At 37.5% G+C, this 144,179-nt stretch overlaps 1 protein-coding gene across 2 annotated transcripts; it reads left to right on the top strand.

The window, feature by feature from the left end:
- Window positions 1-30,139: 30,139 nt before the first annotated feature.
- On the top strand, window positions 30,140-135,881 carry CYP7B1 (cytochrome P450 family 7 subfamily B member 1). Of its 2 annotated transcripts, XM_060681959.2 has the most exons (7): window positions 30,560-30,873; window positions 54,592-54,713; window positions 101,520-101,656; window positions 116,147-116,743; window positions 117,209-117,415; window positions 128,630-128,808; window positions 133,995-135,881. In XM_060681959.2, the coding sequence occupies exons 3-7, from the start codon at window positions 101,650-101,652 to the stop codon at window positions 134,280-134,282; spliced, it is 1,278 nt and encodes a 425-aa protein (XP_060537942.1). In that variant the 5' UTR covers window positions 30,560-30,873; window positions 54,592-54,713; window positions 101,520-101,649; the 3' UTR covers window positions 134,283-135,881. The 2 variants fall into 2 exon arrangements, with proteins under 2 accessions (XP_034285753.1, XP_060537942.1); XM_034429862.3 differs by lacking the exon at window positions 54,592-54,713 and having other exon boundaries at window positions 30,140-30,873.
- Window positions 135,882-144,179: the final 8,298 nt, after the last annotated feature.

The raw sequence follows: 144,179 nt of genomic DNA, 5'->3' as shown, positions 1-144,179 counted from the left end.
AGCACCTTTAAAGCACCCATTTCTACAGATCAGCCTGTTATACTTCCTTTACTGATTGATTCTGTGCATCTCTAGGGAACTATGGTGACCAATCAGATGAGATCATCTGTGTGCCTCAATAACTGGCAAAACATCCCTTTCAGGTGATAAAGTATCTCATCAAAAGCGTGTCACCACTTCAGTACAAAGTTCTCTGCAAGACGGCTTGGATATAAGTCACAAAAGCTGTCTACCAGCTTCTCAGCCATCTTAGTCTTGTAATTATGACTGACATTGGTTGGAGTTTATAAAATAATATCCCACAAATATAAACAGCTGATATGTACTAAAAATCAAAATAATGTGTAAACTTTCAAATTCCTTCTAAAAAATACCATCATAACTTTATTGTGTTATGTTTTGTTGCTCCATAAACATTATTTATGGAATGCCTTGCTGCTCTCTTCTGGCCTTCAGTTGTTGGGCTAATCTTATGACCAAAATAAACAAAACCAGTTTTGTTGTGGTGGTGCCAAAATTCAGGTTGATATTATAGTTCTGTGTGCCATACATAACAGGAGGTCATTGGATGATATTCACTGATATATTTCTCTGCATGAAGATGGAAGATGGCATAGCAGAGTATTAATATATGTCACCCAGGCAGTGTTCAACAGGTATCAATTTAGAGTTCTATTTTATTATTCTCAACTAGGGGAAATAATTAAAAACAAAGAAAGGATGGAGACTTATATTTTACATGCTCCCTCCCATAAATATTAATAGGTTTCAGTAATCTTTTCTTTTTTGTAGAACGTAGAATGGAAGGGACCTAGGAAGGGACCTAATCCAACCTCCTGCTCAAGCAGGAGATCCTATACCAGTGATGGCTAACCTTTTTGCCATTGCATGCCAAAAGCGGGGGTCACACGGGGGGGGGGGTGTCGCACACTTGCGCTGCCCACATCCATAATTCAATGTGCCCCACCCCCCCGCACATGCAACACCTCCCTCCCACACTCCCCCTGCTTTTGGCATGTGATGGCACAGTGGGCCTGTTTCTCACTCTTCCCAGGCTCCAGAGTCTTTCTAGGAGCTCGGGGAGGACAAAAACGGCCTTCCCCAACCCCCCCCCGGAGGCCGGAAATGGCCTGTTTCCTGACTTCCGGTGGGCCCAGAAGGCCTGAAAACCAGCTGGCCAGTGCATGCATGCTGGAGCTCAACTAGGACAATCCTCGCATGCCCACTGATATGGCTCCGCGTGCCACAGGTGGCATGCGTGCCATAGGTTCGCCATCACAGGCCTAAAACATTTCAGACAAATGGCTGTCCAATCTCTTTTTGAAAGCCTCGAGTGATGGAGCACCCACAATTTCTGAAGGCAAGCTATTCCATTGGTTGATTGCGCTTGTCGTTAGTTCTAGGTTGCTTCTCTCCTTGGTTAGTTTCCAACCATTATTTCTTGTCTTGCCTTTCGATGCTTTGGAAAATAGTTTGACCCCCTTGTCTTTGTAGGCGCCCTTCAAATATTGGAACATCGCTATCAGGTCTTCCCTAGTCCTTCTTTATATTAAAAATTATTTATGTTTTTATTTTTAAAAAACAGAAAAAGAATCCCTCTGCATGTATTTAGGCATCTTTCTTGCTGAAAAGTAACTTGCAGTGGAAAACTCTGGGTGGGCATATACATATACATAAATATAATAGATACACACACGCCCAAACTGTGTGTTTCCAGGTGGGTTTTCCCCAGCTCTCACAGCTCTAATTTGAACCAAGTTTTTACAGCTACATCTGTGCCGACATGGAAAATGATTGCAAGATAATAGTACAGAAATGGAGGAGGTTAAACATACCTCCCCCACCTGCTAAAGCCCAGATGTGAGGACTAATATGGCGCAATATCCTCAAATACAAAAACTATTTTTCCATTTTGTGGCAAGCAATTGGAAGAAAGAAGAAGAAAGATAATTATGTGCTTTTCTTTTCCCCACAGTTTCTGCCAAAATAAAAACTGGAACTATCTAATAAACCATGCAACAGAATAGAATATTTAATGTTATCCTTTCCAAATGTGATCACAAAAATATTACCAGATATTTGTCTTTAGTCTAAAGATTTTAATGCACACAAATGCCATGCAATGAACAGGCATGAAGAATGCCTGTTTCCTGGGCTGAATATACTGTATAATTAGATAACATTTCTCAACCAGTTTCATACCATTAAACAGATTTACTTTGTCCATTAACTTCAGCAAAAATGACATAAGGACATAGAACATAGAATAATAGAGTTGAACGAGTCTTCAGAGGTCTTTTGAGTCCAACTCCCTTCTCAAACAGGAGACACTACCATTTCAGACAAGTGGCTGTCCAATCTCTTCCTAAAAACTCCAATGTTGGAGCAACCACAATTCCTGGAGCCAAGTTTTTCCACTGGTTAATTGTTCTCACTATTAGGAAGTTTTTCTTCAATTCCAGGTTGCTTCTCTCCTTGATTAGTTTCCATCTATTGTTTCTTGTCTTGCCTTTTGGTGTTTTGGAAAATAGTTTGATCCCCTCGTCAAATATTGGAACACTGCTATCATGCCTCCTCTAGTCCTTCTTTTCACTAGACTAGACATATCCAATTCCTGCAACCATTCTTTGTGTGTTTTAGCCTCCAGCCCCCTAATCATTCTGTTTTCTGCATTTTTTCCAATCTCAATATCTTTTTTATATTGTGGTGACCAGACCTGGATGCAGTATTCCCAGTGTGGTCTTACTAAGGCTTTGTAAAGTAGTACTAGAAGTTCATGTGATCTTGATTCTATCCCTCTATTAATGCAGCCAAGGATTGCATTGGCTTTTTGGCTGTTGCCACACACTCTCATATTTAAGTGATTGTCAACTAGGACTCCAAGATCCCTCTCACAGTTACTGATGTTGAGCTAAGTTTCACCTCATCTATTCCTATACAATTGGTTTTTCTTGCCTAAGTGTAAACCTTACTTTTATTTACACTGAATTTCATTTTGTTAGAAAGGCCCCCATGTTCAAGTCTGTCAAGATCTTTTTGGATCTTGAGTCTGTCTTCTGGGAAGTTGGATATTCCTGCCAGCTTAGTGTTGTCTGCAAATTTGATGAATTCCCCTTCTATTCCCTTGTCTAGCCAGTTACAAACCCATCTGGCTACAGCCAGCTACAAACCCATCCATGAGTCAGAGAAATAATACTTTGGCTGAAAGTTGAGCAACAAGTATTTAATTTTCTGTTGTACGTATAACAACATAGGAGATGTTAACACTTTTTAAACATTAATAGGAAATCTATATTTTCAGTGTTTTTAAACTATTCTGATTCTCTGAAAGCTATATAACTGTAATCTAATTGATAAGTTTTCATCCATTACTTCTTATTTTGCCCTCAGGTGCTTTGGATATTAGGTTGTCCCCATCTTCTTTGTGATAGCCTCTCAAATATTGGAAGACTAATATCATGTCATCCTTAGACCTTCTGTTCATTAGTCTAGACATACAAACTGTTCATCCTATGTTTTAGCCTCCAGTTCCTTAATCCTCTTTGTTGCTCTTCTCTGCATTCTTTCTAGAGTCGCAACATAGTTTCTGTTTCATGATGACTAGAAATGGACAGTATTCCAAGTGTGGTTTTACCAAGGTAGCATACAGCGCAGTGGTGAAATCCTTTGCAGGTTGCCACCGATTTACTGCCTGTGCATGCGTGGTGTGCACTAGATGCATGCTGAGCGTGCATGCATGCACAGTGTGTGCCAAACTTATGTTGCGCATGCATGTGCAATGTGCACCAAACATGCGCTGTGTGTACACATGTGCAGTGCGCACCAAACACGCACTTCGCACAGAAAAAGGAGCCATTTGAAGGTAAGTAGAACAGCAAGGGGCGGGGGAACAGCTGCGCCGCGCGATTTTTTTTTTAAAATTTGATTTATATGCCGCCCTTCTCTGGAGACTCAGGGCGGCTTACAATGTGCTCAGCAATAGCCTTCATCCTTTTATATATTTATACAAAGTCAGCTTATTGCCCCCACAACTGGGTCCTCAATTTACCTACCTTAGAAAGGATGGAAGGCTGAGTCAACCTTGAGCCTTGGTGAGATTCGAACCTGCAGTAATTGCAGGCAGCTGGTCTTAATAACAGCTTAATAACAGGGTGCCTTGGACCACTGTACTACCAAGGCTCTTTCTAGCAATTTAAATTTGCTAGAAAGCGGGATTTCCTACTTTCTAGTAAATATAAATCGTGCGGCACAGCTGATCGTCAGAAATACCAGTTCGGACAAACCAGTAGCTTTCTTTAACTACCGGTTCGCCTGAACCGGTAGCTTTTATTACTACCCGAACTGGTGTGAACCAGTAGCATTTCACCCTGGTACAGCGGTACTAATATGATCTTGATACTATTCATCTATTGATGCAGCCTAGGACTGTATTGGTTTTATTGGCAGCTGCAGCACACCTCTGGGTTATACTTAAATCATTCTCCATTAGGAGTCCTAGATCCCTCTCACAGATACTACTTTTGAACCAGATACCACATACAATTTTCTTTATCTGTGCATTTGGTTTTTCTTGTCTAAGTGTAAAACCTTATGTTTCTCACCAATGAATTGCATTATGTTGAATAGGGCCCAGTGTTCAAGTATGCAATAAGATTTGTTTGGCATGATCTGTTTTTGACAAATCCATGCTGGTTTCTAGTAATAGCTTTGTTAGCTTCTAGGTGTTTATAGATGTGTTGTAAATTGATGTTAGTTGATTTGTCTGTAGTTTCCTGGATCCATTTTTTTTCTTTTTGAAGCTATTTCTCAGTCCTCTGGTAGTTCTCCAGTGCTCCAGGATCTTTGAAACATATGGTTCAGTGATTCTCAAATCACATCTTCAAGCTCCTTCAGAACTCTGGGATCCATCTGGTCCTTGTGATTGAATTTATCTAGGGTCGACAGGTGTTGTCTTATCATTTTCTTGCCTATTTTGACTTGCATTCCTAGCCTTTCTTTTATCACTGTGGTCTGGTTTGACTTTTGACTTCCAAGACATACGCAGCCTCCACTATCAAGCTCTTCTGGAAACTTAAAGAAAGTAGTGTTCCAGAGACCTTTGCATCTTTATTGGTGGATGTTATTAATATCAGAATTGTATGACTGTTTTGACTGATGACTTTAATTTAGAGGCTGCACAATTCCAGAATGACTCTGGGTGGATTAAAATTTTAAAAAGATAGAAAACAGTTTAAAAAATTATCGCATATATCAATTAAAATATGATATATAATTGTAAATTTATGCGCTGTTATATGTTTATTATTTTTCATTAGTTCATTTCTGTTGTTGCTGTGCATCACCTTAAGGCTGAATAGTTTATATTTTAAAAAAACTAAATGAAAAGATAAATAATTTTAATTTAGTTTGGGGACTAAATCAAGGTTATAGGCTCCTTTCTGCGAGGTAACAAATATTCTGATGACAGGCATTTTGTAGAACTTTATCAGTATAGTATTTAAAACAGGATTTGTAGCATAGCACAAGTGTAAACCCATTCATTTGTGCTTAATAATCTACAAATTAGTGTATTATATATATATACCCAAACAGCAAGCACATAATAGACTGGTTTTTGTTTTTTTTAAAAAAAATCTTATTCATGCAACAATTCATACATACATTTCATCAGTGGTGAAATCTATTTTTTTTTACTACTGGTTCTGTGGGCGTGGCTTGGTGGGCGTGGTGTGGCTTGATGGGCATGGCTTGGTGGGCTTGGCAGAAGAAGGATACTGCAAAATCTCCATTCCCACCCCACTCCAGGGGAAGGATACTGTCAGCTCTGGCGTGCTGAGCTCGGAACCACCATTTGGGAGGTGGGGGGAGAGTAAAGCCTTGCTGTAAACAGCCAGGCATTGTCATGCCACTTACAGTCTGAAGAGAGCCTCAGGAGCACAACTTACAACTCGGGGGGGAGGGGGTTGGCTTGGTGAGCGTGGCAGGTGAAGGATACTGCAAAATCTCCATTTCCATCCCACTCCAGGGGAAGGATACTTCAAAATCTCCATTCCCTCCCCACTCCTGGTGGAAGGATATTGCAAAATCTCCATTTCCACCCTACTCTGGGATCAGCCAGAGGTGGTATTTGCCAGTACTCCGAACTACTCAAAATTTCCGCTACCGGTTCTCTAGAACCTGTCAGAACCTTCTGCATTTTATAAACAGGATCTTGCCTTTTATCTGTAATTACGTAATCATTACATTGCTATTAATTCAATGAACAACAGTTCAGGATTCTCTTTGATAAATATGTGGCAATTTAGCTCAACTGTCAAAGAGAAGACATAAATGTTTTAAATACAAGTAAGGTAAAACCCTGAAATTTACAGTTAGTCAAGCAATACTCAGTTAACCACCTTATTCATAGGTTTCAAATTCACCTAAAGCTAAATGGATTCTCTAATCTAGAATTATGCCCACAGTGGCTTCCTTATTATATTCTGTCCCCTGCTATTTTCTAACTGATGCTTGGCTGGTTAAGAACTTTTTTTTCTTTTCCCCCAAGAATTAAAAAATAAACAACATTTGCTGATGAAGTGGTTTCATTTAGCTGAAATGATCCCTGTTAGTTACATGAATGATAGAATGCTTGTTCTCTTTTGCTGGTATGCAGAGAGTCTTCTAAGTACAAAATACACATCAAGGGCCAATTACACATGAAAAACCATCGAGAGTATGAGAGCTAGTTAATATTTCTGAATTATTAAGTCTGACAGCATAATCATGCTTTTTTGTTGTTTAGGCTGTTGATACCAGATGTTGAATGCACAGCAGAATGTAACAGCATAATCAGAGATATTTTAAGGTAGCTTTATTCTGCAGAATGGAATGAATTGCTTTGGGTTATTTCAAACTTAGAAAAGCAGATGCTGTATTCCAATAAAGTGGGTAGTTCTGTGTGGTCAATCAGAACATCTTTATAGTTTACTTTTCTCTGGTTAAATCAGAACCAGTCAATATATATTTATTTATCAAATCTGGGTACCACCCATCTTGCTAAGTGACTCTGAGTGGTTTACAATTTAAAAAAAAAATCATAAACCCAATAAAATACTTACAAAGTTAAAATTAAAAAGACAGAAAGAGTGTCATCAAGCCACCAACCACCCCCAAGGCTGTGTATCACTCTTAGATGCCCCTGTCAGTTGACAGAGTCAGGTTTTAATGCTCTTCAGAAGGCCAGAAGAGTAGAGCGAGCCTCACCCAGAGGGCAAGATGTTCCATAAGGCAGGGATAACAGCACAGAAGACTCTCCTCTTAGACCAGGGGTCTGCAACCTTAAACACTCAAAGAGCCATTTGGACCCGTTTCCAACAGGAAAAAAAAACATTGGGAGCCACAAAATCTGGGTGCGCATGGCTAACTCGACGTCACTCACTCCCAGTCACATGACCCCCTAGCTATGCCTACCCAGCCGGTCATTAGGGCAGAGAACCAGGAACCACAAAATCCCTTTCTCTCTCCCCCCTCTCCCCCCTCTCTCTAACACTCTTCCCCCCCTCCCTATCTTCCCCTCTCTCTGTATCTGTCTCTCCCTCTCTATTTCCCCCTCTCTGTGTATCTCTACCTCCCTCTCTATGTATCTATGTCTCTCTTTCTCTCCCTCCCCCTCCCCTCACTCTGTATCTCTCTCTCCCACTCTCCCTCTCTATCTTCCCTCTCTCTCTCCCTCTCTCTGTATCTCTCTCTCTCCCTCTTCCCTTCTCTCTCTCCGCCTCTCTCTTTATCTATGTTTCTCTCCCTCTCCCCCTTTCTGTGTGACTCTCTCTCTCTCGATGTCTCTCTCTCTCTGTGTGTGTGTGTGTGTGTGTGTGTTTATCTCTGTATCTCTCTATCTCTCTATCTCTCTTTGTGTCTGTGTCTCTTCTCACTCTCTTGGAAAACCCAGCGAGCTCTCCTTGGGCTCTTCACTGCTGCATGTGCGCACAAGTGGGGAGATCCTCAAGTGAGCGGCCGGCCACTCTGCATATGTCTTTGCTGCGCTTTGGCTGAGCTCGCTGGCTTGCTTGAGGAGGGTCTCCCACTTGTGCACACACTCCCAGCTCTGCCACAGCTGGCCAGGGGGTCATGAGAGGAGAAGGAGGAGGAAAGTCACCCAAAGGGAAGCCTCCATTGTGATTCACACTCATTCCTCAGCCAGTCTGGATTTCCAAAAAGAAGAAAGAAAAGCAGTAGCGAAGAGCCCCAAGGAGAGCTTGCCAGCTTGGCCCAGCCTCAGGTTTCCTGACCCCCGGGGTGGGCGTGCAAGGTTTGGTGGGGCCATCCCTTTTTCCGCTGCCTGAGCTTCTTAAAGCTGTGGATGGGCACTGCGGGCCTGTCCCCCTTTCTGTCATCCCCTCCTCTGAAACATGCCCAGCACCAACAAGGCCGGAAGGAGCTCCAGCAAGTGTGAGCTGCCAGAGAATCAGCCCCAACTTCTTCTCCACCACCACCACCACCACCCCGCTGTCTCCCTTACCTTCTCAGACCAGGTGACGAGTGACTGGGAGGGAAGGCTGAGGAGCGGGGCCAGTCAGTGATGGGTCAGGGAGCCACAGCAGTGGGCCCAGGGCCGGATTTTCCTATAGGCTAACTAGGCTTCAGCCTAGGGCCTCAAGATCAAGAGGGGCCTACATTCAAATTGTTAGCAAAATTAAAATTACACTTTCACTATAGGTGAAAGGGCCTCATAAGTGGAATAGCCTAGGGCCTCTTTTCATCTAAATCCGGCCCTGAGTGGGCCCAAAGAGCCGCAAGAGGCTCCGGAGCTGCAGGTTGCCGACACCCATCTTAGACCATGCCAGTTGGAAAGCTTTAGCCAACAGGGTCTATAACATGTCATTTCTGCTTTACCAGATAAGATGGGTCAATTAAATTGGGATGAAGCAGTACCGCGGGTAACCTGGGCCATGTCATGAAGGACTTTAAAGGTCAGAACCAATAACCCATATTGGATCTGGAAGCAAAGCATACCCAATGCAGCTCATACAGCAGAAATATTACATATGCAACTCTAGAAATACCCAGAACTGCCCACACCACTACATTCTGCACTGGTTATAGTTTTCAAATACTCTTCTTCAAGGATAGCCTAACGCAGAGCATATTGCAGTAGACCATTGCAATATACCATATTGATATTTACAGAGTTCAGAATCCAGTAGGTTTCTACCTATTGAATGATGATGGTTGTAAGTAGTGAATTGTGGTAAGTAGCTATATTATGATGCACAAACAGACTTGTCAGAGATAAAACTATGTTGCTATTATAACCTCTATCATCTCTTCAAGGTAGACCACATTAGAAAATCAACTCCAGAGGAAGACTGATATTAAAGTTTATTAAGGTGGGGCATGAAACTTTTGCAAGCCTAATTATGTTTTACTTCTCCTCCTTCATATACCCTGTAAAATCAGAAAGGAGGCTGCCTGGGTCAATTCCAAATACTACCTTGCTTCCCAGAATTAAAATAATGTTTCAGACCTCTTCATTTATATAATAGTTCTTGAACATTTCCATCAAATTTCATCAATCACCCTTGCTCTCTACAGCTTTCTTATTATTCACTTATTATTCAAAACTTAGATAACATTTGTAGGCTTATGCTATTGAAATTATGTTCCAATAAAAGTCAATCATAATCAATTCTGTGTTTTTTTATCACTATGGCATACATAGAATCATGTAGATAAGGGTGGACAGTTTTTGGCTGGAACGGACTTTATCTAACTAAGTGAAGTTTGACAAAGAAATAGGAAACATTACATATGTAAATTGGGTTTGGTTTGGGATTTTCTTTTCTTTTTTAATGTTGATATGCTTTTATGGCATATAATTTCCATTGGATAAGCTGCTTTTCCAAAACATTTCCTTTGGACATATCTTGGATGTATCTTAAATACAAACGTTTGAAGACCTCATAAAGCATTACAGAGCAACCACAGACATTACAGCAAACATCCCAATACAATAATGTGGCCAGATGCATTTTGTAGGGGCTGAATAGGGCTCTGGGGACATAATTTACTTACATTTCACCTTCGGTTGATTTAGTGAAGTTCAAGATTCTATCATATTCATTAAATTAACATTAATTTGCAGAGAGAACAATAGGATAGACCAGATGCTTCAATTGCACAGCAGCATGTACTTATTTCCAAATTGTAAAATCATCTCTATAAACATTCTCACATGTGGCAAAACTCTTCTTCCTGTGACTATACATGGCCCTACAATAGGACTTTCCTTTTTATACTGTTGATAATGCAATATGATGATCTGAATAGACTTTAAAATCCATCAAGAGGTAATTAAAACAGCGACTATATTTATTAATAGAACATCATTAAGAATAAGTAAAAATTACTCAAGAATAATATATATGCTTCTTATGATTGATTCAACACCTTAGATATCATTAGATCTCACATTTCAGTTCAGGTTTCTGCTTTTAGACCCCATTCAGAATTCTAGTCAATCAGCTATCTTTGATAGCAAATTGATACTCACTTTACTCAACCTTTCCATGCTGTTGGTCATTCTTACTCAGTGTACTGTTGTAAGCTCATATAATTATTCATCAAGATTATTCATCTGTTGCCAGCTTGCTGAGGGCAAAATCTGATGTGCTTTAATTTCATGAATGCAATTAACTTTCACATAATTTTTATGCTAATAGCAGCAGCTTAGAAACCTGAGAAGCTTCAGGACCATAAGGGGTAGAGAAGGAAGTTTAACACTTACTAATTCTGCAATGATTTCAAGAACAATTGATTTTTGGAAGTCCCTGTTTGCATCTTAGTAGATACTCTATTGGTACCAGGAGATCCTAAAATGCATCTCACACATATTTCAGCAAGTTTATCTGTTCTGGACTTATCTTCAGGGTTAGTAAGAGTTACACTCCCTATTTCCACTGATTTGAACTGAAGCTCCTTTCATTTTCAAACTATCAATCCATGAATTGTGTGATGAAGTATCACCATGCCATCATACCAATGAGATGTATTAATGAAGACTAGAATTCTCAGGCAGAACCACTTTTTAGAATTCTTTTTTAATGATCATTTACATTAAGTTGTTCTGCCATCCACTATTTTTTAAAAAACTCTAAAAAGTGTAAGAGTCCATCTCAGATACATTGAGTGTAAAGTATTATAGAGTTACTGGGTCCATCCTAAGAGGCAACTAATGTAATATCCAGTGGAAAACAGAATCCAGTGTAGCCCTGCAGATTGATTAGGACGATCAGAAGGAAATAATGCAAGCCATTAAGAATTGTTGCAATTATGCTACCTAGGCAAGTCTACATACAACTTGTTTTTGTGTGCCCTGCTAAAAATGCAATGACAACGTGCATTTAAATGGAGCCAGTCCTTTGGATAATGCACCACATATGTGCTTATAAAAATACATCTGGTAAAAATTCATGAAGACTGATAAAAAAAAAGTGCTGATATGATTTAAAAGTTGTTCATTGAATAATTTTATTGGGGGAACATTGGGGGAAAATGAATATCAAGAGCTATTTTGCATGTGAAATATTACTGATGATTATGATAGCTGATTAATATTTCTAAATTATTAAATCTGACAATATAATCATGCATTTTTTCTTGTTGCTTCTGTTAGCACCAGATGTTTAATGCAGAGTAAAAATGAGACTGTAATATACTCTGTAATTAATGGCTAGAAAGTACAAAAGTATATATTTCAAATTTATATGGCTGTGAAGATACTGTACAGTTAACAAAACTAAACAGATGTTCCTTTGCAGAATTTTCACTTGATGTGCCTGGAAAATCCCTTGAGAAGTAAGGATTTTAGGAAATTTTCCATTACAAAAGAGCTGCTTTTGTAGCTAAACAGCATTCATATTTGTGGTTAGACAGCCTTACTCTTGTAACACTGGCAAAACAGGAAAATAGAAGAACAAACTGAATGTGGACCCACTATATAACTGCAGCAGCAACAGCAGAGAAAGTTCTTTAAGAACTAGCTTTACTTCTCCCCACCCTTTTAACTATGGAAAAAGGTAAAATGCAGAAGTTCCAGAAAAAATTGTCCTAATTTTAAAAAAATTAAACACAAGCGGATAAATATTTTGTTGTGTTTCCATCCCACATTTCTCCTTTGTGTAAAGATAAATCGTATCTTGATTTTCACTCATGAGCACTTGAAAATTCCTTTGACTAAAGAGTGAGGATATACTAATTGCTTCCGCTATTTGAAATGTTATGCACATGTATCCATTCTCTAATTTGATGATGCAAATTACATAGTTTGCAATAGGTGTATGATGAAATCATGGTGCACATGATATCAGTTGTGCCCCTGCACAATTGAGCCCATTCCAGTTTGCTGTTTTCATTAAGCGTTTTGAAGGTAGGAATAAAGGAGCACATGGGGCCAAAGTTATTAAAAGGAAAAATAATCATGACTTTAAAAACTTAATCAAAAGAAGGTAAAACAAAATCATAAATACACAAATAAAAGTTTGGTATATAGTCCAGCTAGGATTACCAATTTCCAATGAAACTAGTCCTTGACTGTCCTGCCCCCCACCCTACCCCCCAATTTGTGCATATGGCATATCTACATGTTCAAAAAGTGACCAGGATCAAATATTTTAATTTTAATTTTGATGAAATATACTCTCGTTTGCCAGGAGGGAGGGAGTGTATTTCAGGGGAGTAAGAGGCAACTCAGATAATTTGTGTGAAAGACACAGGGTGAAGACTACCCGCTCAATAGTTCCCAGAGTAAATGTTTCATATAGATAGTAATTTGCTTCAGTTTGGCAAGATTTTGTCAATAGGTCTGGACTCTGGAACAATAAAGAATGCTTGGAAGAATCACTACATGTCTTCCCTGTTTTCTGAAATCTGATATTACGTTAATGAATAATACTACCATTCATTTTCTGTAAAATGAGTATTCCATCAGTAGAGTTTTTGACCACTTATATTTACATAAATTACTCCATATTTCATAAACTGCTCCTTCATACACCAACATATACAAATATACCTTAACTCAAAGAGAAAGTCTAGAAATACAAATTCAGCGAGCATAACTTTTATTTATTTTGTAATACATTTTATTGATAACTGTCTCTTTAATCTCTGGTACCCTTGCATAAGCGGTTAGTATGCTGGAAATGGACTACTTTATCCATAGGCCGGGGAGAGGTGCGCCCTGGGAATAAGATCATAGGGATATTGTGCCTCATTTATTCTATGTGCAAAAAGGAAACAGATTAAAAATCATGCATCCAGAGGTACAAGAACTTATTCATGTATACTCTCGAAGAGATCCCATTTCATTAAAAAAAAAAAAAAACACACAGTGCAAGAATGGTATACTTTACCCATGGAAATTTTCCTGGCATCCTTTCCTCCACTAAAAAGATTTCTCTTTCATCAACTGAATTACAGCTGAAAGGAAAAAAATGCAGGAGGTTTAATAGAGTTAAAGAAGGTTTAGTACTGATTTTAATATTAGTTAAATAAAATGAACAAAACAGAAGCAGTAGGCATTGCTTATACTGGTCAGGCGCATATGTGATTATTTGATAAGCCAGAACAGTGACACGGGAATGCAAGGCCAATATACATACAAACTTTTACGAAGTTTTTGGGGTGGCTTGACATGATTACCCATGTTGAGTGAGGGAGGAAAAAGCCACGCTGGCTAACTCTGTTCCCACTGACTACAGATATCTGAAATCATCCTATGACATAACATTTTCAATAAAAAAAAAAAAAATGTCTTTCACCTTCTGCCTTTAATAATTCCAGCTTGCTAACTTTGTCTACATTTAAATAGCTCTTCCAACCCTTTATTGCACAAGCTGCTAATGGGGGGGGGGGTAACAGCTGTTTGGTAGACAGCTGTTTCATTTAACAAACAACTGAGAAAACTGCTCTCTTGGATGCAGTAAACAAACAGGAAAATTTTTGATTTAAAATTGTTGGGACTCATGCAATTGCACTGCTGTGAATGCCATGATGAGGCATGGGAGCAAGGGTAGGCTCGTTCGTTCCTGTTGTGTCCTAAAGCATTTTTTCTCAGCAATATCTTTCTTTTTTTTTGCCTAGCTTTGTAACTCACTGATTTTATGAATTAGGCTTCCCACTTGAAAGGCTTTGACTAAAAGTTTTTTTTATACCCCATGCAAATCTGACATGTATGAAATCAGAAAAAAGAATGGCTACCTCAAATCTACTTAAGTTGAAAGAGTGTGGGCAAATTCTCTGTCATCCCATTGCAAAACTTGGCTGTGTGGAGCAGAATATTCCTCAGATCCTCTTATTTTAAGATTAGGGTAAGCAAATGGTTTGCTCCCTAATTGCAGGCAGAGTTTCTCTCTCTCTCACTCCACATTCAAATACATACCCCTGTCTTGAGCAAAATTATTGAAAGCACAGAGCTCTTTCTTTCATAGTTATCCTTCCACAAGTCACTATTTGAAGCAAGCAGGTTGCTACAGAAGCGGGTCTAGATCCACTTCACATCCACTAGTGAGTGTGTACCCCACTAATATTTCTGTAATCAATTGGTGTAAGCCAATTGTGCAGCACTGCCATAAAATTGTTACTTTCCTTGCATATTTTAGGCAAATAGTGCTATCCTTTAGATTTTCCATGCCCTTTAGCAATTTGGTAGCCACCTTGCTTAATTTTTAAATTGGAGTAACTAGAGGTTTGGCTTTTTTAAAATTATTTTTCAATCTCATTTGTAAAAAAATCCCTCTCTCCCCCCATTATACCAATTTTCATGGATATTGGGCTCACCAGTCTTTAATAGTCGACTGAAAGGATACCTGAATTATCATTAGACTGTGCCACCATATGGTTGAGATTAAAAATGAATACAACTACAGCACATCTGTCAAAAGCAACTTATTATTTAATGAGAAACAAGAACTCTGAGATAAAAAGTCTTTGTTTCCCTTGTTGCAATACAGATTTATTTCTCTTGGCCATCTGGTCAAATAGTATATTGTTTTAATTCAAACATGTGATTGACAGAGTATCAAGGCATTAACAATGGAACACAATCCTTACATTTTGTAGGATTACATTTTGTTTAAAAATACCTACATTTTAAATCGGAGCAAGACCAGTGGTTTTTGTTCTTGCTATTATTGCAAAAATTACTGGAGGTAATTTCCAATTTATTCCAATTAATCTCAGTATCCAGATCAGAGCAAACATCAGAGCAAAAAAAAGTTGGATTTGGCCATTAGTGGTTTTCAATTTTGTTTACTACCGGTTCACTTGCGGGTGCGCTTGTGGGTGCGCTTGCGGGCAATGCTTCTGCACATGCGCAGAAGCTTCTGCGCATGCACAGAGACATCCAGGTGGGTGGGCAAAGCCTCCCACCACTGCCACTACTGGTTCCCTGATCCGGGCAGACCGGTAACAACCCACCACTGGGTTTGGCTATCAAACATGTAGCTTGATGTTTATTTATCAAACATAAGTAATAATAAAAAAGCTAATTGGGAAAAATGAGACAAAAGACAGAGAAATGCAGAGAAAGAAGGAGACATGAACAATAATCTGTCTATCTGTCTGTCTATCTATCTATGCAACATGTTTGTCTCAAAAGGCACAGAATTTCTAGAGCTGTATTGTGGATAATTAGCATGCACAGTCCAAAGGGGAGTGGCTTTTGATTATTCTGGCTTTAACCCATTTATGTACATAATAGCAGCAGAACAAAGGTAGAAAGTAGAACATCAAATGACCATTCCTGTCTTCTGTATCTGTACAATGAAAGAAACAATTTTGTGCAAAGGAATGATATGTTTAGCACTTAAGAAATGTGCAGAGTACAGTAAAAAAAGGAAAGCCCTGTACAGAATAAAAGGAATTCTTGCACATTTATAGGAAATAATTAAGTTTTATATACACATTATGTATCATTTTGTGGATATCAATGCACGTATTCCACAGTGAATCTAGACAGCATACTAAAAAGCTGAGACATCACCCTGCCAACAAAGGTTGCATGTAGTCAAAGCTATGGTTTTTCTAGTTGCAATGTATGGCTGTGAAAGTTGGACCATAAGGAAGGCTGAGCACCAAAGAATTGAGGCCTTTGAACTATGGTGCTGGAGAAGACTCCTGCGAGTCCCTTGGACTGCAAGGCAATCAAACCGGTCAGTCCTAGAGGAGATCAACCGTGACTGCTCTTTAGAAGGCCATATTCTATAGATGAAACTCAAATACTTTGGCCACCTAATGAGAAGGAAGGACTCACTGGAGAAGCCCCTAATGCTGGGAACGATTGAAGGCGAAAGACGAAGGGGATGAGAGAGAATATGGTGGCTGGATGGAGTTACTGAAGCAGTCAGCGTGAGATTAAATGGACTCCAGGGGATGGTAGAGGACAGGAAGGCCTGGAGGAACATTGTCCATGGGGTCACGATGGGTCGGACACGACTTCGTGACTAACAACAACAGTGAGCACGTATGCACATATAACTTACTATAGAGTTACATAAAAGCCACTTAAACCAATTTATATACAGTATGTAGATTTGGAGTTTTAAATATTGCTGGATTATACAAGTTATATGAAAAAAATATGCTGTTGACCTGAAAACAGATTTTAAAATGTTTTAAAATGTTAAAGAATAAGAATGATATGTAAAACAATGTCACCATGGATTTACAAATGAAACTAATTGTTTTCATAATTAAAGAGGGCAGACAAATAATAAATCAGAAAAGTGACTAGGAAAGCCCTTTTACTTCAGATTTACAAAAGCAATGCATGGAACCAAGGAAACTCACTCCGAGAAGAGACAAGCGGCTACTCAAGGAAACAAAGAGAAACTAAGAAATCAACTTGTGGGACACTAGATGGGACTAAAGATTAAGCTTCTTAAAAATGAAAAGATTATTTATAAAGTGAATCTAAAGGGTTAAGATATAAATGTTATGGTTTTTGGTAGATTTTAATGGGATTTCTTTTTGATTGTATGACAAGGCTTTAAAGATGTGTTTTTAAGTGGGGAGAGATTCTTGTGTTTTATCTCTTAGAGAAAATAAGTTTGGATTACAAAATTTATTATACACACAAACATATAAATATATCTGATAGCTTTGATAGATTTTTGTCGATCTATTGTTTTTGCAGTTTGATTAGTGATAAGGGATATGGGGAGAAGGTTATTTTGTTTTTAAAAAAGTACTAGAAAAGTTATCCAAATTGTTTATATGCTGGGGAAAGAGAGGGAGGAGTCATATTTTATACAATGTATTTTCATTTTCTTTTTTCTATCCCTTTGATTTTTTTATTTTTATTTACTTTTCTTTAATTGTATTAATTTTTACCATTCTATCTGTAGATTTTAATATAATTATTATATTGTAAAAAGAGGAAATCTACAGATGATGCCTTTAATTTAAATACCCTATTATAAACATGAAAAATGTTTATACAGATTTATATCTCTTTATTTTCTTTCATATAAATCACTTATTTATTTTAAGAGTTCAATCTATTGCGTATTTGCAAAAGGCAAGTAAAAAAATCTGAAAATATGATGTGACTTTGGCTCTTGTTCATTCTCATTTGCAGCCTATGAGAATAAGGGAATGGAGCAAATTCAAAAGTTGGTGATAAAGCAGAAAGACTGGTCCTTAAGGTTATTCATTAGCAAAGAATACATTACATTTCTAGACAGCACTTTTGCTGAACTTGCTAGGCCATCTGCTCTTGAGGTTTTTTGTTTCATTTCAGGCACAACTGGCTCCACATCATTTCTAGCAGTTGATAAAAAAACAGAGCTCCTCAGAATGAATGAGTGTCTCAAAACACAAATCACTTTTTTGCAAATTTTGTGATAAACTTTCAAAACAGCATAAAGGGAGAAACATTATGTATTCAGTCACCCTAGGAGGATGCAGATATCTATTATAACTTACTGATTCCCACCATGCAAAATTTCATCTGAATATTTCAAACCAGCATTGATTACTTTTAGGAGGCAACTTCTTTAGTTCTGAAATCTAATGTTACTAACCTAAAAACTCTTCATTTGGCAGGTTTCCATGGCTGTTGATGAGGTTTTGGCAGCACAAGTAGTTTTAGGAGAACAGCCAGAACGCAGAGTTTTTGGACGGTTGTAATTCAAAGTCACAAACAATTTACATGTTGCAATTAAAAATAGGCACAAAATTTCAGGAAGTGGTAAGGCTCAAATGAAGAAGTACAGAAAAAAAACTAAACTGCCTATGATTATGCTATGTGTTCAGATTGTTGCATTCATGCACAACATAGAATTAGACTTACTTTTAGTATTAAGAAAGGTTTACAGCTAAAGTGTTCCCAACTTTCTGGCTGGAAATTTTAGATGTTCCATTTCTAAGACTTTTGAAAAGTACCAGGTTGGTAAAATCTATTTTGTATATATTTTTTTCTTTTCCTATCCTTTTAGGCAGCTTTAGGAATAGGCAACAATTATCTTTCCACAACAGTTTGGAACAGAAGTCTTCCATAATATATGGAATTTGTAATTCGATATATTATGCCTGATTAATCCCAGTTCTTCATTGTCATGTTACCATTTTGGGATCTGTATGGCTTTGGATATCATCTCCTAAATAAATTCCAGTGAAAAGAATGGGAGCTCTACAACACAAGATGCAACCTCAAATTGCCTTCTCTGCCACAATGGTATGGTTATTTTAATCAAGTAAATTATACTATTCTGAGGTTAGACAAAGAGGAAGTAGAGGAGATTCCTTCAATGATCTGTTCATATTAAAGTGTATTATCCACCAAACAACTTCTTTACTTCCCTCTAACAGGAACGGTCAGTCTCTCATAAATAATGTCTTTTTTTAAAAAAAGTTTGAAAGTCATTTTATATCATTGACTACAAAGTTCTATATGTATCTATTCCAAAATTTAACTGAAACTCATAGATTTCGCTCCCTTATAAAGGAATTTAAGGACGCAGCAATATTCCTTTTATGGCATAAATGGTTTGTGCATTCAAAGTGTTCTTTGAACTAAATAACTGGTCACACGTAGGTGATTACTTAATATAGGTGAACAGAATATAAGTGAAATTAATAATAGCAACAGGAAATGCAAATATTGTACTCTGATACAAGCTGCCCAAAAGGTTTTTTTTAAGAAAATACCCCTAATGTTTATAGCTGATTTTTTTGTATAAAGTTATTTCTTCCAGTGCTGTTAACATTTTATGTATTTTGCATCAAGTGATAATGGGTTATGCTTTCTTTCCCTTTCTCTCATTTATTTCCCTGAGGACTGTTGGTAGCTTGTTAAAATATTCAGCAAACCACAAACATTGTAATGAGCTGCAAACTTCCAAAAACTTCCAGCAGCTTCCACATGCTGCAGTTGCAGTACTAATACATGGGTAGGCAGTGCATAGAAGAAAGATGTCAAATATGTGTATTAAATACATTTAGTAAAAGGGGGAGAAGAAACTGAACTGAAACAAAGAAGTCATTATCAAACTTGGGGATAATCTCTTCATCCAATTTATCTTTGGCAAGAGACTGGGAGGCCCAAGATTTCCAAGTGTGATGAGATGGGTTTCCCTTGTAAGATGCAGGTAGCTGCCAAAAGAGGCGTGGAATAATTTCATAATCATTATAGTGGAACTCATAAAGATAGTCTGTTAGCGGACTCTTAATTTGCAAAATGCAAAAGTAATATTCCTTTTAGTTCTGATATCTGTGAATACTATGGAAAATAAGCACAAGAGCAAACAAATTATTTGCAGAACATATGCAGCAAGAGCTGAATTACTAATACAATTTTTTTTAAAAAAACTTATTTTGTTCTTTATTGATTGACTTTGTTAAAATTTACCTCTGGGGGAGGAATAATCTTATAGGCCACTTATTTCTGGAAAAAGTAATTCTAGCAGCTAATGTTAGAATAAAGATATTTCTTCTAGATTGGTAAGTAATAGTTTAGGGAAACATTGTAATTACTGTGCATTTAGTTGATTATAATATTTTAAAAATGGCAATAGGCTATAGGTCACACAGGCAAACTTAATAACACATTATTCCTAAAGGGTTACTTAAAAAAAAGATATGAAGAAATGGTTGCAGGATTTGGGTTTGGCTAATCTAGAGAAAAGTAGGACTAGGGGGGACATGATAGTAGTATTCCAGTATTTGAGGGGCTGCCACAAAGAAGACAGGGTTGACTTATTTTCCAAAGCACCAGAAGGCAAGACAAGAAACAGTGGATGGAAACTAATCAAGGAGAGGAGCAACCTGGAATTAAGAAGAGATGGCACAGTGCTTAGAGTGCAGTACTGCAGCTATTTCAGCTGATTGCTAGTTCAGCAGATCAGCGGATCAAATCTTACCGGCTCAAGGTTGACTCAGCCTTCCATCCTTCCGAGGTGGGTAAAATGAGGACCCAGATTGTTGGGGACAATATGCTATTTAGTATACTGTCTTTGGTGTAAGCAGCCCAGAGTCCTCGGAGAGTGGGTGGCATAGAAATATGACTAATTAAATTAATTTAATTTAAGAAACTTCCTAACGGTGAGAACAATTAACCAGTGGAACAGCTTGCCTTCAGATGTTGTGGGTGCTTCATCACTGGAGGCTTTTAAGAAGAGACTGGACAGTCGCTTGCCTGAAATGGTATAGGATCTCCTGCTTGAGGAGGGGCTGGACTAGAAGACCTCCAAGGTCTCTTCCAGCTCTATTCTGATTCTAAATGCTGTTCTGGAACAGGAGGTTCTCAAGTAATCAGAGATTACTCAACTTGAACCTTTAAGCAAAAACAATATTTGACTCCATTTGTTGTCCTTTACTAAAGGTCAAGTGAAATACAGTAAAGCAAAGCAAGAACTGAAATTCGTGCACCAAATCCCCAAGTGATTTTTTTTTTCTTTCCTTAGGCTCCTCCCATTGCTACTCCCCCATCGTCCAATCAATTTCCAAGAAAAAAAAAGGGAGGGGTGTGCGTAAGTGCACCAGCGTGCCTACCATCCCTGTCCTAATGTTCTCTTTAATTGTATTCATTTTATGTATTATGTATTCATGCTTATATATATTATCTAAAATCTGCTCGACAAAATAAATAAAAATAAAATAAAATGTTTTTGAAACAGTCATTCTTAGCATAGGTCGGCTTCAGCTGCATTCTTTTCATAGCATTTGAAACACTGTCTTGGAGAGACACCTTCACTTTTATTACTTTTGCTTTCCCCCCAAGTACTTCCCCCCCTCCAGGGTTCATGGCAGACTGGTGCCAAACAATCGCAGAGTCCAGCCATGAGGTGGCAGTTCTGACACTGATATTTTCTGTTTTTTAACTATGGATGATCCCCCTCCCCAGTAATATCAGTTTGATTATTGTATGAGTTGTCTATATTATCTGCTTTTAATCCTTGCAAGTGCCAGAGTCATATGCAGAGTTGCGTATGAAAATGGGTGGAATAAATTTATCATGAAGGTGGTAATACTTTAACACCAATTTAACTATTTAGCAATACTTTTAAGGGTTATCTGGTTGGTAATAATTTATATAACATTGCTTTTAACTTAGTAGAGACTAAGACAGTTTTCCACAAATCTGATTTTTATTTTCCTTCTTCTGATCCTGCTATTAAGTAAGAACTGGATATCATTTCTAAATCCTGCTTTTTTTATTTTAGATCTTTTTATCCCACCTTTATTATCTTTTATAAATAACCTAAGGTAGTGAAAATACATAATATCCCTTCCTCCTCCTGTTTCCCACCCAACAATCCTATGAAATGAGTTGGGGCTGAAATAAAATGACTAGCCCAGCTGGCTTTCATGCCTAAGGCAGGTTTAATTTTACACAGTTAGCACTCTATTTATGATTGTTTGCTCAGCAACTGAATGAAATTGTGATGGCACTGAATGAAGGGATTCACAATCCTTGCCCAAAGTTCTGACCATTGCAGTGCCTCCTTGTTTATGTGATCAAAATTTGGAAGCCTGGCAATGCACCCATCTTTACAACCACAAGAGTGCTGAAACTCACCCTCCCCACCGTAGACTAGGAAGCCTTACCAGCTAGGCCCACTGACAGGTGGAAAGGATTGGTTCTTTAACCTTGAGAAAGGTTGCCTTTGCTAAGCTTTCTAGCTGAGCCTGCATTGATGAGAATGACTGTCACCAATTGCAGGGAAAGGGAAAGGTAAGTGCACCTGAGCATGGTAGGGAAGATAAAAGGTCAGACTTCTCAGGAATAATGGTGGGAGGGAGAAGGCCAGTGGTAGTGGGAAAGGAGTAAGCCAGGCTTTTCAGGAGTGCAGGGGAAGAAGCAGGAGGACCATGTGCTGCTGGGCTTAGTCTACTGAGGCCTTCTGGGAATGGTGGAGCAAGAGGAAGAAGGTCAGGTTTCTTGAGAGTACTAGGTGGGAGAGGAGACAGGAGGCTCACATGCTGCTGGATCTAACTCGGAGGTGAGTTTCAGCAGGTTCTGATCAGCTCTGGAAAACCAGTAGCAGAAATTTTGAGTAGTTAGGAGAACGGTAAATACCACTTCTGACTGGCTCTGCCCCCATCTATTCTCTGCCTCCCGAGTCCCAGTTGATCGGGAAGAAATGGGGATTTTGCAGTAACCTTCCCCTGGAGTGGCGTAGGAATGGAGATTTTACAGTATCCTTCCCCTGCCACGCCCACCAAGCCATGCCACGCCCACCAAGCCACACCCACAGAACCGGTAGTAAAAAATTTTTACTACCGGTAAAATTACACACCCACCATTGGTCTAGCTGACTGAGGCCTTCCAGTCTCTGACACGTTTCCACATGCTGACAGGTGCTGGGCCTCCCAATGCCTTCCCCATCTCTGGAACCGCTGCATGGTTTCAGCAGGGAGAGTTGGGATTGTGGTCATTGAGCAGGGCAGCCACATGCGTGCCTCATTTAATGACCACAACTTACAACCAAAATTCCAGGCTCAGTAGTTATCATAAATCGAGGACTACCTATACATGTATGAAACATTAATTGCGTCTACACAACCTATTTAATTAGGTTTATGAATTAAGCTATCTGAAGCTATTTGCACAACATATGGAATGATAAATTAATCAAAGAGACTTGGTTGCATAACATGCTAAACCACCTAAAGAAATGTAGGGTTAAAACTAAGCAATTTTACTATGTTGTGTGAATGCAGCCATTAGGTCTTTAATTGGCCTGGTTAAGAATGTAATGCAAATGTACAAAAATGTTTCAAATTACAAATAGTTTATATTTTTAGAAATGCAGTTTGCACCTTGCCAAATTGAAGCACATATGGTAGTTTATGGCAGCTTTCTGTCCATATACTAAAATTAAATATCAGTGCTAGACATTTAGATGTTGCTCCAGGCAAGATAGAATTGTGAGTGAAGCTTGACTTCCCCCCAATCTAAAATCCTAGAAATTAAACACTGATAACACAATGGAAAATACCTACAGTTAAGCTGAAAAGCTGCATTTGGCCATTGTCTATTATATTTCAGTTAATAACCCGAGTCCTATCCTTCTGTATAACATACCTTGATAACATTGAAGGTTTTTTTTTTTCACAGCAATAAGGATAAAAATGAAGAGCTATGAGAAACTTGTTTTTCACACTTAAATAGTAACCATTTTCTGCTTGTGTGTTCATGATAGAAAAGCAAGCTTGCTTTATCAAAAGGAGCTTCTGCTAATGTGCAGAAAAGCTTTCTTTAAAGATAAAGAGGTGCTACAAAGATCCACAAGGATCTAGTACTGTTAGCACTGCTCCACACCATGTCCATGAGGTGCTTTTTCAGACCACTTAAACTTTTTAAATCTCTCCAGTAAAGTTAATAAATTCTCTAAGTGAATTTTTGAGAACTGAATGCTAGGTTCTGCTCATGGACTGGAAGAAAGTAAGAAAACAAATACAGACACACAGGTTCAAACATCCATAAATTGGATTCCCACATCAGTCTTAGCCATGGTTTAGCTGTTGAATAAACTACAAATAACTAGGTTCTCCAATATTTTCAATCATAAATCATGGTTTTCAAAACATAGTAGCTAAGTTCCACAATATGTACAAATTAAATAAATTACATTAGAGCTTACTGCAATGAAATACCATTCAGAATGTTCTTAGACTTAGATTAAAGGAATTTCTGAACTTAATAGAATTTTCTCTGCTGCCCATCAAACCATAGCTGCTGTGCTCCAGGAGATCATATTCTGCTGTGTTTTTTGGATGTGAAACACTCTTTCTTGAGAGATGCAGTTGGCTTACTTCTTAAGATTCAGGTGAGCTATAAAAGTGTTGATGTTACTTCATCCAGATTTTAGTGAGCGTTAAATCTTTTTCTGTTTTGGTACTGAGCACTTTTGATCCTGTATTTGTTTTTTTTCTTTTCTTTATGAAATTGTCAGCAGTAATGAAAACAAATGAAATACAGGAGAAGTTATTCTATCAGCCTTTCCGTAAGAGGCTTCTGTCTTATTTCACAAAATATAATGACTTTTTTAAAACAGAAGTGCATATAATATTATAAGGGAAGAAATCAGAAAAAAAAATTGGTCTTGTATCATCCAGATTTATTTTAACATTAGCATTAAAGTCTCCCATGCAATGTAGCATATCGGCCAGCAAAGGATCTCCAACAAGTACTTCAGCATCTTCCTGTGTGATATTTAAGTCTTCCATGAATGTTCTTTACCATGTATTTAGAGAGCACCCTCTTTGGTTGTTTGGCAGCTGAGGGCGGGGGCTTCATCTCAATGCCATCTTGGGATTCAATTGTTCTCCATGTGGAGGATATGACCTGCAAGTTGGAGTCTTCTGTGTGTAACAATGTTGTGTAGTTTGCAGGAGAAACTCTTTTGGACAGCTTCTTCGTTAGTAATATGGTCAAAATAGCAAATCTTTAGGATCTGTCGAAAGCATCTTTGTTGGAAAATGTCAAGTCTCTTAATACTTGCTGACATCTTCCAAGTCTCGCTGGAATAAATGGCTGTCGGGATCACTACAGAGGCAAGCAAATGGAATTTAAGTTTCAGTGATATAAACCATGAGGACCAGTTTTTTCATCCTCTGAAAAACAGCTGTTTTTCCAGCGCGACACTTAATATCTCTGTCTGCACCTCCATTTCGGGTGATTACACCACCCAAATAAGTAAACCATCCAGGTTTTAGTGAGAATTAAATTTTCCTGTTTCAGCTTTTAGTTATACAGGATGACTATCTAAATTTTAGGGTTATGCAAACAATTAATAAATGACTCATTATGTCACTGTGACAATTGCACTTTCCCCTTCACTGAGGAGATATGTAGTGTATACACATCTTTTGTTAAGAGAGATGCATTATCCTTCTGAGTTTATGATTTCTGATGGCTTATGAAACTTGGATCTTGAGAAATGAATGCTACTGGCTATTACAACTTAACTAGTGGGAGAAAAAAGTCATGATTGTGGATTTCCTGGAAAAGTCTAATGATTAATGGCAGAATGATAAATTTGATGGACTAATACATCTAAGACAGTGTTTCTTAACATTGGCAACTTTAAGATGCATAAAGTTCAAATCCCAGAATGCTGGCTGGGGAATTTTAGCAATTGAAATCCACACATCTATCCAAAGAAACAATTATTTGGCATTAACATACCTCTTAATATATGGATTACCTCTGAGCAGTATTCATTTTAATGAAATTAATTTTATCCCACCAACTCAGTGAAATTTTAATCCATCTATCAATATCTATGGCAATGTTCTCTAAACAATATCTAATTCCCCATATGTAGAAATATTTTTAGTAATGTAAAGTCCTTGATACTGAAAATAAACTATATGAACTATAAACTCTAATATTTACTGGTACATTGTACTAATGAAACTTATCAACTAATGGAAAACAACTCAATATGATTTTCTGTGTCATAGATTATACATTTTTTAATGTTATGCAATCAATGCCCCCCCAGTAGATTTATATATTTGATTGACATTTGATTAATATATAATATATATCAATAGTTTTCCTGTTCTTCTTTTCTTTGTTTGCTTGCTTTATTTTTATAGTTTTTCATAGAGTTCTTTTTTTGCATTTTGCATTTTTTATTCTTTTTTGTAAAACTTGTTAAAAATAAGTAATAATAATTAAACTGAAGCTACTAATATCATAATATGAATTCTTAGGCAGAGGTTAGCATTTCTAGTTTATAATTTTAAAACTGGATTGTCTGTCTTACTGCAGTCTTGATTGTTGGACAATATCTTTCTTTTTATAATTTAACCTCATATTATACCATCATTAAAAAAGTGAATGAGAATGATGAAATTGGGGGAACTTAAATAGTCTAAGAGATGCCTCTCATATTATATGTTATATCCTATAGATATACAGTTGAATTATAAATGATACATAATCTATCTATAAATGGCTGTGTGTGTGTATGTTCCAGCAAAACTGAGCAATTTTAACCAAACTTGGTACACAGATGACTTACTCTCTGGAAAAAAAATACTGTGGCGGTAAGACACCCTTATCACCCCTTGGAGTGTGTGTTCTCTTAAAATATAGCCTGTTGTGCCTTAAAATGGCTTCTACTGTACTGTACAGCCCAGTAGAGTTGCCATGGTAACGGCTTCACAGTAGTCCACAAGGGGGCTCCCTCTGGTAAGGGGGAAAATCCAACATTTAAAAGAGCCTTGGTGGCGCAGCAGACTAAAGTTCAGTTAAATAGCACTAAGCTGCCAGCTGCCTGCAATTACTGTGAGTTCAAATTTCACCAGGTTCAAGGTTGACTCAGCCTTCCATCCTTCCGAGGTAGGTAAAATGAGGACCCGGATTGTGGGGGAAATAAGCTGACTTTGTATAAAAAAGAACACTGCTTAGGAGGGGCCAAAAGCCCTACTAAGCAGGTATATACAAAAGTATGAAGGCTATTGCTTAACACATTGTAAGCCGCCCTGAGTCTCCGGAGAAGGGCGGCATATAAATCGAACCAATAAATACAATAAATAAGTAAATTAGAAATTACCTTTGGTCCGGACATTTTCAACAAGGCTTTGATTATTCTTGAGGACAAATGTATGGCCATGATCAATAAAACATTACTGAAATTCAGCCTGCCTGCACCACTACGAGACCGACACGACGTAATTCACGCAGATTACATATGAGAAAAGAACTACAACATTGAACAGCTTAATGCATATATCGCGGACAAAAGCATACTAAATGATCATGGATCAGCTATGTGGTGATCTTACCTGACGCTTCTGGGGGCATTGGGAAAACATTTTTAATTTAATTCTTGCCGAAATCACGGCTCAGGGTGAAGTTGCTCTTCTTGGGTAATACAGGATTGGGATAAATAAATACCCGGGCAATGCCGAGTTATTAGCTAGTGTATAATACCATATATTAGAATAAATCATTAATATAGCGAGCCATATAGTACAACCATATCTAGCCTTTTCCTGAACCCACGGGGAAGCTCACATTGCTGGAATGCGTGTATCACTGATAACAAAAGATTCTGGATGTGTTTGTGAGTGAATTATTGCTGATGCTACCAGGGGAAACACTAGTGGGTGTATGGATTCAGACTAAACAAGCTGGATATAAAGAGAAGACTTGAATGAACCCAGATCCCTGAAGTGTGAGACAACTCTTATTGGAGCAGGGGATGCCCTGAGTCTGCTTCCCAGTCCACTCTAACACAGCCTGATCACCTATGTTGAGAGTGCATGTGAGTATTGTTTGAATGTGTAGCCTGGTTGGGCTACACAATACTTACAGCAACTTGAGTAGCCTTGTTGGGCATAGTAAGCTGAATAGCCTTGTTGGACTTAGCTTATTATAGTAAGATAACTTTGAAATTAGACCAGTATACATACAAATATAAAGGGACTAATTAAACGTAGTTCCATGCTTGCTTTGCTTTTTGTACGAATAACACAAGAATAAAAGAACTATTGGAAAACTCTACTTTGAGTGGCTCGAACTCAATTTTATGACACCTAGAGTATCACCGGCAAAAAAAACAGGAAGTGAGGATGAGCAGACACAAGCTAAGCTACTACCGGTATTAGGGCCTACTTCCTGGCAGTAAGGGTGGGAAAACGTAACTATTTCTCTGCCCTTATTGTATCTGCTGATAGCCGCCCAGTGGCCCTATTTGGGTTGACTCGGTCCCTCTTCTGACTGAGTCTCACCTTCTGAAGCTCACCTTCCTCCCAGGATTGCTGGGAGGAATATGCTACACATGTAGTGGACAAAGTCACTCATATTCGCTCTACGTTGGACACCAGTTTTAAAGCAGAATTGGTGGAGCTGGTAGGATGTCTTGCAAAATGACCTGGGAAGATTTTGAGCCTGAGGAAGTGGACAAGGCGCTCTCAGCTGCTGGTTTGGCCACTTGTATATTAGATCCGTGCCTTTCCTGGCTTATTAAAACTGTGTGGGAGGGACAAGGGAATGGGCCTGGGCAATAGTTAACTCCTCCTTGAAAGAGGGAATGATTCCATCAGCTCATAGGGAAGTGGTTGTGCACCCTCTCCTGAAAGGATCATTGCTTAATCTAACCAAACTAGACAATTTTTGCTCAGTTTCCAATTTTCCCTTTTTAGGGAAAATTGTGGAAAGAGTTGTTGTGTGGCAATTGCAGAGGGCCTTAGATGAAGCAGATTACCCAGGTCATTTTCAGTAGGGATTTAAGGCAGGGTTTGGGACTGAGATGGCATTGATTGCTCTCACGGATGACCTCTAATGGGAGCAGGATGGAGATAGTACCTCCACTCTAGCTATTCTTGACCAGTGGTGAAATGTAAAATTTGTTACTACCGGTTCTGTGGGCGTGGCTTGGTGGGGAGGGGTTTAATGTGACTGAGTGGGCGTGGCCAACTTTTTTTTTTAACTTTTAAAACCATTTTTTCTACAACCTCTTTGGCCGAAGAGGTTGTAAAAAAATGCTTTTAAAAGCCTCTGAGGATCAGGCAACTCAGCTGGGATCGTCAGAGGCTTTTAAAAACATTTTTCCTACAACCTCTTTGGCCGAAGAGCTTTTAGAAAAAATGCTTTTAAAAGCCTCTGACAATCCCAGCTGAGCCACATGATCATCAGAGGCTTTTTTTTTTTTACTTATAAAAGCATTTTTTCAGCCGAAGAGGTTGTAGAAAAAATGCTTTTAAAAATTAAAAAAAAAAAGCCTCTGATGATCGTGCGGTTAAGCTGGGCGTGGGGGGGGAAGGGATTTTTGCTACTGGTTCTCTGAACCACCTGCTGTCATCGCTACTGGATCGGGCGATCTGATCCGAACCAGGAGCATTTCACCCCTGTTCTTGACCTCTCCTCAGCATTCAATACCATCGGTTAGAGTATCCTTCTAGGCTAGCTCCAGGAATTGGGGGTGAATGGTATTGTGTTGTGCTGGTTTTCCTCCTTCCCTCAGGAAGTTGATAAGTGGGGAGAGATCCAGGCTACTTTGTGAGGTGCTTCAGAATTTGGTTTTCTCTCCTTTCCTGATTATCATCTACATGAGGCCACTGGATGAGATATCCAGTGTTTGGGGTGAGATATCATCAATATATAGTGTGGATCAGTGGTGGGATTCAAATTTTTTTATTACCGGTTCTGTGGGCATGGCTTGGTGGGCGTGGCAGGGGAAGGATACTGTAAAATCTCCATTCCCACCCTCCTCCAGAGGAAGGACCCTCCTCCAGAGGAAGGATACTGTAAAATCTCCATTCCCTCCAGATCAGCTGGGACTCGGGAGGCAGAGATGGGGGCAGGGGCCAGTCAGAGGTGGTATTTACCGTTCTCCAAATTACTCAAAATTTCTGTTACTGGTCAAAACCTGCTGACACCCAACTTTAAATCTCTATTACAGCCCCTTGAGTGATGCTGCTGATGTCTTATCCCAGTGTCTGGAGACTATTTGGGTTTGGATGGGGCAAAATCGGCCTCTGACTCAACCCTAGCTAGACAGAGTGGCTGTAGGTATTTGGACCTTCGGGAGCAAAGGTTCTCCCATTCTAGTTCTGGATGAGGTGCATTACCCTAGACAGACCAGCGTGCAATCTGTTTGAGCAGGGGGGAGGACTTTCCAGCTCTATTCTGGTTGATAATTGATTGATTAAAACAGAAGATGGGAAGCTTGGTTTCCAGAGGAGTGAATCAGCAGAACACTCTAAGCTGCCCTCATCTTTCGAAAGGTTCTGGGAAATTCCTCTGGGATACTGGAACTCTGCCAGGCCAAATGGTTGTACGCTGAAATACAGAGCCGATCCCTAGCAAAGCTAAAAACAACAAAACGTCTAAGAATTCGAGCGCGTAAAGATGGGTTAAGATTTCTCGGATCTTGGGACTTTTCCCGCGGGAAGCTTTCTGCCAACTTTGGGAGACTGATCGGTTGTACTTTCGGACCTGTCACCTTTCCTTCAAAGAACAATCGCTCTTTCATTTCGCAAGGAAAGGGGCGGGGAAGGGTGGGGGAGAAGGCCTCACCCTTTCCCTTTTCCTGTGTAAACTCTTTCGGCCGATCCCAAGAGGAGGGGCCGGGGACTCCCGAGCTCCAGCGGGAGCGAGGTTGCTCATTCGAGTTTGGCTTTCTGGCGTCGAGCTCCAAACTTCCCGGAACGCCGCTAGAGATTAAGCGACCGTGAGGGCGAAGGGAAGGAGCGGCTGCCCCGCAGAAACTTAACCGAGCGTAGGAACGATCTCTTCTTTCGGTAGCTGGAGAGGAAAGAGCCTCTCCACAAGATGGGCCTCATGGAGTGGCTGCCTTTTGGCGTGTACGGTCTGGCGCTCGCTACCGCTCTGGCTTTCGGGGCGTTGTGTGCTTTCGGCAGGAGGAAAAGGTAAGGGAAGACTCGCCTGAGGTCTCGTAGCTCTTGGCTTTAGCTAATCGGGAGAATAAGGCGTCTCTAGGAGAGGGAAAGCGACTCCCACTTTCTTCCAGAAGCTGCAAGGGAACTTTTGGTTCCGTAGTGAACATCGTACAGCAGCAGCTCGAGGGATCTATAGGAGCTTGTCCTATCTTGTAGCGGACGTTTTTTACGGAATCGCGAAGGGAAAACGGAAGAAGAAGAAGAAAGTTTTTCTAAAGTGCCGTCCGATATAAATGAAGACAGGATATATATAGATAGAACGGCTCATTATTATTGTGCTGCAATCAGTTTACCGAGAAGTTAGAAACGCGTTTACTAGTTTATGATCCCTCGATTGGTCCTAATAAAGATAATATTCATATATGGATTTATAATCGAATGAAGCCAGTTATCTTCTTTACAGGTACACACATGTGAAACAGATGATTGAAAATTTATTGAATTCAAATATCAAGCTTTTAACTTGGCACGAAATTACCGCTCAAGAGTGAGCCTTATTTGTTCCCACGGGTGTCTGGTAAACATTAGATTAATAATCCAAATTGGCCAATCAGAACGTTAGAAAGTAATGAGCAAGCTTCGTGCTCTACAAGTTGTCATCAGATTCTATACAGAAAAAATAATGGGCAAAGATGGTTCGATTTGAAACCCAAAATGCATGTAGACTAGATCTGATGGTTTAGACTTCAGTGCCCAGTAATAAAAATGAGCATGAGCATGAGCAGAAACTGAGGGAATTGTAGTCAAAAGCACTAACATATGTGCAGCTTGTACAGTGCATTTACTGTTAATTTGACTGTCTTTTTCCTCAACCCAGTTTTTAAGATTTGCAGAGTACACTGAACTATGTGGGTTGAATTTATATAACATCCTGGATTAAAACTTATTTGGCTAGTTTGTGATTCATTGTGTTGTGCAAACATATTATGTTGTTCAAACACAACAATGTGCAACAATGATCCTGCAACAAACGTTTTAATATGAAAATAAATAAAAAAAAAACATTATTGTTCTAGTACATATTGTGCAGCCAGACACTTAATGGCTATGTTTATACCAGGGCTACCAGTTCTGTAACACTAAAATCTACATTACAGTAGAGGCAGTAAAGAAATACAGAAAATTATCCTCTTTGATGCTATCTAGTGGTCATCTGGATTTTTGCAACCTGTATACAGTACTATTAACCGTTTACTCTCTCTCTCTCCCCCCTCCCTCTCCCCTCTTTCATTTTGAGTATGTATTTATTTATTGGTTTGATTTATATGCTTCCCTTCTCCGGAGACTCAGGGTGGTTTACAATGCGTTAAACAATAGCCTTCATACTTTTGTATATACCTGCTTAGTAGGGCTTTCGGCGCCCTCTAAGCAGTGTTCTTTTTTAGCTTATTGTCAGCTTATTGCCCCCACAATCCGGGTCCTCATTTTACCTACCTCGAAAGATGGAAGGCTGACTCAACCTTGAGCCTGGTGAGATTTGAACTCGCAGTAATTGCAGGCAGCTGGCAGCTGGTGCTATTTAACAGCACTTTAGTCTGCTGCGCAACAACAGTACTTGACATATTGACCCTTAAATGTAATTATATGAATTAGACTTGGTTTATATAACTAACTAGACTAAATTGTGTTTATCTACTTTGTGGTCCAGTGCAGACCCAACTAATGGTTTACCCTGCTCCTTCGCTACGATGAAAATATAAATCCAGCAGTTACCACAATTTGTCTTCTGATGTAACTTAAATATGCCTTCTCCTTGTTAAGTAGCGAACAGAAATAAGTTGGATATTCACTTCTGGTAGTCTTAACAGGACATTCTTATTATCTCATGAACCTTTGGACCAAGAGTGAATAGACAAACCTTTGTTCTATTGGAGATTGTCTGTCGATTTTGGCATGGCCAAAAAAAGGTTCCCAACCATTTTTTGGACATGCCCCACCTAAGCATCTCTAAAATCCTGATGCCACCTGCCCCCTGTGAAATATAATTCTTACTTTACTCAAAAAGTGAACTCTACTCATGCGGAAGACGGCTAAAAGGCCATTGGTTTAAACAAGGTTCCAATTGTCCCCATTAAAAATCAAATTTCCCCCCTGTGGGGTGTGGGTCCCACATTGGGAACCACTGCTCTAGACTCTAGACTTCCGTGGCTGTGACTTGGGCATTGTACAGAACTGGCATTAGAAGGTATCTTCTCTGGCAGCAGAAATCTACCAGTGAATTCTGTATTAAAGAATTCACTTTGATATGATTACCTATCTCCTCCCACTCATGACTATAACCATGTTGCTTGTATTTTTATGATTTATATTGTTCTGTTTGTTTCCTAGTATGATTTGATTGCTTATTAGTAATTTAGGATTATCACTAAGTATTGTATCTTATGATTCTTGATGAATGTATTTTTTCTTTTTTCTTTTTTTTTTCCTTTTATGTACACTGAGAGCATATGCACCAAAGACAAATTCCTCGTGTGTCCAATCACACTTGGCCAATAAAGAATTCTGTTCTGTTCTTTTCTGTTCTGTTTTATATTTTGAACTGTTTTCTCCTTCTGACTCTTTCTTGGAGAACTCACTAGGTGGCAGTTTAGGGCAATTTCACTTCACTTTTGACTTGGTTACATGAGGGTACTTTAGTTTAAATAAACACAGGGTTCTCTTTTGCCTCTCTGCTGGCTGTTTTAGTTTACATGCATCATGTTTACCAAGTCATGTTGAATTGGTTCAATGTGTTCTAGCTATTTCTTCCGGCAATCTATCTCAGGACTGGATTGAATCCAGGAAGGCCTATAATTCCTACCGTGTTGCTTGGAAATGGGAAAGTACCTGATGTCTTTCATTAGAGAGAAGAAGTTTGTGTGTGGGAAACCTGTAATTGCTACACATCCAACAAGAATCAGGTCTGGTACTAATCAAAAGTTATGTGTCATTCTGTCGATTCCATACAAAGAAAATTTATACAAGATATTTTATAGATGGCACCTTCCTCCGGCACGTTTGGCTAAAATGTTTCCAAACACATCACCAATGTGTTGGAAGTGCAAGACACAAATGGGGACATATTACCATCTCTGGTGGTCTTGCAGGAAGGCACAATGCTACTGGCAAGAGATTAAGAGAATAATTGAAGAAACAACGAGGCAAAGTGTAGAAATGAAACCAGAATTCTTTCTATTTGGAATGACTACACCACAGTGTACCAAGGAGATAACATATCTTACCATCCACATATTGACAGCGGCACGTATAGTGTACGCTCAGAATTGGAAATCCGAGATAATACCAACAGAAGAAAAAATAATAACAAAAATAAATGAATGCGCAGAGATGGATAGGCTCACAAAAGAGCTCCAAGATAAAGAGAACACTGACTTTTATTTAGTTTGGCAAAAATGGTACACATGGTTAGAAAGAAGGATAGGGCCAACAACATAGGACATTAGGAGAACATAACTCAAGAATTGTAGAAATAGATACATGAGATGAGCTGTAGGATTGTATAAATAAATGGTTAATATGATTGTAGAAAGATACTGCTGAACTTCAATGAATGTATTAAGGTATAAGGAAGTAAATTTGTAAATAGTATGATTAAGGAAAATTGGTTAAATGGACATTAATCACCGATGCGAAGGTTTTCTAGAAGTTAGTCGATTGACTCTTTGTTAATGTATAAGTGTTTACATGTATTTGTGTTTTACGTTTGTTTATGTTAATAAAATTTAATTAAAAAAAAGTTATGTGTCATGGCATAACTTTGGGATTCAGAAGATTGAAATTCCATCTTCAAACGACAATTGTATTGTTTTGAAAGCTATCGGTGGGACTGAAAAATTCTGCAGAAAATTAAGGAACAATGTTGTTGTTTTTTAATCAATAGACCATGAATTCTAATCCAGTCTTGGGCATGAAAGTGATCTGGATGACTGTGATCAGGTCACTCTCAGTTGTGGAGAACATAGGAGAAGGAAGGAGTACTAGGTATATTTGCTACCTTGAATTATTTACAAAAATAATAAAGGTGAGATACAAATAAATAAAATTAGATATACTTCAAAATACACACACAAACACACATACTTGTTCAATAATGGTTCAAATTTATCCCAAAAGACGGTGAGTTCAAGTCCCATTTTAGCCATGAAAGCCAGCTGGGTGGTCTTGGATCTATCATTCTCTCACAGCCCAAGCCACCTCACAGGGTGGTTGTTGTGGGGAAAATAGGACGTGGAAGTTATGATGGATATGTTCCCCACCTTGAGCTTTTTGTAAAAATAATGAAGGAGGTGGGTAAGTAAGTAAGTAAATAAATAGGTAAATAAATAAATATAATGAAGGGGTGGGTAGATAGATAGATAGATAGATGATAGATAGATAGATAGATAGATAGATAGATAGGTAGATAGATAGATGATAGATAGATAGATAGATAGATAGATAGATAGATAGATAGATAGCATGTTCTTTTATCAGAACCAGACAGTCTGAATTTCAGAAAATTACAATCATTGTTTTAATCACCCTTACCTACCAATTTCTCTAGGCATGTAATATTGATGGCTTTGATGTTGCAGGTCATCAAATTTATGAATTATATATGTGTATATGCATATGTATATATGTTTTCTGAGGTTTTTGCGGGTGTTTGTATGTAGGTCTTTGGTTATTCGGGTTTTCTCCCGCTTAAAATTGGAAGTGTCTTGGCGACGTTTCGACGAAGTCTCATTTGTCATCTTCAGGCTGGTGTTTTCGGCTTTGTGCTTCTAGGATCCGAAAACACCAGCCTGAAGATGATGAATGAGACTTCGTTGAAACGTCGCCAAGACACTTCCAATTTTACGCAGGAGAAAACCCGAATAACCAAAGACCTACATATGTATATATGTTTATATCTTGGGCTAACTTTAAAAAAAGCTTGGTTATCTTGCAAAAGGGAGCAATTATTTTATCTATTCCATCTTGCAGCTGAAGGAAGCTTCATGTCAGAAGGATTCAGTCAGGTGCCAACAGAAATACTCCTCAACTTATGACCACAATTGAGTCCAAAATTTCTGTTGTTAAGTGAGACATTTGTTAAGTGAGTTTTGCCCAGAGGTGGGTTTCACATACTGTATTTTTCAGAGTATAAGGCGCACCTTTTTCTCCCCTAAAAGGGGGTGAAAATTTAGATGCGTCTTATACACCGAATGTAGCCCCGCCCATCCACTGGCCCCCACCCTTTGGCCTCTGCTCCCAGCAGTTTACCTCCTTGCAGCAAGCACAAGAAGAAACAGCTTGTTTCAGCTTCAGCATAGCCTAATTAGCACAAATTCCCCATCACAGTGCCTCAAGAATATCAAAGACTTAAAAATAGAAGAGGAAATTATAATTTAATTTGATGTTACAGCAATCTTTATAGATCATACATCCATATACTTCATAAATCCAGAAGTAGCAAAAGAATCCATGGCATAGTAGTACATAACACCTCCAACATAGCCAAATACACTAAGATCAAAATACCCAGAATCATGGACCTCATCAGCTTCTGCTTCACTACATATTTTCAGTTTGATGGACAAGTATACCAACAAATCAAAGGAACATCAGTGGGATTACTAAGGAAAGACTCATAACAGAGATTATAAGGCAGCTTCTAGAAACTACAGCACTGTTTTACATATAATGAAAAGTAAGGATTTGATATATGGACAACATCATCATCATAGTAAAAAAAGGAACTGGAGAAGACCCATGAAATCATATCTTCAAAGGAATTAAATTCACCAGGGAAAAAGAAAACATTCCCTTTCCTGGATATCTTCATTAGTAGATAAAACAACAGCAAATTAGAAATGCAAGTCTGTTGAAAAAAACAACCCAACATATAACCAACATCCAGGTAAACAGGGATTAGCCCCAAGCAAACAATCAAGCAGAAAATAATACCCTGATCAAGGAACTATCAAGGAGAAGACCATATTTCCATCTGTTTGCCAGTTGTTCAAAATACCTTTGATAACATAGGAAACTTTCAATTGGTTCTTGAAGGTTGATGGTCCTTGACCAAAGTGTCTGTGGGATTGTTACCTTTTCTCTGATCTGAATATAATTCGAAATAAAGTTTGCCTGTTTTTCATGGTTCTGTAACCATCTTTTTTTTTTAAAAAAAATAGTTAAGTGAACAAGATAGGTAGATGTCACTGTAGCTTCTTAGGAGAATATCCTCTTTATTTTTTTGAATTATGATTTTTTATATGCAAAAACAAATAGAACTACTGTAATTCTATTCTATGCATGTTGTGGATATGTCCTTTTGTTAGAATAATTTTCAAAGTGATTATATTTTTAGGATTTTTAAAGGATATTTTTAGTTATGACCTCAGCTCACTAGAAATGTGAATCCTTTGTTCATGTATTTAATGACCTCTCTAATATTCATATGAACTCATCATCAATTTGTTTTTAGAGGCTTATATATCTACGAATGATTAAAGGGCAGATTTATTCATTTCTCCCTTTCTTTTTGATTGGCTTTTAAAATCCCAGCTGTATGTTTAATTTACTTCTTCTTTGGTGAGCAGCTAGACTGAAGACGACTTCTTGCTGAAATAATTGGGATCAACACAAAATTGTTTTATTCTTTTGGGCAAGATACAATAAGCCATTTCCTTGTAAAATCAACATTAATATTAAGTTCAAATGGTGATTGAATGAATGGTTGTTAAGCAAGGACTGTGTGTGTGTGCATGTGTGTTTGTGTGTGTGTGTACACCAGTGGTGGGTTGCCCCCGGTTCGGACCGGTTCTATAGAACCGGTAGTAAAACCGGCAGGAGGCTCCGCTCACTGACCCTGACGTCATCAGAAGCGATCTGTGCATGCACATATACACACACACACTAGGAGTGGGTTCTACTTACCTTTACTACCGGTTCGCAGCGGGATCACATGCACAGATCGCTTCTGATGACATCAGGGTCAGTGGGTGGAGCCTCCTGCCGGTTTTACTACCGGTTCTATAAAACCGGTCCGAACCGGGGACAACCCACCACTCACACACACACACACACAGAGAGAGAGTCTATATTTGTTATATATAGGGCTGAGGATCTGCCTAACTTCCTTCAAATTGACCAGTAAATCAGATCTCTAGAATTTCCCACCTTGTAGCCCTCAATTTTTATCTATACAAAAATCTTTGCTCTTCTGTTTTTTAGGGTCCTTTTTCTTTGTAAAGCAGACACCCAGTTAATAGGATTATTCTTCTCAGTTGCATGCTGTGTACTTCTGAATTTGCCATGACAGAGTTCCTCTTGTAGTCTTTACTTACCTGATTCTGCTGCATAACAAGGAGTTTCATGTTTGATTTTGCTAAAACTGGTTTGGGGAAAAATTGTACGCCCAAAATTTCTCAAAGGAGGGGCTTGAAGAATGGATTTCCTTGAGATGGTACCCATTTATTAATCACTATTGTAGAACAAAGCCCCAAATATCTGTTGTTAAATATTGTTGTGTTAGCAACAATATTTGCTAACAAGTATTAGCAAAGAGAGGCATTTTAGAAGATGCTTTTCTCCTTGGGTTCTTATATGATCTAAGTTTTCTTAATTCATAATAATAACAAAAGGGCTTCCTCCCTTCCATTTCTCTCTTTCTCTTTCTCTCTCTGTCTCTGTCATCCTATCCTATCCTAGCCTAGCCTAGCCTAGCCTAGCCTAGCCTAGCCTAGCCTAGCCTAGCCTAGCCTAGCCTAGCCTAGCCTATCTAGCCTAATCCCATCCCATCCCATCCCATCCCATCCCATGCCATGCCATGCCATGCCATGCCATCCCATCATCCTATTTTAGAAGATGCCTCGTTTTAACTGAAAATTCAGGTTATCATGTCATTAGAGAGCCAGAGACATTAGCACGTCTCCTATTAGTGGCTGTTATTTAATATTATTGTCTGGAAAATGAATTTTTCTAAAAGCTAGTAAAAACAGTTATATTCAAATATATTACTCATTATTACATGCTCTATGGGATCTCAGTGATTCTGAAAGTGATGTACGAACTTTAGAAAATAAATCATCTCATTACATGCATGTTTTCTATATAGAATTCCAAATTCTGACATTGCTTCTGGATGTGAGAAAAGAGAATGGAAGGGAAGACAGGGGAAAGTATTCTCTGGGTTGGACCTAGTGGGATAGGGGCTATAAAAACATACTGCAAAAATCAAAAGGAAAATTGAGATACTGTGGTATCTTAACCTCTATGGTACATTACTAATACAGTGAAGAGTTTGCATTCTCTTGCTGCGGGAGAGAAATTACTACCATTTCTTGTCTATTAGAGATTCTCCTTGCTCAGCACATAAGTCAGGGGAAAATGCAACATAAAACAAATTTTCCATGTTCTTTTATTTTGTAGAAAAAATTCTCTAAAAAATGAACACCTAAAAGTTTAAAAGTTACCAAACTTTCCTAAACTTTTTTTAGGAACATTTTTTGCATCAAACTTTTTACCAAGAAAAATCTAAAATTGTTCTATGTACAGTTTCCTGGTAGATGCATTAACAAATCCTTGAACATAAACTTCTTTTCTATTCTCTTGAAAAGTATTTTGTGTGTGTGTGGTGTGTGTAAAACCAGCTTCTGCAAACAAAAGGACATTGTGCATTAACACAATGGGCAGAACTTGAACTTTTTGAAGCATAGAGTGTTTTAGGATTTCCCAAGAGTTTTGCTGCGGTGGACATGAGGAGGATGGTGAAATACACAGGGTAGTCATCCAACAGTATGAACAAGCCATAGAATTTGTTCAGAGAAATTGACTTGCCTGAGGCTAAAGGGGAAATTCCAAATCTCTTGTTTTCCCCATGAACATGATGAAAACAGCCAAGTTACGTAACATTAACAATTCAGTCACTGGATGCCTCCTACAGAATGGGAACACAGTTTTGGTGGTAGCAGGGAAATAGCCATTTTTAATTGTCTTAATGCTTTTTCCAATTAGTGGGGCTGTAGCTTTTTGGTGAAGAGATATGATGAGTACAAAAGATCACATATTTAATCACGCATGTAATATCTCATCTCTGAAATCCTGGAGAGCTGACAGCTTGATTTATTATAAGACAGTTACTCATATTTATTATGTCTGCATCATCCCATTAAAGTGGCTACCCAAAGAAGTTGAATGTCAACTGGACAGTGGGAGTAAAAAGTGGAAATGAAGGTAGTGGTATCTAAATTCACTAGCTAATCTGGTTGGAGCCAGTGGAATGGTACAGGTGTGGGACTAGAAGCAGAGAGACTGAGGTTCAAGTCCATTCGTAGTCATGGAAGCTTGCTTGTGCCTCCAGATCAGTCACTCTCAGCCCAGTTGCTTCTCAGGTTGGGCAAAAATAAGAAGAAGGACTGCTGTTTACTGTTTTCAGGTCTTAAATGAAAAGTGGGGTATAAATCTAATAAATAGTAATAAATTAAAGGATGGCCTGGTTTATATAACAAACTATGCAACTACCCTGTTTCCCCCAATGAGACATCCCCTGATAATAAGCCCAATCAGACTTTTGAGCGCATGGCAATAAGGCCAAGTGCTTATTTCAGGGTTCAAAAAAAATAAAATAAAAAATAAGACAGGGTCTTATTTTCAGGGAAACATGGTACATTATGGCTTAGTATGACAAAGGAACTCAGCCTACGTGAAAAAGCACCACCACATTGGTTTCTTCTGTGAGGTGTGTTAGAGGGAGGTTCTCAAGTTTCCTAGCCTCTTGCATTTTTGCTTTTTTAATCCATCCTTGATATTTAGTGTCAAGTGCTGGTTTATCCTTCCAGTCATTAAATGTAGCTTGCCATCCTTCTATTGGCTATGGATTTATTTATTTATTTTGCTGTATCTAACCTGAAAAATTACAATGGCCGTTGTTTCTAAGATGAACAGCAGAGGGCATATACTAGTCCAGAATTCCTCTCCTGGTATCTTAGCCTATTTTGTCCTCAGGCTTAAGAACTCAACATTCTCTGTGGTCACATCAGCAGTTATAATTGAAAAGGACATTGTCATCCTCTTCAAAGAGCTTACTGTCACTTTTAGGCCAATTTGAGAATGTGACTGTGGGAATTAAATGTCTACGTTTAGATTGTAAAGCCTATGGTATATATATAAAAAGACTATTTGAACTGCTACTTCTGCATCAGGATTATTGGATTCTGTATGGGACAACCATTCTCTTTTTGGTGAACTACTGTTATAGTTGAGGTGTACTCCAAAGATCCATATTTTTCTTAAAAAAAATCTTAAATTTAAGAGGAGAAACAGTTTAGGGCTCCAAGATCACAATTCTCTCTACAAGAACACACTTCTATATACATATATACAGCTGAAAGTTCATTTTGACATGAAGGAAGTTGGTGTCTCTCTAATACATACCTGCCTCCTGCAATAGTTGAAACAATGTATTTCAGCTGGACAGAATTCTTAACAGGTTCTGAAATAGGCTGGAATCATTGTCACATGTGATTAACTCAGTAAGATAAAATGGTAAAGATTAAAAAAAACATTCTTTTTAATTTCCCTCACTTCCTCTTTCCCTAAATACATGCAAGATCAAAAAGAGACAGTTCTGGCTTAAAAAAATCTTGGATTATTTATATTGATGATCACATTTTTTACTTCTAAACAGAGTTTCTTTATCATTATGTAAAACAAACTTTCTTCTGGTTAATAATGGTAAATCTGGGGCCTATGAATAAATGTGAGAAATGAATGAATTCTGCAAGATTTTATAATGGCATTTTCACTGGCAATTTTCTCTAGTAACTTTTAATTACTAAACATAATCCTAAATTTTGAATGGTTCAGAGGAATGGTAATTTCTCTGAACCATTCAGAGGAGTAATTTCTTTTCAATATACAAGAAAGTATTTAAATTCAAAATGACACTGATAATGAATTTACTAATTTTTTGAGTTATGACCGTTGAGAAGATACAGGTTTGGTGGCTGAATGGGTATATTGCTCTAAACCACAATGAAGTTTGTTTGGTTTAGTTTAGAATGTTCAGTGCAATCTGGAAATTGTGGTCTTTTGAGAAAACAAAATGTGTTACTTGCGTTCTAAAGACTCATCTCTTTTCCTAGTGCTGTAGTGGTTAAGGTAGCAGGCTAGAAACCAGGATACTGAATATTTATATGTCGTATGTTATGTGTTTGTCATATTGTGTTACAATAAAATATTTTAAAAAATTATATATATATGAAAAAAAGAAACCAGGAGACTGAATTCTAGCCATGCTTTAGGCCGAAAGCCACCAAGATCATCTTGAGCAAGTCACTCACTCTCGGGTCTAGGAAAGAGACAATGGCAATCCACTTTTGAAAAACCTTGCCAATAAAATTGCAAGGAGCCTGAGTGGCGCAGCAGACTAATGCTACTGTTAAAAGGTATTTAGCTTCCAGTATTTAGCTTCCAGCTGCCTGCAATTACTGCGAGTTCAATTCTCACCAGGCTCAAGGTTGACTCAGCCTTCCATCCTTTCTAAGGTAGGTGAAATGAGGACCCGGTTTGTGGGGGCAATAAGCTGTCTTTGTATAAAATATACAAAAGTATGAAGGCTATTGCTTAACGCCTTGTAAGCCGCCCTGAGTCTCCGGAGAAGGGCGGCATATAAATAAATTTTTTAAAAAATTGCGGGGATTAGTGCAGGAAGTCCTCAGGACTAAAAAGCTAACTTGAAGGCACCAAAGAAAATTTTTGTTTTTCAAAACAAAAATTGCCTCTTCAAATGTCCTTTCTCATTAATGAAGTTTCTTGATTTAGAGGAAACACATGATAAACTGCATAGGTCTGAATTTTGGAATATTCTGCATGAAGATGAAATGGAAAAATGTCTTGAATGCAGCATGAGCAGTATGTGATAGAAATAAAGTATGTGGAAGAATGAAGGAAATGTTTGTTGAATGTTATCACATGGAATAGGGAGTAAGACATGTGCAATATTCCTTTGTGTGAGAATACATTCTCTAACTAATAAAAGGTCTAATAAATTGTGTAAATATGGTGCAAGGCAGCCATAGGGGCTTTCTATTTTTATCCCCTCCTAATCCCTCTTCCAGTGTTGGATGAATAGATGGGAGGAGATTCAGCACATTCAGACTTTTAAGAACTGTTATTATAGCCAATCTCAATAAAAGTTTTAGCCTTCCTGCTGAGCTGATTCCATGGTCTAGAACGAACAGTGACATAACTATAAAGTCATGCTTGAAAGAAGATGTACTGGTTGCAATGCTTGCGGTGTCACCTTAGCTTGTTTTGTAATAAATCTAACTAATCAGGCCTCCAGTATGATTTGTTACTACAGGGTTTTGACACCTTGGTTGTTTATCAACTTTATGGATAAATATATAAGGATTGCCTGTGAGGTTGAAGATATGTTGATGTATTCTTAATGCAGATGATACCCTGCTATGGATGAGAATACAAATGATTTGCAGAGAATGTTGAATAGATTGTACAATGAAACAAGGAATATGGAACTGAAAATTAAAGTTTAAAGATCAAGATAATTGTGCTTTACAAGCAAAATTGAATGAACAATTTTAAGTTACACATATATACATGGCAAAAAGCTGGAACAAATTAATGAAGTTGTGTACTTTGGTAAACCAATCACTACAAATGGAAAAATTGAGATATTCTAAAATATGAAAATAATGATGGTAATTGTACAGTACTGGCTGCAAGGAATGACTGTTTGTCAAAAGGAGCAAAAAAGGATATGTAAAATGTTTTTCCCCACTTTATTATATGAAAGTGAGAGTTGGGAATGTTAGGAGAAACATAAAAGTAAGTTGAAGTAAGCCATAGCTGAACCTCTAAGCACCATCTATGAAGTATCTTTTTAGAATGAGCTCCTTGCCTGATATGGTCATTAGCAACAGTCATACCTATCTTCAAAAAAGGTGACCCCGGCCTTGTTGAGAATTATAGACCAATCTCTCTTTGCTGCATCAAGTGTAAAGCCATGGAATACATCATAAACCAATCCATCACTCTCCACTTAGTGTCAAATAACCTACTCTCTAATAAACAATTTGGTTTCAGGAAAAAATTGTCATGTAATCTGCAACTCATACACTGCAAAAACATTTGGACCTCTCAACTTGACCAGGGAAAAGCAATAGACGCAATTTACATAGACTTCTGTAAAACCTTTGATTCAGTAGTACACAACAAACTTCTTCTAAAACTAAAATCTTATGGCATTTCTGGACTCCTGCATTATTGGATAGCTGCATTCCTGTCAAACAGGCAACAAGTGGTCAAATTAGGCAGCGTCCTATCAAATCCTGCACCTGTTAACAGTGGTGTTCCCCAAGGCAGCGTTCTAGGTCCAACACTCTTTCTGTTTTATATAAATGACCTTTTTTGAGGTCATTTTAATTTACCTTTTTGAGGTAAATTATAAGCAGCTGTGTCCTCTTTGCCGATGATGTTAAACTATTCAACACCACAGACAACTCTATTACAAAATGTATCTGAATGGTCAAACAATTGGCAACTCCAAATCTCTGCTAACGAATGCTCAGTCCTGCACGTAAGAACATCAAATATTTGCTGACCAGAAACGATCTAAAAGTTGACCCTGTCAAGGACCTAGGAGTACTCATTGCAAAAGATCTAAGCTCCAGAGCTCACTGTAACATCATTGCAAAAAAGGCATTAAGAGTTGTCAATCTTATTTTATGAAGTTTTCTCTCTCATAATGCTGTACTTCAAACTATGCCATCTAAAACTTTTGTCAGACCTATACTTGAATACTGCTCACCTGCCTGGAACCCTCACTGTATTTCAGACATCAATACATTAGAGAGGGTCCAGAGATATTTTACTTAGAAGAGTACTCAAATCCTCTGCTCGAAATAAAACTGCACCAGGCTTGAAATTTTAGGCCTCGATAGCCTTGAACTGTGCCATCTATGTTCTGACCTAAGCTTAGTTCATAAGATTATTTACCAAAACGTCCTGTAAATGACTACTTTAATTTCAACCGCAATAACACAAGGGCTATCAATAGATTCAAACTCAATGTAATTCTCTCTAATCTTGATTGTAGGAAATATGACTTCTGCAATAAAGTAGTAAATGTCTGGAACACTCTACCTGATCCTGTTGTTAGTCTCTCTAATCCCCATACCTTTTATCTTAAACTGTCTACCGTGGACCTTTCATGTTTTTTAAGAGGTCCCTAAGGGGGCATGCATAAGCGCACCAGTGTGCCTACCGTCCCTGTCCTACTGTCCCCATTTATATGTACTCATTTTATGTGTTTATGGCTATGTGTTTTTTTTTTCTAAATTGAATTCAAAGAGGATGAAGTAAAACATGAAACAAGGTAAAAATACATGTCTAATTAATTAATAGGGACAAAGTGAGGGACTGAAAGATATGGAAGAAATACTCAGATTGTTCTTAGAGAGGGAATCAGTGAAGACTGAATTGCAAAACAAATATATGAGGTAAATTGTGGCAGACTATGATTGTCTGCATTGAGATATGGGGAAAAGTGGGTATTACATGTATGAAGACATCATAACAAAATGTTATCCTATAGTATATGTCATTCGTGTTATGGTGCACCTAATACAAGTTACATAATTATCATTTGCACAACACCCATGTTTCTTCCAAATGGTCAGGAACAAGAGAAAGAGTAAGAAAGTTGTGTTGAATAGAATTAATAAGGTCCTGTAAAAGAGACAGCAAAGAGAATTTTATAGAACATACAAGTTAACTTTTTCTTGGGCGTAGTCTATTTTGCACTCTACATAACTTTACTCTGAAAGAGAATAGCATGATGTGTTAATACTTGCAAAAGTAACAAAGCATGTTAATACTTGTGTATTTAGTATGATTCCTATTTTACTCTTTTAAACATCTATTACTCACCCTGCTTTAAGATAATAGAGACAATAGAAAAAAGATTTAACGGATTGTGTAAACCTAGCCAGTGAGAAGACAGAGGAGCAGAGGTATGTGCTCATGTCACGCTAATCTGTATATCCAAACTCTGTAGTGTCTGGGAAGTCTGCAAATGGCATTCACACAAATGAAATTATTCACACTTAGGTATTCCACCAATGAATGAATAATCTGTTTTCAAACTTTCCAAATAGCAGAAAGAGGTCAGGAGAGAGACTTAATTCTGAAAACAATTTCTGAAGGGAGCTGCAGGTCATCATTTTATGTGGCGCTGAAATATCTATATCTCTGAAAGACCAAAGTGGGTGTGGATCTGTGGGGACTAAGATATAAGTGCCAAAAAATATAAACAAGGTAGATGAAACAGTAACAAAATATTAGATGCTATTGTGTGAACTATACATATTGTACTGTAGATATAAAAGCTGAATCAATATAATAAAACTTCGCTAGGAGACTGAAAGCTGAGATATAGGACTCCCTATGCAGTTTTCTTATTTCTTGGTTTACTTCAATAAGATAAGATGGGTATCTTTTTTCTCCCTAAATGCCACATGTAATGTTGAATTATGTATGATGGATTTCCATATGCTAGATTTGGACAGGGCTAACATCAGTGGTGGGTTGCTCCCAGTTCAGGCTGGTTCGGGCGAGCCGGTAGTGGTGGTGATGTGATGTCACCGAACCGGTTCTCTTTGACTGGGAGCTGGGCCCTCCCGCCCCCCCATCCCGCGTTATACTTACCTTTATTTCTCGTTTTTTAGCCCAGTTGATAGGTGCGGCAGAGTGGATTGCCGCACCTCAGCTGGGCAGAAACCTAATGCGCTTGCGCGAAGCACAAGTTTGGTGCCTGTGCGAGCAAAGCGAACATCCGTGCAGCAATCGCACGCAAAGCGCGTGCGCGAAGAGAACCGGTGGTAACACCGGTTGGAACCCACCACTGGCTAACATCCTTCTCCATGCCCATACAAATCCTCCCCTCATTCTGTCTTAACTGACTTACATGCTCATGTGTGCATACGCACACATGAGAAGACATGTGATAAGTAATTCTTGTTGGATGATATTCCATCTTTATATTCCTGCTAGCCTGGTTCTGTTTGGTGGACTATGAGGAAGAGCAGTATTTACTGGAATTATGTATAAAGGCAGGATTATTTCTGAATATTAGCTTGCTATTGTATTGTGATTTTAGTAGTAGGTGCCTGGACAAATAGTATGAATCACAGTGAAGACAATTCAGTGAAGACAGTGCAACTGGCTCACATTTATGACTGGTTGCAGCATCCTGCAATCATGTGATCATGATTTGTTACCTTTTTGCCAATTTCTTTCCTATTGGGGAAGTTGGATTCACTTAATGACTTCATTGCATTAGTCACTGTGTGATTGACTTAATGACTGCAATGATTTGCATAATTACCACTGTAAGAATTGTTGTAACATCCAGTCTGACTCGACTTACGATCAAAATAACTTTACAAGAACCAATCCCAATTGTGGTTGTAAGTTGAGGACTACTTGTTTTCTTGTTAAAGCATTCTGAAGCGGTACAGCTTACAAAGCCTGAAACTTGCTGTGAAATCAGAACTATTATCATAGATTTTATGTAAAATTGTAAGTTTCCAAGTGTCTTATTTTGATTGTGTTAGGATAGAAATGTGTTTAAATAAAATGAATATTTTTTAAAAAAATAATGCCTTTGATATAAACGATGAAGATAAATAGAATTTTTAAATGATTTTTGAGGGACTAACAATATTAATTAGCACTTATACCTGTCCTTTGTATTGACATCTGAGTAGTTGGCGTGGGTATGGCTTTACATGCTAGTTGTATGACAAAATTACAAACCATAGGAAGAGTGGTCTGTGACACAGAATGATTCAGGCACACAAGATAGGATGAAGTAAAGGAGGTAAAAAGAATGGCAAAACAAAATATAATAAAAGAAAGAAAAATTCAAAATGTTGAAAGGATGAGGGATGCTTATTGTTTGAGTGATCTCATTAAAACTATTGTATTCCTATTGCATTCTATCCCAAAGTGGCTTTAATCAGTATAAAATAGAAAATAAGGGTTAAAAACTTCTTTGAGTAAGTAATGTATCATAAATAACAATGGCACCAACTAACAGAAGCAGATCCTAAAATGAAACCTAATTATCTTCCAAATATTCTCTAAGTACTTTCCCCTTTCAGAAATTCAATAAATAGGAAGACGTTCTTCTATAGGAGGACACATTGGTCCTCAGGAGCGACACCAGTGGTGGGTTGTCCCCAGTTCGGACCAGTTCACAAGAACCGTAGTAAAACCAGCGGGAGGCTCTGCCCATCGCCCTGGATGTCGTCATAGGCGATCTGCGCATGCACAGAAGCTTGGTGCGTGTGCGAGCAAAGCGAGCATGCACAATCCCGTTGCAAACCGGTAATAAATGTAAGTAGAACCCATCCCTGAGCGACACTACCTTGAAGAGACCTCTCTCGGATCTTGCAGGATTGGCAGATTCACTTTGGAGCAGTTATCTTTTTCCTCTGAGAAGTCAAGGTGCACACATTTGGGAAAGCAGACTCACCAGTAGATTTTATTCCTACCAAAGGAGTTATATGAAGAGGATTGGTAAAATGACTAGGCCAAAATTACCCAGTAAGATGTATGGTGGAATGGGGACTTGAACATAGGTCTTCTGGGTTCAGTTTCAACAAATTATCCATCACTCCCGTATGTCTTACAAGGCCAGAAAAGGTCAGATCCTGAAGCTGATGTCACTAGGCATTATTTCAAAGTAATGTTTTGTGTCAGGGTTGTTAAGAGTGTAATACATCTACTTAGAGTTAAATGCAATGAAATCAATGAGTCTTACATTGATATATTTTGCACTATTCATTAGGGCTGTGCAGCACCTCACATTTGAAGGGAAAAGTAGTATCTGGAAGCACATAGCACAATTTCTTGAAACAGTTGTGTCTTTTCTGGGATTGTTCAGCTGTTCTCAGCAACTGTTCCCAATCCGAAGAAAAAGACCCATTTGATCTCAAGACTCTATCCAAATCTTGTGGAATTCAACCATGATTCTCCCAATAATGGTTCTATGTTTTTAAGGTTGTAGTTTTTAATATAAGATTTAACCCATTTTAGTCTTAAAGCCTCCTAAATGTATAAAATAGGGCTGCCTTTGTTTTCAGTACAGATAGCCCTCAACTTGTGACTGAAATTGAGCCCAGAATTATGGTCATAAGTCATGGTGGTCATTAAGCGGATCACCATGTGACTGCCCAATTTTACAATCTTCTGGTGTGGTCGTTAAGTGGACACCATGCTTGTTAAACAAATGCCACCATTGTTATTCTGTTATACCCAATGGATTCCCCCCGCCCCCCAGAAACTGGAAGTAAACGCCAGAAACTGGCAAATATATATATATATATAATTATTATTAGAGTCACATGCTTGCAGCATCAGAATGCTGAAAGCAGCCATAAATGTGAACCAGTTTCCAAGAGCAAAAAATGCAATCATATGACCATGTATGTATGTGTGTGGCCATCAGAACTTTGAAATCTTTGAGGTTTTTAAGAAGAGACTGGACAGCCATTTGTCTGAAATGGTATAGGGCAAGGGGGTCAAATTTGCGTCATCACGGCGTCGTCGCAGCGGGACTTTTTTCCCCCTTCGCTAAACAGGGCATGGGTGTGGCCAGCATGTGACGCATCCAGCCTGCAGGCTGCGAGTTTCACAGCCCTGGTATAGGATCTTCTGCCAGAGGGAGCTGGACTAGAAGGCATTTCTATTCTATTCTATCCTATCCTATCCTATCCTATCCTATCCTATCCTATCCTATCCTATCCTATCCTATCCTATCCTATCCTATCCTAACCTAACCTAACCTAACCTAACCTAACCTAACCTAACCTAACCTAACCTAACCTAACCTAATTTAGTTTTTGCCTGTCTGAGAGAAATTAGGGCAAAGAAGGGCCTACATCAGTGAAGAGGCAGTTGCTGTCATTTTAAAAGAATCCCCAAAGTGTTGGGATGGAATTTATGTTTGGGAGATATGCACCTACTGAGCCAAAGTACATTTTCCTAGGACCGTACGCTCCAGTCTGTTAAATGAAAATCTGTACAGTGAAATATCACATCAGATCTTCTGTTATTTTAAAGGTTAAAAACAGTCAGACAGGATCTTTGAGACATCCTTAGGCCTCATGCTACTGTTTGGTAGTTGAGTTTGGTAGTTGTGTGCTTTAGGCACGCACCACAATTTTCACAATGCCACCGTATCATCAACTTGGTAAAACAAAAACACCCCCACCCACCCCCAGCATTTTAGTGCTCAAAATATATTAATTGTATTCCTTGACATCTAAAAAGAGTCTACGTATATCTTCTGATTTCTCTGATATCAGAGAGCAATTTTTAAAGGTATTGTTAGCTTGTAGCTTTAGGAAATAGTTCTTTTTATGAGCGTGATGATAAGATATCTTGAATAGCTGACTCTGGGGTTTTCACTAAACTGCCCGTGAATGCTGTAACCATCTGTTTTTCTGGACGTTTGTCAGGGGGAGTGTGGCAGAGGCAGCTGTCTGAAAAAGGGATGCTTTGGATGATGAAGCGGGCCATTGTTTTGGAGCAATTCTCTTGCATTCAGAGATTCTACCCAAGCGTGCTCTAGAGCAATCAAAATCAAACTATTGTTTGTACCAATCATATTGATCTGAAAAGAAGATGGTGGGATGACCCCATTGTCAATACAAAGACTGGTTCAGAGCAGCTGTACTCTGGCCAAGGTACAGCCTTAGCAGGAAACATTCAGGGAAGCTAGAGGGCTTATGCTCCCTACTGGGGAAAAAGAAAAGATCATGCCAGACGAAGGTCTTGTTTAAAGCAAAAAATAAAATAAAAATAAAGACACAGATCTGCTTGGCATTGCTAGCAATTTGCTTTTGCAAAAATGGTTGACATTACTACTGTGTTGCCACTTATTAATCAATTAAAGCTGATTGGTTTCACTAAATGAAGCCTAGAATTGTTCCTAAGAAGGATAATTGCTAGATATATTTGTATGGATTTTAAATGTCAGCAAAGAGGGTTTATTTTATTTTATTTATTTTGGTGGTACCATAGAAAGATGACATTTGTATTGCTTATTAAAAAGCATTCATTCTAGTTTCATGCACAATTTAAAGATTTCACCATTTATTTATGATAGACACTGAATGAGTGAAACAAAACATATTGTGATGTTAATTGCTCTATTAAATATGACTTTTTATATACATAATCTCCTTAAAAGACCACCTTTTATCTTGAAATAAATGTTATAGATTTTAGTTTAGCACTCAGTTGCACTTCATCCATTAGCATTTTAAGCTTTTTCAGTTGGCTTTGTCATTTCATTGCACACATATGAATATTGTTTAATATAAAATTGAATATGTTGAACTAAATTAAGACTGCAGTATCTGGAAGACATCTTTCATTAAGCAATTAACAAATCTCTCTAAAAATCTACAAAAGCATATGTGTTTATATTTAACACATTTTTATACAATCAGCCAAATTTTCAGTTCAAATTCACATGGCAATAATTAAAAGATTAAACTATGTTGATCAACAATTTTAACTGGAAGCAACATAATTTTCAAATTAACTTTAAAAAGGATAAAACGTAATTAATGTATAGTCCTAACCCCAAATGAGAGCATATTCTTCAATCATTATACTCAATTCCTAGCAAGGGTGGGTTCTAAATTTTTTTATTACCGGTTCTGTGGATGTGGCTTATTTTGTGGGCGTGGCTTGATGGTCATGTGACAATTCTTTAGGATTTAGCAGTATCGGTCTACCCATTTATTTTTGCAGGCGCTGGTCTACTCATGTATTTTTGCAGGCACTGGTCTAACCATTTATTTTAGCAGGCACTGGTCTACTCATGTATTTTTGCAGGCATTGGTCTACCCATTTATTTTTGCAGGCACCGGTCTACTCATTTGTTTTTGGAGGCACTGGTCTACCACCAAACTGCCTTTTACCACTGATCAGCTGTAGGGCGGCCCTTTGAAGCCCCGCGGCAAGAGTTTAAACAGTTTTTCCTTATAGTCTATCAGCTGGGACTCAGGAGGCAGCAATAGATTGGGGGTGGGGCCAAATAAAAGGTAAGAATAACGCGGGGGGTGGGGGGGCAGAACCGGTTCGGTGACATCATATCGTCACCGTTACCGGCTCGGCAGAACTGGGCCGAACCGGGAGGAATCCACCACTGATTCCCAGATAGTAAGCTGTCTTGTATCCACTGGACTTTCTTCTAATAGGTATATATTGTTACTTCTTTTCTATCAGACCTTTTATCTTGTTGAATGAAAATCCAATTCAAAAGACAAATAAATGTTAGATATTATTTATATGATACAAGACTCCATGAAGACCTCCCTCAAAGCATTATATCAGTGTTTCTCAAATTTGGCAGCTTTAAGACTTCCAGGAGTTAACAGTAACAGAGTTGGAAAGGAATTTGGAGGTCATCTAGTCCAACCCCCTGCTCACGCATACCTGTACTAGGGATTCAAACCACCGAACTGCTGACCTTTCTGATTGACAAGTTCAGTGTCATAGCCACTGAGCCACCTAGTCAGGCACAGTTGTGGACTTTAACTCCCAGAATTTCCAAATATTGAACTTTGAATATTGAAACAAATATTGAAGTTGCCAAATTTGAAAAACTCTGTCTTAAATGCAACCATAACTTCATGAAGTCCCCCAAAACTTTAAATTCAACCTTCAAAATAGACACCAACTTGTAGTTTGTAGTTTTAAACATACTACAGGAAAAATCAATACCTGAGAAATATTCAAATAACATGCTGATTAAATTTGTGTTAAAGCACATTTAGTTTTTGTTTTGACTTCATCCATTTCTTTATCTTGCTTCTGCTTACTTTTGCAAACACACACACATACACACAGCATTACATGCTACCCAAAGGCAATGTGTGGCCCTTAGCATGAAAAATGCATCTCTCTGGTTATGTGTCAAGCAGGCTGCTATGGCTTGTTCAACAGACCATGCTTAAAACAGAGCTCTGAAGAGCAAAACACTGGAATCTATTTAGGTTTATTAATTAAATTGTAGCTGGCTGCCTCTAACAATACACATGGCCACAAAGCTGTAAGAGATGAGTACAACTCTTGCTACTCTTGTTCCTAATGCAACAATAAGTTTTTCAGAAATACTGGGCTCATTTAAGTCAATTTATTTTGAAGTACCAATTTAAAAAGTTTCATACCTTGATAAATCAGGTATACAGAATCACTTTTAGATAAGTATGCTATCCTCTCGATGTTCTTTAGAAGCTGTATTCATATCTGTCTAGGCCAGGGGTGTCAAACTTGCGTCATCATGTGACATATCTCGACATTTTTTCCCCTTCGCTAAACCGGGCATGGGCGTGGCCAGAGCATTATGCATCTGGGCCACAGGCCATGAGTTTGACAGCCCTGGTCTAGGCTAATCTATACACTGAGGAAAAGTATGTTATAAACTTTTGGTGTGATGGTATGGATGGTAAATGAGAAGCAGGTATATAAATGTGTGACATGTTAAAGGGCATCAGAAACAAAAGGCAGCATGGCCCGGTTGGCTACAATAAAAAGCTGAAACCTAATCATAATAAATACAGCAATAAAATTTAAAGTACTCTTGCTGTGAGTAATAAAAAAAGGCAGAGAGTAATAAAAAGTTAACTTGCAACATGGCATTTAAAATAATTTTACAAATGCTTCTTATAATCTACTATAAATACGATCTGTCTTTTTATATGAAAAAGCTATGTAGTTTATATTGCAGGAATTATTATCTTATTTATGATTTGCAAACATAATTAATATGCAAGCATAATTAACAAGGGAAGTAACTTATAGTTTTATTTATTTCATGTCTTTATTGAATTGTTGGTGATGATTTCTATGTGTATCTGGCACAGCTGTATTTGCTGTTGTCACCTAAAACTAAAAAAGAGCCTGTAGTACAGTGGACTAAAGCACTGTAATTAACATCTGCTGCTTGCAATTACTGCAAATTCAAATCTCACCAGGCTCAACGTTGACTCAGCCTTCCATCCTTTCAAAGGTAGGTAAAATGAGGACCCAGATTGTGGGGTCAATAAGCTGACTTTGTATAAATATTCAAAAGTATGAAGGCTATTGCTTAACGCATTGTAAGCTGCCCTGAGTCTCCGGAGAAGTGTGGCATATAAATTAAAGCAAAAAGCAAAAAACAAAAAACTAATAACTAATAACTAAATCAGCATGGAATTTTATATCAAATAGTAATTGGCAAAGTAATAGTTTGCTAGGTTTGGTGATAACTTTTTTCACCATACATTTCCATAAGTCTGTCTTCCAGCTTTTTAGCCACGTCCACAAATAAATTCAATCTAGTTATTAATATACTTAACAAATTGCAGGGGATGTCACCTCACATATTCTGCTTAGTGTTTTGGGGGGAAGTCACTCTTGGCTGTTGGCAACTATATAGACAAGTTCCTGCTGTTATCAAGATAACCTTTCAATACGTTTTCCATTGTCTTCTTCCTAAGGTTGAGGAAGATTGCCTGCCCCAAAGTCATCCAGCTGGCTTTTGTGCCTAGGGCAGATCTAAAACTCTAAAACTCAGGTTTCTCCACTGCTTGTCCAGCATCTCAATCACTCAATTAAATTGGTTCTCATTTTCCATTTTAGGAATATCATTTTTAAAAGCCCTTCAGAATGATACGTATATGTAGAATCCATCAAAGTGGCTCCAGCCATTGGTTCTGTCCAAGGACTCCTTAAAAGATTACTTTGTTACATCTTTGTTCCTGGTGAGTGAGATTTTTTTTCCTTTTCTTCTATTCAATGAGGTAGCTACAAGTTCACTTGGAGCACTAGGTTTAGTATTATAAGTCTTCTTAAGTAGGATCAGGCCATACTCTTTGTTTTCCCAACACTGTTTTTTCAGATGAATTGTAAACATCAAGACTTTGCCAGCATCAGTTAAAGTGAACTTCCTTCTTAAATCATGATGGGATTTGATATTTCTTTCTACCAAATGAGAAGCTTCCTCCTTGTTCTATAGAACTCTTGTTCTATAGAATGACACTATATTTCTTTGGAGCAGAAGATATAACATTTGACTCCAGAAAAGGGAAAAAACCCTTCTGGATTATCAATCCTTGCTGGATGTGGTGGACCACTGAATTCACAAGAACTTTGTAACCTGCACAGGGTATGGGTTTAGTAGATACTGTTTCTCGTTCCCAAGACTTCATATGGGCCTTGACAGTGGGACCCATTGCCTGAAGTTTGTTCTTTTCTGAGATAGGCATTGCGTATCTGACAATTCATCTTGTTTCAGAAAATATTCATGCTTAGATTACTTTTTCTGTCCTTTCTTTACTGTGCATAGGAGTTAGAAGAGTATGTCTATCTCTTATAAATAAACCACATTCTCATTCGTGGACATTAAGTCCCTTTTAATTGATTTCAGACCGTAACAAAGTTACTCTAGCCATTTGCATGGTAGAGTCCATTCTGCCCAAGAAATGAGTGGGGTTTTGGCAGTCAGCAGAAGCCTCCCAAATTATTTATCTGATCAAAATAAAAGTCACTTCTACAATATATTTGTGTCTCAGATTCCTCTAGGTCAGCAGTACAGATCACCATCTTAATTTACAGTGTTGGTGTAAGTTTATTTCCCTTGACTGTGACAAAAAGGTTGAATAATAGAGTTGAAGAGGCACCAGGGTCATCAAATCTAACCCTCTGTTCAGTGCAGGTTTCCAAATTAAAGCATCTATGACAGATGGCCATTAAGCCTCTGCTTGAACATATGCACCAAAGGAAATTCCACCACCTTTGGGGGGAATTGATTCTACAGCCCCCGTTTTAGAAAGTTTTCCCCAATATTCCACTGGAATTTTATTTCCAGTAAATTTTAGACATCTTAATGCATTTTGCATTTTGGGTCAATAGAGACCAGGTCATGAAGAGTTTAACTATATTCTTTCAGGCACTCTTTCTCCTCTTGTTTTCTCTTCCACGCATCTTGGCAGCATCTGTTTTGTGCCGTCTTTTTCAATGCTGTTTGATCAGAACGGGGGCCGGGGGGGCGGCGGCAGAGAAGGAGAATAAGAGAAAGATGTGGCTTCACCTTTTCCCCAAAGACTCCTTTCTCTGCCAAATTCATCCCCAGCTGCTTTTCCTCTTGTAAGAGAAAGAATCCCATATGGTTTTTCCGTATGGATGGAAATCTGTACATTTTAATACTGCTAGAATGGGATCTTGGCCCATAGAAGCTGCGTGCCTTGAGATGGATTTTTAGGCTTCCAGGGTTGGTCTTTTGATCTCTCTTGTTTGCCAACATGCTGGCCACTGGTCCTTTCTCCTTCACCTTGCTTTTTTTTCAAAGAAGACTATTTAGCAGGCAGGCTCCCTGCCAAATTCTGACCATGTTGCATGGCATCTGCAGCCCTGTTCATGAAACAGTGAAGCTTGAGGGAGGGCACCTCTGCTATCTCAGTTCTGAAATTTGATTAATTTATTTTATAGAATGCCACAAAATATTGACATTGTTCTCTTTTTATAAGCAACGTAACTAATACACTTGTATTTAATTTTTGAGGTGAAGATTACATTAGAAAAACCAGAAAGGTCTGGGTGCAGAAGTCAATTGGGTGGCAGTTCATCTTACACTCCAAAGTGAAGTAAATCTTTTAAAATTATATTTATTAAAAAGGGTAAATGAACCAAAATTATTCCAGATTCTCCTAGATTAGTATTTAGAACATTAGCAATTTAACTCTAGTATTTAAAAAGAAAATTCAGAATGGAGATCATAATACGATGAATTGGCAGCCTTACAAACTACTCTAATAAATGATAAGAAGCTTGGTAAAATAGTAACAAATTCATAAGCATAGAAAACAAAGCTTCCTGGAAGAAAGCCAATTTCTGCAAAGGCAAATTGTGCTTTACTAACTTTTTAGACTGCTTTCAGAATTTTAAGTAAGTTTTAAGTAATTATGAAGTAGATATAGTTTACTTGGTTTTCAAAGAGGGTCCCAAAAAAGAATCAGAGAAAAGCTCAGAGTCATAGGGTTGTTATGAATTAGTTATTAGTGAATAAATAGAATGAGTATGTCTTACCTACAACACAATGCATACCATAAGTAGAGACCTTTCATATATTTCAGAATTATAATTGCAGGCATCTCTTTTAATTGGCAATTAGAATTATTAGGATTAGTCTAGGACTACCAGGAATTGCAGATAACCAGTTTAGTTAAGGCATGAAGCTAGAACGTCAGAGACAGTGAGGTCTAGTCCCATTTTTGGCATGAAGCCAGCTGGGTGACCTTGAGCCAATCACCTTTTCTCAGACCTAAGAAGGAGGCATTGGCAAACCATTTCTGAAAAGCCTTGCAACCCCCCCACCCCCGGAAGAACTTGTCCAAATAACCTCTGAGAATTGGACATGATTGAACAGAAGAGAAAATACCTGGACACTGTAATGTAGCAAAAATGGTTTTCCTGCTCTTAATTCTGTTAATTGAGGATCTATTATCAGTTTAAGATCTCATGTATCTGAAGGACTATGTCTATTTTAATTCCTCTGTGCCAAATCCTGTATGAATCCTCTTCACTTTTTATAGGGCCAAGTTATTTTTCCACTTTTCAATGAAACAGAAATCCTGTGGTATATGTTTCATTTTGATAATTGGCTAGTTAAAGTAATCATTTAAATTCTATATATTATTTCATGGAACACATGAAAAGAATAGATCTTTCCTATAATCTAGGCCAATTTTTAATGTAAACAAATTATATATGAGATATTATATAATTGTTATCATTAACAATACTGGTTATTATGTTAGGATTATTAGATCTAGGATGCCAAAATCTGGACATTCATTAAATGGCAGGAAAGAAGTACTATATCCAGGTTTTTATAGCCCAGATAGGGTATTTTTAAAATTATTCTTACACTTATTTTATTAGTAAAAGTTTGCAAAACAGATATGGTAATCCTTGATTTAACTGTGGCAAGTTTACAGATCTTTCAACCTAATTTTATGAGTATCTTGACCTGTCCCAAAAGCCTTGGGTAGTGATACTTGCCCCCTTCCCTTTAGTTAATAAGCAGAAAGAACAGAACAAAAAGGGGTCTCAGAAAAAGAGGGGCTCATCTAAAGGGGATGACATAATCACCCATTACATACCTAAAGAGAGGTAAATCTTGAGAGAAAAAAATTCCCTTTCTGTGCTCTTTAGGAGCTGTAGTGAGTGCCCAAAAACCTCTTTTCTTACAAATGCTACACAGCTAAAGGTTGTTAACCAAAATATTGGTCAAAATTAAGACTGGTAGTTTCCTCAACTGAAGAAGGATTGGAATAGTCCTATTTTGTGCAATTCATAAATATTTATTTACTTTTGTGTTACTCAGATATATTGTATGCACAGAACATAGTCAAAGGCATGCATCCTCTTATCACCCAGTATTAAATTTGAGTAGCATTTGGAAGACCAGATTCAAGTTCAGTCCCAGTCATGAAAGCTTACTTAAAAGATTTTAGACCAGAGGTGTCAAACTTGATTTCATTGAGGGCTGCAACAGGATTGTGTTTGACCTCCGGAGGGCCGGGTGTGTGTGGGCAGGGTCTGTGGCCAGCTCAACGTCACTCATGTTGGGGGTGCCTGTGGTGGCCTGAGTGTTCTGCCAGCAAAAATGGGCTCCCAAGCTCCGTTTTCACCTGCAACAGCCTCCTGCAATCCTCTGCCAGCCCTCTTGAGCTCCATTTTTGCTGGCGGAGGCACCGCAGGCATCACTGTTCCATGGCAGCCCCACGGGCCAGATCTAAGCACCCCACAGGCCAGATCCGGCCCGTGGGCCTTGAGTTAGACACCCCTGCTTTAGACCAATTACTATCTCCCAAAGTGTAATAGTTGGGGGAATTATCTTGGGAGATAGGAGGAAGAGCTGCTGTCTAGACAGCTGTCTGATAAAATTTGAGTCAATAGGAAGGATGGGGGTCAAGAGAGCATCTCAGAAGGGGATCTTCCTCATTTTGGGGAGAGTAAAAGCAAGGGAGAGGATAGGTACTTTAAGACCTGCAAGATTAAGTACTATAACCTTACAATAAAGGTAGTGTCAGTACTCATGGTTGGTGCTTCCTGTCTGGACCATCATAAAGGGCTGACACAAACCAACTTATTTTACTATTTACGGGGATAGACATTGAAGGCAGAAATATATGCTCCCTTAAACACATCGAGGAAAAGTGAGATAATAACGAAGAAAATATTTTTATTCTTTTAGTTTAGGAGAATAAAATCAGCCTTAATCTGTTGCTTGATATCTGAGGAGGAAAAAAATGTGTTGATTACCAATGGTGTCATTCTTCATAATGGTTTGCACGTTAACACACACACACATACACACCTTCCAAAGCATTTTTTTCAAGCTTGTTAAAGGTTTAACAGCATGGCTATTTATTCCATTGGTTGAAAGCTAATGAATGAATGGTTTATTAATCAAATGTATGTTGTTGAAAAAAGCCAAGTACTGTTCACTTACAATTGAGATTTAACCCTGTTTTTAACATATTTTAATGAGCTACAGATTTGAATGTGGGCTTTGTTCATCTGTTGCTTCCACTCAATTGCAGTCTCACCCTAAGAAGACACAAGACAGATTGATCAGGCTTCCCTTCATTGTGAAACTTAAATGAAGTGAACAGGGCCTTATGTTTCAAAACTAAATGAGACAATTAAAAAAGCACCCTATCTGTCTGATGTTCTTAAATTTGATTAAGCTACTGCTAGTAAATGTTTTTACTATACTGTAAATAGTCTCTAAGCACACTTTTTCAGTACTACAGCTACCAATTAACAGGAGTAACTGTGTATATAACTTGCACTATGTCGTGTCATTTCACAGCAGAAAACTTGTTTTTCCAAAGCATACTTCAGTACAGATGCCAGATTCACCACCTCATCCTAGCCTTCTGCTTAAAAACTTTTCAAGTGGTTGATAAACAGTACATGGAATGCATTTGGAAATTGCAAGCAGCATTTAAAGAAGTAAAAGATACTTCTGTAGATATGTTTTCTACAACAAGTTTAGGTTTTTTTTCTACAGAATATATGAATAGAAAAAAAACAACAAGATTATTTCTTGTGTTCACTGACAGAGGTTCAGCTCTTGAAGTCCCAGGGCTTTCATATAAACTCCAGAAACCTTAAGGATGGCCCCGAAACTCTTGCAAGCATTGTCACTAGACTCTTTCTTAAAGTAGCAGAAGGGAGAAATTGTGAGTTGTACTCATTTTGACAGTATTAATTAAACTGAGTAAGAGTTGAATTTCAGTTACATATACCTTTATTCAGTTTCTTTATTCATTTGCCTCCTTTCAGTTATCTTTATTCATAATGAGTCTAGCTTATTATTGGGTGCAATCCTAAACATGCCCCTCAAGGCAAATTCTGGACTTTGTCATCCCTAGCATGAGATAGCACTAGTGGAATAGAAAGCCCAGAATGCACAATCACATGTCATCCCCCAACTCCTTGGGCAAGAGTGAAGTTGAAAGACTGCTCCAAAGTTACCATTCTTAATTGGAAGAAGGACGCAATTATAAAATTCATATATTTTTTTCAGATTTCCAACATATCTATTTGTCAGATGCAGACTTTAGAACATTGGCTTCATGGAAAAAAATTAGGAAAAAGATATACAAAAAAGAAATTAAGAGCCTTCTAGGCTAGTCATGAGGTTAATTCTCTTAGAAGACACAGGAATTCTTGCAGAGGTATCCATGCCCTTGTTTCTTCACTTTGGAACAATAGAGGTATGAAAAGAAGATTCTGCCAAGAAGCTTGTTGAAGCTTCTGTAATTTATCTCTCTTCTAGAGCTGTGTGTTAACTGAGTTTCAGTCATGGAGGGGCATTTCCTGAACTTTTACTCTTTTTCTTTTACCAAGAAAAAGAGCCTTTCCTTTACATTGTAGATTGTCTTGAGCATAATATGAGGGAGTTTCCTAAGAATGATTTTCATTTCTGTAATACTTCTTCCTTTAATCCAGAGTACCCATTGAAATTGTTTGGGAACATTTCCTAACCCTTTAAACAGATCTAGAGGGAATATGGACTTAGTAGATTTATAATAAGTGGGAAGGAAATAATATTAAGGTATATTCTCTGCCTTGAGCTGACAATATATGTGGGTATGTACATTAAATTCTTTCTTGTATGAGTGTATGTGTCTTACTCAATCTCTGGTCCTCTACCAGAGGACAGTATCCTTTGGTATCACAGTATCTTACCAGTAGCTGTTCCTAGCACTACACTCTTCCGAATGAAATGTTCTAATGTTGTTCCTTGGATATATTCGAGCCACTTTCTCCAGCCACTTTCTCCAACCACTTTCTCTCTTAGGAGTCACAGTCTCAAATGTTTCTACCTCACTTTGGCCTTTATTTTCTATATCCACTTCTTAATACCCTGGTATTTCCCAGGTTCTCCAACTTTTTCTTCCTGGTGGTGTTGTCATTGGCACCACTGTATTTATCACCATTTCTGTTTTCTGATTCCTGTCTAATACAGTGATGTCTGGTTGATTGGCTACTACCTGCTTGTCCATCTGGATCAGGATCTTAGCCCTGTTACTTTCCACAACTTCTATGGAATCCCATCTAAACTGAGAGGATCTAGCTCATACATTGTGTAGATATTTTTGTACAAACGGCAGCTACTCAGTTGTACCATTCATGTATGTTGTTCCTGCATGCTGTCTTTTAGTCCAGCCCTTTCCGGACGCTGTAGGAGTTGTGGTGCAGTGGTTAGAATGCAGTAACTCTGCATTCTGCCAACTGTCAGAACAATCCTGACTCGTACAAGGTTCTCTCAGCCTTCCATCCTTCAGAGGTCAGTAAAATGAGAACCCAGATTGTTGGGAGCAATATGCTGACTCTGTAAACCACTTAGAGAGTGCTGTAAAGCACTGTGGAGCAGACTATAACTCTATTGCTAATTGTTAAGTGCTAATTGCTAAGTATGAGCCATGTCAGCTCTCTGTCAATGGTACATCCCATGCAGGAGCTTGTCTTCCCATGGCACTTCCTCTGCTTGATCTTCTTTCCATGTCTGCTGCTGCTTCTGGTATTCTCTCAGCGTCTCATTTTGGGTGCCATCTTTGGGTACTATCTTTGTACATTATGTACTCATGGATGCTCTGGATTTTGTACAGCACAGTGGCTTTGACATTCACCAAACTCTACCTGTCTTCTTTCCAGCTAGAGTATGGTCTCTGGCTGTTGGAATGGGGTGGAAACCTATGTACATTGTGAGAAGCTGGGTCTTCACTCTGGCAGCTTCCATGTTCCCCTCAGCTCATTATACTGACAGGTTATCTAATGACTGACAAGGCAGACATGTTGATGGTGTGAGTCTTTTCTTCCCATTAGACTGGCTTTTCAGAACCTATCTTACCTTTGGCGATACTCTGTGTGTGTGTAAAGGACAGATAAAAATCTGATAATAAAAAGTGGGTGTTTTTACTTTGGCAATTGACCAAAGTGATATTTATTGCATAATGTTTTGCCTTTCATAGGCATTTGGTGACAGTTTCATTTTAAGTTGTTAATTGAGTAATATAATAATATCCAAGTGAGATTTAGGTATCTTTTTATTAAAAGAACAGTTGATTAAATATTGTAATTATTTGCACTATAGTATAATCCAATTTTTTTTAAAAAAAATGATTTATATGCCGCCCTTCTCCGGAGACTCAGGGCGGCTTACAATGCGTTAAGCAATAATAATATATTTATCATTTTGTGTTTCTAAGTTACTTAAAAACAGTATTACTGACTTGTTTCTATAAATGTGATAAACCACTCTGCTGCGATTCCATTGTGGTCTTGAATGCCTATATTTATGCATTTATAACCCCTTAAAGATATGCTATACTGAATGTTTGTATAATTTTTTTCTCTACTGTCAAAATGTTGGGTAGCTGAGTCAGGGAATATTTATGTGTAGTTGCACAATATTAAACAAATTTTTCTTGACATTTAATAAATATAAGAAACTGAGAATATAGTTCATTTCATTTAGTGTTCAATCATCAACATACATTTAGAATAATATTAACCTTGATTGTTCTCGATAGCTTGCATGCTGTGTGCTAAAAAATAGTTTCCATGCAGTTTAGATTAGTCAGTGTGGTTTTTTATATTATTACCCTCATAATAAGTTCAAGGTGAGTAAGTTGCAAGTCAGTTTGCATATAACCCTTTAGAATAGCTTGACGTTCACTCCTTATGCACTCTTCCATCTATAATGCAAATGACTACACCTGTATTATGTTCAGCCTCTTCTGTTACTTAGAGGACAATTGTTTAATGTGAAAGAAGGCTTTAAAAATTCTGTACAAATACATGTGAAAGCAGCCCTCGTCATTCTCCAGTCACCCAGATAAAAGAGATGTCATTGAAAGGAAAAACATAAAAGGTCTTACTGTCTGCAGTAAAGGCTGAATTCCTATTATGTTTTCAGAGCCTCAAAAAGACATGGGAAGGAACCAAGGTTTTAAGTCAAATAAAAAGCACTTAAGCTAAGATCACATGAATGTATAGCTGGGTAATGGACCTTTCATCTTTGAAATAAAAACAGTTCAATTCAATTGGAGCTGAGGGTATCCCCTTTTGAAAAAGTCTGTTTTAATGAGTTTCCATTTTATGCGTGGGTTGCTTTTTAAATGATGCTGCTCTATTGAAGTTTTGCCCCAATGAAGACACAAGACAGATTGTCCAAGCTTGCGGCTATTGTTGAGAGTTGATGAAGTGTGTGGGCCCTTATGGCTGATAACAGAAGTAGATGGTCAAAGCCAATAAATAAAACTTTAACTCAGATTGTTGGGAGCTTTCCACTGAAAAAGCTTTCTATTAGCATGAATCTTTGGTTTTGAAGGACTTGTGAACCCAAAGGCAGCTCATAGCTCTGTCACACAACTAAGTTGGTCAGACAAGCAGCAATCTGTCCCATCTGATAAACATTGTTTTGTCTTTTAAAATTCTCGACTTCTCTTCAGGAGTCAACACTGTTAATGTCTTGATAGACTATTAACTTCATAATGCCTGGCTGTTGGATTATTGATTTTGCTCAAAGACATGTTTTGATGTTTTACAGAAGTGTAATTGTTTTGCCTTTAGTAAGAGCTTAATGATGTAAATATGAGGATGCACCATTTAATCATTGCCAGAATCTGTTATTTCTAGATAGAATTAGTCTAATCACTTTAGTGATGGTACCAATGAGCATAGCAAAAGGAAAAAGAGAGAGAGACATAGACAGGGCCATATTAGGATACTGAGTCTGATCTGATCATAGTAAGAAACCTGAAGGGCAACCTAATGTTTCAGTGGTAGGTATGGTAGTACTGGCACTGCTACTGCTGGTCACCTTTGCTTGTCTCTTGGATTGAATCGATTATGTAGTAGAACAGGAAAGCAAACAAAATGGTCTTTTCCACAAGAACAAGCTACTTTAAAAGCAGAACTGGACTTCTGTATTCTGTATTCTGATGGCTTCAGCTGTTTTATAGAAACAAACTAATTTACTTCCAGCTCAACAGTGATATAGTTGTGCTTGAAAAATTGGCATGTTTTGGACTTATGGCATTAGAGGCTCTCCATTAACCTTCTGTTGGTAACTCTTGCTTTACCAGTTCTTCCAACGCTTGAACTTCAGGTTCTGAAAGGACATGCTGGAAGGTTTGCATAGGTCTGGGGCTTTGCAGATCTCTGCCAATAATCCAAAGGAAAAGGAGGGCAATTATTATTATTATTTATTTATTTGTCAACAAATAAGAAAAAAAGTAACAAAGCAGACACAGACATGGACACATGAAAAAATTTTGGCACACAAAAAAAAGGATATAAATTGGCAAAACATAGCCATAAACACATAGAATGATTACATATAATTGGGAACAGTAGGACAGGGATGGTAGGCACGCTGGTGCGCTTATGCACGCCCCCTTAGAAACCTCTTAAGAAACCTGAAAGGTCCACGGTAGACAGTTTACGGTAAAAGGTATGGGGATTAGAGAGACTAACATCAGGATCAGGTAGATTGTTTCAGACATTTACTACCCTATTGCAAAAGTCATATTTCCTACTACTGGCTACTGTTTTGTCTATGTCTACTTTCTGTTCACTTCCTTATTGGCATAAACATGCCAGTTTACTAATTCTTACTTTACTGTTTTACCTTTTGGTGTGGAGTGGTGGGGAGAGGAAACTATCAGTAGAATTTGCAGTATTCAACCTCCTATTTATTTAGTTATTTTTAATTAAAAGGATTAAAAAAAACCTTAAGTGAAGAATGGGAGACTAATGAGTGCCAAGGGAAGTGTCTGCCTGGACCCCAGGTGCCAGTGGAATATTACTTTGCTGAAAATAAATGAAGCATTTTATGTGGCACTGACTGTTGCCATATAACCTCTGATTCATTCATACATCGGATTCATTCATATATCTTTTATATTCATGATCAATTCTTGACATCAGTTGAAGAAGGATTTTGGATATCTTTGTCCATAAAGCAGAACAAAAACAGAAACAGAAACTATTTCCTGTTTGGATATACAAAGGGATTTACTGTGAAAATCATCAGGCTGCAATTTTGTACCATTATTTCTTCCTTGTACTTTTCTTTGGAATTTTATCTACAGATTTTAAGATGGTTGAAAGATGGCTGGATAGATAGGTATGAAACTGATGTTTTATCCCAGATGATCAAAGTACAAGTGAACATAGGATGAGACAATTTTGCCCCTTTTTATTCTTATGAATTTTATTTTTAGAATTTTAACCTGCCATTCATTCAAGAAATAAAAGTATATACATAGCAATCTCTCTTCCTATTTTTTCACTGCAATAAACTTGTAAGGTAGGTTGAGTTGGATAGGGTGACTGATCTAAAATTACTTAGAGATTTTCCATGGCTGGGGGTGGAGTAAGCAACAAAATTAGATTATTTATTTATTTATTTATTTTATTTAGTTTGTCAAGCATGTATGAGAAAACAAGTATAAGTATGAACATAACATATAAACATATAAGTATAAACAGGTTTAAGTATATACATAAGAAATGAGTACGAATAAATGGAAAACAGTTTGACAGAGACGGTATTATTATTATTTATTATTTATTTATTGCATTTTTATACCGCCCTTCTCCTGAAGGACTCAGGGCGGTGCACAACCATGATAAAACCAACAGTAAATAAAAGTTAAAATTAATTAAAACAAATTAAATAATCTGGTCGAGAACATAATTAAAAACTAAAATTTCCCAATTAAAATTCAAATTTTTTTAGGCCAGCCCAGCTTGCTGGAATAAAAGCATCTTGAGGGCCAGGCGAAAGGTGCGAAGGCCGGAGATCCTCCGTATCTCCGCGGGCAATTCGTTCCAAAGGGCAGGTGCTCCCACAGAGAAGGCTCTCCCCCTGGGGGTCGCCAGTCGACACTGTTTGACTGACGGCATCCTGAGGAGTCCCTCTCTGTGGGAGCATACTGGTCGATGGGAGGCTATCGGTGGCAGAAGGCGATCTCGTTGGTACCCAGGTCCTAAGCCATGGAGCGCTCTAAAGGTGGTAACCAACACCTTGAATCGCACTCGAAAGGCCACCGGGAGCCAGTGCAGCTCATGCAGACAAGGTGTTACATGGGAGTTCTGTGTCGCTCCCATAATCACCCGCTCGGCCGCATTCTGGACCAGTTGAAGCCTTAGGGTGCTCTTCAAGGGGAACCCCATGTAGAGAGCATTACAGTAGTCCAGGCGGGAAGTGACTAGGGCATGAGTGACCGTGCGTAAGGAGTCCCGATCCAGAAAGGGGCGCAACTGGCGTATCAGGCGAACCTGATAAAAAGCCCTGGCCCAGCTGTCACATGATCGTTGAGCGACAGCTGTGCATCCAGGAGGACACCCAAGTTGTGAGCCCTCTCTGAAGGAGGCAAAATCTCACCCCCAATAGCCAGCGATGGAACCAGCTGGCTATATCGGGACGCCGGAAACCACAGCCACTCAGTCTTGGCGGGGTTGAGTCTGAACCTGTTTCTCCCCATCCAGATCCATACGGCCTCCAGGCACCAGGACATCACGTCAAGGGCAACATTGGGGTGGTCATGGGTGGAAATGTACAGCTGAGTGTTATCAGTGTACTGATGAAACTTCACCCCAAAAACACGGATGATCTCACCCAGCGGCTTCACATAAATGTTGAACAGGAGGGGCGAGAGGACTGACCCTTGCGGCACCCCACACACAAGGCACCTTGAGGTCGACCTCTTCCCCCCTGCCAACACAATATGCATCTGGTCAGAGATGAAGGAGGAGAACCACCACAACACGGTGCCTCCAACCCCCAACCCCTCCAATCAGCGCAGCATGATACCATGGTTGATGGTATCAAAAGCCACTGAGAGGTCTAATAAAACTAGGACAGAGGACCAACCCCTGTCCCGCGCCCTCCAGAGATCATCAACCAACGTGACCAATGCTGTTTCTGTGCTGTATCTAGGCCTGAAACCCAACTGGTACGGATCTAGATAGATAGCTTCATCCAGGTACCGGGGAAGTTATCGCGCCACCACATCTCAACAACCTTCGCCACAAAGCGTAGGTTGGAGACTGGATGGTAATTAGCTAAAACAGCCGGGTCCAGGGATACTGGCACACTGGTAAGGCACACTGGTGCGCTTATCACGCCCCCTTACAGACCACTTAGGAATGGGGTGAGGTCCATGGTAGACAGTTTAAGGTTAAAGTTTTGGGGCTATGAGGATGTAACAACAGAGTCAGGTAGTGCATTCCAGGCATTGACCACTCTTGCTGAAGTCATATTTTCTGCAATCGAGTTTGGAGTGGTTTACTTTGAATTTGTATCTATTTTTTGCCCGTGTATTATTGCGGTTGAAGCTGAAGTAGTCATTGACAGGTAGGACGTTGTAGCAGACAATTTTGTGTACTAAGCTTAGGTCAGATTGTAGGCGGCATAGTTCTAGGTTGTCCAGGTCCAAAATTTCAAGCCTGGTGGCATAAGGTATTCTATTGCAAGCAGAGGAGTGGACGACTCTTCTCGTGAAATACATCTGGACTCTCTCAATTGTCTTAATGTTCGTTATACAGTGTGGATTCCAGGCAGATGAGCTGTATTTGAGAATTGGTCTGGCAAAGGTTTTGTATGCCCTGGTTTGCAGTAAGATGTTACCAGAGAAGAAGCTTCACAAAATTAAGTTAACAACTCTTAATGGTGTGTACTGTGTGTGTACTGGCACACTTCCTACATCTAATACTGTCCAGGACCACTCTGCAAGGGCCATGGACTCCTCCTTTGGCTTTCTATGCATAGTTCCCAAACACCTGGATACACTTTTCCATTTTCATTTATCATAAACTAAATTTGCTGGCCAAAAAGGCTACGGCTTTTGGCCATGTCATTCTGTCGTTACTATTTATCTGATTCATTCCCCAGAGATATCTGTAGCATATACCCCATTCATCAAAATTATGTGGATAGTTTATCCATTCAACTAAAGAATAGGATGGGAAGGCATAATTGAGTCTTTTTAGAAAAGCCAATTTGCTCTTCACTAGCAGCTTGAAGAAAAAGTCTTTCCCCCTATTTTTCAAAGCAAATGTTCCAAGAATTTATTCTTAAACAATGTAAGAGAAAGAAAGCATTCACTCTTCTTCTTAGATCAGGATGATATTTTCCATGATTTTTTTTTTGCTCCCAAAGTATAATTACTATTTTTTTCAAGGATATTTAGAGACACTGTAGCAAACTGTGATTTCTGATAAGATCACTATGGAAAGATGAATGTAATTTCTTTGTAAGTGAAATAATGATATTGACCTTCTTTTGTTTTGATGAATGCATCATTTTTTCTTAATTTATTTATACAACTCTTATTGCTGCCAAATATGGGTCAGAAAGGTAGGGTCAATGTCCCTTTGTGCCCAAGCATTGGAATAATGAGGACATCTGTTTTCATATGGTTCTTGACATATACTACCAGAAATTTGGTGTTCTGCTGTCTAACCTTGTACATCACTGCAGAACAGCATAAGATTTTCTGATTGATTCTGACAAGTCGCTGACAGTTTTTGAGGTGAAACACATACATGATAAAGGGCAAGCAGAAGCTGTATGTGTCAGCTACAACTCTCTCTTGTTGATTTAAAGAGGTAAAACTGAAAATTGCCTGTTTGCATTTGCCCCTGCTTGATGTTTAACCTTTCCAATGCATACATCTTACATCACTTACCACTTAATGTCACCATGTCATAGAATGGACTTAATAATTATCTAGGTATAATGCATTATTGCAGGATTAATTTTCTACATGAAACATTTTTCCCAGAGAGAATATTTAAGCCCCAGATTTTTGGAAACCATTTGTCCAGGTTATTACCTTTTTCAAAGGGTTTGAAGCTACAGAAGGCTTTTCCTCGCTGTGTTCCAATTTTCTTGGCAAGGCCTAGGATGAACAATACAATTGCGATAGTTAAATATGATAATATGCTATTTGTGTCAGGGAAGGAGGATTAGGAAAATTTTGCTGAACTCCAATTCTTAGGAATCTTCACCATTGTAGCTGCTCAGTTGGACAGTTCAGTGACAGCTGGGGGACCATAGGTTTCTCATCTCCTATTGTAAATAAGTACTCCTTACTCCTTTAAATAAGTACTACTTACTTATTTAAAAATAAGCTTACCAGCTTGAAAATAGTTAATAAAGTCATATGCAGAAGTTATAAAATGTTATGTTTTATACAGTATTCTTTTGTACATTTTCAATCAAAGGAGTTAAGTGAGTAAATGGAATATATTGTTAATTTATCCTAGTAAATCAAAGCCATTTTGAGGCTTATGGTGCAAAGTATATGAAAAAGAGGAATATAAGAAAAATAACCTAGGAATGAATCTGACAGAGATAAATAGGAATAATACCAGACATTTTCAAAGTAGTTTACAATTAACAGTTGGAATGATTAGAATCAGACAAGCAATCATTTTTGGCATTTACCTCACATGGTTTCAATTCATTTGGGAGATATTTCATTGACATAGCTGTAACAAATGTTACGTGAATGTGGGGGCAGGTTATCATTTTTTTCACTAATGTATTAGGAGCACATTTCAGATGTGGAGCTACTTGTGTAAAGGGTGATCATATCAGAAATCCTTTAAATAGGATTTTGTTAGTTTTTGATTACATTATGGGGGGGTTGGTACTTCTGCTTATCTTTCTTGAATATTAAAAAAATCAGCATATACATTATTAGATATTTTCTTTTATACTGCTAATTTTATCATCTTGAAGAGTGCACAGACTGCATTCATGTTATGGTTTCTGAACCAGCAAAAATTCTGCTAACTCAGAAACTCACTATCAGTTATTGAAATTAACTAACTGGAACTAAAGAGAAATTTCCTCACAGTGAGAACAGTTAGTCAACGAACAGTTTGCTTCCCAAAGTTGTGGGTGCTTTATCACTGGTGGTTTTCAAGAAAAGATTGGACAACCATTTGTCTGGGATGGAATAAGTACTCTTGCCCTGGACAGGAGTTATACTAGAAGGCCTCCAAAGTCCCTACCAGCCCTATGAATCTATGAAACATACTTAGAAATTTTAGTCCCAGCAAAAAGCAAATGAGAAATCATGTTCTGGATCATAACAGAGTATATCTGCAACACTTCCATATCATTCTCTCTAACCATTCTAACTCAATCTATTGCCTTCTAGATGCATTGAGACTGTTGATATGCTAGCTAGGACTGCTGACAATATTTAGCAGGAATCTAGTTAGAGAAATCAGATTGATAGTTAATCCATTTGTCACTGTCAGTCTTCATGACATTAGCTTTTTAGATTTGAATATTTGTTTGTTTGTTTCATCTAATCTGTCATCAGTCTCTCATATTAGGACAAGGTCCTGGTTGCTAACTTTTAAAGGTACGGTACTTTTGCTATTGGGCTAACATGATTCTGATATTAAACAAACAAATAAGCAAACAAACAAACAAACAAAGCAGTTGATCACTACAGTTTTCTCCATATCCCTTCAAATCATGTTCTTCTAGCCAGAGGCAAACTACAGATTGGCAGATGCACAAGACCCTGAAGACAAAGAGAAAAGGCCTGGTAGTTCATTTGAAAGCTTTGCAGAGTGGCTCAAAATCCTTGGCCCTCTGAGATTTGTTTAAAAGGTTTGCCTCTTAGTGTGGTGAATCAAGGACAAAGGGTTTGGACAATGTTTGTGCTTTGATTCCCGTTTTACTTATTTTTTTGTTCTGATAACTTGGAAAAAGTAGCCCCTGATTCCTAGGCCTAATGATAGATCTAATTATATAAATAATTTCACATTTTTGTCTTTTTATTTTATTCTTTGTCTGTGTGCATATTTGTTCAGTCATTTGGTCTTTAAAAAATCAAAATATCTCAACAGTAGGGATTTCCCACATATTCTAATGGTCAGGTCAATATTGATATAGTTCAGGCTTTATATATTTCAGATTATTCAATTTGCTTGGATGGTTATTGATATTTTTTTTTAACATTGTGAAACTATTATAGAGTGGTTATAGAGAGCATGTTTACTTATCAATTTGTTTTCTGCTTTGACACAATACAGTTGTTTGGCATCTCTGATCTTGCTTGCAGCTAATTTTTAGAATGCCCTTGACTTCAAATGATACGTTTATTGCCAGCACAAGCATATTTTTGGTTTCCATATGGTTTGCTCAAGTTCACTCACAAAGCATACTGTAGGATGGTTAGGAAGAAGAATATATAATGTACAAAATTCTTCTTCATGAAAATGTGCAAAATTTGTATCAGGTAGTTTAAAAATAAAACTTTTATTTTTATGTCTCTAATATGATTTTGTTAATCTGATGGATTCATGCCCATGAGACAAGGATACCTCAGAGTTTTTAAAATGACCCTTGAAAATCATTTTGAGCCTTAGGATATGTTGGATTTTTCTTTTAGCAAATGCAGTGTCTGAGGAAAAGTATCAGAAACTCAGTCCTGTCTCCATTTCCCTATCTCTTTTGCCAACTGATAAAGTATGTGCATTTGTCTCTACACAAGGGAGAAGCTAATTAAGAGGTGAGCTAATTGCATAAAAACAAGACTGAAGTAATGAAGAGACAGAATGATGGTCACCAATGGGGATTAGACTTGGATTGAAGACTTGAGCATTCTGAAGTTGTCATTATCAGGAGTGTGCCTTTTAAAAACTGCCTGTAAAATAGGAACTATGTTAACATCTTTTTACCATTTGGCAAATCTGTTCTCTGGAAGGGGTAGTAGAATTCCTTAAAATCCTACGCTGACTCAGGACATAAAGGGTACAGATTCTCCAATACAAATGAATATTAATAAGGAAAAAAGAATTAATTGCTTTAGAAGTTATTCTAATTAATCAAACATGAGTAAGTGGAGAAACAAAATTATTTTCATGTAGATGTATTAATACCTTTGTAGATACAGAATTGAGGAATGACTGAGTCGGAAGGGATTGTTTAGACCCTGAAGCCCAAATCCTTTTCAGAAATAAAATATTGATAAAGGGTATTTGTAGCTTAGGGTTGAAATGATGCTCTCTGACCTTGGTTGTCTTGTTGCAGACATTCATTACCCATACTAGGTAACTTCATCAGTGCACTGATAATGTTACCTAGTTTGAGTAATGAAATATCTGTAATAAAACAAGCTCAAAGAGATAAAGTATAACAGACATAGGGCTGTTTAACCTCCATTACAACACATCCGACTCTTCACAATTTCTGGTGGAATACATTTTTGTTGTTATGAAAGAAGACCTATTTGTTGTTTTACTGTTGTTGGAGAAGACAGCTCTGCAGTTTCTTCAGTCATCTTCTTTGATTAACTGATGCAATGATTTTTTTAAATTTCCTTTTTAAAAATTTTTAAACCAAAAAGCCCTTTTTGATGTCAAGCTCACAGAATGATTATGTTTAGCTTTAGTTTCCCTTAAAATCTTGAAATCCAGTTTTAGATGGTCAGTTTTCCTCAGTGTTTCTGTTTTTTCCCCAACTAAGTCTTCCCTGCTAGTTTGAGACAAGTCATGCATGGCAGATCATCTTGATTTTTTTCTCCATCTACTGAAGGAGAAAATTAACAACAGGGAAAACCAGCCATTTCCTGGAAAACAGTTGTCTAGCAGAATTTATCTCCTAACAGTTTTGGGCTATAAACCAGTCTCTTCCCTATGATTTCATGCCCCTTTGATAGTCTGCACTTTATTTTTAAAAAACATCTCTATCTTTTTGGATAGGTGATAGTTGGCATATAGTTAATAGTTAATAAGAATTGGCCAAATCTAATCCTGCAAGTTGTAGACCAAACATCCAGAGGATTTACATCAGGTTGGAAAAAGCTATTAAGTGTTTTGTTATATTTAGCTAATGAAACAGTTGTATATTTCAATCTTATTTAAAACAGTTTTATGCCAACATTCATTTTGTGTATAATTTCATGATAATATGCAGTCAAACAAGATGTAATATAAACTATCAATTAATTACTGAATTTCAAAATATGTACACATTTAAAAATTATGATGAATGAAAGCATGTTTTTCTAGTACCAAGAACAATTGTAGGTTAGACACTAGGACAGTCTTCGTGAGATATACATTCTACAGCTGACACGCTTTGGGATTCCATGAAAACAATGTTTAGTTCCTTAATTTGGACTTCTAATTTGGAGTGGACTTGGTCTCCCAGAATTCCTTATCACAGTGATGGCTAACCTTTACCGGACTGAATGCCCAATGCGCACGTGCGCACCCAAACCCCCAAATGCAATGTGTGCGTGGCGCCTGCACATGCGCCCCGCCCCTGTGCATGCAAGCACCCCCCACATGCACCCCCCACATGCACGCAAGACCCTCCGCATGCCCCCTCCCTCCGCACATGCATGGCAGAGACCCGAAAACCAGCTGGTTGGCAGGAAGCATGCACACATGCGCAGCGGAGCTGAACTGGAGCAATGGCTCACATGCCATCAGAAAGGGTGCTGCGTGCCACCTCTGGCATGCATGCCATAGGTTTGCTATCACAGCCCTATCATGTCTAGTGGCATTAGACTAAGGAAGATGTTCCCTGCAACAGCTGTAGATATGGCTCTCTGCTGCCATCTAAATACAATGCTATGTTCTGAACCATAAAGTCCCAAAAATCTAGATGATCAAAAAGCCAAAGATATGTGTCTGTGATTTGGGAATATGATTTTGTATGATAATAAATTGCAAATAAATAAATATAAATTGAATGATGGACTTTAAGGCTAAAGTGGGTAGTCTCAGTGATTTTCTTTTATACAAAGAATTAAACTGGAGAAGGATCAGCACAATTAATCTTTGAATTACTGCTGCCATGGAGCATTTTGTCTCATAATATGTTTCATTGAATTCACAGTATGACTGAATGTTTTTTAGTAAGTAATAAGGATATGAGTAGAGTAGACTTATAGTACAGTCATTTGTTTAATTTCTGTTCAAAGGTACACAGGTTCAGATGGTGCTGAAAAAGGTGATTAAACCAGCTTGGTAACTGACATTTATTTATGACAGTTGCATATCCCTGGGTCATGTTATCACCATTTATGATCTTTCTAGGGGGCTATTGACAAACAAAATCAATGAGGAAGTTAGATTCACTTAATAACTACAGTGATTTCCTTAATGACTATGGCATAGGTCATAAAATCAGGCAGACTCAATGATAACATCACTTAGTGGTAGAAGTTCCAGTCTCAGTTGTGATCATAAATCAAGGATTACCTGTAGAAGAAGAAGAAATTCTATGTACCAGGAAATACTGACATTCCCTCTTAAATCGTGTACAATTTTCCAGACTGTTCTCTTCTGTCAAATGGAATGTTCTGAATCATTCATTAAAGTTAACCTTACATTGTGAAATTCAACTCAATTCACCTGTATATATTTCCCAGGGTTGAATATTCTGAAAGCAGCCTGGAATAAACCAGAATATATAGTAATAGCTTTATGACCAAAAACAAAGTAGGAGGCAGAGTCAAGAACTCAAACAGAAAGCATTGCTACAGTTGGATCTATGAGGTACAAAACACTTGGAAGTCAGGTTAGGATCTGGAGATACTTCATTAACTGTCTTTAGGATATAGTTCATTGATCTTGTTAGATGGGTGGATTGAAGAGACTGGAGACAGGCTTCAGACAACAGCTCTTTATTCAGCAACTATTTACAATCCAGCAGCCAGTCCCTCTAACAGCCAGCCTTTATATAGAGGGCTGTCAGGGAGCTCAGCCAATCACATTTAAACATTCTTCCCGCCCAAACAGTGGACCAGAGGGAAAACTACCCTGTTAATATCTAACAGATCTAGGCATGGAACAACAATTCTTGACAAAATTAAAAGCTCCATCGTTGCCATGAAAGTTTTATAAAAATAAATCCAATGATTTGTTTTTCTAGAAAAAAAGAATTCAATCATTTTTTGGGGGGGGGGATTCTGTTCAAAACTTGAATAAATGAGTAGGAACAGAAGAAAATGATATTGGAGTTAATTTGCTCTATTAGTTATTAGTGAATGGATAAATGGAAGAAAAATATGCCATGTTTGTAAGGACATGGTGACTACTATGCACCTACATATTCAGTAGTTGGTATCATCTAATTGCTAGTGGAATATTAGCTGTAATAACTTTATAACATTTTCACGCGATGCAATTGATATTTTCATATAGAAAAAAGCTTGTCTTCTAATAACTGGATTGTCATTTTCTTCAGAGAAATTTATATTGTATATTTCCTCTTGAACATTTATTGTGGAATCAACTACTCTTTAAATGTGACCATTATTAGGTTTATGGCCCTGTTCTGTCCCTAAACATACATTGTTACAAAATACATGTTAATATAATAAATCTTCTCCTCCAGATATTTTGTATTCAATTTCATAATCATCAGACAATGTAACCAAAGGCTGTGCTCTCTGGAGGATTAAGGAAATTATCATCCAACGGTTCTGGTGACTGCAAATTTAGACAAGATTGATTCAACATTTTTTTTGTGCTGTATTTAGATATCTCTATTACATTATAGTCTTGTTCTGTAATGAATTCAAGAATATCCTAAAGCTATAATTAGCTATCTGTTTTGTCTTCTACTTTTATAATTATTAAATTATTTTTATATAACAATGTCAGGACTGCTCATTCATTGGCATCCTTCAGTCTCAAGGGACTATGGTATCGTGTTCTGGAAAGAGGTCCTAAAACAGCATCTAGTGTGACTAAAAAGGTCAATTTGAGAGTGGCAATCCCTTCCACACATTCTGTCCCTGCCCACCCCCCAGATTTTGCTGGTTCCGGGACTGCCTCTTTGCCTCAGCCTGCTGAACAAGTGTCTCTTCGAATTGGAGAAGGCCATGCTGCGTCTTTAGCTTCCAAACTGAACAATCACAGGTCAAGGTTTCCCAGTTGTTAATGTCCATTCCCAGGGCCTTTGGGTCCCTCTTGCAGATATCCTTATATCACAGCTGTGGTCTCCTTTTGAGGTGCTTTCCCTGCACTAATTCTCCATACAGGAGATCTTTTGGAATCCGACCATCAGCCATTCTCACAACATGCCCCATCCAGCGTAGACGTCACTGTTTCAATAGTGTATACATGCTAGAAATTCCAGCACATTCCAAGACTGCGCTATTTGGAACTTTGTCCTGCGAGGTGATGCCAAAAATTCGTCGGAGATAGCGCATATGAAAGGTGTTCAACTTTGTCTCCTGCCATGCATAAAGGGTCCAAGACTCACTGCAGTACAAGAGTGTGCTCAGGACGCAGGCTCTGTTCTTTGTTTATCAGGACTGCTATTCCTTGTATATCTACCATGGTTTTAAAATACTTTGTCCAATTAATCTCAACCAATATTACTATTCAGCTACTCAAGACAGTTTGAGAGAAAAACTTCATCACAACCTTGTCACTCTTCTATTTACTGCATATGTGTACTGTTGCCCATTAAGTATAAGAATAGCTGCCAATCAATATCACCTCAATGGATTGGCATAGAATCAGACAATATGTCATCACCTTCTTCATTTGCTCTCCATAATTTCTTTCTTACTGAACTGATTCTAAGATCATTAAGATGCAGCAGAAAAGTAACTACAAATGAAGATCACTTGGGGCAGAAAAGTTTAAATTAGTAAAAATAAATCTAGTTAGGCTACAGTCTGATTTAAACTTGTTATATTTTTGTATTTTGTTCTTCACTGCTTTCTCACTTCATTGCTTCCTTATCTCTCTTATCTTCTGTTCAGTGTACCTTAAACGGTAGTGTTGTGCTGGCATGGATTCCTTCATATTTTTAGGTGGAAAGATCTTTCTCCCTGTGGCTAGACGGCTCAAAGTGAGACATTACTATTGAGCTGTAAAGGTCAGAAAAGGAGAAAAGAGTCTTAGTTGGCTATTTTCTTACATAAGTCACCCAACACCTTTCCCTTTGTGAATGGAAATTTACTAAGAATGCAAACAAACGTATCAGGATGGGACTTGCATAAGGTTGAGCCTGGCTCAGTGCTAGGCTAGATAAAGGTATAGATATAGATGATGTAGATAGATATAGATTTTAGCAGATAGTAGCCTAGTTCAGTGCTGGGCTAGAATTTGTTAGTCCAATGATCAGCATCATTCAAACCAAGCAATTTCCAAACAACATAGCTCAAAAAGGATACATATTTAAATCATGTCATTGCTGGGCAGAGAAATTTTCTTACTCTTTTTTTCTACCAGTTCTCATGCAATTTGATGGAGGCTTTTGCTTCAGTATTTCTTTCGTAGGAAGTGCAATTACACAGAAATTCTCATGGGTAGAACTAATGGACTTCGATTTTTTAAAAAAATTACAAGGCAGTTAAGATCTCGAGGGACCTGCAGTCTTCCATACTTCCCATGTTTTAGTTAAAGCTCAAGAAAAAAGTCATGTTAGCAAGTCCCTCATTGGGAATTTTATCTCGCCTAGGAGGAAGCCTTGCTTATACGTTTCTTTGGGGTTTTTTGAGAATTCTTTCACATGCTGGATAAATCAAGTGAAAACTTATTTCAAATTTCCCTTTCTACATATTTGGTGGACATATGAAGACCATTCATATCCAGATGTATATTAAGCTGTCAATTTCCTTGGCCAGAAATATATTTCTAGATGAAATAAATCTCTAGAACCTTGGGGAGATCATTTTTTGTCCCTGCTATCAGATTATTTCAGCTGGAGATATTGGGAATTAAATAGAGATTCTTTGGTTCACAAAACATGTGTTGTACTGTACTGCTACCAGCAAGCTACTGTTTGTCCCCTAGATACAGAGGGGGATTGTCATAAAGGAACTTTGCTTTACCAATCAAGTTTGCTGTTAGGCCAGTTATGACACTTATATAACAAGGATGTTGCATTTAGTAGGGAATACAACACACACATTTTTCAAGCTTGTTTTAAAAACATGAAAATAACCACAAATCAAACCATATTTCTATGGTTAGAGTTAAATGTCCCAGAAAACAGAAATAGCATTGGTCACGCCTGATCTGTAGAGCTTGTCTCTGGACCTGATGACATTGCTGAGGCTCTGTGTCACCCACATATTTACAGTTTATTTTCCTCTCTTCATAAAGGGACTAATTTTTCTGAAGAAAAAAAGACAATACAGATATATAAAATAGCTGGTTACAGGTTGTGTTCTATTTAGGCCTTGATTGAAACGTATTGCTCCTCAGTATCTTTTAGCTATGAAAATTATAATATGGAACGGAGATTAGAATGAAATTATCATGGCTTGAAGGCATTTACTCAGTACTATAGTGGCAGCCACATAAACCTGGGCCCTGAGAATGATGATAATACATTAGGTTCTGCATGCCCTGATATTATTGCTGTACATTATGTATGTTTCATTTATACTATTTCGCATACACCAGCAATGCTGACAGATAGGTAATTACTCTATGCGCCAATGAGCACTTATCAGCACTGCCGCTGTTTATTGCTGGAATGAAGTGCGCTTGTCATTCAAGGTCACTTGTTTGTGTGTCCTCTTTAATAGTTCTTTCACAGTTGTTGAACTTTGCATATAGTTCTTCTGCCAGGGTTTTCAGGGATTATTTTGCTCCGTAATGTGTTGCTTGTGTTATCAAAGTCACTTATATTTATCACTTTAATTGATAAGCAACTGGGCTGCAGATAGCAGAACTAAAGATGTGAAAAAGCATATTTTGCTACTCAGCTGATCTCAGCAAGCACTAAGTAATGAATGCCTCAGAGAAATGGAGATACTCTATTGTCTGAGACATACTTCAGTGGGTTTTCATAATAAGGGTGTTGCAGTGGGAACTTCAGTGGATTTTCCAGTAAAGTTAAACTTTATCCTCGTGTTGGTGAGAAAATGTGATCTTTCAATCATTGCATCATTGTTTTGTAGGTATTTGTGCATACTCAAACATTCTAAATCATTCTACGTCCTAGTACATTTCCACAATACCAGTAGAAACCATCCTTTTTATATACTTGCAAAATAAATTTAATATTGTAAGAATCCATGATCATTGTTTTAATGATGTTATATTATGTCTCATGTATAATCTTATTTTGTACCACATCAGTGGTTTTCTCCTTTAAACATGCCACACCTTCCCCCCTTCTTTTGACGTCAAAGCAATCACAAAGGCATTATGTCAAGCTTGTAATTTCATGGTTACAAAAGAGAGTGAAATTCTTGAGCATTTTCCAGCCCTCCCTTTGCATTTGCCCTCACTCTTTTTCCCCCTCCCCCAACTAGAGCTTTATTAGAAAATCTGAAACAACCTTTAGGATATAATTTATCCAGTCAAGATAGCTGTAGCTATTTCTTTTAGTCTGTAATCAGCCTGAGTTTATATGGTGTGAGATTTATATTGCAGTTGGTGATGACCAAGAGGAGAAAGAAAGCTTTAGAGAATTTATGAAGATCATATTTTACTTGGGTGTGCAGTTTTGGACTGAGGATAGATATTTTTATTCATTGTGCTAGCATATGGGTAGAGGTTGGTGTGTATACAAGTCAACCATGAAATACAGATAGTAAGATGAAATCACAATAAAAGTTGATTTTATATTGTAGTACCTCATGCTCTGTATAGCTTTGAGGACTTAGTTTGGAAAAAAATATATAACATTTGAATACCAGAAGCTTTTAATGATCTATGAGGGTACATTGAAGTGTTGATTAATTTGATTACAGCAATAAAAAATAATTTATCATTTGTTGAAAGCAGTAAGTCTTGATAATCAGAATCGGTATGTGTTTCGATGTCAACAATCACACCTAATATTGTTTTTATGTGGTTTGAGTGGGTGACCAGAAGAAATCCCTTGGACATGAATGGTACTTGTAAAACAACAAAGTATTTGGCACTGGGCACCTTTTATAGATATTTAACATTTGATACCAACTGGCTCTTTTGAATCTCTCGTACTCTAGTTTTCCTATTTTGTAATCTATGCCCTGCCTTGGTTCTTAGTTACTAGAATGTTACAAAGGAAGGGTTTTGATCTCATGTAGATAGCATAGCATTAATTACCCTGACACTAATTAAACTGCATCAAACAAATACCACCGTGTTCCTCAGGGGGACAACAGAAGGCAGTTTAAAATAATTACTAGAGCTTCATGCATGTGTGAAGTTTTCATTACTCTTAGGACACAAGCAAAAGAGATTTGATATCATTAAAATCCCCCTTCTTTCATTTCTTTAGTGTTTGCAAAAAAAAAAAAATCCAACTAGTAAAATTTCCTTGGAGCATATTGACGTCTAAATAGTAGCAGTTTTCACTTCTTAAGAACACTAACTTTTTTAAAGAGACATAAGACTGGGAAGTGAGAACAGGTGTTCCTGTCCATATTCTGGTATGATTATGTATTAGCTTATGTTTGTCAGACCATTTCATTAACCACCCACCGTTATCACATATACATATACTTTGTTCTTTCTGAACCATGAAATGAAATGCATATATCTTCACTAATGCTTGCTATCAATGTAAATGAGAAAAGGAAGCTTATTACCAATCTCTGCTGCTGTGAAGCACACACCTCTGGACAGTTACAGGTAATAAACATCTTTTCATAAGTAGGAAGTAAGATATATTGAGGTCTATGTACAGTAAAACACTGATTCTTTCAGCCTTGCTTCAGTATTAATAGTTAGTAATGTCTCTGTATATTACACATTAAACAGGGCACTGAAAAGCTTTTTGCTTTTGTTTTGTTTCGCTTTTTTTTTTCTTTCTCTAAAGAAGGCACCATGTACTGTAAACTATACCATGCTTTAAATGCAATAAAACCTTGCTGGTCAAGGATTAAGAGATCCACTTTTCAGCTGACTGTTACCATATGTCTGTGCCACTGGTTCCTATGTTGCCACAATGTTTTTCAAGCATGCATACCAAATAATTTACAAAAGACCCAGCAGATCATTTCATTGCATCCAAGAAGCCATGTATTATACTTTGTGCAGAAGATAATTTTCTTGAGTGCAATGCAAGTATATTTCTTCACACAAATGAGGCAACGATATGATTTTAAAAAGGGGGATTCTAGGTTGGAAATGGGGTAGAAAACGCTAGAATAGTCATAGGAGGGATCACAAGAAACAAACAAGATTACTAAAATCTATGAATCAACTAGAAAGAACTGGTACCCAAAATTGAGGACAGTTATAGGGCACTAAATAAATAAATAAAATGCTCAGTGGTATTGAGCTTTTGCTGGCAGTCAAACAAAGACATACTTTCAACAGCTTTGTCCTGAATTTTTTAAAAAAGCATATTTAAAGAGCATATTTCAGATACAGAAAACATTTTTTATAGAAATTTGGTACAGGTATGCAGAACTGAACACATGCAAGAGCCCAAGTGATACTCTAAGCAATTGCTGCTGTTTCTACCCATCCAATCTAGGTAGACATGTTCTAAGTCCCATTGGCCAAGGAAGGCTGCTTGGTGAGGCTCAGGAGACATGGCATCTCTGCTGTAGCCTGACTCCCATGTTTTGTCTCCTGACTGAGAAGCTGAAGAGACAGACTAGATCAGGGCTGTCAAATTCAGGGCCCATGGGCTGGATGTGTCATGTGCTGGCTACGCCCACGCCCAATTTAGCAAAGGGGAAAAAAGTCCCAATACGTACCATGACACCGCTGAGATGACGCAAGTTTGACACTCCTGAATTAGATGATACTATGGCTACCTAATGGCTTTGCCTGTAGCCACTAACTTTCTGTATGGATGAATAGACAGTTGGATGATATTTCCTAGAGGTTTCCAGAGAACTCTCCACCTTATTTTTCCATTAGAAACTAGCAAAAAGTGGGTAGGATTAGTTTAGCCCTTTAATTTAACAAAGTTGGAAGGGACCTTGGAGGTCTTCTAGTCCAACCCCCCGCTTAGGCAGGAGACCCTACACCACTTCAGACAAATGGTTATCTAATCTCTTCTTAAAAACTTCCCATGTTGGAGCATTTACAATTTCTGGAGGCAAGTTGTTCCACTGATTAATTGTTCTAACTGTCAGGAAATTTCTCCTTAGTTCTAAGATGCTGCTGTCCTTGATGAGACTAATCTTTATGGCAGGGGTAAATCCAGCAGGTTCTGACAGGTTCTGGAGAACCGGTAGCGGAAATTTTGAGTAGTTCGGAGAACTGGCAAATACCACCTCTGGCTGGCCCCAGAGAAGGGTGGGAATTGAGATTTTGCAATAATCTTCCACCAGAAGTGGGGAGGGAATGGGGATTTTGCAGTGTCCTTCCCCTGGAGTGGGGTGGGAATGGAGATTTTGCAGTATCTTTCCTCTGGAGTGGGATGGGAATGGAGATTTTGCAGTATCCTTCCCCTGCCACACCCACCAAGCCACACCACACCCACCAAGCCAGCCCACAGAACCGGTAGTAAAAAAAATTTGGATTTCACCACTGCTTTATGACCAGAAGTTGTCACCATTCTCAAAGTTTTCTTTTTCCTTTTTAGGGCTAAGTGTTTCACCTTGACTGCTCATTCTTTCATTAGAACCAGAATTTGAAATCAGAGCTATAAGCAAGTTTAAAATCATATTCTATTCTGAAATTTTAAAACTTTTTCTCTAACCATATTTCAATCTTTAATTTAGGAAAAATTCTGTTAGTTTCTGCTCAATGCATGCATAATGATTGCAAAAATTATTTCTCATACTGGTAAAAGTGGTATTATCTATCAAGAAAGTGAACAGATGGAACTGTCTCTCCTTCATAAAAGAGGGGAGCATCCAGCTTTCTGCATAGAAAAAGTGGGAGGAAGTAGGCAAAAGTGTTACCACCCTAAAATTGTTTATATATAAGTGTTTCGTTTGAAAATAGTATATACTCACTGGAATTCTTACGTTGTAAGTCTTACCTTCCTTCTAATAGCAATAGCAATAGCAATAGCACTTAGACTTATATACTGATTCACAGTGCTTTTACAGCCCTCTCTAAGCAGTTTACAGAGTCAGCATATGGTCCCCAACAATCTGGGTCCTCATTTTACTGACCTCAGAAGGATGCAAGGTTGAGTCAACCTTGAGCCTGGTGATATTCGATCTGCCAAATTGCTGGCAGCCGGTGATCAGCAGAAGTAGCCTGCAGTACTGCACTCTAACCACTGAGTCACTGCTCATAAGTAAGACTCTCATTCCTTGGATTAATTACCTCCACTCCAGACTGCAATAATCAAAATTCTCATTGATAGGCAAATGGAATGTTAAGCAATAAAATGGTTTGTTTAATTGGGGCCCAGCTATAGTTGTTTGTAAGCCATAGTTTATGGCATAGTGAAATGAGTGACAATCAACTAATATGTGAGGAGTTCTTGGTGCTCTCTGACCTTGGTGGCTTTCATTACTCAAACTAGGTAACATCACCAGTGCTAGTAAGGAGTGGGGTTTGCTCTCTGTTTATATACAGTGACTTGCCTGTCAGTGTTGGTGGCAGTGGTCTTGGTTGATTGGACAATTTACTGTTAATTTGTTAGTTTCTTGATTTGGTTTTGTTTACTTTGTTAATCTCTCCTCATCTGGGTGTTGATTGCTGGTGGGGAGGCGTTTTGCTCTTTTTCTGCCCTTTTTGGCTTGTTGATTGTCTCTTTTGAATGATAGGTAGATGCTGTTTATGTCTGTGTGCCTACTGATGGCCAATTTGTCAGAGTGCCAGGCTTCCATGAGTACTGTAGCATTTCTTGGCTTTATCTAGAATAGTCACAGTTTCCCAGTTGAAACTATGGTTAAGTTTGTCCATGTGCTGTGAAATTAAGAGTTTTCATCATGTCTCCTGACTGCTAGCTGATGTTCATTGATATGTTCTGCTAATCTTTTGCCTCTTTGTCCTATGTAGTGGCTGTTGCACTCTTTACATTGTAGTTAACTCCTATTTTAGTTCCTTCTGGAGCTGCTGGGTTATTCATTCATTCATTCATTCATTCATTCATTCATTCATTCGGTGACTCGAGGTGGCTTACAGAATATAAAACCACATTTAAAAACAATAAAACTAATAAAATTAATAAAATGACCCTCCACTCCCAGTGACAGCAGATCACACGAGCCATTTAATGAGTTCCATTCCACTCTGGGTTCCACAGGCCCACTGGCAGAACCAGGTCTTCAGTGCCTTCTGGAAAAGTATTAGAGTGGGGGCCATTGTAATCTCTGGGGGAATGATGTTCCAGAGCCACCATGGAGAAGGCCCTTCTTCTGGGTCCCACCAGGTGTATCTTCCTTGGGGATGGGACCCACATCATTCCCTGCCTCCCTACTCTCGAGTAGATGTGACTGGCAAGAGATGGTCCCTCAGATAACCTGGTCCCAAGCCATGAAGGGCTTTAAAGGTGACAACTAGCACCTTGAATTGCACTCGGAAATTGGCAGCCAATGCAGCTCCCGCAGGAGAGGAGTCTACTTTTGGTCTACTTAGGATGTTTAGGAGGTTGGTTTGTATGCTACCCTGATGCCGTGTGGTTTTAATAGTTTCTTGGTGGCTTCTGAGATATTTTTGATGTATGGAGTGTTATTCTTTTTACAGCTTATGTTGGTTAGGCTATATTGGATTGAGTGATAAGGCACTTTTTGATGAAGTTGCATGGATATCCATTTTGTTGGAAGATGTTGTATAGATGACCTGTTTTTTTTTCCCTGATGTTCCAGATTGCTACAGTATGTTTGTGCTTGTCTAAATAGCTCTATTTGTGTGAGCAGATGGCAGGTCAATTTATTTTCCAATGCACCAGACAGCAGGACAAGAAACAATGGATGGAAACTAATCAAAGAGAGAAGCAACCTGGAACAGCTTGCCTTCAGAAGTTGTGGGTGCTTCGTCACTGGAGGCTTTTAAGAAGAGACTGGACTTTCATTTGTCTGAAGTAGTATAGGATCTCCTGCTTGAGCAGGGAGCTGGACTAGAAGACCTCCAAGGTTCTTTCCAGCTCTGTTGTGATTCTGATTTTAATTAGGTGGAGAACATTCAGAGATTCCTGGTTCATTTACAACCACTGTAAATCTATTGTATAGAGAACCTGTAACTTCCAAAAGCTTGGATCCTCTTCAGAATATCAGATTGGGACATTTTTGTACTTTTCCAATCTATTACAGCTGTCCTTTCGGTTTATCACAGTGGAATTCATTGCTGCAAAAGTATCGATGGCCACTAATTTGGATGGCTGTAAAGGAGTTTGGATAAATTACTGTAATGGAGAACAGATATACCAAAGGCTTTTCATCTTAAAAGATTTATATCTTACCTCAGGGTTGGGAAATCATGTGTCTATCAGCTTCAGGGACAAAGTGGGGAGAGAGGGTTATATGTTGTCGCCTTGTTGTGAGGCCTCTGGTTGGTCACTGTACTAAACAAAATGCTGGCCTAAGAAAGCCCTTGGCTACATTGTTGTGTGCTTATTTTGTGTTATTGTCCAGCAACATTTGTCAGGAAATCCTGTACCTCTGAATATTTTGCCATTGAATTTAAGAAAGTGCATTAGAAAGTTCTGTTGCCCCCAAAAAGATGGTTGTGAGCTGTTGTGCCCATCTTTGTCTTAACACAGTATTCTAAAATGTGAACAAACTAAAACCAATCCTTCTGAAATGAAACAGATCAGTGTCAAGCTAGGTAGCTTAGTACAGATAGTCCTCGATTTACAACCACAATTGAGCCCAAAATTTCTGTTGTTAAATGAGATGTTTGTTAAGTGAGTTTTGTCCCATTTTACGACTTTTCTTTTCTCAGTTGTTAAGTGAATCACTGCAGTTGATAAGTTAGTAACCGGGTTGTTAAATGAATCTGGCTTCCCCATTGACTTTGCTTGTTGGAAGATCACAAATGGGGGGGGGGGGTCACATGACCTTGGGACACAGCAACGGTCATAAATATGAACCAGTTGCCAAGCATCTGAATGTTGATCACATGATCATGGGGATGGCTGCAAAGGTTGTAACTGTGAAAAATGGTCATAGGTCACTTTTTTCAGTACTGTTGTAACTTTGAATGGTCATTAAACGAACTGTTGTAAGTCGAGGACTACCTGTATAATAAAGAAATAATTAAAAAGAAACAAAAGTAGTGCACTGACGTTCCGATTTAAAGATATATAATATTCTAGCCTGAATGAGAAGATTGCTCAGCTCCTATCCTAGTCTATCATGGGAAATTGATTCACTAACAATAAATCTATGGAAGGAATTCTGAGAATCCAAACTAACATGCAGGCGAGAATATTTCCTGTTTTTTTTTTTTTTTAGAGCCAGATGGTTTATCCTATTTTAAACTGATAGATACTTCATATACTCCCTTTGGATGTCAGTGATTTTAACTGCCAGACAGTATATACTAGTAGAACTTTGTTATTCCTAGAATATTATAAATGTATTTTTGTCACATATTGGATATCATACTGTATGTGCAGCTAGTTTTTTTTTCTTTACACTTTAGTTCATACTTAGAAAAAAAAGTGTTTTCTATAATATTTTTTAAAACTGTCTGAAATGAACAGTTCGTTTCCCCCTGCACCCTCCTTTATTTTTCTTTTTCTGGTTGTTGGGTTTTTTTGTTTTTTTTTTTTTGACATGATGTTGGCAGGAGTCGCTTTGATGTAGTTTAGAGTCATAAATCTTCTATCTGTTCAGTTTTTTTTCCTGGGGCTCCATCTATTCAGAAATCCTGAACTGTCATTTTGCAACACTTTGTGAGATGCTTGACAGAGAGTGGTTTTGACAAGTGCTGGACAGCAGAGGCAACTCAGAATAAGCAGTGTATATTTCTCCAGGTAACATGGCAGAATGTCCAGAAGTGTAAGAAGAGCTCTTCTGTCTTCAAGCACATTATTTGTTATAAAAAGACTCACATATACCTTATCAAAATACTGTTTTCCGTATGTCTTCTACTACTGCTTTGGATTGGATATCAGAATTGTTTTTAGAGAGGCTGAATCTTTGGAAATCATTTAATTCAATCTCAATTGTTTATTGGGGAATGGCTTGAATGGCTTCGCTTTGATTTGATCCAGTGCACCCAAATAATCAAGCAAAGGATATTATTGTTTTCCTGTGCCGTTTTGTACTAGTTAACATCACTGTACATTGCCATTAGATCACATCCTTTTCTTTGCACAGGGTTCAGTACTGAAAAAGTGTAAAAAAAAATTGGTTCTTAGTTTGTATCTGTATTCACTCAAGAAACAGCTGCTAAAAGTTATGGGGAAAATGTAAATGGCACTGCCTTAAGTGGTTCCTGCTCGTTCAGCTAACTCCTTTTTGATGTGATAGCTACTGGCAGAGTGGTGTGGTGAATTCAAGTTCCTTGACAGTCATCAGTCCCACTGGCTAGCAGTAGTTTTAGGTTTTGTACTGGACCGGGAAAGCAAAGGGGGAAGGGAGGATTTCCATAATTTAGATATTTTTTTCAGCTGCTGGATCAAAAGTGCTGCCAACAGCTATCTAAATCAACACCATGCCAACATGTTCTGTAGTCCGAAGGTCATTCAAACATCTGGCCCCACAATCTTGTTCTTTAAAGTTTGTCACTGGGTAGCATCTGTTTATAGATTTTTTTTCCCCTCAATCTCTTTGATCACTTTGACAGCAGAAAGAAGCTTCTATCATCCTTGATATGTTAAGAAAAAATATTGAGAACATCAACTGTTTTAAATACAAATATGATTTTGGACAGCATTGAGTGTATTAAAACATAATTTTACAGTGTTGTCTAATGCTGCAAATTATTTTGAATATTCTTGAGTTTATTCATGACTCTTTAAGGAGACTTTTGAGACCCTTTGAGATTTTTGCTTTGCAGTTCTGGATATATCCAGCACAAGGAAGTGTTGCCAATGATGGTTTGTCACTATGTTTTTTTTTTAAAGTAAAAGCAAGTTAAGCACGAAATACAACACCACATACAGATATCTCTCTCCTTGGAATTTCAATCGGGTAAGTATCCTATGCACTGTGTATGTCTGTGCTCAGCAACACAATTAACTTGGTTACTGAATTTATCAAGTTTTTGAGTTTCCATAATTTATTTATTTATTTTATTAAACTTGTATGCCATCCTCTCTCCCAAAGGATTCAGGGCGGCTCACAACGATAAAAAACACATAAAATTCAGTATTCAAATATAAAAACCAATACAATCCCCTTTAAAAACCCCTTTAGTCCGATCCGGCCAGGCCAAATAGCCATGTTTTGAGGTCACGGCGGAAAGAGCGAAGGTCAGGGGCCATCGGAGCTCCAGGGAGAGCTGAATCCACAGAGTAGGCACGCCCACAGAGAAGGCCCGCTCCCTGGGAGTCGCCAGCCGACACTGTCTGGCCGACGGGACCCCAAGGAGGCCCTCCCTGTGAGAGCGCACCAGGCGATGGGGAGCTGTCGCTGGCCGCAGATGGTCCGCCAAGTACCCTGGGCCTAAGCCATGTATTATACATATAATATACTGAGAGATAAACTAACCAAATTTGCTGAGTTTACACAATACCCTGAGTGACCAAAAAGCATATCAGAAAGTGTTTTGCAACTTCTGCATGAGAGTGAGGGATACCCAAATATAAAAGACAGAGAGAGTGGCCTTGAGAAACAGGAGGAAGAGCCTGCTGCCAGTGCAACCGTCAGATAAAAAAAGGCTTGATCTTGGAATAAGAAAGTAATGCCATAATAAGATAAGCTCCTCCATACTTCACATGAAGTTAACGTGAGAAAGAGAAAAAACACAGACTTATAAGACTCTGTTATTATAATTTTACATTCATTCATTCATTCATTCATTTAGCTTTCTATTGCCCCCTATTTGCACATGATGACTCAAGGTGGCTTACAAGAATATAAAAACATCATATAAAAAACAATAAAACTAATAAAAGAATCATCTAATAAATGAATAAAATAATATAATAAAATAACCCCCCACTCCCTGCCCCAGTGACAACACATCATACAAACCATTTAATGGGCTCCATTCCACTCTGCATTCCCCAGGCCCGCTGGCAGAACGAGGTCTTCAGCCAAGTCAAAAATAGTAGTATGGACCTATATAGTCTGTTCTATCTTGAAAAGCTGCCATCGATATATGCTTTTTTTTTTTTTTAAAGGAAAAGAAGGTATTGCGATTTAGGACTAAAGAATTCTACTTTAATCTAGGGTACAGAGAAATGTGCTTGTGATGGGAAAATGTGTTACAGATGGTCCTCAACTTACAACCAGTGGTGGGATTCAGTTCGCACCACTTTGGGAAAACCAGTTGTTAACTTTCTGAGCAGTTTGGCAAACTGGTTGTTGGAAGAAATCATTAGGGCAGAGAACCAGTTGTTAAATTACTTGAATCCCACCACTGCTTACAACCATTCCTTTAGCGATTGTTCAAAGTTACAGCAGCCCTGAAAAAAGTTACTTATAACTATTGCAGCATTCCTGTGTTTCCGTGATCAAAATTCAGATGTTTGGCAACTGGCATGTATTTATGACAGTTGCAGTGTTCCAGGGTCATGTGATCACCTTTTGTGACCTTCTGATAAGTCAGTGGGGAAACCAGATTCACTTAACAACCGTGTTACTAACTGAACAACAGCAGTGATTCCTTTAACAAGTATGGCAAGGAAGGTAAAGTGGAGCAACTTAACAACTGTCTTTCTTAGCAACAGAGATTTTGGGCTCAATTGAGGTCGTAAGTTGAGGGCCACCTGTACTTTATTTGGATTCTTTTTGTCTTCAGTTTAAATTAGAATTTTAGATCTAAAAAGACTCGAATGCTTTCTGAATATTATATAGTATTACAGCTTCATTTGTTTCTTTAGTCCAGTGGAAACAGTCAACTCAATTAAACTCTGTTCTGCAGTTCATAAAATTCAGTGTAGTGTGTATTAACAAACAAGTATGTGATCAAATAGGCATTAGAACAAACATGCCACCTGTTTTCAAATTTAGTTTCACCCAGGCATAATCACTTAAATCTCAAGCTGCACAACGTTAGCATTTAAACTGTCCCTGATGATCAAGCTAAACCAAACAGTTCAATGGCCTACATTGCTCTGAGTGAAATTGGATGTAACTGCAAACCAGTCTAAAAATGAATGAGATGAATGCCTCCCCCCGCCCCAAGCAGGTCTTTAGTCCTCTTCTTTACATAGTTTCTAGCAGGGTGGATTTGATTTAAATCGAGTTGATTTAAATCACAATTTAAATCATGATTTAAATCACTAGTAAAAAGGCTTGATTTAAATCAACTCAATTTAAATCATAATTTTTAAAGAGCAACTGTCATCTCTGCTACTCCTTTGACCCACTGTTGACTCACCGATAGTCCCAGTGTTGCAGAATATATAGCCTCATGCTACATAACTAAGCTCCATTTCATGCTGAATAAACTAAATTTTTTATGTATCTTAAATAGAAAACTCTTACGATAGATTTTTACCCCAAAAGTTTTTTATTAAAATAAATTTGATTTAAATAAAAAAAAATCCGATTTAAATAAAAAAAAATCTGATTTTTTTCATTTTTTAAAAAAAATCATTGATTTTTATCCACCCTGGTTTCTAGGAAGCCTGAGGCAACCCTGGGAGCATACCTGCACACTACCCAGTCATTCTAGTTAGCATTGAATTATTTCCATGGTCATGTGTTTGAATAAAATTGCAATGTATACAACAGATGTTCTATGCACTTGACACTGATTGGGGAAAAATAGATGATGGTACCAGATCTGATTATTTAGCACCTGCCTCAGGCTTAAGGCTAACCTAGTATCCCATCAGGTGTCATTGAAACAATTAAACAGAACCATAAGATGCATTTTCTGGCTTTTTGCATGTGTTGTTACGGGTATGGCGTAGGTTCGCTTTTCAGCTGCTGTTTAAGGTCTTTTGACTTCCTCTTTAATAGAAAATTAGCTTTTGATCCTGGGATGATATATTTTCATTTTGTGTTCGGAGAGTTTCAGATTTGTTGACTTACACAAATTCATAAAAATAAAGGTTCCCGCTTATTAGCTGCTATGAAAGCTTCTTTGGGAAGTTGGAGATTGTACAGCAGTAAAGGTTAACAGGATAGAGAGATTAATGTCTTTCACAAGATTCCAGTTAGTGAAATTGGGTACACAGCCATGTATGTTTATGGCCATGAATTCTGTTTCTTATAGTACATAAGCATAGACTTCTTTTCACAGAATTTCACAGTTTAAGGATTGTGCTATTTCAGCCCATTTATTCAAAATTTCTGTGATTTAACATCTAATTATAAATACCTTTTGGTTTTACTGATTTCCCATGTGCTCCTGCTATTAGAGACTGCTACTTTATTTAATTCACCCTTCCAAATATTGAAAACTGAGGATCTATTGAATTGTCTATTGTGTCCCCATCCTGTCATCTTCTCCAACCAGAAACTGTCCAGACTGTTTATCTAGCATGGAATTGTAAGTGTATGATTAGGATTCACCTTTTATATTTCCCCTTATATCAGTCTTTCTAAAAAGTAGAAAGCTCCAAGTTCTCACAATTATCTGATTGCAGAGACTGTCAAATCAGCTCTAGCAGTTACTAGAGCTACTGTTTGGGATTCAGTATTCCTGGATAATTTTGCATTTGATGCACTTCTATTTTGATGCCTCATATGCTGAAGAATTCCATGAACAGATAATAACTGATCCAAAGAAGGTTGAAGAAAGATAGAAAGAATGCACTGAAATACTGTTTAGTAGAGATATCAATATCCAAGATATTTTAGAAGATGTACCTCAATTACAAGTACTTCTAATTCCCGAAGATGAAATTAAATTGATTGATTGATCAAACTTATATGGTTGCCCTCTCATAAATGTCATTGTGAGTGACGTACAATAAAACTAATAATTAAAACTTTCTTCAAAAACAGACAATATTAGCAACCAAAAGACAGAAAGCTAGTATCTAAATACGGTAATACTATTTCTTTATTTCCATCTTATTGTTAAACAAATGACAAATGCCCATGTTTCTTACTCCTAGGATTTTATTGGACGAGAACTGTATTGTAATGAGGGCAATAGTATCATTTCCCATACAAATATTTGAAATGACAATTGTTGCTTTTCTTAATTCAAGATACTAATCTAAATACAAAACTCACTGTTATCTTAAGCTGCAAAGACATTTGCATTTACTGCGTGATTCACTTCAATAAACAAACAACAACAACAAGAAGTTGAAAACCCTAGAATCTAGCTTGATGTGCAAATTATTTTGGGAATGCTATAAAAGTGCCCTTGCCTTTTCCTGAGTATTTTTCTGACATCCTAAACTGACCTGCAACCTCCCTGATATTTCCAGAAGATCTCATATGCATGTCCAACTCTGCTTTGGTTTTTGAGATCAGCAAAAGTTGATTAGGGTGTGGCCATACAGCTGGGCATGAACAAAAGCAATTGCAGAAATATTTATATGGTATTGCAAGGGATTTGTGGGTGATATGACCATTCAGAAATTTAAAGACTTTCTGATTAGATACCATTGCCTTTTGATGCTATATAAAGCCAACCTTCTGCACTGCGATTTTGTCTAATCTCTTTGGGACACTTATTAAAGTCTGAGTTTCAGTAATGATAGAAAGCTGTTGGGAATATGTATCATTTTAAAAGTCATATTAGCATCAGATATACCTCAGTACCAGTCCAATGTCTCTCTCTAATTTTTATTCACTTATTTATTTTAAGAGAAATCAACATTACTCATATCAGTTTTAAGTTTGATAAAATGACAAATTTGATAGATTTAATAAGATGAGCTTTGAATTGAAATTCCAATACTGTAGGTATGTTGTTATCTATCTGTTGCTCTTAATATGTGTTTGACTGTGATGCTTTATAATAAGAAAGACTGACCTATAAATAGCTGTTGTCCTTTCAGACTTTTCTAATTTATTCAGGAGAATTACTGATATATTGCAGGGTGGTGTCTTCACTGGAGGGCTTTTTGAAGTATTCTATAGAATTCAAAATTATGCTAAGATGCTAGTCATCACATGCTGATAGTGGATTTGCTAAATTTAGGACAAGAGACTAGAGGATAAAGGTTAAGAATAAATAGGCTGCAATAGAGATTATCATAAGTAATGAATTCTGTGTATGTATCTCTGGATGTGTGTGTATGCATGTGTGTGTGTTGTAGACAGATTTGGATTAATGTTTATCCCAAACAAGAGATTACTACATGTCTGTTTCTGGTTGTAAACAGATATTCTAAAACAGAAGGTTTATGTTTGTGAAAAGCAGTTACAGGTGTAGTGCATTGACAAGATATTATATTTTAAGACAATTCATCTGTTTGGTTATTTCACCAAACATTAAATGGGGATGAATTTGGCACTTTTTTGTCCTTTGCTAAACAGTTATTGACACAAATGCATTCCCTATGGGACTGTTCATGAAGACCATCCAGAAGTTCCTTGGGAGCCTTGAGGTTTTCCCATTATTTATTAATTTTCTGATTGTCCTTTAAAGACAACGATTGAGACCTGGACCTTCTCCCAGTGGCTTCCATCCTAACACTAAGTTATCACCTTCATGGACCAGAAGAACATGTCTTCTCAATCCAGACCTTCTTTCTTGAACAGCATATCTCCAAAATGTATATTGTTTTTCACCTTGCTAGTTTTTAAGAAGTTCATTAAAATGTGGTTTCTCCAGAAAGTCTCAGAAATAGAATAAGTGAACTATTTTCATTTGTTTTCCTATATTACACTCAAGTACTTCTTGAGTGCTGGGGTTATTTCACATGTAGTTTAAATATCATTATGTTTTGTTTTGTTTTGTTTTGTTTTGTTTTGTTATGTTATGTTATGTTATGTTATGTTATGTTATGTTATGTTATGTTATGTTATGTTATGTTATGTTATGTTATGTTATGTTATGTTACTTCAAGAGAAAGAAGTGATCTTGAAAATGATGACAATTTGAAACATTTATGCAAAACCAAGATCACCTATTTGCATGGACTGCATGTATAAATTGTTATTGAAATATGACACACAGATGGAACAAATCAGAAGCTTTATGATAAACCTAACAATGGGAAGAATTACAGAAAAATTCAATACAATTTACTGCAAGTTACAATTTAGGGAAAATTAATGTACAATATTTTACAGGTGTCATATAACTCTGTCAATAATTATCAAGAGAGACAAATCATATAGGAATAAATGTTGGGAATACTTCAACAAAGAAGGGATGTTTTATCATATATCGTGTTTATGTAAAACAAACCTTTTCAAAAGTACAGGAAATAAATATACCAATAAGCTTCCTTTTTATGAGCCTGTAATCCCTTACAGCGACTGGACGAAAATGAGAATTTACTGGCCGGAAGCCCTTCCTGATGCCACATACAGTTTGCAGCAGATATTTTTTTCTCTCCACCCTAGGAGAGAAACATCTGCCACTACCTAGCATTGAACTCTCAACTTTCTGAGTGGGGGTGAGCGTCTTCACCACTAGGCCACCAAGCCGCTGGAAAGAAGTATACCAAATTATTCAGAAAATTCTAAAAATTAAACTAGAACTAAAAGCACAAATATTTCGGATGGATTTAGTTCCAGAAGTCATAAGTGAAAAATATCACAGTGTACTAAAATACATATTGACAGGGGGAAAAAATGGCACAATACCAGAAAAGAAAATCTTTGCTGATGAAATAAAGTTGTGATACGAAAATTGGAGAATATTCAGCAATGCAAAAAATAGAACTTAAGCAGAAATTGTTCCATTATATACTAAACATCACACAGCAAGGCAAAGCTATTTGTAATATGGTTTCTAGGAAAAAAAGTAATGAGGTCAATAGAAAATAACAGATGGTATTATTTAAACAGATACTAGTACAATAACCTTCAATTTTCAGCATTCAGTGTAAAGTATAAGTATTTAGGTGTGGTTACAGGTTGAAAGAACAAAATAGAAGTGAAGATGAAAATGCATTACTAAAATGTTCTTCTACAGTGTTTTTACTCATGCTATATAAATAACCACCTATAATTGTATACTAGTCTTTATGAATGCTAAACAACTTTTCACTATTTATAGATATTGTTAATGTTAATAGTGCCAACTTAAAAATAATAATATAGCAGAATTTCTTTTGATATTTGAAAATCTGAGTTGTAGGGTAATTTTCTTACATAATTTTTTTGCTGTTTGATAGCAGCAAGGCTTTGATAGAAATAAAGCTTTGATCTTTGATTAAACTAGTCAGTCTCTTGTGATTAGTACAAAATGAGTTGTACTGCATGAATGTTTTTGCTGAGGGACTCTAGCATCATTTATTTTGCTTCTGTTGGTATTTATGAAATCACTTGGAGGAGGTTAAGCATGGGGTGCCACAGAGCCAGGCTTTCTTTCCATTTGAAAACTTGATAATGTATTATGACTGAGATGGCGATCCTATGACACACGTGCCGGAAGTGGCACGCAGAGCCATCTTTCCGGGCATGCGAGCCGTTGCCCATTGCTCTTCTGGTTCCAGAGCGCTGGCCAGCTGGTCTTCACACATGCAGGAGTGCCAGAACCTGGAAGAGCAGCCGCCCGGTGTGCATTCATGTGCCAGGCAGTTGCTCTTACGGTTTCTAGTGGGAGCATGTGCGCCAGCCAACTGGCCTTCTGGTTTCTGGCATACATGCATGTGTGAAGACTAACTGACCAGTGCGCACCAGGTAGCTGCTCTTCCGGTTTCTGGCACACATGGACGTGCGAAGACCAATTGGCCAGTGCTCCTGCATGCACTAGAAACTGGAAGAGCAGCTACCCAGTGTGCACCGGCTAGCTGGCCTTCGTGCGTGCATGCACTCCAGAAACCAGAAGACCAGGTGGCCCGTGCACATGTGCGTACCGGTAACTGGAAGAGCAGCCGCCCTGCATGCGCATGCGCCCCTGGCAGCTGCTCTGGCAGTCCCACACGTGTAAAGACCAGCTGGCCAGCGCGTTGGAACCCGGAAGAGCAATGGGCAATGTCTCGCATGCCTGGAGAGATGGCTCTGCATGCCATTTCCAGCACACCTGCCATAGGTTCACCATCCAAAGACAGATTGAATAAGAAAGTCCAAGATCCATAAGTTTAGATACTAGTCTATGTGGAAGTATTGTGTTAAATGCAGAGCTAAAATCTACAAAAAACATCCTCACATAGTTTCCCCCCCCCCCCGTTGTTCCAAATAAGTCAGAGCAGTGTGAAGAGATTTACCTCATTTACCTCATGAGGTAATTTTAACAGAGCTGTAAAAATTAAATCTATAACTGTTAGAAATCCTAATACAGTGTTGGTGAACCTTTTCAATAACATGCATTCATGCCAGAAACCGGAAGAGTAGTTGCCCGGAGCACATACGCGCATGAGTGCACCGGGCACTGCTCTTTGGGTTTCCAGTGTGCACATGCCCACTAGCCATCTGGTCTTCCAGTTTCTGGTATGCATGCACGCGCGAAGACCAGCTGGTCTTCGCGCATGCGAACCCAGAAACCCGAAGAGCAGACACCCGGCACACGCATGCATTCTGGGCGGCTGCTCTTCCAGTTTCCAGCACGTGCATGCACGCACGCGCTCCCATTTCAGCACTTGGTGTTGAAAAGGTTCACCAACATTATTAGGATTTCTAACAGTTATAGATTCAATTTTTACAGCTCTATTAAAATTATAATCTCATGAGGTAAATGAGGTAAATCTCTTCACACTGCTCTGACTCATTTGGAACAGTGGGGGTGGGGGGAGCTATGTGAGGATGCTTTTTGTAGATTTTAGCTCTGCATTTAACATAATACTTCCACATAGACTAGTGTCTAAACTTATGGATCTTGGACTTTCTTATTCAATCTACCATTGGATTAATGATTTCCTGTCTGGCCACTCTCAGAGGGTCAGATTAGGTAATCATATCTCTTCAGCTCTTATTCTTAACACTGGTACACCACAGGGTTACGTGTTGAGTCCCTTACTCTATGCTCTTTATGTGCATGACTGCATTCCCACTCACGCTAGTAATACTATTACTAAATATGCAGACAATACAACTGTGGTGAGACTCATCTCTGGAGGATGAGTCTGCCTATCGAGATGAGGTGGACCGGTTGCTTTCGTGTTGTGGACACAATAACTTGGTCCTTAACACCAGTAAGACCAAGGAGCTTATAGTGGACCATAGAAGGAATAGATCAAACATCCAGCCCTTCTTATCAATAGAGACCAAGTGGAGCAAGTGGCCAGTTTTAAGTTTCTAGCTGTTATCATAAAAGAGGACCTGGCCTGGGGCACTCACATTGCAGTACTGGTCAAAAGGGCCCAGCAGAGATTATACTACCTGAGACTTCTCAGGAAACAACAACTGAATGAAAAACTGCTGGTGACCTTCTACTACTGCACCATAGAGAGTATTTTAACTTACTGTACCTGTGTATAGTTTGCCAATTGCACAGTGACAGATAGGACAGCACTCCAGAGGGTTAGCATCATTGCCCAGAGGATCATCGGTTGCCCTCTTCCATCTTTGGAAGAGCTTTATAGCTCCCGCTGCCTTAAGAATGTTCAAAATATTCTTAAAGATCCATCTCATCCTTGGCACCCTTTTCTTGAACTATTACCATCTGGCAGATGGTACAGGGTAATAAAAACAAGGACAATTAGGCTGAAAAACAGCTTCTATCCCAGGGCAGTAACTATATTGAATCCTACTGTATAGTGTAATATTAATGCAATATCGGGTTTTCAATTCAATTGTATGTAATTTCAATTGAAATTACTGGTGCATAATACGGTGTACAGTAAAAAGGCATAGAAACAGCATGTTTCTCCCTCTTATTTCTTTGTTATGAAATATTCTACGTAAACTTAAACATTTTGTTTAAAGAAGTTGTTTTAGCTGTGGGCTAGAATTAGGTCCTTAATTAACATTTAGACTAAAGCAAGTATAAATGTAAATGTACTGAAGTATTTCTAAATGATGGACTTGCTTTGTCATATGAACTTGGAGATATCTGGAAGTCCCAGAAATTATCACTTAATGGCTTCCACATAGTTACTTGACTAAATACAAATCATACATTGAGACTGAAATTTTATGTTATGATTTTTTAAAATTAGAATTTTGCCGAGCCAATAGTCACATAGAACCTGTATTCTGTTACTGTGTGGGATGTAACTAGAAGAGTATTAAATATTCAAAACATGACTAAATGCTTTATTAGAAGTTTTCTAAATACAAAAAAAAAAAACACGTGAAAGGTACTTTAGTCTAAGCTAATTATAGAAATATAATGTGGACATACTGTAAATGTATTTATTTAATCAATGATACCAGCATACTTTTCAAATAAACAAGGGCACAAAACAAAGATGACTACTCTTAACATATTTTTTACAATCCTATATGAAGGTTAGCACAACATTTTGGGAAAAATAAGAATTTGGTCTTAATGTAAACAAGAAAAATACTCTTATTCTATTTTTAAAAATGGTATGTTTAGTTTTTTTAACTTCCAAATGTAGTCCAATTGTGTATTGATTGAAACAAAATAAATTTTATTTACTAATAGACCAAGAAGTTGATGGTGATGGCTCTTCTGTTATTTTAAATAACATTGATAAAGAAACATAGTAGCAACTTCAGAAAGTTACTAGGTTTCATATTAGTCTAGGTGGATTTAAGTATTTAGAAATAAGAATGACAAAGGTTGGCATCAATTTAAAAATGTGATTATGATTCTCTTCTATGTACGATTAAAATGGAATAAGTCATGGCAGCATTATCATTGTTTGGTAGGAAAACGCACTTAAAAAGTTTCATAAAATTATGTTTTTGTTTCAAACACTTTCAGTTCTATGATGTATTGCTTAATTTGGTATAAGGGAATAATTTTTAAAATTCATTTTTAGAATTCATTTTTATATAACTTGCATAAAAAATTAATGGGCAAAATACATAATATATGAAAAAGCATTATGGGACTAAACATGCCAAAATGTTGATACTAATCAATTAAGATGATCCATGTAATTAGGAAGTAAAATAGTTTTATAGAATTAGTTCAGATAGAGGTTCAGTTAGCATTTGATCCCCCTATTGGTTAATGTGGTACTATTCCTTCTGACTGTATATGGTATATTCTATCATTTCAAATCCCTAATAAGTTTTTAAAAGGTGGAGAAACAAATATAGAGAAACAAATTTTGGCTCCTAATATTTCCTGCCATTTCTCTCATTTTCTTTTTAACATGAGAATAAATATATTTAAGATAAGAAAGAGAAGATAAATTTTATAGAGTAGTTTTACAAAAGTGATCCTAAATATGAACTTGCTTTCAGATAGCTCAAGGTTTCCTTCATGAAAGTCTCAACTATCTGAAATTGATGTTCATGTATTTCAGGCAACATCTAAGGAATAATATCAATGATATTTAACACTCTTTAAGTAAGCATTGAATACTTCATTAGTGTTGATGGGGAAGGCAAACAGTAAAAAGTACACCATGATGAAAGCTTTGTCTCTTACATATTATGCTTGAATGGGATTTTGTAATACAAATATGAACCTGTGGAACTAGCCTTGGCATTTCACCATTTCATCACCATGATTAGGAATGGATGTCTAAGCAACAGCTTCTCTTGAAGCTGAAGCTGTTTCATTCTGTAAAGATGATTTAGAATTTGAACTTGATAAATCTTGATAAAATAAAGTGTTGGATATGGAAATTGATATTTAATCAGAGAAAACTGCTCAGGAAATAATGATTGCTCTCATTCCTTCAATGTCTTCAAAGATGCATTTTGATGCCTTCAAAGAAAAAAACAGAAAGTCCAGTTGCCTCTTGAAAAAGCACCTTGAACCATGACCTGGATGACTGAGAATCTCCATAGACAGATTACTCTGCATGATATTTTGCTCTTATAGAGTTAATGGATTTCAAATGCAAGGCAGCTAGAGTTTCTAGTGTAGATGGCATAGAAATCCATGTTTATTTCAGTTAATCAGTCAGTCTCGTTGGATTGGATTATGGCATTCAGAAAAGTATTTATTTCAGCAAGTCATTGGAAAACTGACCATGAAAATAAAGTATATTCTAGCTTATGAAATTGATTGATATCTTGTTTTTAGCTACTATATTAGTTATAAATGATTGGAATATTAAAATGCATATTTCATTGGATCAGTGGTATTGCAGAATAATGTGTAATTGAAAATTTAGCTTTGAAAAATGTTCTGAAGAAATATAATACTTCAGTTATATTAGCTATGTCCTTCCTAAATTACTTTCAGGTATACAAGGTTACCTTTGGACAGAAATACTAAATACAGACATTTGAAATGTAATTGTCTTTAAGAACATATCATTCATGTAGATGCACATGCCCATTTGAGTTTTTTTAGTTAGGTTTTTTTTTAATTGGATTATTTATTTATAATTTGAATTGGAAAGATGTTTTAGACTTTAAAAATACTAAATCTGACTATTTGAGTGTATATATTTTGCTTTATTTTGGATGCTTGGGTTATACCTGAATATAGATGCATTTTACCATGAATCAGTTCCTTAATTGAACATTTAAACCAATTGTATTGATTTTACAATATAGTGAAGATAAGTGGCAAAATGTATGGATGTAGAAACTTTGGCACCTAAGGAATAAAAATAAAATCTCAGGGTGTGACTGCTAAGCTTTCAAATTTTCAAATAGCAATAGCACCTAGACTTATACACCACTTCATAGTGCTTTTACAGCCTTCTCTAAGCGGTTTACAGAGTCAGCATATTGCCCCAACAATCTGGGTTTTCATTTTACCCACCTCGGAAGGCTGGGTCAACCTTGAGCCTGATGAGATTTGAACTGCTGAACTGCAGCTAGCAGTCAGCTGAAGTAGAGTGCAGTACTGCACTCTAACCACTGCGCCACTATAATGTACTTTAATTATATAAACTATGTATCAACTAACAGTGCTTTCTTTTTATTTTTCAGGCTCACTGGAGAGCCTCCCTTAATAAATGGTTGGATTCCTTTCTTGGGAGAGGCCCTGAACTTTAGAAAAAACGCTATTGGTTTTTTATTAACTTTGAATAAAAAACATGGAGATATTTTTACCGTACACATGGCTGGTGAGCAACGTTTCTGTTTTATTAACTTCTTAGAGTTATTTTAGTAGGTTAAATAATAGTACAAAGGAATATAGATTGTATGTATGCCTGTATATATGTATCCTTCAATCCATCCATCCATTCATCCATCATTCAGTTTAAACACTGTCTATTCTAGATGACTCTGGGCAGTTTGTATTTATAAGTAAGAATAATTAAAGTAATATAGATACTTTATTTCATCCTCAATCTCTCACATTTAGGTTTAACAAATACAATTCTACAGTAACATTGTGAGAAATATATAAAAATAAGGTGACCAATCATCCTCCTTTAGGGAGGACTTCTTTTGTAAGTTCTGCCCTTTCTCAAAAAGTATCCTCCTACATGTCCTCTTTTTCGATATTTGAAGACTAATCTGTAAATCTCAGTATTCGATTGATGCCGATCCAATCCATTGCATGTGATGTGACATATTTGTATTTGACATGATGGTTCATCAAGGCTCGGTACAGTGCGGCAACACACAATTATGAGACGCATGCGCTCCGCACAGGAGAATTGTTTTGAGAGAGTGTGCCGTGCGCAAGTGGTTTTGTTTATTTCTTACCGAAACACGACATGGCACACACGCATATGTTCTCCTTCTCATTGTAAAAAAGTTGGTCACCTTAATAAAAAAAACCCCAACATTTTCCATACCATGACTGATTTTTAATATTTTTACTGTGTCTTCCCATCCCTTTCCTCTAAACTGAAATGTTCAAACACTATCACTTTTTGTAGAGGATTAAGATTGTAGGCAACCATAATATTTGTGTAATAAAATCTCAAGTTTTTGTTCCAAATATCTTGGAAATCTAATACAAGAATTCCAAACTAGCTGGGGATTTGGGAACTTATACTCCTAACATATCTGAAAGGCAATCAGGTACAGTATACTGCCAGGTCTTAACTGACATGATTAATGTGATTGTTTCAACCAAACCAATAAGAATATTGTGTTGGTGTATTTTTGTAATTGCATTTTCTTCCTTTTATGTTTTACTTATAATTTTTATTGCTTTAACATTTTTAAACTGTTAATTTTTCCCCTTTGGAATATTACTTTATTGACTTAGTTTATGATGTTGGCCAGATTGGAGAACTTGGTAGATGGCAAAGCTTGTCACCTTTGGAATAGTCAGAGGAGGCTTCAGAGATTCTGAGGAAGGTCATTCCTGTGCAGCTTCCTGCAATTCAAGCCCTCTAAACTCAGCCCTCTCTTAACACCTCCCTCCAGCCTAGTTGGGTATTTTCCCACAACATAATACCTAATTATTTCAAATAATATATAAGTTTGTACAAGATAAAAAAAAGAATTCAAATTTTTAATAATTGTTAATATCTGAGCCAGAATGGACATCCTATGATGCATAGCACAGATACACCTCATCTGTAGTCGCCAGAGTGGATAATGCAGAAATGTCTGATGTTCTGTGAATTGGTATTCACCAATTGGGGTGGGGAAGTATGGGGAAGTAAGGGTGAACGATTCTGATGACTACCAAAAATTGTCTGGCCTGTTTTTCCAAGTTGTTGGGTCTTTTTGTTTGGCTTCTCCTTCAAAATCTATCACAAAGTCCCATCAACAGCCTGCATCAACATCAAACAGAGCAGCAAGATATAGTGCGAGAGAAGGCCAAAAAAAGATCACACATCTCTACTTCAACATATTGTATTCTGACTTATGAAAGAGCAAAAAAAAAAAAAAGACACTATAGTTTATGGTTTTTGTTCATTTACATTTCCCATATTTCTTATTAATTATTGGAAGGTCATGGAGATACCGTTAAGAATTGCAGGCCCTCATTACTTCAGGTACCAATATTTCAGGGAGTCTCTCAGAACTGGCAAAATAGAGGGACTATCTAGAGCATTTCTGCACTAGCTTTACCTTTTCCTTTTGATGTGCCACTAAAAGTCTTGTCAAAAATAGTGCCAATATATAATGTTCTCCTTATTAATTCTCAGATTACTTCATTTGGAAAACACAGGCTGATGCTCTGAGTTTCTGGCATTGCCTCAGACTGGTGACGTGATTTCACTGATTGTATTTTCCTGTATGATAAGCAAATGATTGTCATTCCGAAAAGCAATAATGGACATGAATGTCACCTTAATAAAGAAATTATTCTCCACAAGAAACAATGGAAATTCCTGACCTGTCGTGGAAAATAGTTCTCTAATTGGTTTTGTGTGGTGGTGCAGCAGAATCATTTTCCCTAAACGTCATTCCAGTGAGTCACTGCTGTACATCATTGTCAACTTTTCAGCAAAATCTTCCTAATAAGAAAGACCAGTGTTACATAAATGGAATCAGCAATCCCTCCCTTTTATGCCCCACAAAACCTGTTTCTACATCTCTCTCTCTCTCTCTCTCTCTCTCTCTCTCTCTCTCTCTCTCTCTCTCTCTCTCTCTCTCTCTCTCTCTTTCTCTCTCTCTCTCTCTCACACACACACACACTTATTAATTGCAATTGTTTCTCTCCACAGCCCCCTCCACTCCTTGAAGAATTTGAAGTGAATCTGAGCTAACAGGAAGCTATTGTAGGAAATGTAAAATAGAAAATAATTGTTGGTGTAGAAAATAATTGTTATATGGGGATCTGTATATATCTGTACAGATATTTTTTTTTTTAAAAAAAATAGTATCTACTCTGACCTCACAAGGCCTTTGAAGTGGCTGGTTTCAATCTCTTAACAAAGAGATTGTTTAACAAAACAATTTTTCAGAACATCTGATCTTTCATATCTACCCAGCTAAAATATACTGTCACAACTATTGTAAAATGTATATTCTGTTCTAAGCAAAGAAATATGCAATGGAGATATACTTCATCAGCCAATAAAGAAGTAACATTTGAATGAAAGGCACTTTTTTCAGTCCCAGAGAATTTATTCCATTAAATTTGATATTGGGCCAACTTGATTATAAATAAGTCTGTTAAATGACAACTTGTAATGTATTTCACCATCATACAGATAACAGCATTTTGGGATTTTATATCCCATGCTTTCACAGTATATTTCAATATTTTATATGAAGTATCACTGTAGCAATGTATTTAGTATAGTTTGTTTTATTGAATAAACTGCTTTAAACTATACATTTCTTGAACAATCGGAGATCATCAGACTCTCCTATGTTTTTCACATTTTCTTCATGATTTTTATATTATTCATGTTTTTTTACAAAGATTCATTGTGAAGCGAATAGACATCCAAAGCATTCATATGTAAACAAAAATTAGAATGTTCATAATATATGTGCAATATTGTTAAATTAACAAAATTCTCTGTTCTGTGTTTCCCAAACAAACCCAAAAAGATGAGTTAAGTAGATAAGTTACATAAATTTGGTCAGGAATATATACGCCCTGAGTCTCCGGAGAAGGGTGGCATATAAATCAAATTAAAAAAAAAAAAAAAAAGAAAGAAGGCATGCCTCTAAGACAGGGCTGTCAAACTCCTGGCCCACGGGCCAGATGCGTCACACGCTGGCCACACCCACGCCTGGTTTAGCGAAGGGGGGAAAAGTCCTGATACGTCACATGATGCCGCCATAACAATGTGAATTTGACAGCCCTGCTCTAAGGTGTGATAAGGTGACATGTTTTTAGTGAGCAGACTTGAAGTATGTTGGATATTCTTGGGAGAAGTACCACAAATGTGTTAAATATTACATAACAGTTTCAGTAACAGATGCCCATATTTCATATATACATGTACCTATATTATGATGTATACTTTAATAATACAGGCTTTCCACAATGTACAACCATTTGTTTAGAACCATTCAAAGTTACAACAACATTAAAAAAGGTGTCTTAAAATCAGTCCTCACACTTACGTTGCAGTTTTCTTATGGTCACATAATTGCAATTTGGGCTCTTGGCAACTGGCATATATTTACAATGATTCAGCACCCTCAGGATCATGTGATCACCATGTCAATTGGCTTTCAACAAGAAAGGTCAATGGGAAAAGCCAGTTTTGTTTAATGACCTTGTGATTCATTTAACAACTGTTGCAAAAAAGATTGTAAAATCACCCAATCACATGATTACTTACTTAACGACTGCATCACTTAGTGACAGAAATTCCAGTCCCAGTTTTGATCACAAGTCAAGGACTACTTGTATTGCTCATTGAAGTTAGCAATAGACTATGGGAAGTTTCTTGCTGAATATTAACATACAAAAAACCCTGTGTTCTGTTTTTCATTGGGGGTTGTACCCTTGATCAGATGAGACAAGGATAGAGGATTTCCAGTTAGAGCCAAAACTAATAAATGCCAAATGAATAGTACATGAAAAAATGTTTTAACCAGCTGATGCCCAGCCTTAAACGGGAAGGCCACAATCCTGACAATATACAGGAACAAAAGTCTGTGCTATTGTTTAAATGCGCAATTCTTGAGCTGCATCCCTTTGTCCTGAATTTTCAGATGTTGAGATGTAGTAAAGGGGATGATAGACAGCAAATACAAGTGTGTGGTTGTAACTCTGATTAAAACTTTTATTGAACAACACTCTACTTTATAATCAAGAGACTCTGTATATCTACTGTGATCCCAGGAAGTAACTACCGAGTAAGAATATATACATAAGATATCTGGACTCGTGCAGAAAAAAATCACAGAGTTTACAAAGTCTTGTAGGATTAATCCTCCCCTCAGTCACACATCAACATATAAAGTAAAAATTTAGCAGTAGTTAATTATATTGAACTTTCTTCTTCTTCTTCTTCTTCTTCTTCTTCTTCTTCTTCTTCTTCTTCTTCTTCTTCTTCTTCTCCTTCTCCTTCTCCTTCTCCTTCTCCTTCTCCTCCTCCTCCTCCTCCTCCTCCTCCTCCTCCTCCTCCTCCTCCTCCTTCTTCTCCTTCTCCTTCTCCTTCTCCTATTCCTCCTCCTTCTCCCCTCATCCTCCTCTTCCTCTTTTATCACTTCAGATGTTGAGGGAATATATTGAATACATTATATTATAATGATATCATTGAGTTGAGGGAGTTGAAGCACCGGAAAAGACGCCTAGAGAGTAGTTGGAGGGCCAGTCTTTCTGAATCGGACCGGACACTAGTAAGATCCCATATTAGGAATTACCTAGTGGCGATAAAAGCAGCAAAATGTAGCTATTTTGCTGCTCTTATTGCATCATCAGATAACCACCTGGCCACCCTCTTTAGAGTGACCCGCTCCCTGCTCCATCAGGAAATGCGGGAGGACCCCTTGGAGGGTAGAGCCGAGGATTTTGTTCATTATCTGTATGACAAAATCACTCAGATTCGGGAAGATTTGGATTCCGACTGGGTAGTCTCAGGGGGAGAGACAGGGGCAGGTCTTGAGAATGTTATCTGGGATGAGTTTGATCCTGTGACCCCTGAGGACATGGACAGGATTCTGGGCAGACTGAATGCGACCACTTGTTTATTGGACCCGTGTCCTTCCTGGTTAGTACTGGCTTCCTGGAAAGTGACACGAGGCTGGCTCCAAGGGATTATAAATGCTTCTTTCAGTGAGGGTGACTTTCCCGCCGCGTTGAAAGAAGCGGTGGTGAGGCCTCTCCTCAAGAAGCCTTCCCTGGACCCGGCAATGTTGTTAAACTATCGTCCGGTCTCCAATCTTCGCTTCGTGGCAAAGGTTGTTGAGAGTGTGGTTGTGCAACAGCTCCCCCAGCACCTGGATGAAACGACGTATCTAGATCCATTCCAGTCAGGCTTCAGGCCCGGGTACAGTACGGAAATGGCATTGGTCGCGTTGGTAGATGATCTCTGGAGGGCCCGGGACAGGGGATGCTCCCCTGTCCTGGTCCTGTTAGATCTCTCAGCGGCTTTTGATACCATTGACCATGGTATCATGCTGCACCGGTTGAAAGAGTCTGTTTTGACAGGGGGCCAGAGGTCAACCCCGAGGCTCCTCATATGCGGGGTGCCGCAAGGGTCGGTCCTCTCGCCCCTCCTGTTCAACATTTATGTGAAGCCGCTGGGCGAGATCATCCGTGGTTTGGGGGTGAAGTACCACCAGTAGGCTAACGACACCCAGCTGTACATCTCCACTCCAGACCACCCCAACGATGCCCTTGAAGTGATGTCCCGGTGCCTGGAGGTTGTGTAGATCTGGATGGGGAGGAATAGGCTCAGGCTCAACCCATCCAAGACCGAGTGGCTGTGGTTTCCGACATCCCGATATAGTCTGTTGGTGCCATCGCTGACTATTGGGGGCGAATCATTGGCCCCCACGGAGAGGGCGCGCAACTTGGGCGTCCTCCTGGATTCACGGCTGTCTTTAGAAGAGCACTTGACGGCCGTGACCGGGAGGATTTTTCATCAGGTTCGCCTGATCCACCAGTTGTGTCCCTTTCTGGATCGGGACTCGTTACGCATGGTCACTCATGCCCTTGTCACCTCCTGCCTGGACTATTGCAACGCTCTCTACATGGGGCTCCCCTTGAGGAGCACCCGGAGGCTCCAACTGGCGCAGAGTGCGGCCGCACGGGTAGTAATGGGAGCGACATGGCTTTCCCACGTAATACCCCTCCTGCGCGAGCTGCACTGGCTTCCGGTGGTCTTCCGGGTGCGCTTCAAGGTTTTGGTTACCACCTTTAAAGCGCTCCATGGCTCAGGACCTGGGTACTTGCAGGACCGCCTACTACCACCAATGGCCTCCCACCGGCCGGTACGCTTCCATAGAGACGGGCTCTTCCGGGTGTCGTCGGCCAAACAATGCCGATTGGTGGCCCCCAGGGGGAGAGCCTTCTCTGTGGGGGCACCTACTATTTGGAACAAGCTCCCCCCGGAGATACGGAGGATCCCGGATCTGCGCACCTTCCGCCGCGCTCTAAAGACCTTATTATTTCACCAGGCGGGCCTGGCCTAATTTTCTCCCTCTTTTATAAAAGATTTTTAATTTTTTAAATATCTTTTAGTATTTTATATATTCAAATTTTAAAATTGGTTTTAAATAGTTCGGGGTTTTAATTTGTCTGGGCCAAAACTATTTAATTTGATTTTAATTCTACTTTTAAATTTTGTATGTATGTGTTTTATTGTTTGGCTGTGCACTGCCCTGAGTCCTTTGGGAGTAGGGCGGTCTAGAAATCAAATTTAAATAAATAAGTAAATAAAAATAAATAAATATGAATATTGGTAATATTCAATATATTATATTGAAGTATACTTTATTAATAAATATCCTATTACTATGGCGTACTTTTGTAAGTTAATGCTATTTCACTCAATTTGTATTGGATTTGAATTTATGGATATTTTGTTTTCTCCTCTCCCCCCCCCCCAACCTTTCTTCCCATTTTTTGTTACTTGCAAAAGTGATTTTGCAAATGGGGTGTTGCTTTTTGGCATGAAATGAAATTAATTGGACAAATAGAGGTGTTGATTTCATGACATTTTGTCAGAAGTGTATTGCGTGCAGCATTACACTTCAATGGGCTTACATAGAATAAGAATATATATTTGTACAGGTCATAAACAAATTTATTTGGAAATAAATCCAAATGATTCCTAAGGGACTATATAGATCATGGGCATGTATTAGGACGGTGTTTCAAACAATTGTGTTCAGACAATGGATGAACTTTGTCCTCATACTTAAAAGTTGATTTATTTTATATTGGTAATTAAATATATAAGAATTGGGGATTGTTTTGCAAAATGTTGGAGTAAAGATCACAAAGAAAACAGCTCATATTTTTCATCTGAAAATAGCAGATGGTGGACAGATGGTTTAAATTAATATTAATTAATTTTTAAAGAAATCTTAAATTGTTTACCCTGAATGCTCAGAGTTGGAAAGCTAGCTGACATCTTCAGGTTAATAGCATTCAAAATCATCTTGTTAAATAATATCAGAGCAGAGTGTAGTATTTCCAGTCTTTTGGTCACTGGTGCTTATAATAAAATGTGACTCCCAAGATGATTTCTTTGTGATAGATTGGACTGTAGCCAGAGGAAAAAAAATACTGAAATCTCTGAACAGTTTGTGCCTCTACTATGAAGACAGTAATTATTTTTTACCTTTGTTTACAAACTGTTCAAAACTAGAGGGGAGATGCTTTGTGAACTTTTATCTGAAAGATTTCTATCAACAATTAGAAAATTTTCCACAGTGGTGTAACATTATAAATCCATTATATTTCTAAAAGTAAATCTTCTCGAGTTCCATAGAAATCTTATTCCTAAATACATAAAAGTCAAATTACAGCCTTAATGAGTTTTCAGCTGTAATGTAGAAAACTGGGAACAATTGTTTCAAAAAATTCACACCAAACACTGCACTGAAATTATTTTTATAGTTTCAGTGACTGTTCATGCATCCAGGAGAGAAACCTCCAGTGAGGCATAATTTTATCAACTTATTTGACTTTTCATGGATGAAACATTGCTACCTTGCACAATGAAAACACATTTAGTTTCTCTAATGTGGGTATCACTCAGTGTTGTCCGTAGGAATTTGCCCCTTTCACCTGAATGATAAAATGCAGCATCATGCTACAAGCTCTGCCTCTTTGAGACATAAGTGTGATACAGCAATGCATGTAGAAAAGGGGAGAAACTTGTATTGTGGTGCTGCTGGCATCACTCTGACCGCATTCTCTCTCGCCCATCTCAAGATGCCTCTGATTCTACTTAATATTGGACAATGATAATGGATTCCACCTTGCTCATCAAGTAGGTAGTACAAGTATTGCAAGCAAGTTCTAATAGTTCTTTCTTTCCTCCCTCCCTTCCTCCCTCCCTCTCTCTCTCTCTCTCACACACACACACATCATAACTAATAGCTGTGTCTAATATTTGTTTGAAAAGGGATGAGGATTTCAACAGTGTTCAGTTAGAAAATGAGAGAAGATGGGCCAGTATTAAGATTGTGGTGACCATAATTTGATCAAAACCTTTGACTTTAAGTCTTCCCAAAAAAGGAAAATTAAGTTCCTCTGAGATGTCATTGTGGACTAATGAAAGCATTGCCAGATTGGAGCTTTCTGTACCATTGTTAGATCTTCAACGTATGCATGTTTTTATGAATAGATATGAGACTTGCTTGTATCTTTGCAGGCTACATTACTAAATTTCCTGGTGTTACCCTTGAGCTTCTGATGTTGTTAAGCATCCTTAAGTTTATACAAATTTAAACATTCACCACAAGATAACTGATGCCATGTCAAACTAATATCCAGAAAACACAATGCAGTGATACTAGCTATGCATCAAGAATATCAGGTGGTGGCCAGGCTGAAACTCTTATTGTAGATCAGAGGCAAAAGTTTAGACTGTAGAACCCTATGCATTTATGTTACCTAGAAGTAATGGAAATCAGCAAAATCTCTAAAATATAGACATCCCCATGAATTTCAATGGTGAGAAAAGTGAAGTTCTACATTTAGGCAAGAAAAACCAAATGCACAGGTATAGAATAAGTGGTACCTGTCTCAATAGTAGTAACTGTGAGAGGAATCTTGGAGTCCTAGTAGGCAGTCACTTAAATATGAACCAGTAGTGTGATGCAGCTGCCAAAAAAAGCCAACACAGTCTTAGGCTGCATTAACAGAGGGATAGAATCAAAATCACGCAAAGTGTTAATACCATTTTATAATGCCTTGGTAAGACCACACTTGGAATATTGTATCCAGTTTTGGTCACTGTGATATAAAAAAGTTGTTGAGCCTCTAGAAAGAGTGCAGAAAAGAGCAACAAAAATAATTAGTTGGACTGGAGGTTAAAACATATGAAGAACGGTTGCAAGAATTGGGACGTCTAGTTTAATGAAAAGAAGGACTAGGGGTGATATGATAGCAGTGTTCAAATATCTAATGGGGTCAGCCTATTTTCCAAAGCATATGAAGGTAGGAGAAGAAGCAATAGTTGGAAACTAATCAAGGAGAGAACTAACCTAGAACTAAGGAGAAGTTTCCTGACAGTTAGAACAATTACTCAGTGGAACAACTTTTCTCCAGAAGTTGTGAGTGCTGCAACACTGGAGGTTTTTAAGAAGAGATTGGGCAATCATTTGCCTGAAATGGTACAGGGTTTCCTGATTGAGCAGAGGGTTGGACTAGAAGCCTTCCAACTCTGTTATTCTGTTATATTCTAGAAATAAGAAATAAACAACTCTTATTTTTTATATAACTGGAAAATAATATGTTTGTGGACTTTAAAAAGATGAATATGGAAAAATATGTGTAGGACAATATATTTTTATGAAATGAAAGATTCAAGCATGTAATTTTTAGATTTTATTTTTTTTAAAAAATCTGTTTTTGTAATAGGTCCAAATCTGTACTCATGAAATAGAATCCTTAGATATTTTTAATTGTAAATGGTTTAGTCGGGAGGTTTTAAATTTTGGGCCAAAATTTGTTTAATTCTTTTAAACAAATTCTTTAATTCTTGTTTAATTCTTTTAAAAATTTTAAATTTTGTATTGGGATGTTTTTTATTCTAGGCTGTGCACCGCCCTGAGTCCAGCAGGAGAAGGGCGATATAAAAATTTAATAAAAATAAAAATAAAATAAGAATTAATAGCATTAATGAATGGCACCCACCAATTTCTGTGTCCATATATTTCTCAACATAAATCTGATTTAAAACAATAATAATTATAATATGTATTCTATACACATTTATTAATTCTATACACATTTATTGACAGAGAAATTCTATCTGTCCTCTGGGATTGTCTCCTAAGTAAATATTCACAAGGTGTTCTGTTGCAGTCCTTAAAACACACAACCTAATAATATTGAATATTATCAAATAGAATTTAGAGATTCCAGTTTTCAAAGAGATGGTTGGTACAAAATTTAATAAATAAATAGGTGACTGCAGGATCTACAGTCCCTGGTCTCACTGATTTTTGGAGATTATTTCTGAATTTTGGACTGCTTTATAACCTTTTTCATAATTGGACAACTTTATTTCTTCTTTTTAAGTGACATGTGAACACTTTTTAAGTGTTTGTGAATCAATCATGGGGCCCAAAGCAAAATGCCAGAGAAAGCAATCATCTCGACATTCCAATCATCATTTTTAAGAAAGAAGAAAATCTGTAATTAAAAATTCTTCCTATCTCAGAGGAATTGCAAGGAGTGATTTTAACTCCTGACCTGTCAGATATTCCAGACATTGGGAAAGTGTCTAATTTTGAATTGCTTCTAATTTTCTGCCTCATTATTTAAAGGGCTATAAAACTAAGAGTTTCAGTAATTAAAAACTATATAGAAGCTTTAAAATATCCACTATAGCTTGATTCTCTTAATAAGATATGGCAGACTTGAAAATGATTGTTGCTGTCTCCCAAGAGAAAATGCATGAGTTTCATAATGAAATCACCTATATTCAAGACTGTTACTGTATGTAGAAATAACCTATGATTTCTGAGTATTCCCAATAATGAATGAAGGCAAATATACGTTGCATGATCCAATCTGGGTTGGTCACCAGGACAAGAGGTTTAGTCTTCCAATGTCCATCCTCAGGGAACGCCTTCCCTCTACCGGAATTTCCGATGGCCCTGAGCAAGATCACTCCTTGGTATTGTTTATGGAAAAAATCCTAAATGAGCATTGTGGGTACAGAGTCAATGAATTAGAAATTAAAACTGCATATTGTTCAGATTTCTTCTTTCACTAAATTAATATTTTTAGTTAAACTTCTTAGATCTATGATTACCGCATAATAATATTTACAATCCAAAGTAAAAGGCAAGCTGGATTTTTAGAAAAGAAAGCTAAGAGCTTTCTTTATAAAGGCTTTTGTCCAGCGGCAAAGCAAATCAGAAGGTTTTTTTTTATCTGTTTTTGTTTATGTTGTTTATCCGTGAATTCTGAGATAAACACATTATCAGGCCTCAAAGCTGTTGACAATTGTATTCAGTTGGGATCACAAGTAGAAAGATTGTAGCACTTTGTATTTACTACTGTATATTTACAACTTTTCAATTGAAGGTGAATTTCATAACTGATGTTGGGGGAGGAATCTTTGTACTGTTATAGTATTTGGGGAATGTCTCTTCTAGACTCCACATAGCTTTTCCTATTATCTTATATTTTTTAAGGAAAAATTCTTTATTTTTGCTTTTTTAAACTGTTTTGGATACTCTATCAATTTATAGTTTATAAAACTATAGCTTTATGGTTTTAAAGTTACTGTTTTGTTCAAATGAATTTCAGAGGTTTCCAAAGCTATATTTAACTTCTATATTCTGCTGAAGATAGATTTGAAAAACCTGCAAGGTACCTGGGAAAAAATGAACATGTTTTGTTTTAACAAATCAGAAACATAGTGTTTTAAAGAATGTTAAATTTGTATCCTGTAATCTTTCACAAAATATTCTTTCTTATGTTTATTGGCCAATTCAGAAGAAGTTTAGCAAGTTTTGGTATTTAGAAGTGAAAGAATTGTGACTTATAAAGCTTTAGATTTGTTCAACAACTTCACTATCTTCGTTAAATCTATGGAATATGAAATAAGATTTTAAAAGGTGGACGTCTTGATGAATAATGTACCAAAAAGGTGGACTTTCTCAACTTTGGAATTGTGGAATTACTTAAACTAAGTTTTAGTTTAGATATTAATGAATAAAGTATAGGAAACATTTTAGAAACATTCACATATTATATTGTTAAATTTTGTTTATTGTTACCTCAAGAGACAACCTAATAAAAATGGATAATTTGTTACTGGAACCAGAATGCAAAAATTTATAGCATGTTCATACCCATTGTTATTGGGATCACAAATATTATGTGATCCACAAATATTAATAGAAATATAATAAAAGTCCAGGAATGTAAAAAGATTGATGCAAATAAAGAATAATGCTGATTATCCATACAAAGCAAAGTATTAATTCTGTTATGACGTATTTCTTGTGATTGGGGAAAGGAAAGAAATTTGAGGAACAGTATTGTAACCTTTGACTGCATAGCATATTTTCAATGCTATCATGATTTATTTTGTTATTTTTTCATATCTCAAAACCCAATATAGTAATTTATTGTAATTTCCTTTTTTGTAATGTACATATAAAATGTATGCTATATTTATATACACACACACGTGTGTGTGTGTGTGTGCGCGTGTGTATATATAAAATTTATATAAAATGGTTTGTCGTGAATGTGACTGCTTGAGGGCTCCTGGATTGGACCTGAAAGGTGAAAGGGAAGCAGTATGCTCCCTCCCATATTGGGATAGACCAGGTGCTTCGATAGAAAAACACAATAGATAGATAGATAGATAGATAGATAGATAGATAGATAGATAGATAGATAGTGGTTCAGTGGCTAAGACGCTGAGCTTGTTGATCAGAAAGGTCGGCAGTTTGGCAGTTCGAATCCCTAGCGCCATGTAATGGAGTGAACTTACATTACTTGCCCTAGCTTCTGCCAACCTAGCAGTTCGAAGGTATGTAAAAAAGTAGAAAAATAGGGACCACCTTTGGTGGGAAGGTAACAGCATTCTGTGCACCTTCGGCATTTAGTCATGCTGGCCACATGACCACAGAATTGTCATCAGACAGCGCTGGCTCTTCGGCTTAGAAATGGAGATGAGCACCGTCCCCTAGAGTCAGGAACGACTGGCACATATGTGCAAGGGAAACCTTTACATTTATACACACACACACACAATGTTTCCTAGAGGAGTCTGGTTTAGTCAAAATCATTTTCTGGTGCTTTCCTCAAAAATTATAGTAAAATGTGGCAGTCACAGAATGAATACCATCTTCACAGCACCAGAAATATTTTTGAAAGATCTCACTTCTGGTGCTGTGAGGATGGTATTCATTCTGTGACTGCCACATTTTACTATAATTTGGAGGGAAGCACCAGAAAATGTTTTTGATTAAACCAGACTCCTAGAAACATTGTTTTCTAGATCAGTATCAGTCAGCATATGTCTTGTGTTGGAGATGATGGGAGCCAGAGGTGGGTTTCAGCAGGTTCTGACCAGTTCTAGACAACCAGTAGCAGAAATTTTGAGTAGTTCGGAAAACTGGTAAATACACCTCTGACTGGCCCTGCCCCATCTATTCTCTGCCTCCTGAGTCCCAGCTGATCGGGAGGAAATGGGAATTTTGCAGTAACCTTCCCCTGGATTGGGGAGGAAATGGAGATTTTACAGTATCCTTCCCCTGCCACGCCCACCAAGCCACAGCCACAGCCACCAAGCCATGCCAAGCCCACCAAGCCACGCCCACAGAACCGGTAGCAAATATTTTTGAAACCCACCACTGATGGGACCTATTATACATGATTCCTCTAAGGCATTGTTTCTCAATGGACTTCAACTCCTAAAATTCACTAGCCAACCATGTCTAGCTGGAGAATTCTGGGAATTGAAGTCCAAGCATCTTAGTCCAAGTTGCTGAGATAGAGAAGTACTACTATAAGGCAACAGGTTGCAAAATGTTGGCATAAATTATCATGTGGGCTTTAACCAATTTCTTTTTTTTTCCAGGCAAATATATTACATTTATATTAAACCCCCTCCAATATCCTGTTGTGACCAAGAACAGCAAGTATCTGGAATTTGAAGAATTTGCAGATCAATTATCAAGCCAAGCATTTGACCATCCGCCGGTTATAAATGGGAAATGCCCTGACCTAAATGAACGTGTACACAGGAATTATCAACATCTTCTTGGCAAATCATTGGACACACTCTCTGATAATGTGATGAGGAACCTCCAAATTATATTTAAAAGAAAGTTTTCACAAATGGTAGATTGGGAGATGGGAAAAATGCACAAGTTCTGCTTCTCTATAATATTTGAAGCCAGTTTTAAAACATTGTTTGGAAGGGATCCTCATAATGATGGCTATAATGTTACTGATGAAATTGGAGAAAAATTTCTCAAGTTTGATGCCAATTTTTCCTATTTGGCTCTAAACATACCAATCGTATTGCTGGGAGCAACCAAGAAGATCCGGAGAGAACTCCTAAACTTTTTAAACCCCAAAAAGATGGAGAAATGGTTAGATGTTTCTGAAGTGGTCCAAGACAGAAAAGATATATTCGAAAACTATACGGTGCTTAGCGATTATGACAAAGCAGGTAGCAAACTTTTGAATGATTGCTTGGGTCGGAATCAGATAATTTACTAGAGTCCTTTGAAATAAAATGGCAAAATTGCGACCTTGAAATTTTTATGTTTTTTCTCTAATTGGGTAATGATAAAATGTTTTACTCTGAAACAATCCTGTCTGATAATTGATTCTTTCTTTCTCTCTCTCTTTTTTTGGCTGAGGTGGTAAAACAAGATACTTAATGGTGATAATGAGAGAGATTATAACTGAGCTGCATTTCCTCCCTTTATTTCACCCCCACCCCCACCCTGAAATTACATTTCAAACTATTCTCATTAAGCAGAAAATTAGACTTTCAGAAGCCTATTGGTCCTCATTAGCATTCACTGATCCTTGGCTGGGTCTGTGTCCTAACATCTTTTAATTAGCACACTGCAAATCTAATCAGTGTAATAAACGCTATTAATCTTCCTTTTCACTTATTTTCTCCCAGCACATCATTTCACCTTTCTGTGGGCCTCGGTGGCAAACACAATTCCTGGTGTATTCTGGGCGATATATTATCTGTTGAGGCACCCAGAAGCTTTTGCAGTGGTGCGTGACGAAATTGACCATTTGCTGCAGTCAACAGGTCAAGAGAAGAGGCCAGGAGACAGCATCTACCTCAGCAGAGAACAATTGGACAACCTGGTCTACCTAGGTAATTTATTTTATCCTTTCTGAAGAAAAGTAGGCATCTCCATGTAAAACTCTGTTTATCACTCATTTTGTTTAGTGGGAAGGTGGAGAACCCAGCTGCTTAATTGACATAATAACAATCATTTACATCAATTATAAATTATGTACTTTATAGCTAGAGATACACTAACTGCATGTAAACATAAAAGCCCAGATAATTAACTAAGCAAAGTATGGAAAAGGTTGAATCAAAGCTTTGCAGTTATTTACACAACGTGTACACATATTAAGTTTGAGTCTAAACATCTGCTGAAATGGAGAATACATTTCAGAGGCATTGCTTACAAGATGGGAGAGCAGGGCCTTCTCCTGAATGGAAAGGAAAAATTTGGAACAATCGACTTCTCCTCTAAATATCATTAGCCTCCACAGCATCCTTTTAAAACATAAAACAGGATACATTCTCATTTTTCTACACATTGGCAGATTGTTAGCTTTGCAGTAAAAGATATAAATATTTTAAAATAAAAAAAAATTATTTTCAAAGAAGAGGAGATATATGTAGAATGTTGTGTAATTGGCAAACTTCCCACTTTTTAAGCAATTTTCAAGGAAAAATAGTTTGGTGGAATTTATGTGCAGTTTATTGATAGTAGAAACATAGCTTTTCATAATAGGGGTGAACACTTGGTTTAGAAATGATAATCAATTGTCATATCCACACGATCTATCCTATATATCTTGCTTGAATTTGTACTACCTTAAAATCCATGTGCAAAATTGCTCTTTTAAAAAAGTTTATTTCTTTACCTTATTGCTTTTTTTAAAAAAAAAAGTGTGTTTTTTTTTTAAAAGCATTTTATGAATTGTGAAAAAAGCTAAGCTGAGAGAACTATGCTGGAGAAAATCTATCTTTGTGGTTGCTAAGAGTCAACACCAACATGATGGTACTAGGTATCAATCAAGATATCTAAGGATTCACAGATAGAGAAATTAACTTCAGTTTCAACAGTGCTTGAAAGTTTGTGAACCCATATTTCTGTATAAACATGACTTAAAATAATACTTGTTTTCCTTATGTAGTTTTGGATAATTTTCTTCAGTAAATAAATGAACAGGCATATTGTTTTTTAATCATTTGATTGAGGTTTAGATGTACTTATACAGAAATATTGAAAAGTTGAGACTTCGCAAACTTTTAAACAGCATTATAAATATACTTGATCTAAGCCTCATCATATTATACATAGTCAGATATTCTAATTACATGAAAAAGACACTCTTTATTACTTTATATATTACTTATATACTTTATATATTACTTATATTATAACAACAACAATTTATTATTACAGTCTTAGACCAGAGACCAGAACAAATAAAAGCACTCAGTATATATACACTTAAAAATTCTAGTATAAAATAATAAATAACAACTAAAATCTATAATAAAATCCAGTGTCAATTATACATGGTCTGACTATTTGATAGTTGCAATCCCTAAACTGAGTGGCATGTTGTAGATTCAACACTAAAAGAGAAATGACTAAGCAGTGCAAAAGGTTTGCTACAATAATTATATAACATCGCTATGGTGGAGTAGACACATGTTTGTGACGAATCCCCAGTGCTGCTGCGCAGAATCTAGCCACCTGAGATGTAGTTATGGACTGTTCATCCTTAAGCATCCACTGAAGATAGGTAGTATTGGAACAGCCAGGATACCTAGCAGTTATTGGCAGAATATATTTTTCCTAATCTCTATATAAAAGGAACATCTAAGGAGCATGTGATCTCTACTTCTCCTGAGCCGCAGGGAGAGATTCTTTCAGTGAATGGTATCCTTTTATACTTGCCGTACAAGACTGCCAATGGAAGCATGGCACCGTGCAAGTACAAATGCTTTCCGGTGGTTTGTTGACTTCAACTGACTAAGATAGCTGGCATGAGCAACAACACATCTAACGGCATCTGGAGCCAGAAACAGCGGTGCTTTCCCTAAGTCTGCCTGCCTCTCAATGTCCTCCGCCCTTTGTCACAAGTTTTGTCTTGCTAGATCATAGTCCATCTTGAGTGTTAAAGCTGGGGGAAAGCCTAGTTTGGCAAGGTTGGACTCAACAGCCTTGATCCATGATGAAGAGAATTTGTCTTGGAGGATTAATGGAGCAAGACCTTGCGGAAAGAAGTTAAGCTTTAGCCAGAGATTTAAGGACGCTATACAGATTCTTGTTTCAACTTTTGTCAATCCTGTCTGCAGTGCATTTGAGACACAATGCAGCATCTGGAGAATTGATTTAATGAATTTGGATTTAACTATTTCTAATGATGTAAAACATGAAGCTGACTATCCGAGCAAGGTCCCATAAAGAAGCTGTGCTAGCGACTTGGCCAGAAAAAGCTTAAATGCAGCAAGGACATAATATCCTCCCTTTGTGTGGAAAAATTTAAGAATGGTGCTCGTTGATCGAAGCAGCTGCATATTCTCCATGTGCTTTTCTTGAACCATTGGCATGAATGACCAATGAAGGTGGTTACCTGCTCTATTTTAGATGTATTTATACAGAAATATTAAAAAGTTAAGACTTCACAAACTTTTAAACACCATTATAAATATACTTGGTTTAAGCCTCATCATATTATACATAGTCAGATATTCTAATTACATGAAAAAGACACTCTTTACTGTTACTTATATTATGTTACACATACCAACTTTATCATGAAAGATGCATTTAAAATCTTTTCTATATAAAGAAAAACTTGGGAAGTTGGGAGGGGGGCTAGCTAGAACATATAGCATAATGGTATATCAGAAATGTTATGCTATTCCATGCAATTTTAATAGCGTCATCATTAATTGAGATTTATTTATGTAGCAAAATTTGTGACCTGCCTTAATAGTTAAGTCAGGCTAAAGGCACAATAAAATAGGACAACTTTCATTTCCTTATTCTTAACTTGTTATTTATAGTTCTAAAAGGATGTCATCGAATAGTAATTTTTAGTGTGACAGAAGAAGAAAGTTCTTGGAAAATAATTTCAATACAATATAATATAATTTTTTGTCATGTACTCATCTGTTGATTTCCCTTGATTCCAATCATTTTTGGAATCTGTCCACCAATGTGGCATTCAAAGACTATTCAAAATACAATATAAACATTCTTTTTGACCTAACAAGATAACAAATGCAGGGCAAGCAACTTGATTTCATGAATATCACATGTGTGTGAACATCTCCTAATGTATATTGTATGTGGAATGGATGGATGGATGAAGTTTAGAGAGATGGACAGCTAGACATCCAATCACCAGAATTTGGGGGCCCACATAGACTAATAAGTATGGAAAGCAACAGAGCCTAGCACTTGCTTTGGTGAAATACCACTACTATCTGCTAGGGAAGTGAAGCAAAAGGAAATGTCTGTTGGAAATGATTTGATGTTAATGGAAAGTAACCAAACAGGATGGAATATGAAGAGGGGCAAGCTATGGTTGGACTGAATAAAGAGAACAAAGGTGAGATTAAGGAGGCATTAGAATGAAAAAAAAATGAGGAAAAAACCCTTTACACAGAGATATTTTGGTGTGAAAGAAAAGAATAAAAGGAATTCAGGGTGATTTGGAAAGATATGGTGATTGTATATCTTACATCCTGGGGATATAATATGATAGTCAAAGACTAGATTCAGGCTATTTTGGTCTTGTTTGTAGTTTTGGGAGAAAAGTTACTTTTATTTCTATTACATCAGTTTGCCTTTTTGTGTTTTGCTGGGCAATGGTGGCCAACTTTATAATTTCTACAAGAAGGGTAAAGACACGCCTAATATGATTTATAGCATAGTCCACAGAAGAAATTAATATTTGCTTTAGAAAAGATGGACAATGCTTTCCTGGCAGATAATATTATTCAATGTGATTTACCAACAGCAGAAATCATTATATGTAAACTCAAACCACACAAAAAATGCATAGCTAAGGAATCCTCAGTAAGAAGTGAATCTAAGTTACAATGGGGATTGGGATTCTTTAGGTTTCTAAATATTACTATACTACAAGTGATAGGTCAGTATACTGGTAGACACTAGTCAGATTTGGACTTCCAATATTATTGATGATTGTCAATCCCTTTCCTCCTTTTCCTTGTTCCCAATCAGATATTTTTCTCTGCCATCTTTGTTTCCTTGTTTTATGTTTCTTCTGTTGTTTCGTGTTTTTAAATGTTTTTAACAACTTATAAACTTCCTGGAGTCACTGGGAGTTGTATGGCAAATCAATTTAATGAATTATTATTAGATGTTCACTACGGTATGAAATCACAGCTGCCAGTTCTTTAGCTAGTAGTGGCCTTCCTATGCCTCAAATTCCTCTCAAATATTTAGGATGTTGTAATGTAGAGGCATAGTACATGACAGACCCAGGCAGTGAGGCCTTTTTTTAATTGACAGATGAAAATGTTGTCACTGTGCAGATTTTCTGAGTGCGGTCCATGATTTCTTGGTATGGCACCCAATGTGCCGATAAGCACTGGGACCACCGTTTATGGCTGATTTATGCCATAACCTTTTTGTTTGAATTTTCAGATCTTGTTACTTTGTGATCTTTTGCCATTCTTTCCCTTCTGTTTTGCTATCCCCTGGTAATGCAACATCTATTATTCATGCTTTCTTCCTTTCAACTACAATTATATCTGGGTTGTTATGTGCCAAGACTTTATCAATTTGTATTTGGGAATCCCAAAATATTCTAACCTGCTCATTTTCAACTACTTTTTCAACTCTTCTGTTTCAAGGACTGAAATTGAAACCTTCTGTATACAAAACACTTTCCACTTCCCTGATGCTTCTAGCTTTAAATAAATTATTGTATCATTAGAGATCTCACATGGTGAAAGAAGAACCTCAGTTGAGAGATGTGAAAGTATTTTCACTTTTGTAAGGATTTATGTCAATAATCTTAGACAATACATTTTGTTCTAAATTAATTAACATATTTTAAAGATTACCAGGCATGCAGCAAAGGAGGATTTGTTCCCCTTCCTGTCCTCATATCCTCTGTGTGGTAGATACAGCCTTAAAGTCAAATAACTGTGAAATAATCTTTCTTTCTTTCTTTCTTTCTTTCTTTCTTTCTTTCTTTCTTTCTTTCTTTCTTTCTTTCTTTCTTTCTTTCTTATTTATTTGCCACCCATCTTGTTAAAGTGACTCTACACAGCTTACAGTACTAAAAGCATTTAAACCATAAAAATAAATATTTCTAAAATGATAAAAATGGAGATACAATCAAAGATAAAAATTATAGTTAAAAGATGGGGAGGGAGCAGGATGCATAGGTGGAAGGGAGTCAGGATTGCCTCTTAATTCATAAACCACTTCCAGTGTTAGGTCACACCCTTTGGAGCCCAAGCCATCTGGTAGAGCCAGGTCTTTGGGTCCTTATGGAAGGTCAAGAGGATGGGAGCCAATCTCACCTCAGGGGTAAAATGTTCCAAAGAACAGGAGCGATGCAGAAAAGAATCTTCTCCTGGACCTCGCAATCTGGAATTCCTTGACTGATGGGGTCTGCAGCATGCCTCCTCTGCCAGTGCAGGGAGGGTGGGCCAGTCCCATTAGAGTGTGATGGTTCCTTAAAGAATAGAATAGAATAGAATAGAATAGAATAGAATAGAATAGAATAGAATAGAATAGAATAGAATAGAATAGAATAGAATAGAATAGAATAACAGAGTTGGAAGGAACCTTGCAGATTATCTAATCCAACTCCCTGCTCAAGCAGGACACCCTATACCATTTCTGAAAGATGACTGTCTAGTCTCTTCTTGAAAACTTCCAGTGATGAAGCACCCACAACTTCCAAAGGCAAACTGTTCCATTGATTGATTGTTCTCACTGTCAAAAACATTCTCCTTATTTCTAGATTGAATCTCTCCTTGATCAGTTTCCATCCATTATTTCTTGTCTGGTCTTCAGGGCCATGCCATGCAGGGCTTTAAAGGTAATAACCAGCACCTTGAATTTCACCTGGAAGCAAACCAGCAACCAGTACAGCTTGTGGAGCAGTGGTGTAACATGGATAACCTTAGAGGCCCAAAGAACTGCCCATACCATTGCACTTTGTGCCAACTGAAGTTTCTGAATATTTTCCAAGGATAGCCCCATGTAGAGCAAATTGTAGTAATCCAGATGGGAGAAGACCAAAACTTAAATGACTGAGCTCAGAAACTCCCGATCCAGGAAAAGTCCCAACTGGCAACAACAAGAAACTGTACAAAGGCTGTCATTTTTTTTTTTTTAAATGGACTGTTTTCACAATAATAATCATTTAGACTTTCTTGTATTGTGACCTTGTATGTTGTTTGTTTGCTTCTTTCTTTCCTTATTATTTCTTTTCAAACTTGACAGCCTAGTTTTACATTATTTATTTCCTGATTCCAGCAATTAGCTTCAATCCCTCCCTTCAAATCTATAAATCCATAGATCACAATACTAGTCAGACATTTCTTTGGTGAAATTTGAGAAGTGCATTGGTAGCACTTCTTGAAAATAAAGGTATGCTGGAAAAAATTGATTGAAAAAAGACAGTTTTTTCGTTGCTGGAGAAAGTAATTTCATATACATGTAGGCCTAAGTACATTTCCTTTGCACTGTTATTGTATTTTTTTTTTTTTGCAGATGCCAAGAAAACAGTTAGTGTATTCTCCTTTCCCCCTCTTCCATTTATCCTCCTTTCGAATTGTCCATGTTTCTCCTTTTGCCTATTCATATATCTGATAGTCCTACATATCAATGAAATATCAGTTGCCCTTCTTAACCAAGTTGGACTAAGTTGAAAGGAGCATCAGCTGCTAGGTAAAGAACATACTTGTGCATACTTTCCCAGAGATACCATATAGAACTGTCTATCATAGATCTCCATATACTACAGATTCTATCTATCTTTCCTCCAGTATCTTAAATGTAATATAGTAGGCACATTCATTGATACACATAATGCATACGCATAGCGTACATACTGGGGATTTATATCCTAAATCTTCCTCCTGTCTTAGGAAGGAAATTTTGAGCCACTTCCTGCCTCTGCAGCATTTTCTCTTTGGCAGACAGAAAGATCAAACAAAAGAAAAAAACTTTTATTTAAAAGGGAAATAGGAAAAGAAATTGTACAAGTTACTTTTTAACTTTAATTAGTCACACAGCTCTTCATTAACAAAGGAAATACAATTATAGAGGTATTCAAAATCAAGCAGCATTGGAAACATCTAATAGAAAAATATGTAGGACAGTGACAAGCTCTGAACAAAATTCCAAAGTGATCCATTCTACTAATGGAGAAACAACTGAAATAGTTTTATGCCAGTCTGCATAAAACATACAAGGATTGGGCTTGTGGAAAGATAATGTTCCAGATAAAATAAAGTGGTCTTTAAAAAAAAATTAAACAGGGCACTGTCTTAACTAACATTTTCCTTTTCTTTTTAGTCATAACTCTTGGAACTACCTCTGTGCCAATTTGTTATCTAGAAAACCCTCCTTCCTTGAATTGCCAGCTATAATCAGGCGATTCTTAGCTTTCTCTCTTTCCTTACCCTACCTTGTCAAAAACATCTGGCTTTTTTGTCCTGGACTTCTGCTTTGTTTTTCAAAAGGACCCAGATTCTCTGTCTCTGACACGGAAGGAAGCATTGAGAGACTGTTGTTGTTGTTGCGTGTGTGGTGAAGATCATGCCCAAGACAAGGTTTTATTTTGAATGGCTAAGCTGTCCTGAATATCAGTAATTTACACTAAAGAGAACATTGTATGGGACATTGTTTACTAGCAGATAGAAAAACTAAAATTAAACAGTGCGAGAATACAAACTATCTTGAAGGATACAATAAGCATGGTACCGTTAAACATCACTGTTTTAAAACTGAATGAAGTGGGAGAAAGTATATGTTTTATCTTTGTATCCTGTGATTAATTTAGTTCTGTTCAGTCATTCTGCAAACTATAGGTGTGTTGCATTTCATAATTCTTTTATATAAACATAGTGCTCTGAAAAGAGTAGATGTATCCAAAATATTTGCATATTGAACAACTATTTTTCTTTCCTATACCCTTGACACTTACAGGGTTCCTATTACCTGCTTAATATAAAATTTAAAAAACCATTATTTGCAGCATTTTTTTTTATTAAACAGTAACAGATCAAGATCATGTTTAATTAAAATTAACTTGCTTACCAAAGCCAAATGTACTAATGATTCACAATGACCTTTTATTACCTGCAGTCCCTTGTTTTGGCTGGATGATTGACAGCTTGCTGTTTGGCTCCGTGTTGTATTTCAGCTGACAAGACTTTTCATTTTAACTCAATTTGCCTGCCTATCACAAGCTGGTGGCGGGCCAGGCGCAAGTCGGCCAGCTTTGCCTCAGCAGCTTGCTCCATTTCTCATTAGTACGCATTTATTCAGTGGAAATTGGAAGACAAATGCTTGAAGGCATGTGAACTAAGTATAGCAAATTAGGTTTAAAGACTGAATATTTATAAGTATATTGAAATGACTTCGACTTTTAAAAAAAGATTGTAGATGAATTGGAAGCAGAGAATATAAGAGAAAAGGGGAGTGGGAAGACTCTAAAAATAATACTCTGGGAAGTCTGAAGGCTCCCTCTTCCTCCCTCCCTTTCTCTCTTTCCCTCCTTAGAAAATATGTCAACTTTACTGACAATCTCTCTTCATGTGTTGAAGTTTCAGCATCTCATGTGTGTAGGAAGTGGGAAAACATGAGGGTCATGTTCATTTGCTGCTTGGTTATCTCTTGCTTTGCTTTAAATTGCCTTGTTTGTTCAGCACTAGCACAGAAACAGATGTTGTTCTCTAGAGCTGGATCATTTACGGTACCTCATGGTGCAAAATGGGAGGCCTCCCAGGCTATCCAGCTGGTCTTACAGGAGTGCTGGCTTATGCCTACTGAAGTATGACAACCGCAAGTACTGTACAGGCTGCTGTTTTATCATCTAGTTGTCATTCAGTGTCTAAATCCAGTGTATAAGGATTGTTGGGGAGGGGAGGAGGGAGGAGGGGAGGAGGAACTGGGAAAGAGTGTCATTTTTTTGTTTGTTTATTTTCATGGTCGGCTGCCACAAATCCACACAAACTCCCTCCTCCTTTGCTGATCATAATGTGACTCATTACCTTTGTCATCTAAGGATTATCAGCAAGATCGCTCAGAGCAAAAGCCGCGGCTCCTTTTTCCCCACATAGCTGGTATTGGAAGGTAAAATAGATTTGTCATTTATGATCTGACCGCTAAGCCGTGCTCTGAGCTCCATTACTGTGATTAAATTCTCTATAAGAGAAGTTTGCCCGATTGTCATTTGGGATACCACGGTGGTCAACAGACTGCCATGCTTCCTTTCAAAATGTCAGCCAATCCAATATGACTTTGTGGCTTGTGCTACTCAAGTGGAAACCTGCTATTTGAGCAGCAGCGACACTTTGCCTGATGAATTCGCTTATCGTTGCTGTGTGTTTTGTGCTTTGCTCCCTTCCCCTCACTGGCCCCCAACCAGGATTTGGTTGCTTTGGTGTCCAGTGGCCCTACATATGTCAGTTACCATTTCCATACTGCAGCCTACTATGCTCTAATCAGCTTCATTATGCCTAGGCTGCATAAAGCCAAGTAATGGAGCCTGGATCTTTCTTTTGCATTGGGGGAAGTTTTCTCTTGCCAGAATGCAGCCATTTGACATCTATTGTGCCTTGTGGCTATCCGCAATAGAGGCCATATTCTGGAATCAGAGGTTTTTTTCTGGCTTCGTCATCAACAAGCCGACTTGATTCTCCCTGATTATAGTAACGAAGGCAGTCCAAAAAAAATATGCACAGCCTCACTGTACGTCACATTGAATCACGGTGTTGGCCACACAGAACTGACCGCAGCCTCATTTCTTTAGACAAATACACGCTTAAGGAAAAAAAAAACTCTTGCAGAAAAGCATCCAAATCAGCTTTATTTGCCATGCACTGTCTTTAATTTTTGTAGTAAAAAAAACACACATTTGTAACTGTCCCTTTCAAATGCTTCTAGGCTAAGGTTGCTACACTTTCTTGTAAATTAACCTTTAGGCTCACCAAAGCTTATGTGGCAAAGAGGGGATTTTAATGTGGATATTCCAAAATGCATATAAGCAACTATCTATGCTTGATCTTATGTTCTACGGGTGCTCTGGTTTTTGCATTGCTAAGGCTTGTTTTCACACTGATAGCTTGAAGGAATCATGCTGTCTCCTACAGGACCCAGCCATGCTGGTGGAGAAATAGTCAGTTTTGATTACTAAGTGAGAGATGCAGCCGCAGACAGGAGGTACATGCTGGTATGCATGCTATCAGAATGATTTATGCAAATTATGCATATTATTCCCAAAGGAATTTCTCCTCAAACTGCCAGGATAAATTGCCGGAAATTAGCCATAAAATCTGTCATGCTAGGAGCAAAAGGTGAAGGCTACTGGGATGGCAAGGACATTTGCCTTCCCAAGCTTTCCAGGTTATGGTGGGCGTCTGGAAAAGGTTTGGGATTTGTGTCAAAGCATTACACAGGATATGGGTTTTCCCCCATTAACTTGTCAAAGTGCCACGCATAATTTGAATTTGCTCAGCCAACAGTAGAAATTATGATGTGATGATGATATTGCTAAGGGTTCCGTAATTCCCAGAATCCTAACTTCACAGTTATTCACAGTATAGTTATTTGAGTGCTTCATATTGTAATGCATGATTGAAGCCCAGCACAAGGCCTTTGGAGGAGAGCTCTGAATCCTATAGTTGGTATTGCAACCCTTGCAATGTATATAAATGCATAAAAATATTCCTCTCTCTAAGGGGGGCATTTTAGTGAGACGTACAAATAATGGTTTTCCACCCAAAATCCACTACATTGTCTTGAGCTATCTATCTATAGATAAATATATATAAATAAATATAAATATATAAATCTATCAGTTAATAATTATATTTAATAATTCCAAACAGCAAATACTCCATTACTCCTACAAGAATGCTTTTGTGTCCCGTTTTTGGTTCACCCCCTGCCCCCCCCGCCTATTTTTCCCTCCACCTTTTTTTTTAATAGCCACATCTAATAAATTAATTCAGTGGCTGTTATAGGAATTTGTAAATTCCAATCATCTTCAGTATTTTTAATGGTTTAAGATCTTGTTTTGTTCTGTTTTTCTCTTTATTTAAATGCAGAAAGTGCTATAAATGAGAGCTTGCGAATGTGTTCCTCGTCAATGAATATCCGTAAAATCAAAGAAAATTTTATTCTCAGCTTTGAAGAGAACAATGAAGTCTGTTTGAGAAAAGGAGATTTGTTAGCAATTTTTCCTCCAATTCTGCACATGGACCCTGAAATCTACGAAGATCCTCAAGTAAGAGTTGACTGCTATTGCACATATGATCACAGGCATATTTCTGCTACCAGGCTCTTTATAACACAGATTATTTTTTTTAGAGAATGGGGGGGGGGGAACTGTGGAACAAATCTTCCTGCTTTCAGTTCTTTTCAAGATGCCTGCTGCAGGTCAAAGGATTTAAGGTCTAAAGGGAGAAATAATGGCAATGAGGCTGACTGCTTACCCCCTTTGAGACGAACTGACAATTGTTCACTGACTACCATAAACTTGAGGCTAAATGTGGGCTTTGTTTGGAAGTGGATCATTGGATGGCCAAAGAAGGCAGAATAATGAAAGGTGGCTTAAAGAGCAAATAATGTGGGCTATTTAGTTAAGTGCCCCCAAAGCATCATTGATTCTCTAAAGCCCCTATAATAGCAGTGTCTTCTTAAGACGTATGGTTTTTCACCTCTCTTTATAGGGATTGGTCTTTTCGTGGTCAATTAGTGTGGCGTTGTGAACTCAGGATTGTAAAGCTGTTGCTCTGCAATGAAGCTTTGAGGGTAATTGTGTCATCTCCATGTATTTTCCCTTTTCTGAAGCTAAAGTTAATGAATATCAAAGACTGCAAATTAATCCTGTCTAGTTCAGCTTAATGCAGCTCCAGAAGTTCATCACCTGCATGCAAATTGAAGGGCTGTTCCCTCAGTTTTTACTGAAATATGTTGCGACCGGCTTGGAGATGCTGTAGAGACAGAAATGCAAGTCACAAGGCTTTACAAAAAATCAGCATTTTACTGAATTCCATGGAGTCCAGGGATAACATGATATGTTGCAGTTATGGTTTATAGGGCATATAAACTTCTCCAACAAAATGATTCTGAGCAGTATTTAACTCCCTAAATCCATAATTTGGGTTAAATAAATCTCCAATGATTAAAAATTAATAAATTAATCTAATATATTATAAAACAACCATATACGGTAGGAATCAGTGGTGGGTTGCTCCCGGTTCTGTCCTGTTCTATAGAACCGGTAGTAAAACTGGCGGGAGGCTCCGCCCACCTGCCCCAACGTCATCAAGGGTGATCTGCGCATGTGCAGAAGCTTCTGTGCATGCACAGAAGCACGGGCATGTGAGAGAGTGAAGCGTGCTCGCGCGCGCGCGCTCCCATTGCGAACCGGTAGCAAAGGTAAGTAGAACCCATCCCTGGTAGGAATCCACCATTCCAAAAACAATTTAAAATGTTTACTCATCAGAGGGACAACCATAGTTGCTCAATGGGCTTGGGGAAAGAGCAAATCTTCACAGATTTTATGAAGGCTAGGAAGGAAGGGGGGTTCCCACTGATAGGGGCATCCTTTTGGAAAGGGTCATTAGGGTATATTTTCACTTGGACAAAGGAGAAGTCTTGAGAAATGTCCAAATCGCCTTGTTCTTTTCAAATCATCAGCCCTACCCAGTTCCCTTATAGACTGAGGAGATATAAGGGATGCTTTCACTGACTGACAATAAGCTGCTGATACATTTTCAGGATATGGTCCTTGATATTTATGAGCCTAATTATTTTGGAATTAGGTTATTTGAAGAAGCACCTGCTTCCATCTAGTCCTATCTGATCTTTACATTCTGATCTGGATGCCTTGCTGACCATAATATATATATGAATGTGACAATTGATGAAAATTGCTACCTTTTTCATTCTGCCAGCAGAGAAGTTATGCTGAATCAAAAATCACTTCCTAATAGAAGGGACACTTTCAGCCAGAGATGGCTCATTCTGGAGTCAGCCTTTTGTAATAGAAAAATAATTATAGTTACCTTTTCAGAAGATGATGCTAAAAAATAAAATACGCTATTTTCTATGCTTGGTATCACCAAAATATTATATTTATGTGTATTTGTAAAATTGGCAGTTGACATAGATAAAAGTATCTATAATGCTAACGCCATTAAGCATATAAGCATGTGTGAATCAGATTAAAAATTATTAGACTAGATTATGTTTTTAAAATCAAAATGTTTAAAAATTAAACCACATGTTCTAAGATCACCCAGGCCTTTGAAATCTAGGATTGTTGTAGAATATAGCAGCAGGAAAGGGTATTATTAGGTATGTTCACCACCTTGAGTTATTTATAAAAATAGTAAAAGCAGGATTTTAAAAAATAATATAAATAAATGAATTAATATGATGACAAATTGGCCCAGGTCAAAACAGTTTATCCCAGTGTAGGATTCCAATAATGGTACTTTGTAGACTACAGTGTTGTCTTTCGGATTTTAAATATTTGTAATGCAAAGCTGTAATTGTATTGTTTGTTTGTGTTGGGCAGAAAGCATGCAAATATTCATGTGATTCAACTCTCTGTACCTTGTATACTCTTACTTGTACCAAATGGTCTTACTCACTATATGTGTTCCTAGCTTTAATGTGTGGAGAAGGGAGGTATAACGTATAAGTTTATAACCAACATTTCAATTATGAATTTCGCAAGGCAACAGTCGTGTAGCAACAGTTATTAAAATAACAACACAAAACCAAGACATATGATAAAAATATAGCTAAAAATATTAAGTGTCTTTAGTACCATTAAAAACAGGTGGGAATATGCCTTATATCTAGTACTTTAAAGTCAAGTTAGCAAGTTGGATAAGTCTAAATAGAAAATATCACAATTTGAGTAGCATTCAAAGAAGATCTATTCAGTCATCTGCCTAACCTTGGGAGGTTGATATACAAAAGAAAGAATTCACAAGATAAACTTGGTTAACAGGACATCTATATCTATACCCACCAATGATGGGTATGTGTTACTACGTCACCTGGACATAACCTTCAATAGAAGGCAAAATTTATGAAATACACATGGGATATCATTATAGCAACCTTAATTACAAGTTAGGTTAGCTTGACCCTTTCAATATTTGGTGTGCAGCCAAGTTCAAAAGTTGAATTTAGCTTTTATAACTTGTAGTCTTATCCATACTGTCTAAGCACCTGCTCAAATATCAAAGAACCCAGTGTGACTTGGAACAATCCAATTCATGTAATAAAACCAATTCCTCATGAGGACAACAAAGAAGGTGAGAAATACAATGGAATATACAAAATCTGTTTGGAAAAACAAAAGATTCTGAACTGGTATCACACAATACCACAGCTGGTGTCATTCTGTTTCTGCAATGGTTGCAGTGACACAGTGAAAGAATCACTTGTAGATCCTTTGTGTCTCAGATGTTTAAAGAGGAAACACCACTATCTAGGCAAGTCACATTAAAGTAAAAAGATAAACAACCATTGACAAAATATGTAAAGTTAAAATCAGCAAAATAAAATTAACCATGTGGCCCTGAATTACATAATATTTCCTCCCTTACTCGGTTACTTACAACTACTATATATTGCATCTTCTGTATTTAACACCTACTGGAAAAGAACCCTTAATTGTTTTTGAAAAAATAGGGAAGGAGCCACCTTCTCTATTCCAAAACCAAGGAGCCAAGGAGCTACCATGAATAAGCCCAGTCCCCTCATGGCCATACAGAATAGATGGGCAGGTCCTATCTGGATAACATGGCCTGAAGGTAATGAGGACCTGAATCTTAAAGAGCTTTAGTAACCCATTATAATTATAAAAGCTGAATTTAATAACTCTTGAATTTAGATGAGCAATGAGTACATGCCCTTCAGAAACATCCATGGTACAGTTTTTACTGGCTGTGCATGATGTAGTCGTGGTAGCTTCATTCTATACTAGCTTAAGTTTTTGTATCATTTGCAAGGGCAGCTCCAGCTCAGCAGTTCCACTTAATGTAGACATGAATTTTTACTTCCCAAGGAACTGCTTCCAAACAGAGTTGGGAAAAAATGATAGTGCATGTTTCTGCCAATTTGAGATAGAAAGCCTACAAAAACTACAGTGGAAAGCCTGATTCAGGCTTTGCACAATCTAAAGCAAATCTGCCAGTTGCCTCCTCCTTCAGCCCACAAAAAGATGAAAGCCAAATTCTTGGCTCTCTTATTTGCATAACATGGTTTCCTGGCTGAATCACAGTTGAATCTGCTAGTGTACAGAATTTAAAAGATGGGCTTTCAGTAGGGATGAGGTGAGAGTGCACATAAGTGTGTATGAAGGACCATCTGTAAGTTGTGCTTTAATGCATTCACTCTGAAGTCCCTAGTCTGTATTCTTTAATGATTTCCTGGTTGCAACATACTTTAAACAGATGGGCCCTTTATCAATTACTAAAACTATAAACAAGGACAGTGTGCCCTTCTAGTTTTGATTCCAATCATCCCAGATTTTCTGTATGAACATATTGCAAGGTTGCCTCAGTAGTGCATGTTAATGCATTTAGACTCGCCTTCACAAGTTAGAAGGCTTTCCAGCAAGGAATTCCTGATTCTGGAATAATTCTTAAATCATTTAAGGAATTATTTAGAATGATCATTATTGTAGTGGTGGAAATTAGCAATGTTCTCATTGTTATTATTTCTACAGAGCAGTACTTGTCATGTTTATTTTGCTGGTGCACATTCTCCCCAAAATACCACGGTCAAGCCATGAGCAGTACCTTCAGCCTGGCCTGGCTTCTGAAGGTTATGTCAAATTTAACAAGCAGGGAATTGAAACTGAAACTAGGAAATGGAGCAGACGAAAATGATAAGGTGGTGCTTAAGAAATATATTGGTCAGATTTAGAAAAGGGGAGATGGTGTGCAGCCCTAAACAACAAAAGTGAAGAAAGGAAGTCACACTAACCTGAGGGAAGTGACTAATTTTACCTCCCCTTATTTTAGTTAGAAGAAGCAAATGTCAATATATAGTGCTTCTTTTATTATGTTTCTTGTGTTTTGTCTTAATATACGATCTTCATGTTTTTGTATCATCACTGGTACAGAATTTCCACATGGAATTCAAAATCAGTAAGCACATGAATAGCAGATAATCCAATTTGTTTTAAATGAAACCCAAAAGGAAATGAAACTCAAAAGGAAAGGAATCCAAAGGTGTAAAGCATAGGAAACTTGTTCATAAAATAGTTTACAGAGCTGTACGGCCTGATTTGAGACAAGAGGACCACATTTTAAGACTTAAGGCACAAGTGTGGTCTTACTTGCCTTCCAGAAGTATTAGGAACAAAAACAAAGAAGTTTTTCCTGCTTCTTATGGCCATGTAGCATCTGTTTAACCATTTAATTTTCATTTTTCTTCCAGACATATAAATTTGACCGCTATGTGGAGAACGGCAAGAAGAAAACAACCTTCTTCAAACAGGGAAAGAAGTTGAAATATTTTCTAATGCCATTTGGCTCTGGAAGCAGCATGTGTCCTGGAAGATTCTTCGCAATGAATGAAATTAAAGTCTTTGTGATTTTAGCATTGGTTTATTTTGATATGGATATAATAGAAGACAAACAACTCGGACAGGGCAAAGATAGAATAGGCCTTGGTATTTTACTGCCAGATTCTGACATTATTTTTCGTTATAAGCTTCGGTCTTAGTAGAGAACCTCTATTGCTTATATAACTATCTTACTCAAATCAGTCTTTTATTAAATGTAATGTAGCATTTGTAATTTATGGGTGTCTTTACAGGTTTACTGTACTTTCATTGATATTAAGTGTTTAAAATATTATCATAGACTGTGCTTTTCTGTGCAAAAAACAATGAGAAGCAGATATAATCCATGTAAATTCTTTTTATGATACGAATTCTAGGATCTAAGGTCCCACAAGTAATTCTGACTCATCCATGGATCCATTGGTCTTCTAAAGAGAATTGGATACTAAAACTAAAATCCTAAACATCTTTCTGGGAAGATAAAATCTACTCATCCTGGAGACACGTAATTCAGAGTAAACATAAATAAGGGACACTTTTCCTGTTGATTCTGGAAAAATTACAATAATAAGTATTGCTTCTATTGCCATCCTGAGGCATAATAACAAGGATTTAATCTTTCATTCCTAGAGTCTCACAAAAAAGTTAAATGTTTTTCTGTGCCAAGGTACTTCTGTTTTGTAGCCAACAGTTTCCCTTCTACTGAGGAGTCTTTCACTAGGTGACAGCATTTGGCAAAAGTTGGGAAACTTGCTAAAAATATAAACTCTGACAAACCCCTTCCCCATCCTCTTTATATATTCTCTGTAACTACTTTGGTATGAAGAAGATGAGAACTGCTCAAAAGACCCTCCTTATATGGATACTGCAATAAAGCAAGATAGCTTAAAAAATACGACCAAAAGAGGAAAAGGTATTTGTCTTCATCTCAGCCAGGCACTTCATTGTGCAGAGATGAAGAGATTCTGCTCATCATGGAAAGAAGGAACACGATTCTCACTGACACATTTTATGATGCTTCAACACTTTGACCAGTTCCATAACCAGAATTGGTTCTGCACATATTATGCTTTTTTTCCCCTTCTCTTCAATCCTGCCAAATTCTTAGAGACTCCCTGGACAAGTCCCTGCAGTTTACTTGGCAAAGTTTTTTCAGAAATAATTTCCCATTGCATTCCTCTGAGGGCTGAGAGGTAGTGACTGACTGAAGGGCATCCAGCTGACTTTGTGCCCAGGCTGAGGTTAGAAGTCCCAGTCTCCTGATTTCTAGCCTGATGCCCTAACCACTACACCAAACTGTCCCTATACATGCAGAGATTTTCTTTCCTAGAAATGGATATGTGGCCTTACAAAGCAACTTCATAGAAATGTTTTGTCCAAAACTCTATATAGCTCTAATAGATTATCGGCAATATAACATAATTTATGAAGCATTGACTAATTAGATAAGCTACCTGTCTGTGCTATTGGTACTCATATGTGGGAGGAAATAAACTTTTTTTTAATTAATCTGTCAGATTTATTCTAGGTAGTGATGGTGCACACTCTATGGGCAAATGCATTGCATAGTCAGTTGAAGCTCAAAATCTAGTTATTTTTTTACAGAATGATAAGCAAAAGTAACATTATTACAATGTTGTACAGACGTGCTTGCAGAAATGTCAGTTGTGAAACATACCCTACAGTTGTGAGGATTCCTCCTTTGGCAACTTTTTGATATCAACTGTGGAACGAATTAAAAGCAGATTCTTTGTTTAAAACATGGCTTGCATTTCGATTCAAGTTGTGATTTTACATTTTGAAATTGTAAATATCGTGTGTTGCATGATAAAAATGTAATGGCGCTTTGTTAAATAGGACAGCAATACATACGCCAGAATAATCACTGCTCTATAGCTGATATGTCTCTCTGGCAACCAAGAGAAGACAACACTTGTAAATGTACAACTGAGATCTATGAAAAGGTACAGTTGACTGCTACTTGATGCTCAAACTTTCACCGGGTATAGAAAAAAAAAAAAGGCAAGTGAGAGGCTATGTCCAAACCCTGCACTACACTATAGACTTGATCAGGGTAAAATCCAATTTTTTCCCTACCTGTTCTGTGGGCATGGCAGGGAAAAGATATTGCAAAATCTCCATTCCCACCCCACTCTGGGGCCAGCCACAGGTGGTATTTGCCCGTTCTCCGAACTACTCAAAATTTCCGCTACTGGTTCTCCAGAACCTGTTAAAACCTGCTGGATTTCACCCCTGGAGTTGATGGATCTTCAAACAGATTTTTCTGCAATGTTTATAACAAAGTCATATTCGAGAGGAGCAGTTGTTTTTCTTTTCAACTGGAACTAATAAATTGGTGCAAGTTCTTGCAGACGATCTCCTCCCACGTCTGTAAAATAATTCTCTGGTTTGGGTTTTCCCCGGTGAAGCTACTCATGACCAAGTAGCATCATTCTTCTAGAATTGACAGGATAAAACAATACAAATTATTATTAATGAAAATGATTAAGAGGACTCTTCTTTCTAGTTTTAAACCCTGCCGGTCACCCTTAACCACAACACAACCATATCCTGACAATATCATTGTCCTTACTCTATGCCCAGGAACTAAGTGAGACTTAGATACACTAGAATAAAACTAGTATTTTCCTTTTTAAGGTGACATTCTTCCATCATAGCTTCATGATGGAATAATGAATAATAATGCTTTATTATAATCATATAATAATATACTATATTATCTTGGAACTATGGTCAGATGGAATCTTCCTAAGATGGCATTCTCAGCAGTTTTTTTTTTTTTGTGTTTGTTGGTTTGGTTTGATTTTTGCCAAAACCAGACAGCTGGTTTTGTTGTCAAAGCTGCCTCTTTGGCAGCATGCTTTGAACAGGACCTACTAGGAATGAGTCAAGATAACCATTGGGTGACTATGGACCTACCTGAGATTAGAAGGTAGCAATTCTCAGTGGGAGGAGCTGGAAGGAAGAGTCTCTATCTATTCCTTTCCAGCTGTCTGCTGTTTTAAGAATTTACGGTGCTTTTCCTGTCTTTGAGAGGAGCTGTTTATGACTAGCTTTAAAAGTTTCAGCTGTAAATTTTAACTGCTAAATATTTTGGACTATATCAAAATTGTCAAAATGCAAGCAATATATCAAGATAAAATTTATTGGGTAAACTGGGCAGAAAGAATACTTTTCAACTTATAAATTCAACTTGAAAATTTGGCTAAAAAGCTTGATAAAGTAACAATGGTTTTAGAAATTGGTAACCCAATGCAAATAACAGTGATTTACAATTAGATGGATTAGAATGTAATTTGATGCTGGCAGATCTGAAAGATGAGGTGGATTTAGGAAATGCAAGTTGGTTAGAGGACTCCAAGAAAGGTATGGATAAAGACTCAAAATTGATCAGTGATGAGTTCGACTTTTTGAAGGAAATTGGGGAACAGATTTATTATACCCAGTCCGAAAACAAACATTAAGAGGTGTTATGTTACAATTTACAGGAAACTGTTTTGTGCAATAAATGCTATGGAGATACACACAACAGAGATTTCTGACTTTGGGGAATAAAATCCAACTGCTAGAAAACATCCCAATTCATATCTTAAGGGAAAGCCTTATTATTAAGAATCAGTTGAGGATATTTGATCCTGGACAAATCAGAGACAATGTCTGTGGTGAATTATGGTAGACCAGAAGCCATTGTTGACTTTCTGCAGGTGAAATACAATAAATGGATTATTAACAGAAGGTTTTGAAGTGTAATTTAACTGTTGGTTTTACCAGTTAACTATGTTTTCATATAGCAGATAGATGTCAAGCTAAGTGGGTTAGGTAAAGAGTGTTGTAGAAATTTATAAATTGTGTGCCTCCTTTGCGAGGCAGGAACAGGTATTATTTTTGAACTATATCAGTATCAACTAGGGGAGACAATTTATGTATATGTCTGTTTTGTTTTTTTCCTTTTATGCACTTTTTTGAGGGTAGTCTTGTTTAGCTTTGTTTTGTTTTTTCCCCTCTTTTTTTGGAGTTTGAATTTTAATATTTTGAATAAAATATTAAAAAATGAGAATCGGGGAAGTGTGGCCAGTTGAACTATTGTATATCAGAGGTGTGCTTTGGGTATGTTGAGAAGGGTTGGTGCACTCTCATCCCATTGGTTGTTAGCTAACTTCTCTTCCCGCTGATTGTTGGCCTACTTCTGCCTTGGTTGATTGTTCTCACCATTAGTACGTGGCTTTCTCCACTTCTTTCATGCCCATCAACATCCTTCTTTTCTGTTCTGGATATCGACTTCTCTCCAGGCTTCCTAAAAGGAAACAAGGAGAGCAGATCCCAACTATTTTATAAGCAGAAGAAAAGAGGGCATGTTTTCCCCCCTTGATCTGTTCTAACAGTATTCTGAAATGGAACTTTATTTTAGTTTGTTACAATCCTGCTTTTCATGATTGTAGTGTCCACATTAACTTGCTTATGTGTTTATTTGCAATTTCTCTATATTTGTCATTTACAAACACCTGTTTCCTCTTCTATCCATAAGTGGAAATAAGAAACCTAGTAGTTCAGCAACCAGTTAGTTTCATTCACTCGGGTTTATAGCAGGATTCAAATATTTAAAAGACACAACCTATTAGTTAAAACTAAATACTGGTCAAGAGGGAGGCTGAAGAGGAAAGCTCCAGAAACAGAAAAATGGCTTCTTTCAAGGGAACGTTTTTGGCCTTAAATCTATAATGGGACACACAAAATCCTAGGGCTCCATCAAACACAGCTTAAAAACTCTGCTTTGTGGGACCTGGCAAGTTGCACAATCATAGGACCTGCTTGCCTTCTCTCTGGCATCCTCCATACGTTTCTTTATTTCACATTTTTAAAACCTGGAAGATATCTAGAAATTTAGGAGAAGGTAGACAAACCAGCTCAGAGAAAAAAAAGCCCAGGCCTGCTCCTTTTGCTGCAGGGCCCTGATTTATGTATGCTTTTTCATTCAGAACTAGGATGTCTTGAGACAAATCAGTTTCCCTCCGACAAACGTACACTCAGAAGCCATTACAATATTGTTTGGCAATGTCTTGGAAGGGCAGGAAATGGCAGTGAAGAGAGCAAATGTTATGCCAGCATTGTTTAATGCCACCTCAAGCACAGATAGAAAATACTTCAATTTACTATTGGGAAAAGACTTTCCTAGTTTCTTAAGAGTACTGGTCAGCATTCCACAAAAAATGAAATCAAATGAACATTCTCTTGAAGAATCATAAAAATGGAATAGTCCAAAACAGAAGAATTACAGAAGTTTTATGTACTGTACAGTACAATATATTTGTTGCAATCTTGGAAATTGTTGTCCTTAATGAAATAGGATTAACTAGTGGTTCCAGACTAATTGGTAATATTAAAAGAAGTAGCCATCTGCTAAATAATAAATTCAATTCATTTTCAATAGGTTCTATTTCCTTTGGCAATGGAAAGGAAATAAATTTGAACAATTTCAGTGGGACCTATTTTCTTTTAAAAGTTTCCAGGAAGTTAAGCAACCTTTTAAAATTCAAAAAACAGTGAGATTCGGATATGTTAGGTTTTAATAGGAGAATTAATTACATTAATTTTTAATTGATGTACAGCTGGCCTATTAGGTTTTATATTAGCTAGACTGTGTCCTGTCATTTTACCTTTTTTTACCCAAACCAGGGGCAGTGGGGATATTCTTTATGGATTGGCATGAGTGGATCATATATTTGTAATGGTCAAATAATGCAATTGTTTTTTAATTTACTATTTTTGCTTTAATATAGGACCTTTTACATTTTATGCAATAAGTGCTTGACCTATACCTATTCTAGTTTTTAAACTGGTGGTTGTTGTTTTTTTTATTGTACCATGACAAAATAGTACAATTAAATATTTTTCCTAAAATATATTTACAAATCTAATAGGGGGGTTGTTGTTTTTTGAGACACTAATGTCATCTCTTAATTCCAATTAATTATCCTGCTGCTTCTTACTAGTTTGTTATAGTTTGTATAACAACAATAATGTACACAATTTCAGAAAAATATCAGAAATTATAAAACAAAATGCAGGGTTAAAAAAAACTTGCTTGGTGAGCACAATGAAATATACATACAAAGGTACGTACATACATACATACATACATACATACATACATACATACATACATACATACGGAGGGAGAGAGACAGAGACCAAGACCAAGACCATTTGGTGTAGTGGTTATGGCATCAAACTAGAAACTGAGACCATGAGTTATTTCCAACCTTAAGTACAAAGCCAGCTGTGTAGCCTTGGGCCAGTTACTTTTTTTCAGTCCTAGGAAAGAGGCAATTGCAAATTATTTTTGAAAAGCCTCAGAAAACTACAAGGCCTGTCCAGATAATCTCCAAGAATCAGACATTACTGAATGCAAGGGGAAAAAATGGTTCTATATATAAAATATCTGTGTTCAATTGTTGAAAGAAAGACACAACTTTTGGGCTATGTCATCCATATGCAAATAACTCCTTATTCTATTCCTCTTATCACTTCAAATTCAAGTAAAACATTGGAAGAGGTGTTCAACTTGTTGCTGAGTTTTTTTTTTTAAATGACATTTTGTCTTTACATACTTTTTGACACATTTTATCCTGTTTGCTCTATTCTGCTTTTCCAATTTTATGTCCTTTAAATTTGCGTGTGGATTTATGGCATGTACCCATATAAAAATACTAACTTGAATACTAAACCCACTTGGAAATATTTGCTTGTAAAAAATGTATTTAAAAAACTATTGCTAGGGAAGGGAAGAGCACCGTATATGGGATTAAAAATCTACCAGATAGATCGCCTACTTTGCCTCTTGTATGATGTTTCCCAGTGATCACATATTGGACAACTATTGTGTTTGTTATCTAAGACTTTCTGATATACTGTTAGTATATTTAAGAAATTTCAAAATTGCGGTTCCAACTAGACAACAATAATTTACAATTCCAACGAACATATTGATGAAGATGTTCCAAAGCTAATTCACTCTGGAGTCCTTGGATTACAAAGTCAATGACTGAAATAGAAGTGGCCCATCAGGAATTATAAATCTAGTCATGGTCAGCTGATTAACAGCTTCTTCTAGGCCTGGTGTCTTTGGACCAGGCATTGTCTCTCAGCCTAAATTACATCAAGGGATAATTTCTGCAGGAATAATTTTGGAAGCGGGATACTAAACATATCACCTAAAGGTCCATGAAGAAAAGGTAATCTAATGAACTGTTCTTCATAGCACTTTGAAGTCATGTAGCCATATTATTATAACTGATGTGTGCTAGATGATGACAAAGGAAAAACCTACTGCATAACTTTATAACAATTGGCACATTGACCAATATTTTGAAAGCCAGTGAATGTTGACTATTTTATTAACTTCAAACATTAATATCGCATTAAAATGTCAACTTCTGGTAAATTCTTAATAACTGTTTTATTTGCTCTTAAACCATATATGGTAGAAATCCTCATTAGTAACATCTAATAAGAAAAACTGATATTTCCCTGAAACAATACATGTCTGAATAATTACATATGACATGGAGGTAAAGATCATTTAACTTTCATTTCAAGATAATCATATGCCTACATATTTCAAATATCTCAATGTCTGCAAAAATCACATGGTATACAATATTCATATTGGGAATAGGAAACATCCTGGTTAAAGATTTTCCCTGAAATCATGAGGTTTCATAGATTATCAAATGTATCATAGGATACAAAGCTTTTGTATTTCTCTTGTAAACTTCTGGTAAGGTACTCATTAATTTGGGAAAAGATAGATTTAAAACAATGAAAACGTCATAATTCGGTACCCATGTTTTTAAATTATATCAGGTTATTACCAAGAGTAATGAAATCTATTATGTTTAGATATTAATGCAGTGTTCTAAATCGTGATATATTTGTACCTGTATAATTTTGTATAATAAGAATAATATACTTGAATTATAATTTGAAATCCATGTATATTAAAGAACTATTACTAGAAACAGAATTAATTTCATGGGCAAGTTTGTGTTTTTGTTTTATAAATAAGATATACTTGCCTTGTTGAAATGCTTTGTAAAAATGCAGGTTATCTGTTATAAGCAAATGAAGTGGAGATGGAAAATGAGATTTTGGGGAATATGGGGAAAAGAGAAATCTTGTAGAATACTAAGCATGAGGAAAACACAGAGGACACTAAGAATCAGGAAATCATTCTCAAATGTTTATATATAACGTTTATACGATTAGTAAATATATGACTATCAGTGAAGAATTTGCTCACCACTTGCCCTTATCAGCTGTTTGAATATATTGCATTAATCTGGAGGAGGCAGGAAGTCAATATTTCTGTTATTTCTTGCCTTGTGACTACTCTAGCACTTATTCAACATTACCCATGTTCAAACCAATTTCTCCAAGTGATTTATATAAATAAGTAGAACTATAAGTCGGCTGGCTGTTTTTTATAATATCCTACAAAAATGTTTCTTAGGATTTCAGGTCCTCATATAGATGAACTGATTCAGATGAAAGACAACTTGCTTATAATTTACTCTTTTCTTTTGGCTAATAATTAAGGCTATAAGAAATTGTATTATGTGATAGCACATCTCAAAGTGCAGCTCATACACATATTCCAATTATTTAAGATTTGACTTTCAAGTAATCCTATGATCTTAATGCCAAACTAGACTGCAGTGATAAGGCCATAGATCAATCATGTTTAGATGCAGGACATTTTTAAACAGTAATGTAGAAAAATTAATGCTGCCTGCCAAAATGCTGTCACTTAATGAGTATGTATAAACATATCAGTGAAAAGTGGGTGAATGAAAGGCGGTAAAAATAGGAAATGTTTACCGAAAGCAATGCAAACAGTAATGCCTTCTTGTTAAATTCTTCGAATACAAATTTTAAAGATCCTCTTAAATTTCTTGCTGGTTTGCAGGCATTGTTGTTTCTTTTTTTCTCCAAAAAAATTAAGTTAGCCTCAAGGAATCTCATTCCCAAGTAAATGAACAGAATGTAAAAAGAAAGCATCTTTTTTTTTAAAAAAATGTTCATTAGTTACATAAAGCACTCTTACCTTTTAGTTACATTATTTTCTCCAACTACCATTTCAAATTCACCCTTCAAAGTTCCTATGCCTGCCCCCCTCCGTGTGTGTGTGTGTGCGTGTGCGTGTGCGTGTGCGTGTGCGTGTGTGTATATATATATATATATATATATATATATATATATATATATATATATATATATATATATATATATATATATATATAGTACCTGTCTCTCTCTCTCTCTCTCTCTCTCTGTGTGTGTGTGTGTGTGTGTGTGTGTGTATAAGTACATCTCTTGTTTTCCTGCTGAACAGGCAAGGGCAATTGTCAGATCTCTCTGATGGGAGATGTTAACCCCTTTCGAGTCAAGGCGTTCCTAAATGAAAGCTCAGCCCAATAGGGAACGCTTTCTCTTACCAGCAGACTGCATGGGAGGGAGGGAGGGAGGCTCCCCCCCCCCGGAAATGCTTTCAAATACATTAGTAAACGCTACCAATCTGCCAGAGTTCCGTTTGATCAGGAAACAGGCACTAAGAGTTAAATTCAACACGACTCATTTTGGCCCGAACCCGGGAACTAATTAATCCTTAGGATACGACGCAGTGGGATACTTATTTAATCCTTAGGATACGAGGCTTTTGACTCGGTTCGGTTCAGAAGCGCTGGTGAAAAGATGCGAGAAGCTCTGGAAGAAGGAAGTTTTTCAACCACAGCCTGACAGAATTAGAGACGGCTGCCAATCCCTTTCGAACCGGGCGAGGACCGCTTGCATCGGAAGCCAAAGAGGCTGCCTTCGGTTCCGTTGGCTTTAGGAGCTCCTTCTCTTGAAATCAGCCGTTCGCCACCCCTCCACCTATAGGCAGGCGCCTGCGGGGAGAGGCAGTTCTCCGCGGTAAACCTATCGGAACCCGCGGTGGGTGGGTGGGTGGGAGACTTCCCTACACCTACAAGAGGACCCCT

Source organism: Pantherophis guttatus, chromosome 3 (genome assembly GCF_059756535.1).
Source record: "Pantherophis guttatus breed Tessera chromosome 3, ASM5975653v1, whole genome shotgun sequence".
Classification (NCBI taxonomy): Eukaryota; Metazoa; Chordata; class Lepidosauria; order Squamata; family Colubridae; genus Pantherophis; species Pantherophis guttatus.
This window is presented reverse-complemented; position numbering and strand designations above follow the sequence as displayed.

Coding starts and splice junctions, on each gene's coding strand:
- CYP7B1 (XM_034429862.3), top strand. CDS start 30,776: ATGGGCCTCATGGAGTGGCTGCCTTTTGGCGTGTACGGTCTGGCGCTC. Junction 116,744..117,208: donor TAGCGATTATGACAAAGCAG/GTAGCAAACTTT, acceptor ATTTTCTCCCAG/CACATCATTTCACCTTTCTG. Junction 117,416..128,629: donor GGACAACCTGGTCTACCTAG/GTAATTTATTTT, acceptor ATTTAAATGCAG/AAAGTGCTATAAATGAGAGC.